The sequence below is a fragment of the Malania oleifera genome, chromosome 5, assembly GCF_029873635.1.
Source record: "Malania oleifera isolate guangnan ecotype guangnan chromosome 5, ASM2987363v1, whole genome shotgun sequence".
Taxonomy (NCBI): domain Eukaryota; kingdom Viridiplantae; phylum Streptophyta; class Magnoliopsida; order Santalales; family Ximeniaceae; genus Malania; species Malania oleifera.
In genome coordinates this window covers 8,232,783-8,366,924 of record NC_080421.1, presented here as the reverse complement: position 1 = coordinate 8,366,924, position 134,142 = coordinate 8,232,783, and the positions used below count along the sequence as shown (strand labels likewise).

The window sequence follows — 134,142 nt, the reverse complement described above, 5'->3', positions numbered from 1 at the left end:
AGAGAGAGAGAGAAAACCGAAGGGAGGAGAGAAGAGAGAGAGAGAGGAGAGTTATAAATGAGTAAAAATCGGATTTTTGGATATTTATAGAACAGGATTCGTCGACGAGTCACATCCTTCGTCGACGAATTCTCATTAATTTCGTCGACGAAATTTAGTCGGCTCAAACCCCCTCTTGGTATTTCTTCGTTGACGAGTCCCCTGTAATCATCGACGAATTCTCTTAACCCTTCGTCGACGAATCCCCTGTATTCGTCGACGAAGCCCTGCTGATCCCATTTCCTTAGTCCTTCCAAAGTTCAATGTCGTCGATGAACGCAAGTTGACTGCTTCCTTCTGTTTCCGGCTTCCATTTCCCTTTCTTTTATTATTTAAATACCATTTTTATTCGGGTCGTTACATCCTCCCCTCCTTATAAAATTTTGTTATCGAAATTTACTATTCACATAATTCATCATCCCTTATTAGGCAAAATAGTCTACTTATTTTATTACTTACCCTCACTTATGGCGGAGGAATACTGTGGTTACAACTCAAGTTCTAAGAGATTACACATACCAAAGTATTTCATACTACTAAACATTACATGTACCTGCAAAGGAAAACAACATATTCACTCACATTTTCTAATTACATCTAAACTTCCTGAAATAATTGTGGATATTTCTATCTGATCTGCTCCTCGAGCTCCCAAGAAGCCTCTTCTATCACATGATTCCTCCATAAAACTTTTATCAGAGGAATCTTTCTACTACGTAGTTCTTGTTCCTTTCTATCCAGAATCTGCACTAGTACCTTCTCATAAACTAGTGAGTCACTGAGCTTTAACTCACTATAACTGATAATATGAGAAGGGTCTGGGACGTATTTCCTCAACATAGAAACGTGGAATACGTCGTGCATTCTAGATAATGAAGGCGGTAAAGCTAGCCTGTAGGCCACCGGCCCCACTTTCTCTAAAATCTCAAATGGGCCGATAAACCTAGGGCTAAGTTTACTCTTCTTTTCGAACCCCATAACTCCTTTTAACGGAGCTATCTTCAAAAATACGTGACCCCCCACATCAAACTCCAAATTCCTGCGGTGATGGTCGGCATAACTCTTTTGTCGGCTCTAAGCTGCACTGATTCTTTCCCTGATAAGCCGAACTTTATCGTACGCCTACTGTACCAGCTCTGGCCCCACAACTCGCCGCTCACCTATCTCATCCCAATATAAAGGAGATTGACTTCTCCTACCATACAGTGCCTCAAATGGTGTCATGCCAATACTGGACTAGTAACTGTTATTATACGCGAACTCCACTAGTGGCATGAACTGAGTCCAACTACCCCCAAAGTCTAGTACACATGCACGGAGCATATCTTCTAGTATCTGTATCGTCCTCTCAGTCTGTCCGTTTGACTGAGGATGGAATGTCGTGCTGAACGATAATTGAGACCCCAGAGCCTCCTGCAAGCTCCTCCAAAATCGTGACGTGAATCGCGGGTCTCGGTCTGACACAATAGATACAGGCACCCCATAAGAACGAACTATCTCCTGAACGTAAATCTCTGCCAATCGGCTGAGGGAATAGTTGATTTTGATAGGGAGAAAATGGGCAGACTTAGTTAAACGATCAACTATCACCCAAATCGCATTCTGACTAGGCGATGACGACGGCAACCCTGAAACAAAGTCCATGGAAATATGGTCTCACTTCCACTCTAGGATAAATAACGGCTGCAACTGACCTGCTATCCTCTAGTGCTCAACTTTTACTTGCTAGCACATCAAACACTGGGCTACATACTCGGCAATCTCCCTCTTCATTCCTCTCCACCAGTAAAACTCTCACAGATCCCTGTACATTTTCGTACTGCCGAGATGAAATGTATACAAGGATCTGTGAGCCTCATCTAAAATGGTCCTCCTGATGTCAGTATCAGTAGGAACACACAGTTTGGAACAGAACCGCAAAGCTCCATCATCTGAAATGCAGAATTCATTTCCCTGACCACTCTACACTCTGTCCATTACCTCTACCGATTCTGGATCTTCTTTTTAGGTGATTTTAATTCTTTCCTACAAAGTAGGTTGTACCACTAGGCTGGTAATACATACTAGGGTATTACTCTCTATCAATTCAATGTCAAGTCTCTCTAGGTCCATCATGATCGGACGCTGGATCTCCATAGCTACCGACGCTGATACTCTAGTCTTCCTACTCAATGCATCAGCTACCACATTTGCTTTCCCTGGGTGGTAACTGATAGTGCAATCAAAATCTTTAATCAACTCTAACTACCTTCTCTGTCTCATATTCAATTCCTTCTGGGTGAAGAAATACTTCAAACTCTTATGGTCAGAGAAAATCTCACACTGCTCGCCGTACAGGTAATGCCTCAAAATTTTCAGTGCATGTACCACTGCAACCAACTCAAGATCGTGGGTAGGGTAGTTCTTTTCATATTCTTTCAATTGTCTAGACGCATACGCTACTACCCTGCCATGCTGCATCAACACACAACCAAGTCCCTTTAAGGACGCATCACTGTAAATAGTATACCCCTCACCCCCAGACGGGATGATCAATACTGGCGCTGTGACTAATCTCTGCTTCAACTCCTGAAAACTCTACTCATAACTGTCATTCCACTCAAATCTGGTATTTTTCTTCGTCAGTCGTGTCAAAGGCCCTGATAAAGCTGAGAACCCCTCGACAAAACAACGATAATAACCGGCTAAACCCAAGAAACTCCTAATCTTCTGGACGTTCCTCAGTCTAACCTAATTCACTACCGCCTCAATCTTACTGGGATCTACAAAAATTCTACCTCCTGAAATTACATGCCCCAAAACACAACTTTCTCGAGCCAAAAGTCACATTTGCCGAACTTGGCATACAACTTCTTCTCTCTAAGTATCTGCAAAACCTGCCTCAAGTGCGTCTCATGCTCCTCATAGCTCCTCGAATAGACCAGTACATCATCAATAAAAACAACAACAAACTGGTCTAGGTATTGGTGGAAGACTCTGTTCATCAAGTCCATAAATACCGCAGGAGCATTCGTCAGACCAAATGGCATAACAAGAAACTCGTAATGCCCATACCTGGTCCTGAAAGCTGTCTTCGATACATCCTTTGCTCTCACCTTTACCTGATGGTAACTTGATCTGAGATCGATCTTAGAATACACCCGTGTACCCTGGAGCTGGTCAAACAAATCATCGATACGGGGTAGAGGATACTTGTTCTTGATGGTCACTTTATTAATCTCTCTGTAATCTATGCACATCCTCATAGACCCGTCCTTCTTCTTTACAAACAGCACTGGAGCTCCCCACGGCGATACACTAGGTTGTATGAAGCCCTTATCAAGAAAATCATGTAACTGGTCTTTTAGTTCTTCCAACTCTGCCAGCGCCATTCTATACGGTACTTTAGAAATAGGCGCTATTCTTGGGAGTAGATCAATGGGAAAATCTACTTCACGATCAGGCGGTAAACCCGGTAATTCATCTGGAAGCACGTCTGTAAATTCTTTCACTACAGGCGTATTAATAAGGTTTAATTCATTTTTTGACATTTCCTTTACAAAAGCCACGAATTCTAGACAGCCATTCTGGAGCAATATCCTTGCCTGAATAGCTGAGACCATCTGAGGTAAAGATTGTACTCGTGACCCTATAAATCTGAATTCAGGTTTCCCTAGAGGTCTAAATATCACTTCCCTTGCACGGCAGTATATAATAGCAGAATTAGCTACTAGCCACTCCATGCCGAAAATGATATCAAACTCGTGCATATCTAGCACCACCAAATCAATAGAAAAAATCCTCCCCTGAACATCAACTAGACAACCATGGAGCATTACTACATCTCACTACTGACCCGGTCGGTGTAGCCTGTCACGACCTGCTCATTTTCCATATTTTTTTTAATAATAATATCATCATAAAATTAATACCAAACATCTCACATTTTAGCTCAGCAGGTCACAATCCACTTGGACCCGTGGGTACCAGGGATACATCAGAACATACAGCAGAAGCCCTAAACAGCAAGAAACATACAATCACATGCATCTCATCATTTCATATATCACAATATACCAGAGTTACTACAATCGCTATACTTACATACATACATCCCAAAAATGAAATCTAGGGACATTTCCCCAAAAATCTAACCGTCCCTACAAAACTTACCCTTCAAAAGGGCAGATACACAACACTAGTTCAGTGGGGCTTTTCCCGCTCTCCTATCAGGGGCTTCTGAAAAGTTTGTAAAATTTAGGGGTGAGACACCTCTCAGTAAGGGAAATAAACTAATACTAGTGTGTGGCAACATGAGTATTCTGTGTTCAACATATATCATATATAACATGTTCAGTACTGTTTATCAAATATAAGAAAACTTATATATAAATCAAGACATGGCAGATCGTATTGCATTTTCATAACATATCTCATCTCATAATAATAATAACATAAAAACAATCCTGGTAGGTTAGCTGGCTGTTGTCATGTATTAACCCCACATGACTGGGTTGTGTGGCCCGAAGGTGGGACCTGACAATGGTTGGTCGACCACAGTCAAGTCAAACAGTAGTCTGTAGGTCCAATGGGTCTGCCAGACCTGGTCAGTACACTAGTGGCGATAACAGCACACTTCTTGAAAATAACCACATCGACCATCCAATCTCACACCACTCCGTACAGCGACGTTAACACAGATATCATGATCACGAGGACCATGGACACATAGCAACGGTACCGTGCAAGTGTTAGCCTAGACCAAGCCAACCAGGTTCTGATATCATATACATATACTAAAAATCGTGATACATGGATATCTCATATCAATAATTATCAAATTAATCATATCATTTTTCACATATACATATTTCATGAAAATCATCGGCTCGTATGCCGGAATTACACATTTTATCATACTTCGGCTCGTACGCCGGCAAATCACATAGCACAACTCGTACGCTGGCAAATCATATAGTTCGGCCCGTACATCGGCAAATCACATAGCACAGCCTATACACTGGCAAATCTCATCCACATAGCACAGCCCATACGCCGGCAAACATATCCATAGAGCACGACCCGTACGTCGACAAATCACATATATATATATATATATATCTCAGCCTGTACGCCGGTTTTCCATCATAGAAATCCATATCATCCTTATTCCCAGAAAACAGTATTTCACAACATTTTTATACTCATGCCACACTGAACAAATTTTCCACGTATTCAACATATCATCATTTAAACAGTATTTTCCAAATATAAATCATATATATAAATATATTTATTTTTCCTGAAACCAGATGCTACATATATATATATATACATGCATTTTCTCAAAACAAAATTAGCTTAGTTTATCCCCTTACCTAATTCCTGAAAAGCCCTTAAGAAAATCTTCCCCGTACCCACAGGGTTCTCAACTCAACACCCTGAAAATGAAAACTCGTAAAATTAAAGTTCAGTATTTTCGTACATACAACATTTTCTATAACTACCAGTAAGTCAAATTTGGCTTAAAAAGCTCAACTTAAGGATGATTCCCAACGTTCCCAATCAACACCCCTGGAAACGAAAACTTCCAGTATTAAACTTTAATATTTCAACGCGTATATCACTTTTTTCAATTATCAAAAATCCAAATATTGAGTATAAAGCCTTACCCTTAATTTGAGATGTAATCCAACTTCGTTTCTCTGACGATCCGCTCCGACAGATTTGCAGAGAACTTCGTCAAGAGCGCCGTGGTGGCTTCGGTTTGTCGATCCTGCGTAAAACTGGTCCGGAATCGAAGAAAGAAAGAAAGAGAGAGAGAGAGAGAGAGAGAGAGAGAGAGAGAGAGAGAGAGAGTCATAGGAGAGAGAGAGAGAGAGAGAGCACTTTCAAAATTGAAGCAAGCTTCTTGGAGAAGCTTGCACTATTATGTATATATATATATATATATATATATATATATATATTAATATTATACTAACTATTAATTAAAGCAAGCTTCCTAATACAATTATATATATATATATATATATATATATATATATATATATTAATATCATGATAACTATTAATTAAACAAAACTTCTTAGAGAAGCTCACTTTAAGATAACTTACATATATTATATATATATATATCATTATTACTTTTAACTTATATGTATTACATATATATCCTAATAATTTATTTATATATATATATATATATATATATTTTCCTTATCATACTATTCATTTTACTTGTTAATTTAATTATTTTATTTTATTTTATTATTTTATTATTATTATTTATTTATTTTTAATTTTATTTTTCCTGGTTACTACATAGACACTAATAACTCGACATTTAATGATTGCGTTTTCTGCCCCACACAATTTAACACACTCCAAGGACACAAATGAGTGTGTGGCACCAGAATCAAAAAGTGCAATAATTTTGAATGAAAACACACTAACAGTACTTGTCACCACATCACCGGCCGCCTCAGCATCGCCCGGCGTCAAAGCGAAAACCCTAGCTGGGGCCGTATTCTTCTGCTGGCCTCCTCGTGGTGCTTGGTAACCTCCTCATGCAGGTCTAGGAGTAGTACCAGTCTGTGTCGGACACTCCCTTATTATATGCCCTGGCTCTCCGCACTTGTAGCAGGCATCTCGCCCGGCACGACACTCTCCCAGGTGCCTCTTCCCACAAGATGGGCAAGATGGAGATGGCCGTACCCCCTGGGAACCGCGATGCCCGGTCTCCTGTCTCCGGTCTCTATAATAGCCACCTCTCTTCCACGTAGCACGGCCAACTCCCTGCTGGGAACCAGAAGGTGTAGACCTCTTCTTCTGCCTCTGCTCCTCAGCCTCCAATCGCTCACCAATCTCTACTATAGTGGCTCTATCCACTAGCTCTGCAAAATCCTGCAACTTCTAAATCGATACCTGCTTGTATATTTCTCTCCTCGGGCCTCTTTCAAACTACCGTACCTTCTTCGCCTCTTCTGGAATGATGTACGGGGCGAAGTGAGATATCTCAATGAATCTCGCCGCGTACTACTGTATTGACAGCTGTCCCTACTTTAGATTCAGGAACTCCTCAATCTTAGCCTCCCTGGACGAGGCTGGAAAATACCTGTCGAAGAATATTTCTTTAAACCGCTCCCATGTCATCTCTATAGGTATAGTCCTTTGCTGCTCTAGTAATCTCACCGCCGACCACCATCTCTCGGCCTCTCCAGTTAGTTTATATGTGGCAAATAGTATCCTCTGTTTCCTCTAAACACTGCAATATTGCAAATATCTTCTCGATCTCCTGCATCCAGTTTTTTGCAACTGCAGGATTTGTTCCTCTTGAGAAAGCTGGATGATTCATCTTAATGAACTTCTTTATCGAATTACCATGGTCTTCCGATGGACCACCATGTTCCTTCGAACTCCTGGCAATTTCTGCCATAACCTGCTGTGCCACGCTGTGTAAGACGGCATTTGAATCACTACCCGCAGCACCTGAGGGTCCAGCACCCTCACTCCCACTGGCGTGGGCACTATTTCCACCGAGGTCCATCCTGAAAGAAGAAATAACTTAACTCAAAACCTCTTTTTCTATGTGTATCACCCAACTCACATAGTATATTCTCCTAATTAACTTGTCACTCCTGATCTTAATTCAAGGTTCAATCCTGCAACCTAGATACCCAACTCGACAATAGTATACAATGACTTTCCTGAACTCGTCACCCAGGAAAATCACACAAACCACCACGGAAGTCCTCCATCCAGACTACAAAATTAGACCTCAAATCCCCTTATCCTATACTATGGTATTATTACTACTGTACTCTAGAGTTTGCAGAACCTAGTATCCTAGGCTCTGATACCAAATGTAGCGACCCTCAATAAAATATAACATAAGAAATAAAGATGGTCAACCCGAACCCGTGGGTAACAGGGATACCTGTCAAACACAGCGGAATTCTACGCAGCAATAAACATAAAATCCAAACATCCATCCATAAAGCATAATACGAGAGCTTTCTATAATATTATAAAACTGTACTTCTATACATCCTCATATACATCAAAATATCTCTAGGGTCAAACACAAAATGACTCTAACCCTATTACCAAATCTTACCCTCCTCAAAAGGTAATCTCACTAGCTCAACGGCGGCCTTGACTCTCCGGTCTCTCAGGGACTCCTAAAAAATTAATTAAGTTGGGGGGTGAGACACTTCTCAGTAAGGGAAAATAAACTAAATACAGCTGTGTGGTAACATGAACATTTAAGGCATTTATACATATACAGTGCATTTCATATTTTCACAAAAAATCATCATATCATATTGAATAATCACATGCTTTCATATTTTCTAATAAGTCATATCATACATAAAACATCTGTTATAGGTAAATAGTACTGAAAACATACCCAAGATGAATAGCTAGCTAATGTCATGTATTACCCCCCATGACGGGTTGTGCAGCCCAAAGGCGGGACCCGACAATGGCTGGCCGACCACTGCCGAGTCAAATATATCTGTAAGTACGATGAGCCCGCCACACCCTGGTTCAGACTGCCAGGTGGACGTCCACACTCTATTGAAAGCCACATAGACTATCCATCTCCCATCCCCTCGTGGGATGGTTAGCACTAATCTGACGTAGATATCTGATCTACACATATAGCTACGGTACCGAGCTCCTGAACTGAACTAAACTAATATCCGGGTTCTGATAACATATAGTACATAATTTCATAAATATGGCCTCGTGTCGAACATTTTATAAATACGACCTCGCGCCGAAATTATACATACGGCCTCGTGCTGAAATCATAAATATGGCCTCATGCTGAAATCGTAAATACGGCCTCGCGCCGATAACATAAATATGGCCTCATGCCAGAATCGTTTCAGGTATTTACATTCTGAAAATAATTCATTTATCATATATTCGTTAAACTCAATATAGCATTACTCGTCTTTTCAAAATACCTGAAAATATGCTTTACTCGTAAAATCATTCATATCATGATTCACTTCACATAAAAATAATGTTCATGCCACACATGTGCCGTTTAAAGTCATACTTTATATTCTAAAATCATCATTTCTGGCATCTCATACATACATATACATTTTAATCATAATAGCAGTATTTTCTAGACATACATTTCATATGTGATATACAAATATAACATATGTTTTTCTGAAAATAAATTTACTCATAATTAATAATAATTTGCATGGAAAATAACTGCTTTAGTTTATTCCCTTACCTGGCTATTGAGAAAGCCCCTAAAATATCCTAGCCTGACCCCTGTAGGATTTCCTGATCAATTCCCTGAAACTTAAAACACCCAGTATTAAACTTCAATATTTTCATGCATACATCATTTCCTATAACTACCATAAGACCAAATTTGTCTTAAAAAATCTTACCTCAACTTAGGGATGATTTCCAACTTCGTTTCCCCAACGATCCGCTTCGGCAAACTCGTAGAGAACTTCGCCAAGAGCGTCGTGGTAGCCTTAAATCTTCGATCCGATGACTGGCAGGGCCAAAATCGAAGAGAGAGAGAGAGAGAGAGAGAGAGAAAATCGAAGGGAGGAGAGAGGAGAGTTATAAATGAGTAAAAATTGGATTTTTGGATATTTATATAACAGGATTCGTCGACGAGTCACGTCCTTCGTTGACGAATTCTCATTAATTTCGTCGACGAAATTCAATCCTTCGTTGACGAAATTTAGTCGGCTCAAACCCCCTCTCGGTATTTCTTCGTCGACGAGTCCCCTATATTCGTTAACGAATTCTCTTAAGCCTTCATCGACGAATCGCCTGTATTCATCGACAAAGCCCTGCTGATCCCCTTTCCTTAGTCCTTCCAAAGGTCAATGTCGTCGACGAACGCAAGTCGACTGCTTGCTTCTATTTCTGGCTTCCATTTCCCTTTCTTTTATTATTTAAATACCTTTTTTATTCGGGTCGTTACACAAATATTGTCACAGGTTCTTCAACTTCTTCTGAGATTGTTGTCTTTAGTCTCACCAGCGAATAATACCGTCAAATCTTGGATCTTTTATCGCCTTCGAACACCATGTGAAAGTTAAACCAGAGGTTGTTCTAAAGACAACATTCAGGACTCGGTATGACCATTATGAATTCTTGGTTATGCCGTTTGGACTAACAAATGCTCTTGCAGTGTTTATGAATCTGATGAACAGTGTCTTTCACCAGTATTTAGATCAGTTTGTGGTGGTATTTATCGACGACATACTGGTGTATTCAAAGAGCCCAGAGGAGCACAAGGAACATTTGAGGATAGTGCTTCAGATGCTGAGAGAAAGAAAACTGTATGCAAAACTCAATAAGTCCGAGTTTTGACTGAAGCAAGTTACCTTCCTTGGACACGTTGTATCCAATGGTGGTACTTTAGTAGATCCGAGCAAGATTGAGGCAGTAGTGGATTAGGCACAACTGAAAAATATGTAGGAGATCAGAAGTATCCTGGGTTTGGTAGGATACTACAGCAGATTTGTTGAAGGCTTCTCGAAATTGTTGGGTATTTTGACGAGATTGACCAGGAAATGTGTGAAATTTGAATGGATAAATGAGTGTGAACAGAGTTTTCAAGAGTTGAAGCAACAACTCATTATTGCACTGGTTCTGACAATCCCTTCGAGAGAAGGGGACTTTGTAATTTATAGTGATGCGTCACACAAAAGGCTTAGTTATGTGCTGATGCAACAGGGGAAGTGGTAACTTATGCTTCCCGACAACTTAAAAGTATGGGAATAATTACCTTACCCATGATTTAGAGTTTAAAGCAGTGATTTACGCATTGAAAATTTGGAGACATTATTTGTATGAGAGTAGGTGTGAGATCTTTACGATCATAAAAGCCTGAAGTACTTTTTCACACAGAATGAATTAAATATGAGTCAGAGGAGGTAGCTAGAGTTAATTAAAGATTACGACAACACCATCAGTTACCACCCAGGGAAGGCTAATATGGTAGCTGATGCTCTGAGTCGGAAATTAGGAAATGCCTTAGTATCAGCAATAGTGACTCAGCATCCAATCCAGATGGATTTAGAAAGGCTGGGTGTGGAGTTGGTAGAAGAGAATCACCAGATACTTATTGCCAATCTGGTGCTTCAGCCAATTCTATTGGATAGGATTAAGATTGCTCATATGTAAGATAAATAATTGGTACAGATTAGGAATTAAATGCAGAGTGGACAGGGAGGTGATTTTAATATCTCAGATGATGAAGTGTTGAGATTTTGTATCAGACTATGTATATTTGCTAATGCTGAGATAAAAAGAACCATCCTAGTGTGACTGGATTTGTTTCCTTGCAAAGAGATTGTTTAAGTCATTGAGTCTACACTATGATAATTCTCTATGAAATGAAGAACATATGGATTAGTTACCAGGAAGTTTACCCAAGCGTGCGTTGTAGATTATTTTTCGGCTTCCTCTCCTGTTGCTTAACTAAGTTCTATTAATTCATTCATGTTAATCTTATTGGCGATTAATTTCGATTGGGGTTTTCTAATGGAATTTTATGCTATGAGCTTTTAAAGGAATATCCAAAACATATAGTCTGCTGAGAGATAAAGGTTAAGTTCATGATAAATTTTGGGAAACTGAAAATAAGAATTGGAGTTGTTGGGTATTGATGTTGTAGCATAAGGTATTAGAGCAGGATGGCTAATCCATCGGATCATGTTAATTACTATTTTTAAAAAGGGTTGTTTGCGAGTTTAAACTTAAAAATGTTGGGTTAACAAAGGATTTTATTTGAAGTAATATTTAGCAAATTTCAAAGACGAAATTTCTATAAGGAGGGGACAATGTAACGCCCCAGAAAATGATATGCTTGGGAGTGTGAAATAAATAAATAAATAATTATTGAATTGAATTAATATATATATATATATATAATGTCATTATAATATATAATAATGGAAACTTAAATAAATAGGAAACTTAGAAGCTTCCTGTTGAAGAAATTGAAAGGATTTCAATTTGGGTCCCAGAGAGTCATCGTTGTCACTCTCTCTCCTCATGCTCTCCTTGTCTTCCCTCTCTCTCTCCTTGATTTTGTCAGCCAAACGGGTGTCAATCAAAAAATGAAAAATATCGTTGGGTTCCATTCTCCGCTATCGACATTCCTACCGGAGTGGATTTGTCGTAGAAGCGGTGTAGGTAGTAGTCCTGGGGTAAGGTAACCTCTCTCTCTTTCTCCTCGATTTCTCCTTAAATCTTTAACCAAACTGACGATCAGAAACCACCATGATGTTCTAGGAATGTTTCTCTATAAGTCTAGCGGAGTAAATTTTTGAACTAGACTTTTTAGACACCACTCCATGGCTAAGGTGAGGAATACAAATTATGTCAGTTATTTTAGAAATTCAACCGGTTAAATTATAATGTGTGATTATTAAATTGGAGTACTTAATTATATTATATTTTTGGAAATATTCCTGGAATTAAATTAAACTACAGGATTTGATTATATTAGATTTTTAGAAACATTCTTGGGATTAAGTTAAATTGCAGGAATTGATTAAATAGAATTTTTTAGAAGTATTTTGGAATTAAGTTAAATTCTAGAGATTTGATTAAATTTGAGTTTTGAGAATATTTTCGAATTAGATTAAACTGCGAGGATTTGATCATATTGATATTTTTTTAAGTATGTTAGAAATTAAATTTAAATATAGGAAATTGATCAAACCTACGTTTTTAGAATTTAATGGGTTAAGGGGAGCGTGTGAGCTTAGAAATATTAAAATTATTATTATTTTGAGAATTGAATTGATTGATTTAGGGAAAATGTGAATTTCAGGGTTTTGAGTTTCGAACGCCACGGGCGTGAGTTTCGGTATTTTAGCAGGCCTCTCAGTAAGTCAGATAAGGTGAATAAATTATAATAGTATTTTTAGAACTACTGTTTAAATTGATATGTGAAAATGAGCATATGGTATTTTGTCTGAAATTATTATGATACAAATATCAGATAAATTGTGTGGCATCTGAGTAATAATGAATTGTGATATTTTGGAATATGAAATATGATTATAGAAATGTTTTCTATAATAAATGAGGAAAATATGAGAATATGATTTGTATTATTGAGAAATACGGAAATTCACGAAATGGGATATATATATATATATATATATATGTGTGTGTGTGTGTGTGTGTGTGTGTGTGTGTGTGTGTGTGTGTGTGTGTGTGTGTGTGTGTGTGTGTATTGAAAAGATGGGAAAGAAACAAAAAATGATGAGAATTTTGAAAAGTGATATATACCATTATAAGATGTGAATATGAAATGTGAATATTGCAATGTTAATACTGTAATATAAATATGAAATGTGAAAATTGCAATGTGAATACTGCAATGTATATTTTGAAATAAGAATACTAGAAATGTGAAAATTGCAATGTAAATTTCGAACTGAGAATAATGGAAATGTGAAAGTGGCAATGTGAATGTTGAAATATGAGTATGAAAATGTGAATATTACAATGTGAATACTGCAATAAAAATTTTGAAATGTGAATATTGAAATGCGAATATGAGAATGTGAATATTGCAACGTGAATAATGCAATATGAATGTGAAATGTGAATACTAGAATTGTGAATATAGGGATGTGGAAAATTGTGATGTGAATACTACAATTGTGAATACTGGAATGTGAATGAGAAATGTGAAATGATGAAATGTGGAGAGAGATAACCTCGACCATGGGGTTAAGCATGGCGTAGTGAATATTTTCAAGGGGTGTAACCTCGACCATGGGGTGAAGCATGACATGGGAAAATAGTTCAATCGAAAAGACTAGTCAAAAAAGCTAGTTGATGCACTCTGAGCCTACCAAACTGCTTTCAAGACAAATTTAGGGATGTCTCCCTACAGGTTAGTTTACAGTAAGGCTGACGGTAATGGCATTGGCGTAGGGTTAGGACTTTGGATTTTCAACAGGAGTTGTTGTGGCGGAAGTAGTGGTGTAATGGCTGATTGGCATCACCAAAGCGATTCTACTGCTTATGTATGGAATGGTTCGAGTATATGCTGCTTTAGGTGGAGGTACATGTCTGAAAACTACAAGTGTAACGACCTATCTAATTTTCACATATATTTTTTCCCACATATTAGCCTGCCAATAATCATAACTACCACATACATAATCTACCTAGACCCGTGGGTGCTGGGAAATAAACCTGTCATATGAACCTGACACCCTAGTAGCGGAAGGCTACAACATGTACATATCAAATAGTCCAATAAACACAATACTAGAGTTATACAAAAATCTATCATATTCAAATACACACATCCCAACATGAACATAAAGTTTCCTAGGATCACTACCCCAAAATCCATCTAACCCTAGTGGAACGACTTACCTTTCTGGCAGGGTAGATCAGGTGACCGACCACTATCGCTGCAGAGCTCTATTCGCTCCCCTACCTGGATTCCTTGAAATATTTTAAAATTGGGGTGAGACACCTCTTAATAAGGAAAATAAATTAATATCAGTGTGCGGCAACATTGATATTTCACGTGTCATAAGCATTACTGTACATAAATCATATCTGATAAATCTGTCTGATAAATATTGAATAAACATATTTGAAAGTAACATACATGTCATGCTATATCTCTGTACGTGTAAATCATCTTATACAACTGTATAATAAGTGAAATAAATCTCAGGATGGATAGTTAGCTAATGTCATGTATTACCCCCACATGACTGGGTTGTGCGGCCCGAAGGCGGGACCTAGCACTGGCTGGCCGACCATGCTAGATCCATATAAGTCTATAAGTACGATGGGCCCGCCCCACCCTAGTTCAGACTGCCAGGGGGACGTCTACAACTCTACACTGAAGCCACATCGACTGCCAATCTCCCACAGCCCCTTGCGGCATATGGTAGCACTAACATAACCTGAATACATATATAGCTACGGTACCATGCTACTAAACTGAATTAAACTAAGCCATCTGAGTACTAATATCATATACTGTATTTTATATGCTGAATATAACTGTTTCACCATAATATCTAACATAATAATATTTTCATAAAAATAACATATCTTTCATTACGACCCTTATGTCGACATTTCGTATCATATCATATAAATTAATGGCCCTTATGCCAATTTATATAAACTGTGACAACCCGAATAATATTGAGATTTAAATAATAAAGAGGAAGGGAAATGGAAACAGTAACAGAAGGAGGAAGTCGACTTTGTTGACGACATTGCACTTTGGAAAGAATAACCGAGGGGAAACATCAGGGCTTCGTCGATGAATACTAGGGATTCATCAACGAGGGCTTAAGAGAATTCGTCGACGAAGATTGAATTACGTCGACGAAGAAATACCGAGAGAGGTTTTGAGCCGACTGAATTTCATCGACAAGGACTGAATTTTGTCGACGAAATTATTAAAGGATTCATCAACGAAATGACGTGGCTTATCAACGAATCCAGTTTTATAAATATAGAAAAATCTGGTTTTAACTTCACAATTAAGTTAACTCTCTCCTTTCTCTCTCTCCCCTTCGTTCACTCTCTCTCTTTCTTTCTCTCTCTCTCTCTTCATTTTTGGGCCAGATTTATGCCGAATCAACAATCCAATGTCACCATGATGCTCCTGGGGAAATTCTCTCCAAATCTGCCGGAGCGGATCGTTGGTGGAAGCAAGTTGGAAATCATCCCTAAGTTGAGGTAAGACTTTTTAAGTCGAATTTGACCTTATGGTAGTTATAGGAAATGATGTACACGTAGAAATACTAAAGTTTAGTACTGTGAGTTTTCAGTTTCCGAGTATTGATCAGGAAATCCTACGGGGATTAGACCATGATATTTTAGGGGGTTTTCTCAATAGCCAGAAAAAAGAATAAACTAAAGCAGTTACTTTCTTGCAAATTATTGTTATTTATGAGAAAAGTTATTTCACGAAAAACATACATTATATCTGTATAATGTGAAGGAAATTTACGTTTGAGAAAATACTATTACTATGTTGAAATGTATATATATGTATGAGATGCCAGAAACTATGATTTTAGAATACAATGTATGGTTTTATGCAGCAAATGTGTGGCATGAATATTATATTATATGGAAAAATATCATGATATGACAAATATACAAATGGAATACGTTTTGAGAAATTAGGAAAGAGTATAGTACATTACAATGTTGAAATACATGGTAAATGATTTATTTTTAGAATGATATGTATGATATGTTCGGTGCAAGACCGTAATTTATGAAATGTTCAGCGCGAGGCCGTAATTTAGGAAATATTCGGCGCAAGGCCGTGATATATGAAATGTACGGTGCAAGGCCGTGATATATGAAATGTTCGGCGCAAGGCCGTGATATATGAAAGGTTTGGCGCAAGGCCATATTTATGCAATTATGAAAGATGCTATATGATTATGTATTATACGTTATCAAAACCTGGATGTTAGTTTAATTCAGTTTAGGAGCTCGGTACCGTAGCTATATAGATCAGATATCTATGTTCAGACTTATGCTAACCACCCCACGAGGGGGTGGGAGATGGATAGTCGATGTGGCTTTCAGTGTAGAGTTGTAGACGTCCACCTGGCAATTCGGACCAGGGTGTGGCGGGCCCATCGTACTTACAGACACTTTTTGACTCAGCAGTGGTCGGCTAACCATTGTCGGGTTCCGCCTTCGAGCTGCACAACCCGTGATGGGGGGTAATACATGATATTAGCTAGCTATTCATCCTGAGTATGTTTTCAGTATTATCAGTTATAACAGATGTTTTACGTACATTATGATTTATTAATAATTATAAAAGTATATGAGAACTTAGTATGTTATGATGAATGTTTACCGATATATGAAATGTACTGTATATGTATAATTGCATTAAATGTTCATATTGTCACACAACTGTATTTAGTTTATTTTCCCTTACTGAGAAGTGTCTCACCCTCGAATATTAAATGATTTTCAGGAAACCCAGAAGGACCAGCGGGACAGGCCGCCGTTAAGTGGGTTTAGCTTCCCTACTAGATGGGTAAGCGTTGAACTAAGATCAGAAGATTTTTGTTGTATGATCCTAACGTTATTTTGACTTTTTAGAGATTGTAAGTATATACAGTATTTTGATGATGTAGTAAACTCTGGTATTATGTTTTATGATTGGATGATTGAGATTTTATGCTTACTGTTGTTTAGGTTTCCGCTGTGATTGACAGGTGTCCCCGTTACCCACGGGTTCGGATTGACCATCTTATTTATTATGTTACATTTTGTTTTAAGAAATTGAGGTCGTTACATAAACTATGGCCCTTGCGCCATTTCACATAAATTACGGCCCTTGCGCCGTTTCATAAATTAGAGCCTTTGCGTTGTTTTATAAATTACGGCCCTTGCGTCGTTTCACATAAATTACAAAAATATAATTCTTGTACTATTTTAACCATTTCTCGAAAAAAATAATAGCATGAAGGTTCTGAAAACATAACATTTTGCCATCACATAAATCATAAGATTTTATACCCATGCCACACAAATTAAACATTTTCTCTGATAATATATATATATATATAGCGTTCCCTATAAATAGTAGTAGTTTTTCCAAACATAATTTTATATCATAAATAATTTTTGAAATAAAATGCTGTATAATAATATGTATTTTCATGAAAATTCTAACTTAATTTATTCCCTTACCTGACTACTGAGAAGCCTAAAAAATATCGGGTCCTACACCCGCAACGTCCCCAGCACAACACCCTAAAACCAATATTTCACCTTAACAAAACTTCAGTATTTCTCCAAATATAACATATACGTAATCCCATAAATGCCAAATATTTAACATTTCTAAATTTATAATAATTAAATAATAATTAGCTTCTTAATAACCTCCTTAGCCTAATTTTGGGGTTATGCTTATGACGACCCCACGAGAAAACAGTACCACCAGACTTGTAAAGAATCATCTCTAGATTCTCGTGGTGGTGTCCAATCGTCAATTGGGTTTAAGATTTACGAGAAATTGAGGTAAAAGTGAGAATTGTGTTTACCCCAAGACATATGTCTACACCGCTCCTATGATAAATCTGCTCCAGCAGAAATGACGGTGGTGGAGAATGAAGTCCAGCGGTATTTTTTTATTTTCGATCGGGCGAAAATCAGTCGAGAAATTGAAGGAAGTGGAAGAGAGACAGAGGTGAGCCAGAGAGTGAGAGAAAGAAAGCAAGGACTGCGCAGCATCTCTCCGCATCTTCAATTGCCCAAATGCTTCCTGAAGGAAATTATTTAATATATATTATATTATACTTTTACTTATATATATATATTTATATATACATATATATAATGTATATTATATTATTAATAATTAATTAATATTTATTTATTTCTTTATTTATTTAATTAATTATTTAATTAAATTTAATTTCAATTCTAATTTTTTTATTTCTTTATTTTTTTTAAAGACCACTACACCAAGTGGGTGAATATTCACCAAGGTAGAGATTGTTGAGCTGTGGCTCATAATTAGAGGGTACAGTTTGAAAACTCTTAAGGGGCGAATATTCGCCAAGGTGGAAATTGTTGAGTTGTGGCTCATATTTAGAGGGTATACACTTGAAGGCTACTGTAAATTAAAGTCATGATACAATACAACTGTATATCATATGAGAGTATGACAAAGAATATTAAAGTCATAGTGCAATACAACTGTATATCACATAAGGGCACAATACAATATGTTAGAGTCATGGTGCAATACAATTATATATCATATGAAGGTATTTTGGGGTTTTATATGAGACTATATATACATATACCTAAGGGTTGAAACAGTCGGAAAGGTAGTTTTTCATTGATAGTGGAAGTTGCACAGGGACCCTATGGACGTATGCTTATTGTTGAACCATGTAAATTCATATTTTCCTTCTATCTTTGATTTGTTCTCTAATTTTCCTATTTGCCGTGTGTGTTGTCACGGTCCGACTATTTTCACACCGTTGTGAAGGGCCGTGTGGCGCTAGCTAAAGCACTCTTGCTTGACTAGCCAGCCTATCATTTACCAACATTCATCCACGAAGCACTTTGATTAACATTCATTCAGATAGCAGCGGAAACAATAATCAATTCATGAAAGCCGTGGTAAGCAAGCAGTAAACATTGAAACAAATGTAATTCATTAACAAATCCTCCATTGACATGTTGTACTTAGCGAGGGAGGCAAGTAGGCTAAGCACGTTAACAATTGCTAGTGAGTTTTACAATGACTAATGAACACTCACCCTCCCCTAAAGAGATTTTTATGTAATTATCATCCTGGCACTAGGAAACATCAAAGTGACCGAGGAGTCATACTGCCTTATTTAGCTTACAACGACTCTACTAGTAGAAAATAACCCTACACTAGTATTTACATGATGGAAATCCATCCCAAGCACATAAAATAAGTGGTCACAGGCAAGCATAATGCCCTGAACAAGCTTAGCTCGTGACATTCTCCCCCACTTATGCGGTCGATGTCCTCGTAGACTTTTGGCAATAGGTACACTTCAACTTTGTCCACGAATGACTTCAAATCTTCAGTAGAAATCCAGCTGATTTCTTTGTCATCAAGGCACTTCCACTCCACTAGGAACTTTTGCCGCTTCTTCCTTGAGGATATGAACTTTCTATCTGCAAGGATCTCTTCAACTTCATGTCTGTCAAGTTGCACTGTCTTCAACTCTGCACTATTTGATTGACTTCTACTTAGGTCGTTGGTGTTGGCGTTGAATGGCTTGAGGCAATCGACATGAAATTGCGGTCTTCTCTCCTGATCTGCCCACTTCTTCATCTGCTTTAAAGCTTTCTCCAGATAGCCTTGGGCAAACTCTACATTCTGTCTCCCTTCACTGGTGAAGATGTACACCCTGGGACTCTTTCGTCTGTACGACTCGCCCACTGTGTGAGGTAACAGCGGCAGTTGGCCTATAACAAGCTCAAAAGGGCTCTTGTTGGTTGTTGAGCACCTTTGGGCATTGCCACAAAATGGAGCCACATCAAGTAGTTGCATGCCATTCTTCTGGTTTTCATTGACAAAATGGCACATGTACTCATCTAGCAGCTCTCTGAATCTTTTCATCTGTCCGTCTGTATGTCGGTGAGAACTCGAAGAGATGTCAATGTGTGACCTAAATATCCTGAAAAATTCAGTCAAGAAGTTGTTAGTGAACATTAAATCTTGGTCACAAATAATAACTTGGGGAAAACCCCAATGTTTCACAACAGTCACAAGGAACAATTGTGTCGTCTCTTCTGCCGAACAATACTTTGGTGCGGCCATGAAAGTACCATACTTCTTCTGCTCCCCCTTGTCTTGTTGGCAAGTGAGACAAGTTTTGGTATAATCAACCACATCATCCCGCGTGTGCGGCAAATAATACCTCCCCAGTAGTCCTGTCATTGGAGTCATTCTCCGCGAATACCCCTCAACGAACTTCCTGCAGTATCTAGTAAGGCCAAGAAAGGAACGCAACTCCTTCACTGTCGTGGGGATCTTCCGTTCTTGAATCATCCTTACCTTCTCCATACCCCTCCGGATACGACCTTGTTTAACCACTTGACCAAGGAATTTGTTGCTCTGTTGAGTGAAAGAGATTTCTCCTTCTTCAAATCCAGATTGTTTCCCCTCAGCCTGTCGAACACCTTCCGTAGATGCTCTTCATGTTTCGTCTGAAACAACACCGATGCTCCCAATGGTGTTTTGGAAGGGCGAACACATCCCACTTCCAATTCATCAAGTTGCTTCCCCAACTCTACTATCTCTCGAGGTGCAATCCGACATGGCCCTTTAGTAGGTGGTTTCACTCATGATAACAACTCGATCTCATGTTCCACAGTTCGTCGTGAAGGCAAATTGTGAGGCAGCTTATCCGGCAACACCTCATTTTACTCATCCAACACCGCTTAGATGGTCGTAGGCTCCAGCTCTTGGCCTACTTCTTTGTTTACCACCACCGTGGCTAGACGTGTCTGCTCACCCTGACCCAATCCCTCATTGAGTTGTATAGCTGAAAGGGACTTCTCGTCGTCTCCTTTCGTTGCAACGACTTGCACCATGCACGAGTGATCTCCCATCAGACACAGGGAACCAGCCGAAGGCATTAGCACTGCCCTTGTCCCCCTTAGGAACTCCATTCCAAGAATGACTGGAAAGTCATCCAATGGCACCGCTGTGAAATTCGCATGACCTTCCCACTGTCCAAGCTTTATAGCTACTTGCTTGGCTACTCCCAAAGTAGGCTGGGCTACAGAGTTAACTGCTTTCATGCGCTCTATATCCTTCTCTAAGGATAAGTTGAGTCTCCATGCTTTCAATTGCGAAACAAAATTATGAGTAGCCCCCGTATCCACCATAGCGCGAGTATTCTTCCCATTTATCCTCAAGTCCACAAACATTAACCTTTTTGCTCATGTAACTTTCGGTATTTTTGTTTGCTTTTCCAATGCGTTCACCAACCGCACTGAACCCACCCTCGGGGCATCATCCTCATCCTCCTCGCTTTCCACCCCTTTTCCCGAAGTAGAAGCTTGTAAGGCATTGAGTAAACTTTTGTGTTGAGACTCACTCATTTTTTGAGATCCACCACACAAGTAGCATGAAATTTTACTCTTCCCCTTTTCCCTCTTCGCCAAACCGTTTGGACGAAGCGGTCTCATCACCAGCATAGTCTGTCAAGCGTTTTGCATCCGCTTGTGCAGTTGACAAGTCTTGAACCCTTTGCCTATGAAGTTTAGTTCTTGCCCACGGTTTCATCCCCTCTAGAAAATAGAACAACTTGTCCTTCTTCGACATATCCCGAATATCCAATATTAAAGCAGAAAATTGTTTCACATATTCGCTGATCGACCCCGTATGCTTGAGATCTCTCAGTTTTCTCCTTGCATTATACTCAACATTTTCTGGAAAGAATTGGGCCTTGAGCTCTCTCTTCAAGTCTGCCCAACTATCAATTACACAGCTTCCATTTTCAGTTTCTCTGTACTTGGTACGCCACCACAATTTGGCATCACCAATCAAGTATATGGTCGCAGTATCCACCTTTGCCTGTTTTGAGGCCATCCTCACAATGCAAACGTACTGCTCCACATCAAACAAGAAGTTCTCTAACTCCTTGGCATCTTGGGCACCCCCATACGTCCTGGGTTTTGGCACCTTGGTCTTGCTAACTCCCAGAGTGTTGGAGTTCCCCATAGCAAGAACCATCAGATTCACCTTTGCATCCAGATCAGCCATCCGCGCCTGCAAAGCTTCCACTGTGTGGCGAAAGTCCTCTGACAAGTCACCTAGCAAACCTATGTTGATGTTTTTATGATCCCATCACCTCATCAACAAGTTCCCTCATTTGGGTCACCTCCGCGGCCATAGTGTTCGTTATTGTCTCAACCTGTGCTTCCAGCATGCTGATCCTCTCAGCAGTGTTTGGTGCCATGGTCACTTACCAAAGCTTCCCAAATCCAACAACGAAGGCAATCGAATTCACGTAGCAACTCAACCTTGGGCTCTCACCAAGTGTCACCGACTTGGCTCTGATACCAAATGTCACGGTCCGACTATTTTCACACCGTTGTGAAGGGTCGTGCAACGCTAGCTAAAGCACTCTTGCTTAACTAACCAGCCTATCGTTTACCAACATTCATCCATGAAGCACTTTCATTAACATTCATTCAGATAGCAGCGGAAACAATAATCAATTCATGAAAGCCGTGATAAGCAAGCAGTAAACATTGAAGCAAACGTAATTCATTAACAAATCCTCCGTTGACATGTTGTACTTAGCGAGGGAGGCAAGTAGGCTAAGCACGTTGACAATTGCTAGTGAGTTTTACAATGACCGATGAACAATCACCCTCCCCTAAAGAGGTTTTTATGTAATCATCATCCTGGCACTAGGAAACATCAAAGTGACCGAGGAGTCATACTGCCTTATTTGGCTTACAATGACTCTACTAGTAAAAAATAACCCTACACTAGTATTTACATGATGGAAACCCATCCCAAGCACACGAGATAAGCGGTCACAGGCAAGCATAATGCCCTGAACAAGCTTAGCTCGTGACATGTGTGCATGCATAATTTAAATGCATAATTTCTCAACAAAAAATGTTGTTAATGATGAAATTTAGTAACCATGTGTTCGGGAGCGTGAAGTTCATATTTAATTTTGGATTTCTACAATTATGAATAAAATTGAGATCACATGTCAAAGTCTGAAATTTATGTAAGAAAAAGAGTGAGAGAGATGATTTCAACTTATAAGTCAAACATCGCATCATATCTAACTTGTGTAAGAGAAATATTATAGACCCACCATGAACACAAGATATATCAAGAGGAAGGGGTAAAGGGTATACTTCAAAATAAGGATTAAAGAAAAAAAAATTTGAAAATCATAAAACATGCACCAACAAAAGACCATAAAGAAGGCATGCAAAAAATGATATTTTAAAAAATATATTTTTTTTGAAAGATATTACTTAGTAATTTTTGGCATTTTGTTTTTCATTTATTGCAATGTCCAAAGATGCAAATATATAATATTATATAGTGTAGACACCCCGATTTTAACCAGACATTTCCAAGGAGACCTCGTGTCAAACCCTCTCTCACACGGCTTGTGAGCCCCATACATCTTAATGGGCCCCACGCTGCTTGTGGACCCCACACATCTTGTAGGTTCCACGTGACTTTTGGGAAGAAACTTAACTTCTAAGCAATCAAAATGGATATTTATGGGGCCTTTGACCAAGTCCAACTTGTCGACGAGGTGACGTTTTCGTCGACGAATCCGCCACACCAATCGTCGAAGAAGCCATCCCTTCGTCGCCGAGCCCAAGTTTCGGATATTTCTCTGACCCGCTCGGTATTTGCTCGTCGAAGAGGCTCTAAATTTCGTCAACGAGACTCTAGAGGACTTCGTCGACGAACGTGACTCCTTCGTCGACAAACCCAGCTTATTACGGGTTCGGGTCTTCACAAAATATATCTGTATATATATCAGTATCTCACAATGCCCCAAAAAGAAACCACCAAAAACAATCCCAACCTAGGCCTTCAAACTCGATCTCCAGAAGAACCTGAAAAGTTGTTAATCCACTAGGGTGAGACACTTCTCAGTAAGGGTGGAATAGATTATAACAATGTGTAACAAATGAGTTTTAATATTTATATATCAAAATAAACTGTTTCTCATATAATATCAATAACAACTGAGAAAATGTACCATTAATAACATCCCTAATATCTAATATCACACACACACCCAATATGCACAAGTACATAATTTTTATGCAGGCGAAAGTCCCAAGGATAAAGAAGATTACCTGCCTATACAAGTAGCTTCCCTCTACTTTGGTACTAAAAACTACTTACCAGAACACTCACCTTACTCAGTAAGCCCTCAGGTGAAGAATTACCTCGCCACCAGTATACACATATTTATTATTTTAAAGGTGAAGATTTCCGAGAATCGGGATGTCTACCCGCCCATACAAGTAGCATCCCTTTGCACACCAAGAAACTACCTAGTAGAGCACTTGCCTTTCTCAGCAAGCCCCCGACGGTATGTTTACCTCGCCGCATGCACACACATGCATTCACAATATGCTATATCATTATTATTATGCTATAATTAAATTCACATGTGCACAACACATCCACACAGAAATCATGCATCTCATATTTCGTCTTCCAATGTCTTCAGTACATGGCTCACACAGAGCAACTGCGTGCATATCAGTACGTGGCCCACACAGGCACCTACGTACTTCTTATCTACATGTGGCCCACACAGGCACCACTACCCACATAGGGTACATAAGATGGCCTACACAGGCGCCACCATCCACATAGGATACATAACATGGCCCACACATGCGCCATTATCCACATAGGATATAACGTGGCCCACACAGGCACCACTCCAACTTCCGCGACATGTGGCCCACACAGATACCACTATTCACCAGTATCCAATCCCCATAACCTACCCATTGTACATCAGTAGAACAAGCTCCCAACCTGCCAATGTCCTACCCCATATAAATGACAATATGACTAGCTCCTCAACCTACCAACGTCATATCATGATTTATATTTAGGCAATATAACAACCTCCTCATGCCAACGTTATATTGAGATGCACACAAATAACCACACTAGTTAGTTCACATAGATGCATCAATGCATTACCACATAGGTATCTAACAGATCAATACATTTACACACAGTAGTCCAACAGATCAATACATTTCCACATGCAAATCCAAACACTATAAAAATTCATATTCAATTTATTAGGAAAATTTGTTTCCATGTCACACGAATTTAATATCCTATACAATTATTCCAAATATAAATCTTAAACAAAATCATCATTTTCCAGTATTCACACTGTTCTAAAAAAAAATTCATATCGATAAATAATAAATTTCATATGCTCGTAAATAACCAGTTCACCTTAATAAAATACTGACATAATTTTATTCCTCCTTACCTGATTTCCTAAACTACGCTTGCAGAGCTCCCAAAATTATACTTGTGGCGCTCACCCAAACCCTGATTCAATCAAATAAACCCCAATAAAATATTATTTTAACATTTCCTAATTTACAATAATTAAATAACAATTAATTTATAAATAACTCATTTATCATAGTTTTGGGGCTATGCCTACAACGACCCCATGAGAAATCCGCTCCGCTAGGTTTGTAGAGAATCATCCCTAGATTCTCGTGGTGGTGTCCGATCATTAATTTGACTTAAAATTTTTAAAAAATTAAGGTAAGAATGAAAATTTACCTTATCCCAAGAGATATGCCTACGTTGCTCATATGACAAATCCACTTAGATAGAAATGTCAATGGCGGAGAATGAAGTCTAATGATATTTTCGGATTTTCAATTGGGCGAGAATCCGCCATGAAATCGTAGAGAGAGAAGAAGTAGAGAGCGTGAGCTGAGAGAGGTTTTTTTTTTTTCCTTTTCCTTCTTGTTCTGCGCTTGTGAAGGAGTTTTTTTTTTTTTTTTCTTTCCTCTTCCTGCTTGCTTTAGGAAACTTAAACACTAAGTTTTCTTTTTTTTTTTTCTTTCCTTTATCCTTACTTTATACTTTTTATATAATAACTTTATATATATATTTTTATATATACTTTTATATACATATATATATATATACCCACAATCCTCAAATTTCTTAATAAATAAATAATTAATAATTATTTATTTATTTATTTATTTATTTATTTATTCTTTTTTTTCTTTGTATTACAACAGTACTAATACCTTCCCCTCGCATAACCGTACTCCTGATCCCGACTTTGATAACGCAAACTAATTCTACCCTTAATTGTGTAGTAATTAAGTGTTTTAATCACATTCCAAAAGGTTAATGACGACTTTATTAAACTATTTTTCCTAAAAATTAAACCTTACATTTTTCATTCGCCTCATTTCGTTTCGGGACATCGCGACATATAAAAAATGTAAACAAACATATTTTGATTAAAACTACATTTTTTTTATTTGAGTTAGGTCTTGTATATTCTCACTAACACTTTTTTTTTTTTTTGTTCTTTTGAAAATCATGTATTCTCCCCAACTTTAATGGCATTTTTTTTTTGTCATTTGAAGCATAACTAGAAAAAAAATTTTACGGACTAAAATTTTTTATCATGTGCATGTCAATGTGTGTGTATGCATATTCTAAGAACAAAATATTAGTTAAATGATGATATAAAAATTTATCAGGGTTTTAATAAATTGATTAACATGCTGAATTCAGCCCAAATTATAAATATTTTGAAAATTTATTATAAACTTTTTTTTTTTCCAAAAAAGATGGGCGGAACTAGACCTGGTAAAGCGGATCGGGTTGGTTTATCCGTGGCGGATAAGGCGGATTATCGGGTGAAAAAATCATAATCCGTATTCGACTCGTTTAAGTGGCAGATTAGGCGGTTTCGGGTCGGATAATTCATGGCGGATGGACGGATAATCCGCCATTCTCAAATATAATTTTATTAATAATTTATTTTTTCAATAATTACTTGTAAATATTTCTAACCTAAGTAAGCCCTAAGTAAACCCATGCCCCACCATTTTGGGGCGTCCAATTGCCGTCTAAAACATCCACTACCAAATTTGTTTCTAGTCCAAATTTTAAGTTAATCCATTCACACTAATGCCCCAATGAATGTTAAACTTCTTCCTGCAGAAATTGTTCCTTCTGAAATATAATGGTTCGAGTGTTTTGGCCATTCTGGTTTATAAATATAAATTTCTCACCACCCAAATACCTCACAAATATCTTTCACTTACTGATATTGAATAGTTTGGCAACGCCACCACCGATCATTTGATTTTTTTTACTGACAAAACACGTAGTCAATCTAATTTGGTATTTTTCCTCCATGAGGGTTTTCCTGGAAGACTAATTATAGCAAAGGATTCCTATGCAAGCAAATATGATTTTCAGGTCAGTTAAACAACAATATTGCATCCTACGAAATCTATAACCAAAAGCCGAACCAAATTTTTTTGGTGGCAAGATTTTGAACTAAACTAAGCCAAACTAGTTTCAGAACCAAACTGATGGGAGGGACTGAACTGGTTTGTGGATTGGTTATATATATATATATCAGACTATCAGTGTTTTCGGCATGTGAAGACACAAACAAAATGGTTAAAGGCATAAAAAATGGAGCTCGGAGTCAAGACTACCTTCTGAGATTTGAAGCCCCCTCGAACAGAGGAGATGAAGAACACCCGTGACCCACCGGTTCTGAATAGAGGTCCTGCTGGTTTGAAGTGTTGAAGAAGAAGGGTCGGAGTCGTTGGACACTCGGAGGGCAGAGGGCTTCGAAGGGTCGAACTGTCGAAGAAGAAGGGTCTCTTACTCTGTTGTCTCTCGTGCGGCCGTCGACTGGTTCTCCACTTCTCCTTCTCTGAGTCTCTGTTGGCTCAGGCTGTGGCTCAAAATCTTTCTCAAATGAAGACGATGAGGGAGGGCTAGCCGGCTAGGGTTCTTTTTGAATGGGAATGGAAATGGTCGAAATCGAATGGGGCTGGCAATCTGGCATTAGGGTTGGCTTGGGCTGGGGGCTGGGAGTGGGACTCTGGGAGTGGGAGGTGCTCAGGGGCTGAGACTCGAGAGGGGCAGGGCGTGCCGCGTGCGGGCAGTGTGTGTGTGGGCACTTGGGCATTTGGGCTTTAGGGGCAGTAGGTTGTCTATACCGGGCTGGGCAGCAGGTTTTTATGGGTTTGGGTTTATATTTAATAAGCGGGTTGACGGATATCCGCCGGATAAACTCGACCCGACTCGCTAAGGAGGCGGATATGAAAATGAAAACTCATATTCGACTCATTTAGCAAATGGATGATTATGAGTCGGTTAAAACGGATCGGATACGATTCGGATTAACGGATTTTTATCCATTTTGCAAGGTCTAGGCGGAACCTCCATTTATTTATTGATAAATCTTCACTTTTGGCAGAGAAATACCGTGGTTATAAGATATTTAAAGGGAGGGGCAAAAGACAAAAAAACTTGTAATTTAACTTTTGCAATAACTAGTGACAATGGAATTAAAAATTTCTATAGTTGTTAGTCATAATTGAATTTTTTTTTTAATTCTAATATATATTGATCTATACCCTTCTTATAATTTTTTTTTATATATTTTATAATAGGGGATTCTATTTTGTTATTTAGAGACAAATTATTCACAATTATTTTTTTTATAAAAACTGTCCATAACTAAAATGAATGTAATTTTTTTTTTTGGCAAAACACGAGCTTGGGAGGCTAATTGCTTGCTTAGTCCATTATCTAGAAAACTAAATCAAAATGTGATTCAAAATTTTGAAATTATCCACTAAATTTGTAATTTAATAAGGTGACTAATATTTGACATCTGCTATCTTTAATAAATTTTTTTATTTTATTAATGGGTTCATAGCTTTATTTATAATTATAATTTTGAATCTATTTTACAAATGAAATGATTATTTTTTTGAAACCACCTCATTAATTTGTAGATTAATTTTTGTAAAGGCTAATGATAATTGAACTAAAAATTATGTAATCATAAACAATAATTTAATTAAAAATTTATATAACCACTGATATGTATTGATGTCTATCCTTATTGTTAGGTTTTTTATTTTATTAATGACAGAAACTTTAATCATAATTATTTATTAAATGTATAATACACTGTCTATTAACCACATTAATAAATTTAGAGTTTGAAATACAATTAGTCTTAATCATTCATAATTAAATTTAAAATGAATAAAATAAAGTGTTTGTATTGTCATACTAAATATAAAAATTTAATGTGTGGAAATAAATTAATAATTTACTTATTTGCTGCGCATTTGAGGGCGGACTTGCATAGTCTATCACCAAAAAAATTATTTAAAGTACGGTTTATTTTATGAAAAAATCAATGAATATTTAAGCTAGTAATTGCTTTAATTCTAGGTAAAATTCTGAATATTATGAGCTTGTAATTTTCATTATCTCACTCTAACCTCAGTACAGTTGAACACTTGAACCCGTGTAAATAAATATAATCGGATAAATATAGATTATTATTTTTTTGTAATAATTGAGCATAAAAATATTGTAATATTTATATTAAAGATTAAGCAAACATATAAAAAGAAATTATCACACTACAATATAATGGGAAAAAACTATTGTGCAATAGTGGAATTGTGGTGCCCTGAACTCCAAAGGGTCTAGGGTGTTAATTTTTATAATTATTATACAACGAAAGTAAATAAAACCTCAAATACAAATTATACCAGAGTACTAAATATTTTTATTATAACAATATTTTCAATATTAAAATTAACATCCTTAAAATTTTCAAAACATAAAAAAACATATCTAATTTAATATTTATCTTAAATAGTTCTTCTAATTCTACTCACGCTTCCGTTATGCCACTTTGATTTCTGATATGCTCCTAAAGATATTTGCAATATATGTTAATAATTTGGGTGAGACGATACTCAGTAAGTAAAAAATATTATAACAGTATGTGGTTAAAATGAGTTTTACGGTATCATAATAAATAATATTTAATACTATAGGTCATGTTTATTTATATAAAAATCTATCTTTCGGTGACAACATCTGATACCTATCAGAGCACTCATAAAATATCCTACTTCTTTCGTTAGACATACTTAGCAAGCGCTCGGGTTAAAATACCGAGGATTGGGGCGTTACATATCATCGTCTCCTTTGCCTTGATATCATCAAACATATCCCTTATGTATGCAATAAGAATAATATCATATAATTTTACCATATCTAACATATAATGTAATTAAATAAAAATAAGTTCATGTCACACAATTTTCGTGCTAAAAGTATTTAGCATAATATAATAATGCTATAAATTATCCTAAAATAAATAAACTTGAGAAAATTTCAATAAAAAACTGACATAATTAAGTTTACTTATAAATATACTTGAATATATACATTTTATAAAAATATGACGTAATCAAACTCACTTACCTTGATCTACTCCTCTAATACGGTTAAATATGAATTCCTAAAATGAGTTAGGAAAAAGTGAAAATTTTAAATATATAAAAGTTTTCCGTTCTACTATTTTTTTTTTTTTCATTTTTTCTTAAATTCCTTTTTTGAATTTTTTTAGAAAAAAATGAACTAACAACTTTTAAATAGAGAATTGAAAGAAAGATATTTTTATAATTTTAGAATTTTTTTAAGAATTAATAAATAAATAAAAGAAGAGAGAGAGAAACAGAGAGGGGGCTCAACCTTCCTTCTTATCTCAATTGACAAGATGATCTTATCATCAAACATATATATATATATATATATATATATATATATACATATATATATATATATACATATATATATTATATTATTTATTTAATAATTTAATTTTTGTTTATCATTATTTATTTAATTAATTAATACTTTAATTTAATAATAAATTTTTTAAAGGATTTTTACCCTTTATATATATATATTAGTCATTACAGAAATTGTATAATTAATTTAAAAATTAAAGACAAATAGTAAACAATGAGTATTTAAAATTAAATAAAACAAAAAGTATATGCATTAATGTTTGTTTCTCTTCTCTGCAAAAGCAAATTAAATTATAATAAAAATCTTGTTTGCCATTTTATTAAAATCAAAATTATGAGCAATAATGAATGACAATGGAATTCAATCATTAATTTCATCCTAAATCTTCTACATGTGTATGAATATAATCAAAATTAAATGAATGAACTGAAAAATTAAATTGTCAATCAAAAACACGAACAATGATAAATATTTAAAAAATAATATTATCATCTAGGCATTTCAACTAATACCTCAAACAATAAAAATTTTTGGAAACAATTTTATGATAAAATTAAAATATGGATCTTGATTGGTGGTGTCAAAGATAAGATCAATGTAAAATATTAAATAAGTTTGTAAAAAAAATAAAATAAAATAGGAAGTTTTATAAAGTCAAATCAATTATCTTTTGTAATAGTAATACTGCCGCTGCATTTGAGAGCATGAATTTTTGACCTTAGATTTAGATTTGGATGAATTTGAACAAATTTCGATACAACTTTATATTACATTTTATCTGAATCCAATACAAATTCAAATCTAAGTCTTCTCCACCATTTCACTTGATCGAAGAGCTCAAAATTGGAGATGTCCCCTCCAACATTAAATTAAATTAATTGGAGGACCTGGCTCACACCATTTTCATCTCTCTAAATTAATACAATCACTATATGAACACATCCTATTCCATAGTAATGCTTTATGATATTAATTGACATAAATATAAATCAGGTTCCAATTTTGGAGGACATGGTGTCTTAACAAGTTAAAATATTATTTTAAGATATTAATTAATATAGATGTAAAAGCAATAAATTATTGAATGAGTCAGGATTAAAAAAATTAGTCAATGAGAAATTAATGATAAATTAATTTTTTTTTTTAATATTTTGATTTGGGAAGCTCACAACCACTTGTAGGTACCAAGTTTCCTTTCCTTTCTTTTTCTTTTTCTTTTTCTTTTTCTTCCTCATTTACCGTTCAACACGTTGGTTTGGTTTCGGTAGGATCACAGGACAGTCCACGCCATTTGGCATTTTCTCGCGATCCGGCTCACACCATCGCCGGCAATGCGAGGCAGAGGAGATTCGCGGTATTCACTTCATTCGACAGTCGATAGGATTTAGGGATTCTTAGTCTTCGTTCAATCGGTAATTTTGCGCCCTTGAATCTCTTTGATACGATATGAAGCTTTAGGATTCGTTGAGGAATTAGCTAACGCCACAATTGTTATTTTCTTGTTATTTTTTGGTTTTCTTGCTTAGTCCGTTGATTTATGGAGCCAGCGACTATGGGTTGGCCAGCTTACTCCCATACTGGTATTCATCTTACCTTGTTTGGTCTTTCCCCTTTTCCGCTTGATACATTCTGTTCATGCACATTTTGTTTGTAGCGGTATTTTCATGTAGTACAACTAGTTGTTCTTTCCGTAATTGTGCGTTGATTCTATTAATTGCTAAAAGAGTTGTGATTGGCTTTTAATGGGGGATGGATTCAATTACCAGCCAGTTGATCCCATTTGCTTTAGCTAATGGGTATGCTGTCCGTGTTAAACCTTCCAGGAAGATGAGTAAACACTTTTGATTGGCTGCAAATGGAGGTTTGCGTTTGCGGCATATAGGGATGCATTTTCATGGTGGGTTGGAAATACTATTATGTAGTAGGAGGGTGGTGCTTGAAAGAGTTCAGATACTTGAGTGTTATGATTTTGAAAAGTTATTATGGATGAGCTTGGCCCTTTAAGGAAGATGATTAGATTCAAGGATGAGGTGGAGCAAAGGTGAGATTCAGGAATTATATTTGGTGTGATAAAATGTCTTTGATTTCTTAACAAAAAGAAAAAAAAATGATGAGAACTCCGCAACCTTTATGACGGTGGAGAACACATGGGTTGGTGACTGTATTTTGTTATCTTTACAAAACTTTTAGGCATTAAATGCAAATGTGCAACAAGAAGATGAGGAGGACCCCAAATTTGGAAATTTAATAAAAAAACACAATGTTCTTAATTAAAATTTGCTACTGATTTTTTTTGAAGGTTGGGGATGGGACTATTACCCTTATGAGAGAGGGGCACCACACACCACTTCCAAGACTTCATTTAAAAATACCATGCTTTTTTTTTTTGTTTGAGAAGTAGAGTTGCATTTTTGCTTGACAAAGGATCATCTCATTTGTTGGAAATGACATATTTCTTATGGATGCATAATGTGGAAATAGGTGGCAGAGATGCCCACCAAGCACCAAAAATATATTGAAAGAGGTGGTGGAGATGCAGAGTTATTTGAACATTTGTTGTTCAGGGTCAGGTTGCAACTGAGATGTGGATCATGGTCTTTTCTGTTGTTGGGGATTTGAGAATTTAGATGATTGTATTTTTTTTTTTTCTGTTATCTGTTATTGAGATTCTCCAAGGATGGTGATCTGGTGGAGGACAGCTGATGACTACAAGAGGAAGATCTAGAGAGTCATTTTTCCATCTTTTGGTATGTTTGCATGGAGAAGCTGGCATTTCTATTTTGATTGAATTGAGCCCTCAGACTTGTCTCTGATCTGCCAGTATAAGAGTGTATAAGATGGAAGAAGAAAGAAAAGGAGAAATAAATGAGAGGGGGATGTTCATATCAGTCAGATTTGTGGCACATTGTCGTCATTATTGTTGTTGTCATTGTTGTTACCCCAATTCATCTCATTTTGGGTTTCATTTTCTTTTCACCTCACATTTCTTGTTATTTCAACTGACACATTATCTCTTCACTGTTCTCTAGTACGTTGAGAAAATTAAACTAGCTTTTTGAGATATTTAAAGTTATAAATTTTTGGGCACAGAATTAAGTAAATTCAGTTCTGTTACTATTATATATCCAGTCCAGGTATCTGCTGTAACTCAAATTTCAGCCAAAATCTTGGAGTTCTAATTGATATTTTAGGCATATTCATTTTCTTGGACCTATCGTCTGCAAGTAGAGGATATCACACTTCTTTATATTTCTTTCATTCTTCAGTTAGATTCTTATTTTCACTTTGCATTATTTTTGATAAGCTTTTTTTAATTTTTAATTTTTAATTTTAAGAAAGAAGGAATAAAGAGTACAAATATTACATAGAGGACATGATATCCTTCTAAAACAGCCAATTAAAGAGAAAATGGAAGGAAACTCCTAATGAAGCTGTGCTTTCTGATCTCTAAGCATGTTGCCCTGGGGTACTCCTTTGAAAATGAAGCCAAAAAAGGTACCTACCCAAATCAAGGTCAGAGGAGTGTTTCACTCGCCCCTTAGAAGTTAGAGCTTTGTTTTCCAACCAAATACACTGAACAACTGTAAACATTGCACGCCCCCAAAGAAGAAGGCAAATCCATTTCTACCCTAAGATTTCAAACTGGTTGTTCCACATACACCAACTAAATACACTGCACAACTGCAAAGTAGTTGCTTCAAACTGCTTGTTCCATGTACACCAAGAGAAAAAACATCATGAAAACATTTGGGTATTTATTTTACCATTGCAGAAGCAGAAAGCGCAAACATATGGAGCTGAAGCTTTGTGCAAGCTTCTGGTTTGTACTAAATCATTGATATCAATTTGATTAAAGACCATAGGCCAAGTAAAAGTCTTGATTTTCGAAGGGGTCATAGCCTGTTTTGGGGAGCATGAAGTTTGAGCCTTGGGGGATTTCTTTTATGTGAAAGAAAAAATATTATTTAAATAAAAGATTTCACAAGAATTAGAGGGTAAGTTCTTGTACTAGAAAAATTGAAAGAAGAAAAACAACAAAGAATTAAAAAAACAAAAGCCTCCATCTGGACATCAACCAGCCACGACCTAGGAAACAAACCTATAGCTGAGGAACATAAAGAAGCTTGAAAATAACCTACTCCACACCAATTCAGGAGTCTACACTCTTTCTTGAAACATTATAGAATTACATTCCAACTAAATTCGCCACACAACAACAAAAGTCGCATACATCCAAGGAATTTCCCCTTTCCTTCAACTTCAAAAATGCTTATTCAAATACTTGACACAATTTTGTACTGTGTTTAATTCAAATCCACACTATTCCAAACCTTAGGCTTGAACTCCGTGCTTCTAGATATAGACAGAACTCTGTGTTATCTTTCCAAATAAGAGAATGCTATAAGAAAGGATCACTGTTTGAACTACATATTAAAAGATCAGAGAAAGACTTACAATTGTAAAAACACTTCAATGATGAATTATCACATTCCAGACCATCTTATCTTGTCATAAAGAAGAGCAGAAAGAATAAAGTTCTCTCTAAATAAAAATCCCAGGAAATAATACTCCCTTTGGAACCAAGAAGCTAGAAACAGGAGTGCCATGGCAATAGGAAAGCATAATGACGAGAATGAAAATTGAGAAATGGAGCATCCACTGTCCAGTTGTTCTCCTAAAAATGAAATTTCTCCCCATTGCCAATTCAAAGTTTGACACAAGGAAGAAAAAGAAAATGTGCTCCACTTTTGCATTTAAGGAAACATGGGAAAATTTTGATGGTGTCCTTCTGTCGTGTAGAAAGTCATTTGAAAGCTGAATCCATGCTGGTTACTGCTTGGTTACAGGGTCCTATAACAGGTGACACTCCCACTTTAAAACCTCCAATTCAGGGAGAATCTTGCTCCTATCTTGATGAAACCTCGCTATTGTCATTATAAACCTAAAGTATATCTTTTGTTTCTATATGTTTTAAGAGTTCATTATTTTAAACTAAATAGATAGGGATTTGCAATATAAGTTTTTGCAACCTATTATAAATTCTTACATAGAAATGCTATCGTTTATGTAACTGTGTTAGTTTATGTGGTCTAATTAGAGATACTTAGTAAAAAATACAATATCTTAGTTCATATTTTACATTATACTTGTAGTAGGGGCATGTGCAATATGTGCATTGCACATGCTCATCTTGATATTGATTGTACATGCCATAGTGGTATCTAGGTCACGGTCAAGCTAAATTAATTAATTATATTTCTATCAAAATTTGTAATTTAATTACTGAAAAAAATCTTGAAATGCTTCCAGAATAACATTCAAACTTCATACAAAAAAATTGTCCTAAATTCAAACTTCTTTACATATTTAGAAATTGAACACAGAAACTGTAGTTATCTGACTTAGGTGAACTCTCACTTGATCCATTATACCTGGCTCAAGACTTGAAGAAGCATCATTGTAGTAGGTATGCTCCTATTACACAAATGCCCATCAGATCAATGTCATATCTTATAGAAAAGAAACACATAAAAATCTCATAACCAACTGTAACTATATGCAGAGCAAAGCACTCAATTCATATATAATTGAAGTGCACTACTCAATTGGCTTAACATGTTAATGTGCAGCACCCGGTCCCAAAACTTGTAACAATTTTTATTTGTTTACTTTTTTGAAATGGAAAAGAAAAAAAAAATGCATAGTGGTAATACAACTAATTTTTTATTTCATGTTAGCCATATCCAAAATATAGTCTAGCAGACGTGACTTGGAATTACTCATTTAAAATATGGCAAAAATTAATATTTTGTCTATCATTGTTGTCACACAAGTTCAATTAAGTGGTAAATGGCTGCATACAAGAGGGATTAGGGCTATCACCAATTGAAGACAATATAGCGGAAAAATGCTTTAAATGGTTGAGGCATGTAAAAGGAAGATACAGAAGTGATTCAATTAGGGTGGAGGGCACTATTAGGATAAGAGGAGAGCAAATATGTTTCTGGTCTCTCCTCCTGTTGTTATAATATTTCATTTCTGCTGGACCTTAGGCCATCATAACATTTATGTTCAGTTCAGTGGCTAAAAGCATATGCCATAGGAGACATAATTCTATAGCTTGTTGCTAAAAGCAAGAATATTCAAGTACTATAAATCAATCATAAGATTCATAACCAACAAAATATAGGTAGAAATTGCTTAATTGGTTTTCCAAAAATTTGAGTTTAGTTGAGCAAAAAGCCATCTATCATGGCCCATGGCCATGACACACTAGAAAATTCACTATTTTCAGCCAAAAGAAATTTTAAAAGAATCTTCATGTTTTTTTTTTTTAATATTTAAAATGAACTTCATTAATGGGGCCATGAAGGGGATGCCAACCCTGAGTACAAACAGTCAACACTCTACAGGGGTGTCACAGAAATGAAAAATTACATTATGATCGTTCACAACGTGCCCACTGTGCCAGTGGGAAACAGTTGCAACCCACTACTCTTTACTCATCTGAAGCAGCGTAATTGAATCTTTAAAGGCTCTTCTGTTCCTTTCCTTCCAAGCACACCAAAAGATGGGAAGAGGGATGATAGTCGAGGCCTTTTTCTTCTCCTTGGCAGCTCGATTACCTTTCCATGCCCAAGACTCCCCTCCCACAGAGTTGGCAGTTGCCCACTGTTGTCTGTTCAAGGACTGTGCCATGCTCCAGAGGCTCCTGGCCCAGGGCAGTGAAGGAAGGATTTGATAACTGATTGTCCATCAGCCATGCAAAGAAAATGCCTGACTGTCTGCCTCCTTTTCTGCAAGTTGTCTGGGGTTAAAATTTTTCCATGTGTTACCTCCCAGGCAAAAGAGTGACCATTGTAGGGCAGCTGTCTTCTAGATGTGGATCCAAGGGAGGTTGCTGCAATTTGGCCATTGGAGAGAGCTTCCTGCAAAAAAAAAAAATCTGACAGTGATACCGTTCCTATCCAAAATTCATTTTGATTTATTGGGAGTGTTTTTATGCCAGAAATTGTAGAGATTGTTGTAGAAGTCGGTGAAAATATGGAGTTCCCCATCTGCCACATCTCTAATAAAGGGAATGTTCTAGTCCCCTGATTTGAGATTTAAAGGTGATGACTGATGAGGGCATTCTTCTCGTAGGCCAAGTTGTAGATGGAAGGAAATGTATCACTTAGAGCCCTTTGGTTGCACAAAACATTGTGCAAAAAGGAAACATTGTCCCCAGTCCTCACTTGAAATCTAATATATGGGAAAAAGAATCATCCCTGTCTTTCCTGATGAATTTCCAAACCTGCATGATCTAGTCACAGGTTTTCACGTCTCAGTGAGTGAAAAATTGCCCCCATATGTACGTTGAAAGCTTCTACAGTAGAACTCATTTGAGAGGGCTTGGTGGTCTTAAAAATGGTTTGGGTGGGAGGTTCTCTTAAGAATAAAGAAGACAAATAGAATCTAATTCATCTTAATGCGAACAGAAGAGCAGATCCAATACCAAGACGGCTTCTTTCTCAGGGCAAGTACTTCATTTTGCATATCAATTTTCTCAGATATGCGAAAATGAGCTCTGTGGGGAAGTGTTAGGTTGGGTTGGTGTGTAATGCTCTCAATGTTGTTGAAAGTGAAAGCATGAATTTTCTCCCCGTGCGATAGGGTCCTCTATCAGCATGAGTGATCCGTTCATTATGCTCAAGCCCATATTTAGTAGCAATGATTCCCTGCCAAAGGTGGTCTTTTTCCTTAATGAACCTCCACAACCATTTCCCAAAGAGCTTCAAAGGGCTCAATAGTACTAGACAATCAATGACAACAACAAGCCCTTAAGTACCACTAAGGGCTTTTCTGTCAATCCACAATAACCAGCATAAAAGAAAAACCATAAAATAACAATGTCCCAATTTTTAATTTTAATTCTAATTTTTTAAAACACAGATACACACAATACAAAACATACCATGCTATACAGCAAATCAGGGCTGGTGGAGACTCCTCAGCAACACAATTGGTTGCTTGGGCTTTTGAAACTGTTCCCATGTTCCTAAAATAATTGTTGTTACATTACTCTTCTCTCTCTCTCAAAAATAGGGGGAATTTTTTTCTGAGTGCTGTGGGGCATAATTTTCCATAAGCTTCAGCATCAAAAGCTCGCTCTAGTTCAAGCTCTTCCAAATGCCCCCCCTCGGTGCAACCTTCTTGTTTCAAGAATTTTATCAGTTTGTCCCACTGTCAGAAATTCTTCCGTCTCTTTGTCCCACAGCTGGATGAATTTTTGCAACTTCTTCTACTTACACCCAAAGCATAATAATAAAAGGGATGATAAATGGAAGACGTTTTTCCATCAAATTTTTTAGAAATTTAACTTGTGAGTTTATCACAAATTGGAAAATTGAGTGGAGAATGAGTAACTTATATACCAGGATGAGCCCAATATCTACTAGCTTAAGCATTTGGTCAAGTTGGTGCTTAAGCTTTTGGGTCCTGTTGGTGCTCACTCATGTATACCAAGTTTTTGCAACTCCCTTGGTGCTAATAAGTAGAACGAATGGTTTGAATTGGGCTCAAGCATTCATGCATGTGATCCTGTGAATGTAGACCTTGTGGAAGAGGGGTGGTGGAGGGGAGTGGTTGAAACTCACAAGTGAAGGGGAAATTGTTGAGAAATTCCACTTGGAAGTTTATCTCACATTGGAAAATTGAGTGGAGGACGATGGGCCCTATACTTAATGCCTTAAAATTTTGGGTCAACTTAGTGCTCACCCATGTATAATCACAGGCCTACAATTCCACAGTGCTAGTCCAAGTATTTGTAGAGGATTCTTCTCCCAATGAATCCTGAATCAGGCCCTATTTCTTGTAACTTAATGCAAATTAAGGTATATGCACATATAAACATATATTTGCAATCTTTTTAGAAGAAGAAGAAGGCGGCATGATTGAGAAGGGGAGTGTGCTGAAGAGAGGAACAGGCTTGGGCTTGCCTGTGAAGCTATCAGATCTGACAACCTCCCACCCTCAGTTTTACAAGAAAACCTCTAAAATCAATCTCTAGTTGCTACATTACAGAGGAAAAATGGACAGGTTGTGTTATAAGCCAGCAAACCTTACACCCTCTCCATCTTCTTATTTACCCGAAATGCCCATAAAAACATGCTCTGATAAACACAAAGGGGGTAAAATTGGCAACATACATACCTTTTTAAAAAAAAACTGGCAACATACATTAATTGATTGCATTGACTGTTTACTTCCTTTCTTCACTCTTTTAATACACACACACACACACACACACAATCTAGTAAATATTTCATGCGCTTTGCATGTGATTACATTAAAACAATATTATGTAAAATATTTGTACAATTTTTTATAAAGTTAAAAAAATGAAAAATATATCATTAAAAATTACATTTTGTTCAAAACTACAAAATACAAACGGAGACATTAGACACTGTTATGACATCATGTAGCTATAGAGACAAAATAAATATTAAAAATATAGGATATCATTTGATAAGAATGCTCAAATAGAAGCTATGAAAAATATTAAATTTTAGTATTTGCATATAGTTATAGGTAAATTTTTTTTAGAAATACCACATTTTTATTTTTAAAATTTTTTTAATATATTTTCATATATGACTTCTTCTAATAAAAATAGTAATAAATTTTTTACAATTAACTCGTGACTTAAAATTTTTATAATTATTATTATTTTTTTGTTTATTTAATGATCAATTAAAGAGTTTTTTTTTTTTTTTTTATAAATTTCAAATAAATTTAAAATATTTGGGATACTTCAAGGTCTATAATTTTGATTCTAAAATTTGTTTTTAAGAATTTATATTATTATTTGTCTAAATAACGTTAGACACTTCAAAATAATTTTAGAAGATCTTAGAGGAATTTACCTATTTTATTTTGGGATATACTTTTTATTTAGTAATTGTAATACCATTATATTTATATTATTTTTAATTAAATGTATTTTTTAGGTTCAAATCTTAATTTATTTAAAATAAAAATTTTAAATGTAAATTTATCTAATTTTATTGAATTTATTCTTTTAGAAATGCTTTGTGTTACTTTTAAAAGATAATATATTTTTTGTATACAAAATGATTTATACTTTTTTTAATTTTGTATATGATATTATATTTTTTTGATAACAAAAGAATCTCATTGATAGAATAGGAATGTACAAGAAGGAGTGAGTAGAGCATCTTCTTTCAAAAATCTGGGTAACCTCAGGAAAAAAGAAAGACAAAACAAAAGGAACATTAGAAACAACCCAAAAAAAATCATCAGGCCCTATCAATTCAGCAAGGAAAGCCAATTACACTGAAAAAATGCATCCCCCTGAAGTTCCCATTACCCACACACCAAAAAGAAGAGTAATGTTGAATCTTCTCCCAAACCAGTAAGCGACAACTTCTTCCCAGAAAAAATGAGCGTGCTTTGTTCCATCCACAAATCCTTAAGGACAGCAAATAAGGCACAATTCTATGACTCCTTATCCTCCCTTTTCCTGCCAAAACCAACAAACTGAATTGCCAAAAACTCCTCCACTGTCTTTGGGCAAACCCTGCATTCCCCAAAATAATTAAATAACTTCTTCCAAGTCTTCCAGGCAAAATCACGATGTAAAAAAAGATGTGAAGCACTTTCAGAGCAATTAAAACAAAGCACACATATGTCTGGAGATATTGTATATGATATGTTATACAATATTTTTATTTTATTTTTTAAATAAATAAAATTTATATTTTCAGGTTCAAACAGTTATTCTATCCAAAATATATTGTATAAATTTATGTTTATGTAATATTGATTGAACTTACTTTCTTTTTGAGATATTTTGTGTTACTTTTAAAATATAAGGATATTTTTTTAATTAAATGATTTATCCTATTTGTGCTTTTATTAAATAATAATATAGATATAGATTTCAATATGTATCTATGCAGTTAGTTTATTTTGTTTTTTAATCAAATGAAAGTTTTTTCTTTTATGTTCAAAACAATAACTTATAAACATTTTAAATAATCTTATCTAATTTTAGTTGATTTAAATATCTATTTCTTTAAGGAATATTTGATCTTACTTTCAAAAGATAAAGATATTTTTGTTCACGAAATAATTTACACAATTTATTTCTTCGGTAATGTTTGTGTACTTTTAAAAATCAGGATTCCTAGCTTTTGGCCACAAAATAATTAAACTATTCATACTTCAATACATACATAGTATTGAAATTAATTTTTATTAGGAAGTTTTGGTATTACTTTCAAAAGACAAGGATACTTTTTTCCACTAAATGATTTACATTATACGTGCGCACACACACACACACACACATATATTGTGTGTATGTGTCTGTTTATGTATTGATAAAAAAATATTATATTTGAAAAGAGGAGAGAATATACAAAAAAGGAAAAATAGAACGACGATAAAAATTTTTGGAATGCTGATAATTTTTCTTTGGTATTTTTTAGTTGTTTTTTTCTGGATTGTTCCAGGCCTATTTTGGGAGATGTCATTCTCCCTCTTATAAATTCTCTTCCTATTAATGAAATATTATTTTTCAGGCCTATTTTGGGAGATGTCTCATTCTCCCTCTTGCAAATTCTCTTCCGATTAATGAAATATTCTTTTTCTATTTTAAAAAAATAAAAAACAAATCCTCTGTTTACAGTGAAAAGACCAGCTACAAAATCACTGAAAGACAGAGAACAACTCAATAGAGCAGAACCAACCAATCCAACTGTAAGTCTTCCAAAGAAGCATGTCAAAAGAAACCACTTGTTACCACCTAGTGTGATGCAAGATAAACCACTTTACTCCAAAGCAAATTGTTAGTAGTAGCCACACCTTTGAAGGTTCTAGCACTCAAACCAAACACAACAAATAATAGCCATAATAGTGCACTGCCACACATGGTATTGAATCGAGGTTGCAGGTAACGTTGTCGCGGGATGCGTGAGATGCGGGTGTTACGTAACGGGAAGCGGGCGTAACAGTCATGAATTTGTTTCGCTCATGCACAAAACCATGCCAAAATTGAAGAATAAGCATGAAATCCATTAATGCATTATTTTTAATGAATTTTGACTGCTTTTATTCAACCTACAAATGCTTTTTAATAGGCATTATGATTTTTATTTTAATTTTAGTGCGCTTACAAAAAAAGTCATTTTTTAATTTTATTTTATAGTTTGCACTACTTTAAAGGGTAAAAAATGTAGAAACGTAAGTAAAATGAAGAATCAATTAATTAGAGACATAAAATTACTAAAAATGAGTCAATACTCAATATACACATATTTATTTATTTTAAAAAATAAATATGTAGATTTATAATTTGAAAATTTTTTAATATTAATTAATAATTTTTTACTTAATTAATAATTTTTTAATTAATTGTAAATCTATGCTCTATAGATTCTATACTTTATACTAATTTTTTATATTAAATAGTAAATTTTAATTATATAATTAATTTAACAATTTTGCATATAAAAAATAAAATAAAAGTAATTAAGTAATAGGTATAAACTTAAAAGTATAAAATAAACTAAATTAGTAATTTAGTAGGCAGTAGGCTACTAGCAGTGTAGCACTGTAGTAGTGCTGGAGTAGCCTCTGCTGCTTCATATTAAAAGAAATAATTTTTTTTTTTAAAAAAGCATACCCGACTCCCGACAGCAGCCAAACTTACCGATTGGAGTCTGTTTGGGCTGCAAGCCTCCAAATCCTCAAATTTCTTCTTGATTTCATGATTTCCTTGTAGAATCTTCCCTAAACTCTCCCAAATAACAGCAATTTTGCTGAGAAATTATGAAAATCTCCCCAGATTGAAGAGTCGACTCAGCCGACCTGCGGAGCATAGCTTCAAACAACAAATCGAAGCTGATTTTGGGGGTTTTGAAGCTTCAGATCAGTAGATCTAAGCTGGACGAAGGAAACAAGAGGGGAAGAAGCAGCAACACGCGAAGAGAACCACAAAATATGAAGCAGGTTCAAGGAGATAAGGATATGGCAGCCGTAATGTGGTGTAATGGCTGTTAAGGACTGTAATGTAAATGTAACGCCCGCTATGGCTGTGAATTTTTTGCTCACCGCATTAGCGGCTTGTAATGGTATCGGAGGCCTCATTTTCCGTTACTAATGGCCGTTACGCTATGTAATGGCCGTTATGCTACGTAATGGCCATTACGCTATGTAACGGCCTGCCACAAAGCTTTCCTCTCCTTAACCTTGCCAAATCCCCTAAATATAATAGTACAAAAAGCCTTCACTGTGGAGGGACAAACCAAATTTTCATGGTACATACCGAATAATTTATTCCAAGCAGAAAAAATGATAGGGCAATGAAGAAACAAATGTGAGCAAGTCTCTCCACTCCTAAAACAAAGGACACAAATATGTGGCAGCAGGGCCTTATGAGTTCTTCTCTTCTGTAGTGAGTCATATTTGTTTATTTTCTCAAGTATTTTAGTCCAAATAAAATTATTTTTTAGGGAACTTTAGCTTTCCAAATCTATGAATACAAGGCAAAAAGGGCTTCATTGGGGTCATGAGTCAGATAGGGAAAAATGGGCTCAGAATTCCCTAGAAGGATCTAAGCTCCATACCCTTTTATCGCTCCCCAAATGAACATGAAAGAGTCGAGCAAGTTGGTCTATAGAGCCAACTCACTAATCTCTCTCTCATTGCAAATTCTGCCAAAGTGAAAGCCCCAGGAATGGCCATAATATATATATATATATATATATATATATATATATTTGTCAAAATTACATAATTTCCCACTTTTGTGCATGTGCCACTGACAGTACACCTAGTCTTGTTCTCACCTTTTTTCATGTAACTAAGATTGTCTTTTAGTACAATTCCCATGCTAGCAAGCAGCAATTAGTGAAAAAATTGATGGAGAAGTTTAGACTGTGACATTCTCAAACTGTTGACCAGCAATGTCTTAGCAGCACTACTCCTCGCGACATCAAGATCAAATCTTCCATTTTAGAATGTAGTCACCATCTTAAATGAATATCCCAACTTTGGGGTCTGCATAGTTTTCTTCGTATTTGTTGCCTGCAAAGATGAAAATGACACTTTAAACTCTCATAGGCGAGGCTAGTCATATTAGTTTGTACAGTGGACAACCTTGGACTAAGATTCCTTCACAGATTGCAAAATATTATCCTTAGCACCTTCATACTTTTGACCAAAAACAGACATGTAAGTTTTTTTTAGAATTAATGAGAAAACAGGAAGAAAGTGGGACTGTGCCGTGCTGTTCTCTCTCTCTCTCTCTCTCTCTCTCTCTCTAACACATCTGCACTTCACATGTAGAAAACAAAAGATTTTAAGAATTTGATGATAACATTTTTGGTATCATCTTGCTAGCTTTAAATATCTGTATAAATAATTAACTTCCTGTTGGCATGAAAATCTGCTAATGCTATAAGTTTTATGAACCAATAATGTCAATACACATCCATGGATACTTTGAAGATGTCATAACTTGCAAATTACAACAGCGATGGATCTGAAATATCATTTCTCTAATTATATACTTTGATGTCGTGTTTGGGAGCATGGGTTTTGGGCATTGGATTTGGATTTGTGTGGTTTTGAATGAAACTCAATACATTTTTATATTATGTTTTGTCCAAATCCACACAAATTCAAATCCAAGGCTTGAAATCTGTGCTGAAGTGGAGCACGAAGGTTTATGAATCATGCTCAATAGCGAATGGATGCACTCCAATATAATGGATAATACAATACACAGGTTTTCAATGTTCATTAATGTTCTCTGTTTCGCTACTTTGATATGGCATTGCAATTATCTAACTACATAATTTATTTTATTTTCTCTTAGTAAAATACCTTTTTTCCCCTTGGGGAAAAGTGTGTTTTTGATGCTTCAAAATTTAAAAAATTTCTCATCTATTATAAGCATTTTGATATACTTGAAGCATGATATGGTTGTCTGATTATGTTGGATTGTTCAATTGTTTTCATTATGCTTATCAGTGTGTTTGCTGATCTTTTAATGCTTGTACATAACTTTCCATGTTTGCCACAGAATTATACTCCAAGGGGCATAAGAGGTTGAAAATGTTCAGTGATGGAAAAGTTCATAATAGCATGACCCTTTGTACGAGCTCGCCTGAACCTGAACAGAAAAAACAAAAAACTGCATCAAAAGTTATTGATTATTCTGACCCATTAGCGATCTCCAAAATGCTGGATGGACTAGATACTGGAAAGTATGGAAGTGTGACAAAAGAGGTAGAAGCCCTTTGTGCACGGAAGATGCAAATGCTGAGCCCTGTTTTTGCAATGGACCCTATGCTTCCGCATAGGCATTTGGATAAGGAAAAAAATCAGTATAAAGAGGCTCCAAATGTAGCAAATCATCAAAATGTCATTGATTTGGAGGATGGTCGTGTTGCAAATGATGCTAAAGCATTGGCATTGCCTGTTGTAATTATTGATTCTGATGATGACGATTGTGGAGATCAGAGACCATCTTCCCTGTATCAGGAGATTGTCTTGAAGACATCAGCCAGTGAGCTTCTATTGAAAGATCTAATGGTAATTCATTCTCATAAAGCCCAAATTATATAGTTTGTATAAACAAGAAATTGACTCCTAACATTATGGAGGAAATAATTTCCATTGGAATTTTTTCTTGCTGTTTATCATTTAAAAATTTTATTTGCTTCTTTATTTGTTTAATTGTGTTTCATTTGAGAGTTATCAATGTGGAGTTTTTAACCTACGAAAGAGTGAGGTATCATTAACAATATTTCTTCATAATAGCCTCAATCCTTGGTACTCTCTCTCTCTCTCTCTCTCTCTCTCTCTCTCGTTTGTTTTTCCTCTTCCTTTTGTAGGCATGCAGTCAAGGTAGGTATGGAGAATTTCCTCTAGTCCTTGCAGATCAACTCTGGAATGGTTGGGGAAAGAGGTTTATGCTTAATTGGAATAGACATCTTGACAAAGGAGTCAATGGATTAGGATCACTTTATTGGCTGCATGATGGGTGTGTGGTTTGTCCTTGGGTCTTCTCGAGATTGGAGTGGTTCACTTGATGCAAAAAGCTTGGCAGATTCCAATATTGGGTGGCCATTAAATTGAACTGCAAAGGTAAGTTCTTGTAGCTGGGAGTCTGCCCAACTGGCAATACGTATATCCTCATACAACGGTGTTGAAAAGGGTAGATTTGTGGAAGTCATGGAGTTGGTGGTAGACTGGTAGGTGCAAAGAATGATGGCAATTTCCAGAGTAAGGTTGGGAATAAATCTTTAGGATCTAATGATTGACGGAGTTGGAAGATGTGATGATGGGAGGTTTGCTGCCATATATTTTGCAGGTTGGGTAGTACTGTGGCGACTGTGGAGGCACGGTGTGATCTCCTGTATATGTGGCGGTGGCTGCTAGCCAGAGAACTTCAATGAAACTAGGGTTTGTGACATGAAGAGGGTTGGGGCTTGGAAGTCCTAGGTTAATGTCTTGGGCTCGGAGGTACTTTGCTCTTGGGTCAATTTTGGATAATGGAGAGTAGATTCAAATATTATTGATGGGCAGCCCATGATTTCAGTCAGATTAGTGACTCTGAAGCAGGCCTAATATCCATCTCAGATACCGCAGAATGTTTCTGTTAGCAACCCGGCCCGGAACCCACATAGAACTTTATTTCGAGGTCTACGGCCCTATATTAGCTTTTATAATTTAAAAGAGGTTACAGTACAGGCCCCAAAAGCCATAGAATGGAAGTGTGAAGTCATGGGAGCCTGCTCCAGTTACTGATTTGTTTTGTGGTTGGAGAAAGAGAAGCTGGCTACATCCTTATTGCAGGGACAGATATCGATCCTGTTGGTCTTGAAGGGCAGGATCCAGTAAAAACGAGACTCACGTTGGGCAACTCAGGGAGTTCGTTTGATGTTTCAGTCCCTTTAGTGGGAGAGGAATGTTGCAGTGATGAGAGAGCAGCCACTGATCTTTCATTGGTGGCTATTGATAGGGGCTTTTACTAAGGACCAGGTAGCTTGTGTGGAAGAGATTTAGGGTGAAATAGATGGTTTGTGGAGAAGTATACTGGTAAGGGAAACAACTTTGTTAAGGTTAGGGTTTGAAGGTTTATGGCTTTGTGCTTGTTGGAAGGCAGTACACTTGGATGTTGAAATGAGAAAATATTCTGAAAAGAAGTGAGATTATTCTGGTGGGATAATGAAAAGCAGAGGGCAGTTTGTGCATTGTGGAATCTCCAAATGTTCCGTAAGGTGTTTTAGTTGACACGGTTAGCAAGGCTAAGGAGTAGAAAGATGGGGTAATATCTTGGATAATGACAGTGAAGTCCTAGTGAGTTTGCTTGTCATGGGGTTTGCTTTTGGATGAGATTCAGGAACAATGTGGATACACTTCTGATTTATCTGATCTACATGGGGATATATTGTATGTGTCACCATCCCCAATTGGGGGGGGGGAGAGAGTTCCTATTTTTGAGAATGTTGAAATTGATAAAGAGCAAAGTAAGGATGGGATTCTGCCCACCCCTGTGGAGGAGGCTAATGGGAAGGGTTTAGAAGCTCAATAATGGATGGATAGAATGACCCTGTGACTGTTTTTGATCCCAGAGGAAATGAAGCTCAACTTGATGGTGGTAAAAGTAAGGTGAAGAAGGGCCAGCGGGAACTAGCAAATTTGCATTGATGGAAAGTGTTTAAATAGGGTTTTTTCTTGTTTAGTTTTTGTTAGCTTTTCTTTAGTATGAATTTATTTTTTGAGAATTTCTTGTTCTCCCTTAGGGTGTATTTTTTCTTTTCATTTTTGATACATTTTATTTTCTTATAAAATAAAATATGATGTGACGACCCTCTCCCTACCCGTACATAGCGGGGCACCTTGTGGCCTGGGATGCCCCCCCCCCCCTCCCCTTTTTTAATTTTCTTATAAAGAAATATATCTTCATAATAAGGTTAGGATAGGATATAGTAGCTGTGATTAAGGATAAGCTGAGATGAATATTATGTTTTTCTCCTATTCCTTTGTATTATTTGTTTTTCTGTTCAGGATCCTTTCATGAGTAGCTTGTAAGTTAGAGAAAATGGTGAGCAAATTTTTGTGGTCTGGAGTAGGCTATAGTTGGGGGATCAACTTGTTGGTCCAGAGATTCTCTGTAAGGCCTGAGAGTGAGGGTTTTCTTTTTTTTTTGGGGGGGGGGGGGGGGGGAGATGAGCCTGAGTAATTTGGTAAAACATCTCTTTATTGGGGAAGTGGTTGTTATGGTTCCTTTAGAACCTGATTCCCTTTGGCATAAGAAAATTCATAGGAAGTAGGAGCTTTATCAAAATGGCGTGGATGATAGAGCTACTGTTACTGTGCCAGACTGCCAGCCCTTGGAATATCTCATTCTTAAGTTTCTCAGCTTTCTTTCTCAACTGGGAATGTCTCCAATGTCTCATTTTTTCGCTTTGCACTTATTTTCCTTGTTTGTAGATATTATCCTCTTTGCACAATAAATCTGTTTCTTCATTTTTTTTTTTTTTAATCTAAGTTGGAGGAATTCTCTTGGGATTTCTATTTTCATAGGGCTCTTAATAAATAGGGAGGTCATGGAGCTACCCTTTATTATGTTTATTGGAGTTTAGTCTTTTTTTTTATAGGAGGGGCTATCATTCATAGACTCTTGGTTCATTGGGGAGTACTCTCGTAGGTCCTTTTTTTGAGTGTTTGACCCACGAAAAGCATGTGCTCCTACTCCCTGCTTCATCGTTCTATTTGGGGGCCAAAGTCCCCTCAAAGCAAGGCTTTTATTTGGTTAGTTGTTCTTAATGGAGTTAACACTGACAATCTGTGCGAGGCATTTTAAGGTTTTATCTCAGGACAAATGGTTTCTATGTTTTGATAGTTCAGAATCTGTTTCTCACCTGCTTCTTCATTGCTCCATTTCATGGAGGTGTTAAATAATCTCTTTGGACTATTTGGAGAGAGTTGGGTGTGTGTATAATATATATATATATATGTTTTAATATATGGGTGTGTCCAGAGTTAGTGGAGGATTTTTTGGCTCTTATTTTCAGATTTAAGGAGGCTTCAAAATGGATCTGCACCTGTAGACAGTTAACTTTTCTTTTTCCTTGTTAAGTGACCCAATAATGGTATGACTCGTCCAACACTTAGACTTGCTTGACAGCTCTTTAATGACATTTGCAATCAGACGATCTAGGCATAAAATGATTTACCAGGCCAATAATTGCTGATGGCTACGGTCCTAAGATGCCTTTTGATTTTCAATGTATGGAGATCTTGTCAATTTTCTTTTTCTTTTTCTTTTTCTTTTTTATTTTTGATGTGATAAAATGGGCAGCCCGTTGCACAAAGCTCCCATGTATGCGGGGTCTGGGGAAGGGGCAGACGACAATGGGTCTATAGTATGCAGCCTTACCTTGTATTTCTGATGTGATGCCAGCCTTAATTTGCCTCACTATATTTCATTTTTTATTAGCTGATATAATATGGTGGAATTATTAGGTAGCTTATTATTCTTTTTTTCTTTTCCCAATTTTCTTTTTGATTCGATGCATTTTGCTGTTCTGCTACTTATTTCCAAATTGATGGGTGTTATTGTTTCATGAAGATTGTGGAAAGGTGTTAGAAAGAGAGATATATATGTTTGGATGAAGCAACACAATATATTACTGCTTTTAGTTTCTTTAATTATTAATTCATGAAATAGGTGAGAATGAGACATAATATATGCTTGGAATTTGGATGAAGCAAAACGATATGTAACTGCTTTCAATTTTCTTTGGTTACTAATTGATTTTGTTAATTTCATTTATGACCTAATAGTACCATGTTTGGTGTGATTACCATATTCAGCTCAGGGATTGCATGGAGAGCAAACCAAAGATAAAAGAAGAGGAAAATCTGGATGCTGACATTGACATAAAAAAAGACAAGGGTGTATATGTTGGTGTGGATGATGATATGGAGGAGGAATACTATCCTCGGACCAATGCTGAAGATGATGGTTTGGGTGACATTTGGAAAGAAATGTCCTTTGCATTAGAATGTTCAAAGGTATTTTTTCTGAATTTATGATGGTTATTGAGGTTTTTTTATCATGTATTTTCCAAAATTCACTTCATCTTAAACGGAAGTAAACCATATATTAGCAATTCATCCTTGTGTGTAGCTTCTGTGAAGTTTTCTTTAATATCACTGTTTTTCTGTTTCTCTTTTGTTTGTTCTTATAGGAATTCATGAAGCACCATCCTTTAAAACAGCCTTAGAGTTGGGAATTAATGTTTTTATAGAAAGATGCATCAGTGTTGTTAGATTACCACTTTATCTAAAAGCTTAAGCTATTAGGTTGTGGGCCAACAATGTATATCAAGCTTTAACACTCCCCTGCATGTGCAGCTTGACAGTACATGGAAAGATAAACATATAACAAATGACACCCATTACAAGGAATACAATAATTTTTTGAACACTACACAATAAACGCGGGCGGTGAGACTAGAATCTAGGACCTCTTGGTAACCAACTATGATACCATGTTAGATTACCACTTCGCCTAAAGGTTTAAGCTATTAGGTTGTTGGCGAACAATGTATATCAAGCTTCAACAAGTTTTATTTTTTGTCGTGGATTCATCTGCTGAAATCAAAGGGAAATGTGATGGTTGAGGGACAGGATTGTTTTGAATATCTCTCTCTTTTTTTTTTTTATAAGGAAAAAGCTATCTTGCAAAAAGATTCCAGAGGGGGGAACTAGCTAAGTGCACTAGAAATATACTAGGTCAAAATTTGTCAAAGTAAATTCCATCAACTCATTTTATGATTCTCTCCAGATTACCAATAAGGGTAAAGTAACATTCCATTTCTCTTTGTGAAAATTTCATTTTGACGGTGATTAAAACCAGGGGAGAGTAATAATTTAATTCTTTTGTTGAATCAAGAATGTATAGGGTCCTTTTTGCTGTTGTTTTCTGGAGTAATGGAAGAGTTGGTTTGGATGGTTATGCGAACTCTTCTTGCAAATCATTCTTCAGTCATTGATTCATGATCATGCTAGGAACTTCCTATTGCTGTCCCCTTTCTCTTGTATTCCTTTTTCTTGAAACAAAGATTGGATCTAAAAGATCTATAAAACACAGGCTTTCATATGGATTGTAACTCTCAATAGAATGAACATTAATTATTTGCTTCAAGGAAGAAGCCAAATAATATATATTCTTTTACTTATACATGCTGTACTATTGGAGTGGGAGATTCTGTATAGTTCTTATTTTTAAGGTATTAAAAAAAAAATTATTTTGGCAAATTTTGGGGAGCATCGTGTCTTCCCTTTTTTGGAGAATTTTATATCCTTCAAGAGTTTGGGAGAAGGAGAGTAAGGCTCTATGGAAGTGGTTTTGTGGTAACTTGGTGGACTTGATAGAAGTTTAATGCTAGAATCTTCAAGGGAATTAATACTCTGTTACTTCAGTTTGGAATTGAGTAGCCTTTCTTGTGCTGTTTTGGTGTTCTACCAGCATTTTCTTTAGAGCATCTCTCTGAGTGGCATATGCTAGGATTGGAGAGGTTTGGTTCATTGATCTGGTAATGATGTTCTATTTTTGGTCCTTTTGTTCATTTTGTTATTTTGTTGGTTCAGTGAATGCCTTGTTCTGTTTGCATATTTTTTTTATTTTTATTTTCTCTAAAATAGATTTCTGTTTTTATGAAAAGAAACTGAAAAAAAGAGAGAATCTCTTTGGGAGGGCCTAGTGTCTACATGCACACAGATATGGGGACAATTGAAATAAAAAAAGGCTTGGGTTTTACTAAATGGTCTGGAAACATTCTTTTACTTTCTTATAATTTGAAGGCTTTAATAGGTGAAATCTAGCAAGGGGTGTTCAAAGAATATTTTGGCATTTAGAATGAAAACAAGTGATGGCACCACGACTGGCACACAGAAGTGGGAGGGAGATGTGTAATGCCTTAAACATTTATTTAGCTTACCTGCTGACTTGATATATACGTTGTAAGCTTTGGATGGGTCAAGTAGATGGATTTGGACACAGATGTGAACTATACCTGCCTCTCATATGTGAAGTATGCCTGATGCTCTCGAACATGTTGTAGCATTCTCATGTATTGAGAACTTTTAAGAGTAACAAAAGAAGAAATAAATTTGTAAAATTACAAAAATAGCTGTTCATTTTGTTGTATAAACCTTTTTTTGATAGAAAAAAATATCAGTAAAGAAAGTGTATGTTAAGAGGGCATCAAGGGGATGCCAATCTGAAAGTACAAGAAATCAACCACTCTAGAGGGTGTCACAAAAATAAGAAATTACATTAAACTCATTTGCTACAAGTCCACTATGCCAACTAGCATCCGCACTGCTCTTTGCTGAACTGAAGCATCAAGATTGAATTTTTGGAAACTCTTATGTTCCTCTCTTTCCAAACACACCAGAAAATCGTGGGAGGAATGAGAGCCAAAGCCTCCCTCTCTTCCTTTGTTGCTTGTGTCCCTCTCCAGGCCCAGAACTCCTCTCCAACAAATCTAGCGGTAACCCACCGTTGTCCAATAATAGTCAAAGCCACATTACAAAGATTTCTAGTCTAGGGGCAATGGAGTAGAATATGGTCTACTGATTCTGCCTCAGCTATGCAAAGGGCGCATCTGTTGGCAATGGAGAACCCCCATCTCTGCAAGTTGTCCAGGGTCAAGATTTTGCAATGAGCTGCTTCCCAGGTAAAGAAGGCAACCTTAATAGGCGCAACTGTCTTCCGTAATTGAGACCAAGGGAATGAATGTTGTTTGACTACAGGATGAAAAGTTTCCTGTGAAAAGAATCTGAAAGTGAAGACTCCCTTCTTGTCCAATGACCAAATAGGAAGGTCATGAGTGTTTTTGAGGCTGGATCTTGTAAAGATAACTGTAGAAGTTGGTGAGCTGGTGGAGCTCCCAATTTTCCACATTTCTATGAAGGGGGATATTCCCGAAACCCCTGAATTGAGGCTTGAAGGTGCTGACTTATGCAAGCATCTTTATCACAAGCTATGTGGTAAATGGCTGGAACGAGACATGAAGAGCCTTCAGATAACTCCACGCATCATGCCAAAAATAAATGTTGTCTCCGTTCCTCACCTGAAATCTAATTAAGGAGAAAAAATCATTCTAGGCTTTCCTAATGTATTTCCATACCCTTTCGCCGTGTGGTCCTCTACCAGCCAGCCTAGTAAATCCATTGTGCTGAAGCCCATATTTCATTACAATGGTTTTTGGCCAAATGTGATCTTTCTCAATCATGAATCTCGTTAACCATTTTCCAAGAACGGCTTTATTGAAGATGTGAAGAGATTTTAAACCCAAGCCTCCTGAGTTGATTGGCTGTTCCACCAAGCCCCATTTGACCAAGTGGAATTTGAATTCTGCTCCCAAGTTCCCCAAAGGAACCTCCTTTGAATCATTTCCAATTTTCTGGCAGCAGAAATCTGGAGTGGGAGGAGTGACATAAAGTAATTTGGAAGATTTGTCAAGGTGCTTTTAATAAGAGCGAGTCTCCTACCTTTTGACATAAAATTCCGTTTCTATCCTACTAGCCTTTTCTCGAATTTCTCAAGAATGGGGTCTTAAACTCTGTTATCTTTAAATCTGGCTCCAAGAGGTAACCCAAGGTATCTGATAGGGAAGGGTCCTAGTTTGGACCCCAATAGACCTGCAAGGAGAGGTCCTCTTGAACCGTCACTGATCTGAACAATTTCACTTTTTCCAAGATTAACTTCCAATCCTGAGACAGCCTCGAACGCTACTAGAATGCGTAATAGATTCAAAATGTGAAAAGTGTCAACCTCACAGAGATGATGGTGTCTTCCGCGAAAAAAGATGAGAGACTTCCAATGATCTTCCATTTCTGCCATCTCTGAGGCCTTTAAGGAGTCCTCTATCAGTGCCTTTTTCAAATATGAGGCTCAACGCTTCCATCACCATGATGAAAATAAGGGAGACAAAGAATCCCCTTGTCTTAGACCTCTGGAGGAGCCAAAGAAGTCAGAAGGGCATCCATTTATGAGCACTGAAAAGCTTGGAGTACTTGTGCAATGGGCGATCCAATTGCACCATCGCTCCTCAAAACCCATCTTTCTAACAAGATAAAGGAGAAAGTTCCAGTTGATGTGATCAAAAGCTTTTTCTCCATGTCTAGCTTATACACCACACGACTTCTTCTTTCTCTCTAATAGGTATCCGCCACCTTTTAGTGGTGAGGGCTGCTTCAGACTGGCTTTTTTTTATCCTCTTAGCAAGGACTTTAGCAATAATATGTACGCTCTCCCCACTAGGCTGATTGGACGAAAATCCTTGATATGAAAAGCCCGAGATTTTTTCAGAATCAGAGTAAGAAAAGTGGTGTTGATAAGTGAATCTACCTGATCTAAAGAAAGTCCTCAGGAGTGCTGATAGCGTCCTGTTTGAGATTGTCCCAATTAGACTGAAAAATGGATAAGGAGAAACCATCTAGGCTAGGTGCTTTATCTCCATTGCAATCATTGATAGCTTGGAGGATTTCAGCTTCTTCAAAGGGTCTCTCTAGCCACTCCATGGTAGAGGGACTGAACGATTTAGAATAAACTCCATCCACAACAAGTCTCCAGTTTTAGGTTTCAGAATAAAGGACTGTAAAACTCACAAAAGCCCCTTTTGATTTCCCTTTCCTCAACCAAGGTGTTCTCTCCGATTTCGATACTCGAGGAAAGAATGTACAAAAACTAGAAAAAGATCCTCCTATGAAAAGAGAAACCAAAATAGACTAGAAAATAATTAAAATAAAGCCGCCTTCCAATCTCTTCGAAGATCTGAGAAAGGCACTCCTTTTAAATCTCCAGATGCAAAATATCAGAGAGAAGCTGAGTACTGAATCCTATCCCAAAGCATTGTACCAAATTCCTCTTTCAGAAAAGGTGTAAGTATTTCTTTCTATACAAATTCCCATAAAACTGCAAAGATGCTTGCTACGAGTCCAAAAGGCTAAACCATCTCTGCTCTTCCCAAAACCAGCTAAGAGATATGTGATACTTTCTCCACAGAATCCAGCCAAACCTGATTCTCCCCGAAAGTTCTTGAACTATAGAAACCTGAGGAATCCAAACCCCAATTTTGATGATACCTCTCAGAGGAGAAATGACAGCCTTCCAACAGAACCAACAAAGATAATAGTTTATCCTTTTTTTTTATGCCTCATATGATAGCTCTTTACCTTCCATAATGCTTTAAAGGTGTTGTGTAACAAATAAAGTGTATGTTTAAGCAAACCTAAAAAGTAACTAAAATTCTTGTGATGTCTTTATGATAACGGCAATTTTTTTATTGTAGTAATGTACAAGCAAGGCCAGGGCTGCATTCACCAAATTGTTAGAAATTCAAAAATAACAACTTTGTATGTAACACTATGCAATATAAGGTAAATAAATTGGTCCCTCCGGAGATGAGGTTAGCTTCTGGCTCTGTTGCTTTATATGGGGAATAACTCTTTGGTATAAGGTCAGCTTAGGTGTGAGGTTTGTAGGGCAAAGATTTTAGTTTTATTTCAGCTCCACAACTTTACATTGCTGCAAATGCTGCACTTGAGTCTCAAACTGCTCAAAACATTAATATATTATGTAAGAATTCGAATTCTTAAAAATAATGTATGTCGATTAGTTCTCTAGCTCATGATTCCTCTGTAAAAGATCGTGTTATTTACTGATCACAACACCTCCATTTGATTTCGAAGTTACATCGAGTAGAAACAGATGCTTCTTTGATGTGCCTTTTAGCATTATCAAACAATCTAAAATAATTAAGGAAGAATAAAATTGCACTCAGTGATCAGGACATTTTAAAAAAAAAAAAATTGTAATAATCTTTTGGGTTGCATGATATCCAAAAAAAGCAATGGTATCTTTGTTTCTTTTTGAAAACTCCTGTGCATTCCTAATTGACTTTTATAATTTAAGTCTTTGCATGTCATGAAATTTAATGAACTCATACGAAGATTGAGTTTTCACCATCACCATAGACATTTCCATCACTACTATTGCTGCCATGAGTATCATCCTACAAATAGTGCCACATCATTTTCCTGCCAGCAATGATGGCATCATTTTTGTTGCCTCAGGCCCCATCAATGTGATGACTGTTTGCAACACATGGCAGCTGCCAGCTCCACCACCACCATTGCCACCCCCATCTCTTACAGACACCAGTTCTACGAGGACCACCAAAAGTGTTGTTTTAATGCTTTACTGCTCTCACTACCTTTTTTTTTTTGTTTGGTTTTTCCTCTAATGTTTCGGGAACATTTAGATCGTTTGTCACGATCAAAATATCACTTTGCATTTACCAAGTATCTTTTGATGACAAAGCACATTATTCAAAGAACTGAAATCTGCAGTAAACAAGTTTGGTTTCATGTTTTATTCTTTAACTTGAAGGTTCATTTTAATAGTTTGAGATGTCTATTATATTAACTGCATTCATTTTTCAAAATGTCCTAATGAATGATTTGTAATACTGTGGAAAAGTTTCTAACGTGATAATTCTATATATTGTATGCCTCATAATGCATTATTGCTGTTGCCCAACTGCGCCTTTAGGGGTTGGTGGTTTGTATCGTAGTTAAAATCTTACGATTCACAATTTGATTTATACGATTTGTATCAATTCCACACCAAATCGGTCTAAATCTTATAGTGAATATAAAAACAACTGAATTGTTGCTGAATCTATTGATTCACCTCATGAATCTAGCGAATGGATCTAATTCTGTCAATTCACACGATTCTCTACCTATCACGGATAGATCCAACTAGTTTAAAACCCTAAAAACAGCATTTATGTTGTTATTGCTTTTATTTTTACACGAAAAGTTCAAGTTCTTGTTATTTTTTCTTGATCAAAATTTAAATATATTTGCTTTTTTGCTTGTCATCTCTATATCAATATATGCACATAATTTGGAATTGATTTTGGATGTTTGCACCAAATCTTACAATTCAATTCGATTCTTGATTCCCAAAACTGAAGTTCAATTCAAGATTTGAATATCTATTGTTGGAAATGGTGTGATCCCGAGAGGGGGGGGGGGGGTTTGAAAAGGAAGGTGTATTCCCAAGAGGGGGGGGGGGGTGAATTGGGTTTTCAAAAGTTTCTTTTAAAACTTTTTACAAATTCCCAAACATTTTTAAACTTAGCAAACAAACAAGAATGATTTTGATTTATAATGCTTTAATTAAATCAACCACAATCCACACAAACCACATACTTTCAACAATGACAATCCAATCAACCAATCAATCAAAAACAAAATACTTAACCAACACAAAAGTTGCAGCAGCGCTTCCTTGAATCAGTGTTTGCAAAACTTTGTATAGAGGTTGATTATAGCCCTGTATTTATGTATCTTATACGCTTCCTTTTAACCAAGGTTTCCGCAAACGATTGATCAGCGTACTCCCTTTAAGGTTTCCACAAACGATCAATCAACGTATTTCCTTAAATTAAAAGTTTTTCTCAATCTCAATTGTCTCAGCTACCTGCATTTAGATACACAACCACACAATTTATATATGCTGAAAAATTAAAGAGTAAGGATAGAGAGTGAGACCGATTTTTTTATGAGATTCGACTTATACCCAGCCTATGTCCTCGCCTTAGGCAAACTCACCTAAGGACTAGAACGTTCCTTTGCGGGCAGAACAAACCGTTAGGGTGGAGCCCCCTCTCCAAGCGATGCCCCACGCTCGGTACAACGATCCAATAACCCTGAACCGTCAAAGAAAACAAGGAAACAAGAGAAGATTCTTGTGTACAAGAGATACTCTCAGATAGAGCTAGTTAGTACAAATATAGCTCAGCTAATACTTCAAATTAAATATCAAAGAGAAACTGAATTGAAGCTCAAAGAAGTATTTCACCGGGTTTCTTCTTTTGATTTGTATTAAACCTCAGAAGATTAGCTTTTAGATCAGTGATTGGAGACACAATTTATCTCAGGAAATTCTTAGCAAAAGTATGAGTGCAAGAGAGCTTTGAGAGAGAATGAGCAATGGAGCTTTGAAAACTGATTTTCAATTTCTTGGTACTGATTTGATTTGAGAAACCATGTATTTATAGGCTCAAAAAGTGTTTAATTCCTGTTGCCCAAGTTACTTGAAGCGTTTCCCAAGTTTATACGAAATTTGGGGCATAAGTAATTCAAATTTTTGATTTAAAAAACTGTTTTAAAAACTAGTCGTTCGAGGGTCAGTCGCCTGATCCTTTTAAACACAGTGTAATTTTTCAACTTGAAACAAGGTCAGGTGCCTGAAGATTTAGGGGTCAGTCGCCTAATCCTTCACTGCCTGTTCAAAAACAGTTCAAAAAAATCTTCAGTCGCCTAACCAATCACAGGTCAGTCGCCTGATCTTTTATAAAATTTATTTTTTTAGTTTAGTTTCAAAACTCTTAGCCATCTTGCTTTGTTACTTTTAAAAAACATTTTCCAGGGTTTTCAAAATAAGGTCTCTAAGTCCATATCAACCCCTAATGAGCTTCAAAGCATTTCAAAATGATATTTATAGTGAAGTACTTACATAAGACATCCTAAAGACATAGAAACTCTCTAAGCTTGAAGTCTTCATATAACTTTGCTTTGAATCCTCTTAGACTTGAGCTTCAATATTCTTTAAGCTTCCACATGTTTTGAACATCTTGGTCCTTTTGAGCTTTCTTTTGATCACTTTGTTGATGGAGTATGGCTTTATGGTAGTTGTGATCTTGAACTTTCATTTCCTTGGTTCTTTTGAACTTTGTCATACAAGGTTTCTTGAAATATCATCACTTCAACAACAACTTGTTAAATTAACCTTTATTTGTTATCATCAAAACAAGATTCGAAAGCCATGTTAGGCCAACGGGGGTGAATTGGGTATTAAAAAATTTCTCCTAGGTTGAACTCAATTCGCAGCTAGTATTTCACAACCTAGGGTCTGTCTAAGCATTCCCAATAAATCAAGTATGCTGATATTTAAGCCAAATAAGATATTCTTAGTAAATTAAATATTTGCATACAATCACCACATCATATCCCATTTAATCTTCAAAGCGTGTATGTGAAAATGATTAAGTCATGAAAGTAAACATACACGTAAGACGCATATCTCATTTAAATAAGGGGAATGCATGCAAAAGTAATGATAGCGATAAATGAACAAACATCCATGTGCGGAAATTAAAGTGCGCGAATTTAAACAAGATAGAGAGAAAGAAACACACGATATTTGTTATCGAGATTCGACCAAACCAGCTTACGTCTCCGCCTTGGGCATACCCCCCAAGGATTCTACTATCCCTGCTCACTTAAACGGACGGAATAGAAGCCGTTACAACCTCTCCTTACGGGGCGAGGTAAACTCCAGCTCAATTACAAGGCTGAGCCCAACTTATCTCCCTTACGGGGCGGAGACTCCCTAGTTCAATTTCCGAGCTGAACCGAACCGGTCTCACTTACGAGGCTGAGACTCTCCAGTTCAATTTCGGGCTGAACTCAACTGGTCTCACTTACGGGGCTGAGACTCTTTAGTTCAATTTACGGGCTGAACCCAATCGATACATTAAAAATATTTTTGAACAAGATAATGCTTCTGAAAATACAAGTAAAGATGTACACATTAAAGCTTTACAATGCACTCTCTAATATGATATGAAATATGCTCAATAAAGTAAGAGTGTTTTTCAAATTGTTAATGTATAAATAAAATATATGTGAATATTATAAATATGTTCTCCAACAAAGATTTTTGCAAATAAAGATATTTGGAGAAATTGAGATTTTAAGTTCAAGAAAATATTTGTGCTATAATAATTTTCTCCCAAAAATATTTATCAAAGAAATAATCGGGAGAAACCCAAGCAATACTCTCAAAAATGATTTTCAAAAGATAAATAACAAGTGAGAGTATATGCATGTGAATACAAATAAAATGTCCAAAATAAAATACTCTCTTCAAAAATGATTTTGAGATAAATAAGTGAAAGAGAGTTTGAGAGAGATTTGTTTAAAACACTTGCCCCAAAGAAGAAATTTTTGCAATAAAAATGATTTGGGGGAATTTTGATTAACAAAAGATTGGAGAGAAAACAATAGCTAATCAAAGTTGCTAATCTGAGGTTATGAGGGGGTATATATAGACTTTGTGAAAAATATGACCGTTGGGGACATGCTTGATATTTTTCAGATTTTTTAATGAAAAAATTAAGCTTAATTAGAGCTGGAAAATAACCCAACCCGAGAGGTTTGGTCGACCATAGAAAAGGTTTGGTCGACCATATTAATAAGTTCGGTCGACCATGGCCATTTTGAACTATGAATTTGGTCGACCGTTTCAGGGCGATTCCAAACCCTTCGTAGGTTCAGTCGACCATGGCTTAGGTTCGGTTGACCGCTCTTTGAATTTCGGTCAACCAAGCTCATTTTGAACTGCAGGTTCGGTCGGCTGGGGAAGGCAGAAAAAGGTACTTTTGAAATTTGGTCGACCAAGGAAGCTCAATTCAAAAATGGGTTGGTTGATCGAGCCAAGTCAAATATTTGACTATTATCTGTTTGGTCGACCGAAGCGGTTATAACGCAGATCGGTCGGTCAACCGAGACCTAGTCAAACGTTGACTTTCTGGCCTACGGTTTGTTTGGTCGACTGGATTTTTATATTAAGCCTAAAAATCTTGCGTCAGTCGACCAAAGATCGACCAAAGGCTTTGTTTTTGCCCCGATTTTGACCGTAACCAATTTAAACATTTTTGTATGATTTAGTTGTTAAGAAAAAGGTTTTCTATGAAGTGTGTTGATCCCTAGGGTCTATCTATAATCGTTCTGAGCATTCCATATCATGCAGATGCATGCATTATTATAGACAAAGTATAAAAAAAAAATTAAATGCATTTATAAATTAAAATTAAATGTCGTCTTCTTCTTCTTCTTTGCTCTTCTCTCCATGGAATGCGCCAGTTGAAGTAAGCTTTAAGTCTTCTGGCTTCCATTTCCTTTTTGCTTTATGTGTGTGTTGAATAGTAAACCTATTCAAGCACTTAAAAATACACATAAGAAACTAGTGCTTTGTCAGCATCAAAACAGGAATCGGACTTGAAAAGTCAACATCTATGGACTGCATCTAGGAGATCCCTTTTGTATGCTACTTCTTATTTTGGTGGTGGCTGTTTTAAGTAGAATGATTGATCAGGCTGTAGACAGGTTTAAAAAAGGGTCGTTTGAGTGAATAATGATCAGTTAAGAGTGTTTCAAGAAGAATTAATATGGGCAAGAGTGGTTTAGGCACCAATTTGAGTGCTTAAGCTTGGATGTTGCTCATGGTTTAACTTATCTAGCAGGTTTTGGGGTTTTGGAATAGCTTTAACTTATCAAGGTGTCCCATTGGGTGAAAATCCTCAGTTTGTAAGAGCATGGGCTCTCAGAGAAACCTTTTTGCTGTCAAAGTTGCTTTAGTGATTCTAATTCTCCTCTTCACCGTCAAAGTTGCTTTGCTATTCTGATTCTTAGGCAATAGAAAAGAAAAGATTATGACCAGCAAAATCTATTCGCAGTCGAAGCTGCGTTGCGATTCTGATTCTACTCTTCGCTGTTGAAGTTGCTTTTTCTATTTTGATTCTCTGGAGTTGCTCTGCGATTTTGATTCTCCGGCAAAAACCTTTCTTCTACAGTTGTATCGAATGAGTTATTGTCCATCTCGAAGAATGGGAGAGATCAATTGCTTGTTAGGTAAGAAGTTGTTCTCATTCTCGAATAATGTTGAGTTGCTCAAAATTTCAGAGAAAAATGGAAGCTGGAACTTTCATATCTTCTTAACAAGGGAGGAAAGGAGCTGGCTTTCTGAACTGTTGCATAACTTCTTATTTTGAAAAACAGAGGATCCTTGGGTCAAGACATTCAGAGCAAGTCATTTCATGTTTTGGTTGAGAGGTAACAGCTTCAGTTGGTTCTTATCCCTAGAAAGGATCTTTAACAAAGGTGTGATACAGATGGTTTGCATACCAGAAGGGAAGGGGGCAGGGGGGTGGGTAAAGTTTTTCAATATAATCAAACTTTTTAAGGGAAACAAACAAAATGTAAGCATGAACTTCAGTCCTGAGAGGGGGCGGGGGGGAGGGGGAGAAGGTGCTGTTTGGACTGAGAATCAACAAATGTATGAGCAAAGGTTGGGTATACTGATCGGTTTTTTGGTGGGAACAAGCAGTCCAATAAAGGTTTGGGGGTAGTCACAGACCAGAGGGGAGAGGGGATTTCCGACAGAGATCGGCACTCCGGTGAAGGCAATCAAGAAAGAAAAGAACGAAATGAATCTAGTCTCGGAAGGATTGACCATACGTTGGCTAGTGAGAGTGGTGAGAGATTTCAGCCCTGGTCATGGTATTAAATCACAGTTGCAGGTAATGTCGTGTAACGGTCGCGGGTGTTACGTAACGGGAAGCGGGCGTAACGGTCATGAATTTGTTTCACGCATGCACAACCATGCCAAAATTGAAGAATAAGTGTGAATCCATTAATACATTATTTTTAATGAATTTTGACTGCTTTTATTCAACCTACAAATGGTTTTTAATAGGCATTATGATTTTTGTGTTAATTTTAGTGCGCTGTTTACAAAAAGAAAAAAGTCATATTTTTTATAGTTTGCACTACTTTAATGGGTAAAAAAATGTAGAAATGTAATTAAAATGAAAAATTAATTAATTAGAGACATAAAGTTACTAAAAATGACTCAATACTCAATATGCACGTGTTTATTTATTTAAAAATAAATATGTAGATTTATAATTTGCAGAAATTTTTATTTTAATTAATTTTTTACTAATATATTAATTGTAAATATATACTCTATAGATTGTATACTTTATATTAATGCAAGTTATGACTGCATACTATAGACCCATTGTGGTCCGCCCCTTCTCTGGACCTTGCATATGCAGGAGCTTTGTGCATCAGGCTGCCCTTTTTTTGTTTTTTGCTTATATAATTAATTATTTACAATTTTACATACATAAAATAAAATAAAAGTAATTAAGTAATAAGTATAAACTTAAGAGTATAAAATAAACTAAATTAGTTATTTAGTATGCTGTAGGCTACTAGCAGTGTAGCACTGTAGTAGTGCTGGAGTAGCCTTTGCTGCATCAAATTAAAAGAAATAATTAAAAAAAAAAAGAAAAAAGAAGAAGGAAGACTAAAGTCTGGAAGAAGGCATACCCGACTCTCGACAGCGGCTGAACCTATTGAATGGAGCGAGTTTGAGCTGCTAGCCTCCAAATCATCAAATTTCTTCTTGATTTCACGACTTCCTTGTAGAATCTACCCTAACCTCTCCCAAACAACAGCGATTTTGCCATGAAATTGTGAAGATCTCCACAGATTGAAGAGCCGACTCAGCCGACCTGCAGAGCATAGCTTCAAACAAAAAATCAATGCTGATTTTGGGGGTTTTGAAGCTTCAGATCAGTAGATCTAAGCTGGACGAAGGAGACAAGAGGGGAAGAAGCAGCAACACTCAAAAGAGAACCACAAAAAATGAAGCAGATTCAAGGAGATAGGCAGCCGTAACGTGGTGTAACAGCCGTTACGGACCGTAATGTAAATGTAATGCTCATTACGGGCCGTTACAGTTCTGTAACGGCTGTTACGACTCTGAATTTTTTGCTCACCGCATTAGCGGCTTGTAACGGTATCGAAGGCCTCATTTTCTGTTACATACAGCTGTTATGCTACATAACGGCTGTTATTTAATACCATGGCCTTGATATTCTAGGATTCATCAACATAATGGGTGTCTTTACAGGAGAAAGTGCTGGGATTCTAGGATCATCATCATAATGGGCGTAATTACAGGGGAAGATTTTTTCAGTGCTGGAATTCTGGTATCATCAAAGTAAGGAGCATAATTACATGACAACAACAACAACAAGACCAAGTCCCACTAGGTGGGGTTGGGTATATGAATCATTTTCTACCAATTTATGCAATCATGGACCATTTCTTTTGACAAATTCAGGGCTATTAAATCCTTATTCACTATCTCATTCCAAGTTATTTTAGGTCTACCCCTATTCCTTCTACTGGCCCCCCTCCCACAGTAACTAACTCACTCTTCCTCACTGGCGCACTATGTGGCCTACGTTGCAAGTGTCCATACCATCTGAGTTGTCCCTCCCTTATCTTATCTTCTATAGGAGCTACACTTTATTTACCGCGAAGATGTTCATTCCTTAATTTATCTTTCAGTGTTATACCACTCATCCATCTAAGCATTCTCATCTCGGTAACTTTTACTTTTTGGATATTTTGTTTCTTCGTCGCCCAACATTCTGATCCATATAGCATAGCTGATCTTATAGCCGTCCTATAAAATTTCCCTTTTAATTTTAAGGGCATTCTACGATCATAGAGCACTTTTGAAGCATTTTTTCATTTTTCCCAGCTTGCTTTAACTTTATGCATTTCATCATTTTTCAATCTCTCCTTCAACTTGCATAATAGATCCAAGGTATCGAAATTTTTAAGTGCTATTTATTTCTTCATATCAAGTTTAGCTTTGTCTCCAATATTCCTCATATTATTACCGAAATTACATTTCATATATTCTGTCTTATTTCTACTTATCCTAAATCCTCTATATTATAAATCTTCTCTCCATGATTCTAACTCAGCCTCTACTCCGCCCCTAGTTTCATCAATCGATACAATATCATTAGTTTCATCAATCAATACAATATCATCTGCAAACAACATACACCATGGAATCTCATTTTGAATACTCATAGTCAGTTGGTCTATCACTAAAGCAAAAAGATAAGGGCTCGAAGCAGATCCTTGATGTACACCTATGGTGATTGGAAATTCTCTAGTTTTTCCATCTATAGTCCTTACACTAGTCATTACTCTATCATACATATCCTTAATGATATCAGTATACCTACTACATACACCCTTTTTTCTTGAAACCTACCATAGAACTTCCCTAGGTACCCTATCATATGCTTTCTCTAAGTCAATAAATACCATATGCAAATTCCTCGTCTTTTCCTTGAACTTTTTCATTAATCTTCTTAAAAGACATAATTTCTATGGTAGATTCCCCAGGAATAAAACCAAGTTGATTTTCTAAGACCTTCGCTTCTAGCCTTAATCTTTGTTCAACTACACTTTCCCATAGTTTCATCGTATGACTCATAAGTTTAATTCCACGATAGTTATTACAATTTTGAATATCTCCTTTATTTTTGTATATAGGTATTAAAGTGTCTTTCTTCCATTCATCTGGAATTTTCTTAGCTTTTATAGTTACATTAAATAAATTAGTTAATCATATAATTCCGTTATCACCTAAGCATTTCCAAACTTGAATTGGGAATTGGGATGTTATCTAGTCCTATAGTTTTCCCATTTTTCATCTTTTTTAGTGCAAACTTAACTTTGTTAACCCTAATTTTGCGAATAAATCTCATAATTTTAGTCTTTTCCTCATTTGTCAAATCTAAGTTTAAGCCATCTATTTGGTTTTCATTAAACAACTATTAAAGTAACTTTGCCATCTTTCTTTTATGTCTTCGTCCTTAACCAAGACAATATCATCCTAGCTTTTTATACATTTTACATTTCCTAAGTCCTTACTCTTTCTTTCTGTAGCTTTAGCAAGTTTAAATATATCTCTTTCCCCTTCTTTTGTATCTAATCTATCATACATACTATTAAATGATCCGTATTTAGCTTTACTAATGGCCTTTTTTGCATCTTTTCTCACCTCTTTATAATTTTGAAAGTTATCCATGTTTCTACATTTTTGCCATGTTTTATACCAAATTATTTTTGTCTTTACGGCTTTTTGGACATCTTTATCCCACCACCAACGTTCTTTGCTATTTGAGAATCTTCCCCTTGATTCACCTAAAATCTCTTTTGCTATCTTTTTAATAGAGCTAGCTAATCTACTTCAAAGAGTATTTGTATCTATCCCATCCTCTATAGTCCAATCTCCATCTTTGATCATTTTATCTTTAAATCTTATTATATTTTCTCCCTTTAGGTTCCACCACCTAGTTCTCTTACATTGATTTATTTTATCTTTTTTCTTTCATTTTGTAATACATATAATCTAACACTAAGACTCTATGTTGTGTGGTTAGGCTTTTACCTGGAATAACTTTGCAATCCTTGCATGATAAACTATCTACTCTCCTAGTTTAAAAAAAATGTATTTGACTTCTATTTTTGTCTACTTTTAAAGGTTATTAAGTGTTCTTCTCTCTTCTTAAAGCAAGTATTCATTATATTAAAATCATGACATAGCGAAGTCTAAGATCATCTCCCTAGACTCATTTTTGTGTCCATATCCATATCCTATCCTCTCATAACCTCTATTATCCCTTCCAACATGTCCATTCATATTTCTTCCCATAAATATTTTCTCAGTCTCTGGTATGCATTGTATAATACTATCCATATCTTCCCAAAATTATCTCGTAAGATTTTTCGCTAAACCTACTTGAAGAGCATAAGAACTAATGATATTTATTATCTCTTGGCCTAATACCATCTTGATTTTTATAGTTCTATTCCTTACTTTGTTTACATCAACAACACTATCTTTTAAGTTTTTGTCTACAATACTTCTTACTCCATTCTTATGTTTTTCTTTTCCAGTGTATCAAAGTTTAAATCTTGATTTATCAATTTCTCTAGCTTTCTCCTCCACCCATTTAGTTTCTTGTAGGCAAATTATATTAATTTTTCTTCTAATCACTGTGCCAGCAATTTCCATGCTTTTACTTGTAAGTGTCCCTATATTCCAAGTTGCTAATATAATCCTAGTTTCTTGAACTAACTTCTTTACCTGCCCACGTCCAGAATGATGTAGGAACCCTTGCATATTTGACACCATACTCAGGCACCGATACGGCCCGTCGCTTCAGGGCGACAACCTAGCCCACCCTCGCCCACTTTTCGCTACACCCGGGGGGTACAAGTGCAACGCGTCGCTCATAGGGGACGCCCCAGCAAAAATTCGGTAAGGATTCATATTATAGTGATTTGACAAATTTTGCTATAGCTGTCAGCTACCTAATGCAACCGTCCTTTACCCGGGCTTGGGACTTGTTGTATGTGAAAAAATTAGAACATTATGTGCATCACACGCGGAGTTAAGGAGCATAATTACATGAGAAGATTTTTTTGGAGGCAGGTCTAGTATGGTTGGAAGGGTCAAAGGCATTCAATGGACCAATAGGATAGAAATAATTATGGCGGGCCTAACTTTAACTGGCCCAACGTAAATAATTTCAGTGGGCCTAAACTTGAAAAATCTAGGCCCAATAATGGAGGAGCAACTTACTGCTAACTGCTGAAAACAGGGATAGAAGATATGAGCTCTTTTAAGGCCCAAACAGATATTAACACAGACAACAACTTTTTGTTGGGGTGGGAGGTATTCAAGCTTTGGTACGGTTAAGTGGATAGGAACCCTCTTCATGTGAATTTTTTTTTTGGGCCTGAAAAAATAATGAGGAAAGGAGATCAATGGTTTACTTGGAGGAATTGAAAAATGATGAAGAAGACAAAGGGGAACAAGAGGAAAGACAGGGAACTAGAGATGCGGCAAAAGAGGTTCTTGACAGCGAGATGGAAGAGGCTCCGACTGTGTTTGAGAGAATAGGTAAACAGTCAATAGTCTTGAAAAGACTACTGGAAGTATATGAATAGATGAAGACGAAGATGGGAGATGAAGGTTTTTGTGACAAGGAAAAAGGAAAAGGGGTTATGGACTCATGGAATTAGAAGGGCAAATTGTTTGATTTTACGGAAGATGGAGAGGAGTCAATATCCTTTTTGATCTTGAAGCCAATGAATTGTCAATTGATAAATTGAGGAGAGAAGATGAAGAAAGAGACAAGGCAAAAGGCAAGAATTTTTTGGATGATGGAGAAGTCAATACAGGCTTAAGTTCAAGGCCTCCTTCATTAGCAGATCTTTGCCTTTGTCTGGTTTCGAGAATTAAAGGTTCAGATGCTGCCAAGAATTCAGCAGCCTATCCACAGCTATTAAAGATTTTCATTCCCTCAAAATATCCGAACCTTCTACTCCCTTCTAAATGTCACTCCATTGAATAAGGATTTAGGCAGCAACGATCTAGGAGTGAGCATGGGGAACACCGCAGGTAATCATTCTAATTTTGTGCTTTCCCTCTCTTCCCAGGCTTCAAGGGGGCGGGGGGGGGGGGGGGGGGGGAGCAGATTTTGGCATGGGATACTAGAGTTATGTCTTGTAAGGATTGTGTTTTAGGTTCCTTCTCTTTGTTTGTACTACTTGAGATCAAGGGGGTTGGGGATTGGTGGTTTACTTCTGTTTATGGCCCTGCAATACACTCCCCGAGGAGTGTTTTTTTTTTGAAGAGATGGCTATTGTATGGGCTTTGCAGCCCTTGTTGGGTGGTAGGGGGGTTTCAATGTTATTAGAACTTCTAGGGAGAAGTTAGGGGGTTTGAGGGTTATGGTAGTATATGATCTTTTGACTCTTTCATTATGGATAGTGGGTTGAGAGATATCCCTTTGAATCATGGTAATTTCACCTAGATGATTGGTGGGGACTAACAAACATCTACTCGTATTGATAGATTTTTTTTTTGGTGATGCTTGGGAAGATTTATTTCTGAATATTGTGCAAGAGGTGTTAGTTAGACCTACCTCTGACCATTGCCCAATACTCTTGGATTCTAATCCTATTCAGCGGAGGTTGACACTTTTTGGGTTTGGGAATGTGTGGCTTTCTCACCCTTCTTTTTGCGATAATATTGAAACTTGATGGAAAGAGTTTTTTGTTCAGGGTGGGAGGGTTTTAAGATTATGAGGAAGCTGAATTTTGTCAAATGTAAGATTAAGAGATGGAATAAAAGTGTTTGGGGATATTAAGGAGAGAGAGAACAATATCTTGGAGGAGATAAATAATTTGGGTAGATTGGAGGAGAGTGGCCCTTTGTGGGAGGAAGATGGAATAAAACTGTTTTCCCTAATAATGATCTTGAAGTGCTTTTGTTGAGGGAAGAGAGAAGTTGAGGATAAAAGTCAAGGGTTAGTTAAGTCTAATTAAGGAGTTAAAGCTAAAGGCGGGGAGGGCGGTGAGAGATAATAAGTAAATTGGGGAGGGATCACTGATTTTTTTTAAAGGTTTGCATAGTGATGAGTGCAGGAATAGGTTAATGGAGGATGGGTTAAATTGGAGTCTAATTGGGGCTGAGGAAACTAGTTTATTCGAGAGACCTTTTGATTTGGAGGAAGTTAGAAGGGGCAGTGTTTGATATGGATAAAGATAAAGTACCAGGTTCTAATGGCTTTACAATGGCTTTCTTTTAGGATAGATGGGAGGTGGTGAATCAAGAAATTATGATGTTTCTCAGGGAGTGGTGTGTAAGAGCATCAACTCTTTTGTCATTACTCTCATCCCAAAAAAGGATAGGTCTAGGAGGGTGAAGGATTTTAGGCCTCTTAGTTTGGTTACTAGTGTTTATAAGGTGCTTTCTACGGTTCTTTCGAGGAGGTTGAGAGTGGTGTTGGGGGATCTAATGCTTTTTGTCAAAGTATTGTGTGAATGGCTGAATTCAGGCCTTGAGTTCTGTATATTATATATAAACTTTATAAGAATCCTATACATGGAAGCAAATAAGTTCCCCTGTGATTCTAGCCCTATACATGTAAACTATAATCTGTCAATGGAAAGCAAATAAGTTCCCACATGATTCTAGCCCTATACATGTACACTATAATCTATCAAATAATGTATGCTAATGGTACAAAATAATGAATGGAGAAATAAGGAAATAATTGTGGACTAAAATAAAGAAAGAAGTGACAATCGACTTCAATATGCTTCTTGCGCTCATGATAGACAGGATTGGCTGTGATTTGAATAGCACTCGTGTTATTGGCATGTAGAGGTGTAGGATTAGTCTAAAAAAAATCTAGCTCAGCAAGCAAACCTTGAAGCCAAATAATTTCATAACAAGAAAGAGACATCGCCCGATATTTAGATTCCATAGATGACTTAGAAACTCTGTCTTGCTTCTTACTCTTCCAAGAGATCAATGTATCACCTAAGAACACACACCAACCAGAGATGGAGTGATGCATATCCGCACAACCAGCCCAATCAGCATCGCTATAAGCAGCAAGGCGAGTAGAATTGCCTGCAGGGAAGAATAAACCATGGGCAGAAGTGCCCTGCACATAGCGTATGATCCTACGGACAACAGCCAAATGAAGATGATGAGGAGTCTGAAGAAACTGGCTGACTTGCTGTACAACAAAAAAATGTTTAGTCTAGTAATGATGAGATAAACAAGGCTACCCACCAAATTTCGGTATAAACTGGGATTAGCAAGCAAGTCACCTTCCTTTTTGCGAAGCTTGACAAGTAGCATTAGAAGTAGCCTCCTGAAGGTTAGCTGTAGCCACCAAGTCACTAGCATACTTATGTTGGTTAAGTGAAACAGCAGAGCGACTACGATGCACCTCAAGACCAAGAAAATATGTGAGAGACCCAAGATCTTTCATATGAAAAGACTCTGAGAGACGAGTCTTGAGCTGACCAAGTATAGCAAAATCGGAACCAGTGATCACAATATTATCAATATAAACCAAAAGAACAACAATACCCATGTTTGATTTTCGAAGAAACAATGAAGTGTCATACTTGCTCTACTTGGATGAAAATTGTAATAAAGTGGTGCGGAATTTGTCAAACTTGGCCCTCAATGCTTGTTTGAGACCATAAAGTGAGCGACGAAGCTTACACACATGTGAAGTCGGAGAGGGAAACAAACCCGGGGGTGGCCTCATATAAATACACTCTTTAAGATCCCTGTGAAGAAAAGCATTCTTGACATCCATCTGATGTAGTGGCCAATCACTAGAAGTAGCAAGAGCTATGATCGTATGAACAGTAGTCATCTTAGCCACAGGAGCATAGGTCTCTTCATAATTGACACCATATTCTTGATTATTCCCAAGTGCAACATGGCGAGCTTTGTAACGATCCAAATTTCCATAAGATTGGACCTTGATTGAGTAAACCCATTTGCAACCCAGAGGAACAATGGTGGGAAGACAAGGCTCAATGTCCTAGGTGTGATTGGCCTCTAGAGCGGTAATTTCTTCCTGCATAGCTTGTTGCCAACAATCATGCTTGGCAGCGTGTGAGTAGGATGTGGGAATATCAAAATTGGACAATGCAGCGGTTAGAGTTGAAATATAATTGCCAAAACTGGAAGAGGGAAACCCATACCTATTCGGGGGTACAGAAACTCGAGGAGAGCGACGAACCAAAGGCTCTGGAGCTATTGCAGCTGATTGAATTTAAAGCATGGTAGGATCAGATATTGGGTGAGCCACTTGAAGACTGTGGGCGAGAGCGTCTCGTATACACAATACCTGGTTTAACGCGAGAACTGATTTGATGAAGATCCGAGGGAGGGGAGAACCATAGTAGAAGAGGAGGGCACAGAGGACAGGAAAGAAGTGTTGATTTTCAAAGAAAATAACACTCCTAGAAATGCGTGTACGATGTAATTTAGGATCATAGCAAACAAATTTCTTTTGACACACATTATATCCCAAGAATGCACATTGAACAGCTTGAGTAGATAATTTATGTCGCTCATGTAAATGAACAAAACATACACAACCAAAGGTACGAAGGTTATCGTAACTAGGTTGCTTAGCAAATAAGTGGAAATAGAGAGACTCCATGAGTAGGACTTGAGAAGGTAAACGATTAATCAAGTAAGTAGCAGTTTTTACAGCCTCAACCCAGAACATGGATGCAATAGAGGATTTTAGCAAGAGATTACGTACCACATCTAGGAGATGACAATTTTTGCGTTTGGCTGCTCCATTTTGTTGGGGAGTAGCGAGACATGAACGTTGATGAATAATACCTTTAGAAGCCAAAAAGGCCTGAAACTCAGTAGACAAATATTCACCACCGAAATCTATGTGTAATGTCTTAACAAAAGCAGAAAATTGATTGTCAACATACGCTAAAAAATCAGTGAAAGTACGAAAAACCTCAGATTTAGAGCGAAGAAAGTAGACCCAAGTAAATCTATTATGATCATCAATGAAAGTCCCATAGTATTTAAATTTTTCATATGAACTAATCGGGGAAGGCCCCCAAACATCACTATGGATAAGATCAAAGCACTAAGAGGCTTTACTAGCATGCAAAGGGAAGGGAAGAGTTTTTCTTTTACCAAGTTTGCAAGAAGCACACTCAATAGATAAAGAAGAAGGTTCTTTATCACCAAGTAAACCAAAGTTCAATAAATGAGATAAGATCTGAGTATTGGGATGCCTAAACGACAGTGCCACACCATACTAAGATCTGAAACATTACTACAAGCAAAAGACTTAGTAGAAGAAACTGAAGAAAGTGCTGGAACAGGAAAAAGTAGTGGAAATAAGCGCGCCACTTTAGGTCCCTTCGCAATCGGCTCTCCTGTTACCTGGTCTTGCACAACACAACCATCACTAAAAAAATTAACTGCACAATTGTTATCAACTAATTGACCAACATAAATAAGATTCGTGGAAAGTTGAGGAGCAAGAAACACATCAGTGAACTTAGAAGAGGCATCTCTGACATTGGCAGCCTGAATAGCAGATTGACTAGCGTAGGGCCGAATATGACACAGAGCAGTGGGATTATTCGTCATGTGATTAGAGGCACCTGTTTCCACATACTAGAGTTTAGTAGAATTGTTACCTTGGAACCCCATTGCTGATAATGCCGAAATTAGTATCCGTTGCACCATTTCGGGTGTGCAGTAACTCGCTGCAGGAGGTGCAGGAACAGAGGAGTCACCTGAAGAAGAGTCAGGGGCCACAAAAGTCACTGTGGGGGGGTACAATAACAGAAGTCTGAAATGACCCTTCTTGCAATAATAGCAATATTTCTTGGAACAATTAGCAGCGGTATGCCCAAATTCCTTGCAGCAAAAACACTGCACGATGCTAGAATGCGCTGGCAGTCCTCGTCGTTAAGCAGCATAAGCCATAGGGATGGACCTTGAACTACCATGAGAATGCTCCCGAGTAACTTAGAGTACTAAGTCGTTCTTCTTCATGAAGTAACTCACCAAAACAAACATCAAGAGAAGGAACAGGAGAGCGATTCAGCAAAGAAGAGCGAACAGATTCATACTTAGGGCGGAGTTTCATAAGAAATTGATCACGACGACTAGTCTCGTGAAGACGTTGAATAATGGAAAGAGAGGCAACAGGAACATCTGTGGTAACCAGATCAGAATATTTGTTCCAAAGAGTTAGAAATGCTGAATAATAGTCTTGGATGGAATGATTGTCATGTTGAAATATGGCAATTGCATGCTCTAACTGAAAACGACGGGCACCGTTATCTTGATGATATACTTTCTTTAAGTAAGTCCACATGGATTGAGCAGTGCGATGAGGCCGCAAGTTGGAGACAATATGTGGCTCAACCGAACCAAGAAGCCAAGACATAATCGGAGCATCAAGCATAGCCCATGAAGGAGAAGACGCTGAATCCTTGGATTTATCAGGGTTGGGTGCACAATCCATGCCATAATATGACCCCAAAGATCTTTTCCCTTAAGGAAAAGTTCAAATTGAATAGCCCACGTAGAATAATTGTTGCCCGTAAACTTGGCGCACACAGGTGCGGAAAAAAAAGAAGAAGTTTGAGATAGAAACAAAATAACCAAAAAAAAAAAACTGTGCCGAAAGACAAACAGTACCAGAAAATCGAGAAGCCCAAAAAAAAATCAACACAGGTGCAAAGAAAACTGAGATCGACTTGCCTGCACTAAAAAAATAAATTGCGAACCAAGAAAACTGCAGAGGGACGTTGCACAACACCCCCAATATCCTCAGACTACTGTTCCGAGAATCACAAGGACAGAGAATCACCAGAAACAACAACAAAAGGCTGTTCCGACAGCCACTTAGTCACAGAGTTGTCAAGAAATCAAGATTAAGGATGCGCCGACAGCCACCAAGCCTTAGAAATCGAAAACTAGAGAACCAAAAGAAAAAAAAATCCTAGAAGAGAACAGACCCACGATAGCCACAGAAATATTGAAAAAAAAAAAATTGTTGGGTGCAGCATTGGTCAACACAGACCTGACCAAAAGGCACAAGAGACACCTTCGAAACCGAGAAGATAAAAAAAATTTGAGGGAAAAGAAAAAATTAGCACTCAGTTCTGATACCATGTCAAAGTATTGCGTGAATGGCCGAATTCTAGCCTTGAGTTCTGTATATTATATATATACTTTACAAGAATGCTATACATGGAAAGCAAATAAGTTCCCGCATGATTCTAGCCTTATACATGTAAACTATAATCTATCAATGGAAAGCAAATAGGTTCCTGCATGATTCTAGCCCTATATTTATAAACTATAATTTGTCAAGTAATGTATGCTTACTGTACAGAATAATGAATGGAGAAATGAGGAAATAATTGTGTGGGCTGAAATAAGGAAAGAAGTGTAGACAGCAAAGCTTTTGCTGTCCGTTGACACCTTTAGCTGAGTGGCTGATTATGGTTTGTGAAAAACAAATCTTAGATGCAATTCTGGTAGCAAATGAGGTGGTAGAGGATGTAATGAGGAGAGGCAAAAAGGGAGTGGTTTTTAAAAGTATGCTTTGAAAAAACATATAACATGGACAATTGGGGTTTTTCAGAGAAAGTAATGCAGAAAAAAATTTTGGGAATCTTTGGCACAACTGGATAAAAAGATGTCTTAGCTCTTTCAATATGTCGGTGATTGTTGCCGGGCAGCCCAGGGTTTGGTTTGGTGTTTCAAGAGGGTTAAGGCAAGGAGATCCTTTATCCCTTTGTTTACTCTGGTTGTAGATGTTCTTAGCAGGATGATTTCTCATGCCTAGGACTTGGGGGTTATTAGTAGTCTATCTATAGGAGGGGAGGGGTGGAGGTGTCTCATCTTCAGTTTGTTGATGATACTATCTTGTTCCTTGAGAATAATACTGTGAAATTTTAAAACATTCTTTCTTAGAATTTTTTTAGAAAATCTCGTGTCTGAAGATAAATTTGTCTAAGAGTGGAATAGCTAGTATTAATTTGAGTAGTAGAGAGCTTGAGATTTTTAGATCTTTAGCAGGTTGTGAGTCTTTGGTTTGACCTTTGTCTTATCTTGATCTTCCTTTAGGGGGTAACCCTTTATTGGATGTTTTTTGAGACCCTATGATAGAGAGAGTGGGGAAAAGATTAGAGGGGTGGAGGAGGGCTTGTCTTTCAGTAGGGGGTAAAATCACTCTTATTAGTTCATCTGTAGCTAATATTCCTATTTATTTTCTATCTTTTTCAAAATTCCTTCTAGGGTGGCTGGGAAGTTATAAGCCCAGCACATTAATTGGAATGCTGGCCTGGGAGGAAGAGTGTAGTTGGTCTTTTATAGGAAGGGAAAACTATTCCCAAACTATTCCCTTCCCAATTCCATCCGATGTGGGACTGGGAATATTGCGAAGGGAGGCTGAGAAGTCAGCGGCGAGCATGCGTGCCATCGAAGACAGTGGGGAACTGTGCGACAGCTAGTATGGTGATGGCAGGGGCAAAAGTGGGGAAGAACTCTGCCATGGCTCCATATGTGAGTTAGCAGTACCTGTACGAGTAGCTGCAGTGGCGCTACAAATGAAAAGATGCTAAGGGACCTCTCGCTGGAGATTTACCACAAGGAGGCAGTTAATGGGTCAACAAGCTCAATCTTCAAAGCCCTAAAAAGTAACAGCTAGTGAAAGAGGAAGAAGAGAATGAGGGGTTTAGAGCTTTTCTTGTTTGTAATTTTTTTTTTCTTTTGTCATTTAAGATTAGATATTTAAATTTTGTGATTAAATTGGGTTCTCTCCGCTGTGCAAATGTAAAAAAAGCAAAAGCTTTGAACTCATGCAGGTTGGATCACTATGAATGGAAGTTGTTCATACTTCGATTTTCCTTTTCTTAATATATTAAAAAAAGAAGAAGTAATCTTTAAGCATTTTTTGGTGGAAACTTATGAATTTAGCCTACAAGAAGCTTTTCTCAGCCATTAAAAAAACCTTGTGTGGCAGTTCCCTACTTGATACTTGTCCCACAAAAAAATATAAAAATGTGGTAGCCTCACCACCTGTATAAATTGTAATTTGCCAAATTAGTTTTTCTTATTGTTTTGAGTTTAAATTAATCTAAAATTGTAGAAGTAAATGAATTATTTTATTATTGATAAAGTGAAATGGAAATTATGATTTTAATCAAACATTTATGAAAGTATTTAATATTAAATTGTATTATATATTACATAAAATTATAACATAAATATTATTTAATTGGTTTTCAGTTTTTCGGTCCATTTTCAGCTGGGAACTGAAGCTGAAACTGAAATTTTTTATTTGAAAAACTGAAACCGAAAACTGAAAAACCAAACTGAAACATATTTCAGTCTGGTTTTCGGTTTTTCAGTAAAATTTTTATACCCCTAGTGAGAATAAGAGGGACCATTTAGTTAGTTGGGATGTTAAGAGGCCTAAGTCGGGGTTTTTGGGGCTTGGTAATGTGGTTTCTAAGAACATATCCTTGATAGGGAAATTGTCATGGAGGTTTCATTCCCTGTGGCACAAGGTAATTAAGAGTAAATACAGAATACATAAGAATAGATGGGATTCAAAGGGAGTGGTATTGTCATGCGAGTCCTTGGACGCTTAATTCTTAACAAGATCAACAAAAATGATATGCTACAAAGGAGGCCTTGTAAAGCCTGTATTCCAGATATTTGCATGCTGTGCAATGAGTCTAATGAAACTTTTAGTCATTTGTTCATTCATTGTAAGGTAGCAAGATGCATGTGGAACACTTTGTTTTCATACTGGTGAGTGTTGGCGGGTTCCAGCTACAATTCAGGATTTTTTCAAAGTGAAGGTTGGGGTTTTGGGAAGGAGAGAGGATATTTTGGGACTGCACTGTTTTTAAAATCTTGTGGACACTTTAGCTGGAAAGGAATGCTAGAGTTTTTAAAGATAAAAAAACTTCTCCAAGATTGCTCTAGGAGAAAGTTATTTTTCTTGCTTCTTTTTGGGCTCATTCTTTTGGGGTTTTTGGGGGTCTTTATCTGTCTGACATTCAAAGACTATGGAAAGCAGCTTTGGTGTAATCTTTTAGTTCCCCCCCCCCCCCCCCCCCCCCCCCCCCCCCCACACCCCCCTTTTTGCGCCTTTTATTGGGTGATTTCTTATCTTCATTTCATTGTCATATGCTTTATTTTGAATAGATTTGTTTTATTATTTAAAAACTATGGTTTGCATGAATATATAGATTAGTTCAATGTTTTCATTTTCTGCTATGAGTTATTTATGTATTTCCTAAACATATGGTTTATTTTATGTATCTATGTTCCCATTCCCAGAATAAATTTTGTTCATATTCCATGCAATGAAAAATGTATTGCCAGCTTGTGTTGTATTAATACATAATACTTGAACAGCGCCTACTAATATAGCTTTTGTTATATGAGTTGGCAGCTTTGGATTTGTTACTTGGTGGTTCAGTATTGCTGATCATTATGAAACTCATTTTTTGAATAGCAGAATCATTTATCATTCATTTTCATGATGTATTTGGCTATGCTCAATTCTTTCATCATTTTTTGAGTTAGCTGCATTATTCAATCCAAATAAATATGCTGCTGCTGCTTCCAGGATATTGCTCTAGATCCTTCATCTGATGAACACGCCAGAGAATCTGGAGAGGATTGTGAACATTCTTTTGTCCTAAAGGATGATCTTGGATATGTTTGTCGCATCTGTGGTGTTATAGAGAGAAGAATCGATACTATAATTGACTTCCAGTATGTAAAGGTATGGATTTTGTTTAAAGAAGCTAAAAAAGCACTCGCGGCCCATTATGATTTTTTTATGAGCACTAATCTAAGCACTTTAGCTGCCGGAAACTGGATAGTCCTGGGGCCTTGAGCTGAATACAGTGAGGCTAGCTTAAGCTGCCAGGATGCATTGTCCTTTTCTTTTGAGTTTTGACTGCTTTAATGTGACATGTTTTAACATTCATTGCTGAAATTTATGTGTGTTAGTTATCTAATTTGTTTTGTCTCATTAGGTAAGTAGCCTATGTCATGTGACATTTTTTTGTCAGAATTAAAGACAAAGCACCTACAAGTTTCTTCGTGCTCCAAAATTAGATACTAGATGTAACTGGATTCTCTTGTTATTGATGATAAATTAGTACAGATTGGTGGGCTTTGAGTAAAGTTGGTTTGGGTGGGTAAGCTATAGTTTTTTGGCCTGTGAGATTTGGTTTTTGGGCTGGGCATTTAACCTTGTTCTGCCCAAACTGAAACTAAACCTATATGGACAAGCCAGGTTAGGTTGACGTTCAAGTTCGAAACTTTCTTTGTTTGGTCGTATGGAAGACCTCTACTGAGGCATAATATTCTTTTTCGTGGAAGTAGGCAACTTCTGGAACTAGGCATAGTGACCATTTACTGTTCTGCAATGTTAATCACATAATCACTCGGCCAAAAAATCAATTGTTGAGAGTATTGATACAGGTAAGGATAGTAAGAGGTGGAGGGATGTTTTGAAGGATGATAGTGTAGGTAGCAGTGATTTTTGAATGTGACGAGGGTTTACTTTTGGATCAAATTCGGGAGCAGCAATAATTTTTTTTCCGACTCTTCTTCTGATTGTCTCATGTAGGGGTGTAATCGGTTCTTTTTGGTTTGGTTTTAGGCAAAATTGATAACCGAACCGAACCGAACCAATTGGTTTTTAAATTATGCAAAACTGAACCGCACACTGATGGTTTAAGCTAACCATAAACTGATTTTTTCTGATTCGGTTATGTTGTTCTCGGTTATTTGTGACAAAAGTTATAAACTTCAATTGACCAAACTAAACATGGGCCAAAAGATAACCAAAAATATGTTGTAAGCCCAAAAGAAATGGGCCTTTAACAGTTTTAGCCCAGTTATTTATTAAATAAATAAAGCCCAGCCTACAAAACCATTAAACACCCTGAACAATTGGGCTTTGGTAACCCAATCCAGCTCATCATTTAAAAGACAAGCTTGGCCCACCTCGTTTGACTGTAGGAAGAGCCTGCTGAAAGTTAAGGTGTAATTCCAAGAGGGGGGGTGAATTGGGTATTTTAAAATTTAATGCGGAAGTTTAATCTATTTATTTTTCACAAATGATCTAAATACTTTAATCACCACAAAACTATTTTCAGCAAACAACTATACCAATTTTGATATTCCTAAATATTAAACCAAATCACAAGATTTACAATATTTTCAGCAGATTAATATTGATAACAATATGTTCAATCACACAAAAAATTTATGCTAGTATTTGAATGATTAATGAACCAATACAGTGCAATTCCAGTAGATTAAATCAAGTTTAAATTCGTAGCTGCAGCAGAGTTTGATCAATATAGGTATTTAAATCATTCACGGCATCCACAACTCAAAGTAAATCATTCACAACATATAAATTTCAATATATATGTGCTTGAAAGTAAAAAGATAAGGGAAACAGTGACACTGATATTTTTACAAGGTTTAGCAACAGTGCCTACGTCCTTGCCTTAAGCAAACCGCTATGAGGATTTTACTAATCCCTCCTTTCAATAGGCGGAGACACCTCTCTCCTTCAGTAGGCGGAGACACCTCTCAAGCAAGAACACCCCTCTTACTTGTCAACGATTCACAACCAGAACCGTCAATTTACAAAATGAAAAAAACTCTCTCAAAGAGCAGATTTGTACACATAAAATCACTATGATACTCTCAAAATAATCTTTGCTAAGAAGTTCAAGAAATTTGTTGGGTTTTCTGGATTGAAAGCTTTGAACTTTGAAGTATAAAACCAAAAAATATTTTCAGAGAAAGGGAACGGTGCACAACAGTTTTTTTCAAATATGAAATCAATGTATTTGCTTGCTATGGGGTTTCTAACACGATTAGGGTTAGCCTTTTATAGTTAGGTTTGAATTCTGACCGTTTGTGCAAGTTTTGGTAACAATATATTTCAAAATTAGAAAAATATCGCACTGCTCGCAAAACGTACTGCGCGCTTCGGTTGACTGAATTGGGAGATCGGTCTCCGGAACCAATTAAAATTATGAATTTAGAAACAGGCAGTAGCCTTTCGGTCGACTAAACTCTAGGTTCGGTCGCCTGAACCCATTTGGTTGACTGAACTCTCAGTTCAGTCGCCCGAACCAACACTGTGTGGACTTTAACAATGGCAGTAGCCATTTGGTCGACTGAACCATAGGTTCGGTCGCTCGAACTCTTCGATGCCAAATCAGTTTGTTCAGATTCCTGCATTCGGTCGACTGAGCATAAGCCTTGGTTGCCCGAACACCCTAAAATTCAATGTTCTTTATCTTTTTGATTCCAAAACTTATTTGTATCCTTTTGAAATGATATTTGGACTTTGTAAAAATATTTTCCAAGTAATTTAAAAGGTCACTTGGTCCAATAATTAATCCTAAGAGCTTCATAAACAAATACTAATTTGAGAAGTACTTACATGAGACTTTGTTACAATAAACATGGAATACTATCTAAGTCTTCATGTCTTTAAGCTTGATCATCATCCAAGCTCTTTTTCAATAGTTATTCTTCATTTTACTTGCGTTATTCATGGCTTTACATCGCTCATTGTGCTTGTAAGCTATAATATCTGTAGGTACACTTGATAGCACAATTAGATTCCTTAGTTTGTCATTATCAAAACGAGATTAAGCCTTGTTAGGCCAATACCTGCAACCCAGCTCATGTGAAAGCGGTTATATAGGAGGGGGAGGGTATTCACTTCTTCCTCCCAGGTAATGCAGGACAAGGATTCCCAACACCCAGCGCCCATGATGCGTTGAACTCTTCACCCTCTCTCAATGCTCTCACTATTAACTCCATTCACTTGTATTTGAAAAAATTGAATTTGGAGGGTGTTTCTGCTTCTCTATTAAGTACCAAGTACAACAGCAGATTTGTTATATTTTTATATAATAAAATTATTAAACTATTATGGTATATTTATATTTTTGTATATATATAATATTAAAATTATTATTGTATTGATCGGTTTTCTGGTTTTTTCAATTCGGTTTTTTTATAAAACTGAAACCAAACTGAATATCGATTTTTATAAAAGTCGAAACCGAGACTGATACACCAAACCGAATTGTCAAACGGTTCGGTTTCGGTCCGGTTTTCAGTTTTTCGGTAAATTTTGTACACCCCTAGTCTCGTGTATTTATCTTATTTGCCGCTGCCTCTAGAACATTTTGGTGGAATTAATATTTTTGAGGACACTGTTTCTAAAGAAGAATTGATGGTAAAAGATGGAATTCTGCCCAATCCAGTTCAAGAATCTGCTGACAAAGACATTCAGACTCAGAATTTGTTGGACAGCTTAGGCTGCATGTTGTCTGATAATGGAGGAAATGAGTTAGGCTTGATGGTGGTAAATCTAAGGCAAAGAAGGGCCAAAAGGAGTTAGCGAATTCGAACTGTTCAGTGAACTATGATGGGAAGTGATTATAGTTATTTTTATTTTTAATTTTTTTTCTTTGCTTTTGTTTTTCCTTTTCTTTTTAAGGATTTAGTATCCTCACTCAGATTATACATTCTATTTCTCAATATATTTCTTTTATTATCAAAAAGAAGAAGGAAAAATCACACAATCTTGGTTGCAGAACTTTCCAATCAATAGTGATGATTTATTGATGTGGAAATTTGCTACTCTTTTCTTTTTGATCAGTTGATAGGCACACAATCTTTTTACTTAGACCTAATAGAAATACTTGAGAATGACATAGGTCCCCTGCTGCTCTGGAAGCCATATTATTGTCTTAATATTTGTTCATGGTATTTTTTTCCATGCATTGATTTTCCTTTCAGCAACCATAATGGGATCGTACCCTTCCTTTCTTAGTCATCCTTAATGATGGATTTTGCGGATCTTCATTCCTTTTGTTTTAGCCCGTGGTTTAAATCCAGTTCTTTGTTTACACTTCATTTACAATTTAATATGCTCAACTGGTGTGTATGTTCAATGGCAGTTTTCCTGCTACTTGTGCTCTTGTTGCTATGAATGCTTTTGTGTGTAATGTTATGCATAACGTTCTACTATTTAAATTGTATTATTTAAGCTGCTAAACCAAGATATCATTCTCTGGTTATTCTCCTCTCCTGTTTTGGGATTTCTAGTCTCTTTGAGCTTATTTTTACTTATTTATGTGTTTAATCATGTTTATCAGAGCACAAGGACTTCAAGAACTTATAAATATGAATCTCGGTCTGCCAAAGACAACCCAAATGTTCCTAGTGGAGTTAAATTGACTGAACATGATTTGACAGTGACTGAAATTTCTGCACATCCAAGACATACAAAAGAAATGAGGCCACATCAAGTAGAGGGCTTCAATTTTCTAATTAGTAACTTAGTTACTGAAAACCCTGGCGGGTGCATCTTGGCCCATGCTCCTGGGTCTGGAAAAACTTTCATGATTATTTGCTTCATGCAAAGCTTTTTGGCAAAGTATCCTTTTGCTAGACCCCTAGTTGTACTACCCAAAGGCATCCTTGCTACATGGAAAAAGGAATTTCAGAAATGGCAAATTGAGGACATTCCATTATATGATTTCTACTCAATGAAAGCGGATAATCGGCCACAGCAATTAGAAGTGTTGCAAAAATGGGTAGAAAAGAAGAGTATTCTGTTTTTGGGGTATAAGCAGTTTTCAACTATTATTTCTCGCAATGAAACTTGTCAAGCGGCTGCTGCTTGTGAAGAAATATTGTTAAAGGCCCCCAGTATACTTATTCTGGATGAAGGTCACACTCCGAGGAACAAGAGTACTGATGTATTTGCATCCCTTGCCAAAGTTCAAACCCCTCGGAAAGTGGTACTTTCTGGAACTCTCTATCAAAATCATGTTAAAGAGGTGTTTAATATATTGAATCTTGTACGCCCAAGGTTTCTCAAATCAGATACTTCTCGAGCTGTTGTCAAGCGTATCATGAGTAGGGTTCAAATATCAGGTGTGAGAAAACAGTTAAAATCTGCTGCAGATCTGGCTTTCTATGACGTGGTGGAGGACACACTACAGAAGGACGAAGACTTCAAAAGGAAAGTAACAGTCATACAAGATCTGCGGGAGATGACCAGCAAGGTGCTTCATTATTATAAAGGAGATTTCCTGGATGAGCTACCTGGACTTGTTGAATTTACTGTGCTTCTCAATCTCACTGCTATACAAAAACGGGAAGTAGGAAAGCTGAAGAAATATGGAAGGAAGTTTAAGGTAAGTTCTGTCGGAAGTGCTGTTTATTTACACCCACAACTGAACCTTTTCTCAGAAAATTGTTCTGCAACTGATGCTATGATGGATGAGATGTTGGAGAAAATTGATGTGAAGGATGGAGTCAAAGCAAAGTTCTTCCTTAATATTCTGGCGTTATGTGAATCATCGAATGAGAAGCTGCTAGTTTTCAGTCAGTATCTCCTACCTCTAAAATTTTTGGAGAGACTGGCAGCAAAAACGAAGGGTTGGAGTCTACGGAAGGAAATTTTTGTGATCTCAGGCGAGTCAAGTTCAGAGGATCGTGAGTGGTCTATGGAATGCTTCAACACTTCTCCTGATGCTAAAGTTTTCTTTGGCTCCATAAAAGCATGTGGGGAAGGAATATCATTGGTGGGGGCATCTCGAATCCTTATTTTGGACGTTCATCTGAACCCATCTGTAACCCGCCAGGCAATTGGCCGTGCATTTCGCCCAGGTCAAATGAACAAGGTGTACGCATATAGATTGGTCGCTGCTGAGTCACCTGAGGAGGAAGACCACAATACTTGTTTTAAGAAGGATTTGATTTCAAAAATGTGGTTCGAGTGGAATGAGTATTGTGGACACCGGCAGTTTGATATGGAGACTGTTGATGTCAGTGATTGTGGTGATATCTTCTTGGAGACTCCATTGCTGAGGGAAGATGTAAAGATGCTGTACAGAAGGTTAGTGCTTTCCCCCTTTCCCTAAGTGAGTTCCCAAATGCAAAATATTCAGGTTTGTCCGCTCTAAATTTTCTGTTTATCTTTTTGTTCAGGTAAGTTGTAGCTTCACACTCCTGATGCACCGTAGTGAGCTGCCTTGAAGTCCCGTTGTCTTAATAGCTCATCCATCTTTCTTCCTGGGGTATTTACATGGGCTGCTTAAGCGGATCGATTTAGAAAAACAACTGTTTCTTTCAGATGTTTTTGGAATGGCATATGCATTGCTATTCCGTTTTTGTTTTGCTTATTTTTTGGGTTGAAGAAACTGTATAGGACTAGAACTAGTAAATCATAAGCCAGTTTGGATGCTTTTTGTAAATATGACAGGGAATCACCATCAGGTCCATTATCTGTTGCTTTTTTATCTCAAATGGCGATTTAACTTCATATGATATTTCTCAGATGTAGGCACTTCTCTTGCTAGGTTTATACCAGTATCTGTATCTGTACTGCATATAGAAGCACCAATATAGTCGGTAATGTCTTATTTTTTTTTAATAGGACTAACACTTCTCTTTATTTACTAAAATTTCAACACACCCTCTCTCTCTCTCTCACACCCCTTAGTTGGGATTTGAGCTCGACTATAACCCTTTCTTTAAGTAGAGTCCTAAATTGGAGATCGAAAAATTCCATGTCTAGCTTCTTTTTTTTGTGTCCCTTTGAAGGTATGCTGCTCTCCCAATGATCATCAAACCAAATAAAATCCAACCCTGCGTTTTGGTTCCATGTCAAATCACATTCTAATCAAATCCAAGGTGTTAAGTTTCCCCATCACACTACTGGTACATCGCTAGAACAAAGTGTAGAATGCAAGTCTTGTAGAAACAATAACAATAGTATTCGAGTAATCTTATCCTCGTTACAAATTTATATGTATTTTATTGTTTGTATTTATATGCAACTCGACATACAATGCAGGTGTATATATATGATAAGAATTTGATATTTGTTGAAAAGTAATTATAAAATACTAAAAAGTTAGCTGTAAAATTATTTAATATTCTTCAAATTAAACAAAATTATTCTTAATTGGTATATGAAGCAAATGAAACACAGATTTTTTCATGCTCAAGTATTTAGCTACCTGAAAATAAACCAGAAAATGTAGTTTCATATAATTTTAGCTAAACCAAATTTTGTTTCTTTTTTTGAAGTATGGGAATATTTTTATACATAAAATTATTCACATTTTTTTTTTTTCAGTTTATTTATAGATGAGTTTTGTTTTCAATTTAAATAACCCTTCTGCAGAAATCAAATTCAGAAGGAGCCATCTGGCTATCCGCAATTTCCTCAAAAAAGAATCTGAGCTGTACGATGCTCTACACTCGTAGCCCAAAAAGAAATAATAAGACAACGTGACGAGTCATTGGCGACACTTGGACTAAGACCACACTTAATAAACCCTAAGCCGAGCCTACCATATCAAATCTCTCCAAAACATTCTAGGAAAACCCATCATATATGTATCTCGGGATCAATTCTGGGTACGCACGCTATGAAAGTAAAAATTAGTAAAACAAACAATTAATGTCAAATAGCAAAACACAATTAATATTTTATTTTAAGCTTGCAGATGAAGGTTGTCATGAATAAGGTCGGAGATACCGACCATAAGGGAATTAAATTCAGTTCATTTCTGTAATTTCGTTTTCTTGCGAGTAATTCATTCAATCAAGGAATTATCACTCACTTGAGTTCATTACAAATTGTGTTGAGCTCATTCCATTTCAAGGGGTTCATTACAAAGGTATTTCCATTTTCCACTGCCTTATTTTTCCAGCCAACACTAGTCCCTCTCTCAGATGCCTTTGTTTGCCGCTGGATGTTTATGGTAAGCAAAATTTGAATTTAGAGACCATCATGGGACGAGTAGAGTCGGGCAAGTCTCTCTTCCTCGTTGTTGTCATTGTCTTCTTATTCTTCTTTCAAAAACTGAAGTTCAGAGATTTTACAATTTCCCTTCCAACATATCAAACAAAAAATATGTATCTTAAATCTTTACAAATATGCTAATCATCCACTCTCATTCTATATTACAACTGTGTTTAATAAATTTCCATATTTAGAGGGGGCAAAAGCCCATAGATTTGCAAGTAAGATGAGCTCTCTCTTCCTACTGACTTATTCCTATCCCTTTCGCCCATCGAGCAACACTCAAAATCAACCCATATGGTGCTGTGATCTGGGATCAAGCTTTTCTCATGCCACAAAATCATGCAGTAGATGGGAAGAGCTAAATCTGTGTTGCCGACTCCCGGGATCCATGCAGTCAAAATCTGCAGCCTCAGGTCCAAAGGGCGAAGCCGATGCATTGTAGATATCATCCTCCCTCATGGAGACAAGGCCATGATGAGTCCCGGCAGGCACAGGTAGTCCAGCTCCCTCGAAATGTGGCAGCCCCAATGTAAGAGCCACCCCACTCCCGCTCCCGAACCTTCCCAATTCTGACATATGGTATGCAGTGGCAGCTGCCATTAGCCTCTCCCCGCCGCCACCTGGCTGAACTATTGCATCCGGGTAAAGGCTACAATCGTCCATGCTTGGCCTTTGATCGCCCCTTAGCTTGACCACACTGTATTCAGTTTCAGTTTCTCCTTGTGTTCTGCTCTGGAAGCTGGCTCCAGTTATTGATCCCATCATTCCTGCATCACGAAAGTGGTCAGATTTGGACCCGAGGAATTGTCCAGGACGACATCTCTCACTGGCTGTGGAAGTCGCACTTTGTTGTGCATCTTGCCTCATGTCCTCAAGGCCCTTGCTATCACCTTGTGTTGCTTTTGATGCATGTTCAGATGAAGAATTCGAGTCCATCTCAGCATCCCCAATCTCCTCTTTGTACATTTCTTCAACCATGGGCTTCCAGAGACGCACACGTGCATTTATAAACCAATTTGAAACCTGAGCCACACAGTTATTTTATTTCATTAAAATAAATGGAACGAGTAATAAAAGATGCAAATAAATTATGGCATCATCCTCGAATAAAATAAAGCGCACTGACTAATGGCAAGAACATTCAATAAAAATCAAGCAAAAGGTAAACAAGAACAAATGAAGTTCTCAATTCTTACAATTCTCATGAGCAGTCCAAAAACATTCTAAGCTTTTTCTTGAAGAAATTGAACTAATAAAGAAGCATGTTTAAATTCTCAAAACAATGGAACACATGATTTGATATTAGTGAGTTATTAGCAAACATCCCAACAATGAGAAGAACTACTAATTCTTTGAATGACATTGTTCGAACTTTGTCCATTGTCTTCTTTAGGTATATGTTGAAAAAACATCTTAATTCTTAAATGTTCAACAAAAAATTATCCCCATTATTTGCAGCCACAGGGATTCATTTATGAACTGATGATCTACAAAAACAGTCTCTTCTGCTAATAGTGTAGTCACAATCTCTCTCTCCCTATCCCGTATAAGTATCTCCCTTCCCCAAATAAAACTCACTATTGAACTTCTTCATTTTTTTTTTTTTAAGCTTTGCTGAATTAAAATGCAGGAATTTGTCACAGTGCTTCATTAGTAGAAGAGAGGTGAAAGCCATACATGTAACTACACTATCTAATCAAGGAATAAAACCTGTACAAGGTCGGATCTTCACCCACTGATGGAAGGGACCTTATTCTAACTCTACAACACACAGAACTTAGCTTGCAAATAGATTAAGCTTCTTCCCTCATTACCTGACTTCTGGTCAAGCCTGTTTGTCTTGCCAGCATGATCTTGTCAGAATCCTTTGGGTAACTGACAAACAGTAATGTTAGAAATTAGAAGAGTTAAAATAGTCACAATGTCAAGTATCTCACAGAAACAAGCTACATGTATAAAGGAACTTACGGATGAAGGAAATGCTCAAATAGCCAAGCACGAAGAATTGAAACAGAGCTTTCAGGCAGCCCTCTCTGTGGCCTCCATGTGTGTTGCTGCATCATACCTAACTGCTGAAGAGCTCTCTGTTGCCTCAGCTGTTGGTCTACATAGCGGAGGCGAGATATTCCAATCCCTTTGCTGTTTGCTGAAGTATCTTGCTCCCCAAGACTTTTACGGGTAGCGCGAATCTGGCCAGTGATTGCATCACGCAAGCAACGAAAGTGGCGAGAAATTGTCTGAAGAGCAAGTGCTGTGTATGGTTTAGCTGCCCCACATCCGGCTATCACATCAAAAGATGAGACCACGATCTGCATCTGATGATAATACTGCCTGTACCTTCTATCGACCTGTGACAAAAGAACAAGCATCATTGTACATTTTTATTTCAGCTGGAGATAGGAGAACGTTCACGCTCAAAAAGAAAAGTGAAAAAAGAAGAGAGAGATGCGTTCTTTATTTAACCACTGCATTGATTTGGAGAGCTCCAGGAACTCAACAAACCATAAAAAATTAATTACATCTAACTTATAATCGCGTACAGAAATCAATCATTTGCAAATGAAGTTAAACACAGTTCACAGAATTGTGTGTATCTGATTGTCTATGAGTTATCACCCATCAAAATAAGATAAAAATGATTAGTTTAACCCAACATAAAGTAGGTCTCACAATTCTAGAATGAATAGTTCTGAAAATTATAGACACCAGCGAAGTCAAAAAATTGGAAAACACTAAGCTATCTTACTTTCAAGAAAAAGATTATGAGTTTAAAAAAAATCTCAAGAAAACTTGGTTTCAAAAAACGAGATGACCATCCTGCAGTTTGAGGATGAATTTTCAAATTCAAATGAAAAAGAGTGATAGGAAGATGACTAATCTTTTGGAGGCCTCACATGCTGTGCGTCTCCTTTTATATTATGTATATAGCAACCTTCCAGCATAATACAGATGGTAGAATATGTTACTGCAAAGCATCAATACAATACATCACGGTAGTTTATGCAAGACCATTTCCCAGGTTTAGCTTACTTAAAATTCAAATAAAAGTGAGCTCTGTTTGATACAATACATCCACATATATGAGAAAATGCTGGGACAGTCGCATAAAGGATGCGGAAATTCATGTCCCATTAAGAAAAAAGTTAATGCAGCAACCTGACAACCTGGGAAAAGCTCTTGGCAGAAGGTGGAAACAAATCTCCAGTGCAAATGCAGTGTATTCATAGTATTCCTACAAGAATTCTGCTAAAGATGAAGATTGGTGCCTCCACATCAAACCTAAGTTCATGAAATACAGTTATCATCTGCCTCATATCCCTTCTCCAGCCCCCACCGCCCAAAAAAAGCGACAAACTTAAGATAAAAAAATTAAAACTCATAGACATTCCAATTGGTCTTTTTGCTTTTTAATAGTCAAAAAATTTTCTCATGCCATCCAGAATAGGAAGAAATGACATTGATTAACAATTTTTTGCATTTCCTATAAACCAAAATGAATTTATGAACTTTATACACCATTCTTGTTCAACCATGCAGAACTTGAATAACATTCATTTCAGATTGCAAAGTAACATTCTTTTCCTTACAGATACCAATCAGAAGGGCACCATCCATTGGATATGCAACACAATAATATCTCCTCCAGTTCAATAAACACAATATCTTCTCAGCAGCAAAGGACTTCAAAGGATTAACAGTTCCAATTACTTTTGGAAAATACAACCACTATTAATGAACTTGAGTTAAAGGAAACAGTGATCCCTTCCTGGTAGTATGCCAGAAGAACTCAGAAAAACCATCACACTATGAACCTGGGAGGCGCTACTGGATCCATGCCTTGTGCCACTTTGTCTGCCTCTCTCAACCATATAACCAACTAAATGTTTTAAACACAATTATGAGCCAGTCAATTATTGCTCATCCAAAAGACATTGACAGAGGACAGGGCATCCAATAAATAGTGGAATTCCTCTAGAGCAATACGGGGCATTGTTTTTGCTAATGTTTCACTTCATTAAAAACTACACAATGATATTTGGAAAAGATAAAGTAAGAAGGCCTATAATGGGACTACTTGCATTTTAAGTTACCAGGGAAGCCCAAATTGATGTTATGCTGTCCATTTTCTTTCCAAGAGCAACTGCAAAAAAATATTTACTAATAAACAGATTAATAAAATTGTATTCTTAGTTAATAAAAAAATACTAAGAATCAATAAACAATTGTTTCAGTTATCATATCCTTTATACTTCTCTGGATTACAAAACAAGAATGAAATATGCACACGTCTTCAACTAATTTTGCAAGTTCCATAGATGGGTGTAATCCTCCACTATATTAGGCTTTTAGCAACCACCTAACTTCAAATGAAACAATTTGGGAAATGCTCAAAGGCTAACAGTTGGGGGGTAGTTGCCTTGGATGTTGATTTGAAAGGCTCTGTGCGTGTGTATATGACTATATTTGTGAAGGTAAAAAGGATTTGAACTTAGGATTTTTGTCTTATTTTTTAAGGAAAAATTCTGAAAATTCCAGGAAAAGTTAAGGCAGGAGAATTCTTTCAGAGAATTTCTTTCATCATTCAGTAATGAGATGTCCGAATATGAAAGATAACTTCTCTTTCAAAGGTTTCTTTAATCAAAATGCAAACTAGAGTCTTTTTCATTCTCTTCTGTGTTCCATGCATTGCCACACAATTGAGATGTCCCCAAATTGTCACAGAAAGTACATTGGAATCTCAGTTTACCAAATAAATAAATAAATATATGGTGAGTGCTCTAAACAAGCTGCGCCTAATGTTTTATATGGATATATTATCATGCTAAATCCACTTAAGGTAACCCTTGGTAGCAACAACTGTTGTGTCAATGCACTTTGAGAAACAGGAAATCAAATAGTTGACAACCAATGTGAACCAATTTTTGGCATAGGCTTTGTCAATTTTCTAGCAGTGGTGCAATGCATGCACGGATCAATAATAAGTTGGATTTGAACTCTACACAAGTAAAAGCCAAATGAGCATGCAACACTTGCTAAGCATTCCTCTGGGCATGAAAGTTAACCTTTTGCACTACATCCTTCACTAGACTTGTTCTGTATATACTTTTAAGTTCTGACATACATTCATTACTTAAAGCACTTTAATTTTGATCAGTGACACGGAGAGCACTCTGTTTCTATAATGGAGCAAGCTTCACTTGGCATCACAACCTGCCTTCCACTTCTAAGGAATGTACACTCAGATCCTAGCTCCTTTAACATGAGCAAAAAAATAGCAAACCAATTTATTTTCACACAATTTTTCTTCCGAATTCTTCAATTTCAAGAATTCAACCTATCAAAAGTTCACAAAATAAATCCAATTTTATAAGGTATCAGAAGAAAGCTATGTTATCATATCTTCAACAATTAAATCTTTTGATTTAATTGTTGAAGAGCCTCCAAAAATAGTTAGGAAATTATGGAATCAGCACAAGTAAAATTGAAGTATTGGACATACCTCGTCCAACATGGACAATAGCTTTGTCAACTTATTTTGCAAATCCTGTCTCTCAGCAGAAGAAAGCTCACTGGAGGAGTTGCCAGAGAACTCTCGAGGGTTTGATGGCATTCCACTTGCAGAAGGTGATGCAGTCCCATTCTTAAGCCCCCCATCGGCCTCTTTGGAAGTCTTCATCTGAATCTCGTCAAACTTCTGGTTTTTTTGAGAACCGGGCTGCTTTAGAGCTTTCCGCACATTTACAACTTCATCAAGCAATTGCTGTGCAGCCTTAAGGTACTTGGAATTGGGAATGGTTCTTGCAATACTTGACATTCCATAGGGAGACGGATCCGCTTTCATCGAATCTTGATTTCCTCCGGGTAAACCAGGTGGAAAATATTCAGCATTCGCAGACTGTTTACTTAGAGAATTCTCATCATCTCTAAAAGATTTACTCCTGCTGCCTCCCTCAGTTGGTACCGACATATGAGGACTCAAAAATGAAGAGAAATCTGAATTTGGATTTCGATATTGGACAGAAGGCATTTGGATTCCCGACGGGATTTGTGTGCCAAGACTGAGGGATAATCCCTGACCCTGCAGGTTCTGGCTGCCATGAGGAATGCCAGAAGAGCCACCCATTGGCTGCATAAATAGCATCTCATTTCTCCCATCCCTCCAAGCATTATAATCCTGCTCCACTCCGCGTGACCCGTCAAGGTTTGAGAGAATTTCTGACTGCGGCTGTGTGGAATCTGAAGCCCCCATGGATGGGATTTCAATGCAGTTTTGCTGATGCTCAGAATTTCCAGCCAATGTATTCGAGTACGGACCAGAAGATGAGTAGTTTGCATACATCATTATATTATTGGGAAGAACAGGTGCTTCCGGGTATGAGCCAGAAAAAGGTTCCCTTAGATAGAGCATTGGTGTAGCATCTCTTTGATTATTTGAGCTTGAGTAATAAGTAGCCATTCTTTCTCCTATATCCAAAAACCCTCCAGGCCCTAAATACTGAGCCAAATACTCAAATTACCTAGTCACTCTATGAACTGAAAATTGCCAAGAAAATTAACTAATGATTAAAAACAAATATAAGGCAAAAATAAAAGAAAGCCATTTAGACATTGAAGTGCAAAAATACTTGAAATTGGTTCCTATACTCACCATTGGAGCTTAAGAGAATTATTACATGAATAAGAAATTAGTATGAACATTTATGCCCCACGCAAAATGTGGACAAAGAACAATGCATCATCAAAACAAAATTATAGGAACACATACTACAGAATTATTATTATTTTTTTATCAAGAATGGAGAAGCTATAATTGATGGGTTAATTATTATTATTATGAAATTACAATATTCAACAGTGGACAAAGCACATACGGACATCGCATGCATACAAGTTTCTTCTTGGGTTCTGTGAGAGAAGCTCTAACACAGTAACACATAAACGTCAACAGTGAAACATTCCCATTTATTATAATTTATTTACAGTAACAAAGAAATCAACTTGTGTAGAAATAGAATGAAATGAACTACTCCAATAATCCCATTTGTTCCACCAACTGAGAAAAAAAAAAACATATAAAATAAGAAAAACAGAAAACAGAAATGGATGAGCAGTGAAGAGTAACCCACAAAAGAGAACCCAAAAAATAACCCACTAAAAGATAAAATTAAAGAAAACTGTTTTTTTTTTTCTTTTCCCTCCTAGATGCTCAGTTCTAAGATGACCCAGAAGAGAATTTCAATAAAAAAGAAAGGTTTAAATTTAAAACAAGATACCCATCAAGCATCCCATAAAAAAAACATAAAATTTACTTTCATAGTATCAGTTCATCATCATCTACACACGCGCACGCACACATACAGAGAGAGAGAGAGAGAGAGAGAGAGAGAGAGAGTGTGAAAGGAACAAAATTTGAAGCTAATGAAAGTATATAATATAATTAATAATATGATCATGGTTTAACAATAATACCTGAAGACCCGTAACAGTTGTGTGTCTTGTAGGGAACAGGGAAGCTCGAAGATTACAACTCGATCTCCTGAAATAAAACTCCCCAGACCGCAGACAAACTGATCCCGAGATCAATTAACAACACCTCATATCGATATCCTCCCCCTTTCATTTCATTGGGCTCACAAGAAAACAACCCCACCACCAAAAATAAAGCCAATCCTTTTTACTTATTTTATATATTTTTTCAAAAGAAGAGAAGGGATCCGCGATAATTCAAAGAACTTAAATCATCAAAGTGCAAATCATCGCACCCCCCCTTTTCCTCTTTTCCTTTTCTAATCATATATTCTCCATCCATCATTCCATCTCTCCTCACGTGTGAGATTCACACACACACACACACCCAACTCTCTCTTTCCCTCTCTCTCTGCTTTCTCTTTCTATATATCTCTATCTCTGCTTTCAATTAAAATGAGTTTTCCTTTTTCATAGGGATTGCTTGCTTTCTTCCCATCTTCCTCAATTCCCTGTTGTGGAAGCAGCAACTGTTGTTTGTTCCACATGATTGCTTCTTCTTCCTCTGCTTCCTCTGCTTCTGCTTCTTCTTCTTCTTCTTCTTCTTCTTCTTCTACCTGTGATGTTTGGTTAAGGAGCTCAATCTCTAACTACCAGTTGGTAGACCTAAACCCTCTCTTAAACCTCCACCCTTTCTCTCTCTCTCATCCTCAGGCATGGAAGGTCTGGCTTGCAGCCTGCAATATCCACCATATAACCATTCTTCTTTTATTATTAATTTTTGTTTCTCTCTCTTCTATTTACTCATTTTCTATTTATTTTTTTATTATTTAATTTCTTTCCACCCCGCACCACTTGGGTGCCCAAATCACTACACTCGTCCTTTTATTCTAACTAATAACTAATTTTGTGTTTTTTCACCCAAACTCCTGTACTCCTCCATATTTATATCTTTCCCCTTACTTTTCCTTAATTCTATACCCACCCCACTTCACCATTCAACAACACATATTATAGACAATTTTGCAAGAAAAAAATTCATTTTATTTTATTTTATTTATTTATTTATTTATTTTAGATGCATAATATTTGACTTTGAAGCTAGCTAGCTATACGCATAACCACCATTCTTCCCCAACTTATTGCATGGTTAGGTGTTGAAAGCAAGCGATTAAATATGGTGAGAATGGAGAATTATAAAGATAAGGGAGTTGTTGAAGAAGAAAAATTAAATAGGTGTAAATTAAGAAGGGAAATCTTGCTCTTGCATTTCTTAAAGTACAACCATAAATTGACTTGCAAGTTAAACATGCACCTTAATTTCAAAGAGCCCAATTAATAGTAGAGGGTGAAGCATGTGAATCAAGGGATCAATGATTATTTAGAACTCATAAACTCTGTTTAATTAGCGAATATATAATTACAAACTTTAAAATTCAAAACATACATCCTCAATCATTATGAAAAATTTTAATGATGTTCATGCAATATTTAGGGTTAGCACCCACATAAAGTTTTACATTAATAGAGTATTTGGCTCCCATGATTTTGAATGTTCTCGAACTAAATTGTATTTTTAAGAATCTTATTTTGCAAATAGAATTTTGGGTCATTGAAATATTCTATTTGGTTTTGCTATATAATTGATAAAAAATATTTCATTATATTATAGTTTATTATTATAAATATCATAACTATATATGTGCAATAACGTTATTTTCTAGGGGAATTATTATCCCACCAAACTAAACATTGGAGACATTTTAGTCCCACAAATTTAATTCAAATAAAATATTCCCAAGGTTGAGTAGGAAATGAGTTCTGAGTTTAACTATTATGTGGAAATCTTTTAGCTTTAGGGAATGTAAATCATCATATTACTTTTTGAGTTCTTGATATCCCATTTTTGAAAATTTCAAAAGATATCGAAAATCAAATAGTCATTACGAGTGTATAAAGAAACATTAAATTCTTCACCAACAAAGAACATGTGAAGAAACATGGGAGGGAGGGAGAGCCATTAGGAGCTGAGGATATTTAGGGTTAAAAAAATTCAAGTTTAAATATTTTAGGTTGAAAATTTCACTCTTACATTGCTTTTTATAAGTCGTAAAGGGTTTTTGTAAATGGTGATTACGAAGAAATTTTATGATATTTCTAGATCTAACGTAAGTCATGGTAGAAGAAAATAGGGTGCAAGTTTTTTTATGCATTGCATTTTCAGTCCCATCTTATTAATCATGTCTCATATGGAGTAAATCAACATGAAGTCATATATATGTAAAGAGATAATTTATTTTCATCAGCAAGAAATATTTTAGAAAAATAAATTTTATTTTAAAATTAATTTTGACTAACTTTTAAAATTACATTTTTAATTATGTATCGATTATAGTGTGATAAATTTTAATAAAAAGTATTTATAAGAATCTAATTTTACATTTTCACTTTAAACCCCATTTCAAACTTAGAAAATATTAAATTAAAGAAAATAAAATTTTGAAAAAATTTATTTTTCATATTTAGTTATCAAACAAAGTAAAAAAGAAAATAAATATATAACTAATCGATAAACAAGATTTTGATTTATGCATCAATATTATTTTATTAAAATTTTGATTATATTAATTAGAAAAAATTCTAGTGAATTCACTTTTTTATATTTAATCATCAAATAAAGTAAGAAAATAAAAAGAAAATAAATATATAGTTGATCAATGAACAAAATTTTGATCTACACATCACTAACATTTGATTTCTAAATTTTTAATTACATTAATTAGAACAAAAATTTATTTTTGATAACATTTTATATTGGAAAAAATAGAATAAGACAAATTTCCTTCTTATGCTTGTTTTTTTTCCTTTATCAAACAAAATCTTTAATTTAAGAATAGCATAAACATTAAAACAAAATAAACTATAAACAAATAAGTGAATAAATAATATAACAAATAGCCTTTTGCAACTTACACCATAATATTGTTGCAATGTCCTGGAGAAGGGTCCCAGGATAGCGAGGTAATAATCGTATTGAAAATTTGATGGAGTTGTCACTAACTGATTATTTACTTAGATGCGATTAGAACACTTGATTACTACTTATTTGATTGGTTATTAAACTAAACCTAGGCCAAGGAACTAGTAGTGTCGATCTGCTTTTACCGAAATCATGATCGGGAGTTCAATTATGCGAGGAGAAGGTATTAGCACCCCCTACACACCCGTTTGACGAATGGTACCTAATTAATTATGAATTATCTCTAAATTAAATTTAATAACCTTTAATTAACTCCTTTTAAAATCAACAAATAAACAAACAAACAAATAAATAAACAAAATTAACAGGAGGTAAAAACCTCAGTGTGATTTAGGAATGTCTAATAAGACCTTCAAATAAGAGGATCTTGTTAGATAAACCCTCCTTAGAGTTAATACAAGTGAGATCTAAAATATCTCATTACTTTTTTTCAAGTCACAAGGACAAACACAGGCAAAAATTGGGGAAAACTGTCAAATAATAAGCAAAAAAATCTTTAAAAACATCCTCAAATTTTTCAAAATGATTGTAGAAATTTTATAAATTTTTTCAACATTTTTATAAAATTTTCTGGGATTTTTAAAGACTTTTTCTCATTTTTTTTTGGCTTGAAACAACCAAAAAGTATTTTTTTTCCTATTTTTCTGACTTTAAAAATATTTTTACTAATTTTTCCCAATTTTCATGATTTTTTTTTAACTTTTTTCCTATTTTTTAGAATTTTTTATATTTTTTCAATTAGAAAACTAATTAAAATTAAATTAACAAAATAAATAAATAAAATGATTCAAGAAACAGACCGATTCGGCCAATTTGGGCCAAGTCAACCAATTCAAGAAATAGGGCCCACGTGTCAACATAGAGTGGTGGCACGTGGCAATTTTATTTTTTCCAATTTATTATAGTAAGATGCCGTTAGCATGATGTCACTTTGCCACATGGCATCACCCAGTTCCTTTCCTCTTTTTTTTCTTTTTTTTTTTTACCATAGCAGGATGACATCAGCATAACATCATGTCACCCTACCACGTGGCAGCTTCTAAATGGCCATTGGTAGGCTCGCCAAGGCTTGGATCTTTAACTACCAAAGATAATACTTATAAACTTAATTATCCCAAGTTCAGTAAAATAATGAGTAAGTTAGGTGTCGATCCTCAGGGACTCAACTGCAATTGTTTACCACTTCTAGCTTAATTTACTACAACTTTGTGTAAAAAGGGAAAAAAATGAGAGATTTTAAAAGTGTTTTTATAATAACTACGAAAGCATGTAAATCTATAGCAACACTACTCCTAGAAAGTAGGTCTCAGATTATAAATCAAGCCTAAACTATCATGCGCGCTAGTTATATCCGGTTAGCTATCTGCACTAGGCTAACGGTTAAGTGAACCATTCGATGGCATAGTGTAACGCCCTGAACTCGAGAGTGGGCCTGGGGTGTTATTTGTGAATAAAATAAACTCTAATACCATAATACCTCCACCCGCCCTAATAAGGAAAAATCGGGTGGTCCTGTCATAACTGAAAGTAAAACTATACAGCGGAAGAAAACACCTCAATTATATTACTAGAATTCTAACAGTCCCCAAATATACATATAAACTTCTTGTTAATATATTGCAACTCCAAAATATCAAAACATAATGGCTGGTGTCTCACCAGCTCTAACTACTATTATCAACCGTCTAGTCCCAGCCCTGAGGAAGCTAGGCACGGTTCCCTGTAGGACTTGAAAAATGAGATGGATAATGGGGTGAGACACTTCTCAGTAAGGCAGATTAGACTATCATTAGTGTGTGGCTAACATGAGTTTTCCTGTGAATATAAAACTTCCATTATTTAATTGTATTTGAAATGACATTTTAAAACTGTACTGATCTATAATATTGAAAATACATATTTTCTAAATATTGTACTATCGGCTTAGTATCGTCAATTAATAGTAAATTTGCCTATATATGCATAAAAGAAATCACCATGTACTGTTGAAGTAGCATCGTCATGCTTTCCCATCGACATGCTTCCCCCCATGACGGGTTGTACGACCCTAAGGCTGGACTTAGCATATGGTCGGCCGACCATAGCTAAGTCAGAAAAAGGTAGTAAGTACGATTGTGTCTACCCTATACCTGAAACTGCATCAGGAGGGTCACCCGAAACTACATCGGGAGGGGTCCCTCGAAACTACATCAGGGAGTAGTAGTACTGTACCTAGGCCACAAATTGACTATCCCGCATCATACTTCCATCCCTATGTGATTGCACTCACTGCCAACACATAGCTACGATACTGTGCTTATAACATAACATCTTATATCCTCAGGGTTCTTAAATCATATATGACAATTTACGCAATAAAATTGTAGTCATGAATTCATTTTCATAAAACTGTATAAAACATAAGTTGTCTATAATTCTGTAAAATATTTGTCATATACTTTCTCGGTATAAAATCGGCATATCAAAACTCGACATCTAGTCGTCATATCAAAATTTCAGCTTATAGCTGTCATATCACATCTCGTCTTATAGCCGTCATATCACATCTTGGCATATAGTCGTTATATCAAACCTCGGCATATAGTCGTCATATCATACAATATCATAATTGTATAAACATTCTGTTCATTTATGCCATTTTAAACCATTCTCATGCCACACAATTTTCATCTGATAACTCATAAATATACATAACTGTCTAGGAAACATATAAGTTACTAAAAATAGATGTATGAGCATCTCTAGGGTTTAATTTAATTCAAACTATACATTTTACTGAAAATAGGAGATGGTCAACCCATTCACGCTAGTTTTTCCCAAAAAAGTATAAAAGTCAAAACAACCACTTTCATATACCCGATTTGTTCAGAAAATCATATATATCGTTTTTGTAAACATATTTTGCAATCTAATCGGTTTATATTTCAAAAATAACTGACATAATCTAATACCCTTACCTATTCTTGAAAAAACTACCTAAAGCCTTCAAAACCACGAAACCTAGCCGCTCAAATTTGCCGAAGATCGACCGCCTGTGTGTCGGGAAGAGGGAGAGAGGATCAAGGAGTACCTAAAAGTGATCCGAGAGGCTTAGGAGAGAGAGAGAGAGAGAGAGAGAGAGAGAGAGAGAGAGAGAGAGAGAGAGAAAATTAGAGTTATAAAAAAAAAACTATGTTACTTAGCCCTTAAGTAACTTAGCTCGTAGGACAACCATTGACAGTTTTTCTAGACTTTACAAAACCGTCGATGGTTTGACACTTAAACTACTCTCTATAGTTGTAACCGTCGATGGTTTTTCTTAGACTCCCTGAAACCGTTAACGTTTTCGTCCTATGCCAAACCAATTTTCCTATTTTCTTCACCTTTCTATTTTCTTTTATTTTCTTGGTTCAGGTTACTACATTCTCCCCTCACTTAAAATTTCATCCTCAAAATTTGCTAACTGACTTTTATCTCATCCACTGGATTATCACTGATTTGCTGATCCGACTCTAAGAAGAGCCTGTAGCCACCCTCATAGCAGCCCCATCCCAAGTTTATTAATTACCCTCGCTTATGGCGGAAGAATACCGTGGTCACACACAATGTAACGACCTGCTTAATTAACTGATGTGTGTTTTATATACATATATATATATATATATATATATATATATATATATATACTGTAACAATTAACATACTCTGATACCACATCATTAACCTAAGCAGCGAGAAGCAGAAACTGAATAAACATAACCATAAACCATTATATACAATACAAAACCAATACCAGAGTACTACCGTGTTCCCCAAAATATACACATATATCTGAATTCCCTAAAATACCCTCAACTAGCTTGGGTAGTACAAAAATCCTCCCAAAACATACTCACTTTGCTGACAGGGCACTAAAGACGCCCCTCTATTTGCGAGCCTAATCTGCTCGCCTACCTGGATCACCTGAAAAATGTTTCAACACTGGGATGAGCTATTACTAGTGTGTGGCAAATGAGCTATTATATATCATGAAATCTGTTTTCATATATACATGAATAACCGAATGCAAAAGTACAGTGCAAATAATAAAATACACCACCGAGGAATAAATCACTGAACTCCGTTAGTCGGCCTACCCACTTCAACCCATATCTGGATGGGGAGTCTAATCTCTTCAAGGGCCTAGGTGGTCGACTTTACCACGTATTATCTAAATAGGTGGTTACACTCATAAAGTAACATAGTATCTGTAGCAACGGTACCGTGCTCTGTAGCTGCAAGTCCAACAGGGTCTGATATCATATAATACTTTTCTATACATATCTATCTGATTTACCATGATTATGAAGTATTCATAATAACCATGATGCTGCATAACTGTACTGTAATCCATATGTCGTAATACTGAAAGCTGAATAATCATAACACTGAAACTGCATAATTATAATACTGATATTCGTGTAATCATGGTACTGAGATCCGTATAATCATGCTACTAAAATCCATAAAATCATGGTACTGAAATTCGAACAATCATAATACTGAAATTCGTAAAATCATGAAATTGGCATTCGTAAAACATATACCTGTACCATATTCATATTCACAAGCCACACCATACATAAATACATAATTTTCATAATTAAATAAATTGTATAGTATTTTAAGAAATACCCAGCATAGCATATGTCCCTTACCTGACTACTGGAAAGCCCCTATGGAATACTAGCCTAACTCCCGCAGGGCTTCCTACAAAACACCCTCAAAACAATATATGAAAGAATATAATATCAGTATTTCTCCGCCTACATTATTTTCTATAACTACCATAAGGCCAAAAGGGGACTAAGAGGCCTTACCCTGAATTTGGAATGAATTTCAACTCTATTTTCCCGATGATCCGCTCCGACAGATTTGCAAAGAACTCCGCCAGGAACGTCGTGGTACCTTCGGATCGTCAATCCGGCGACTGGTGGGGCCGAAATCGAAGCGAGAAGGGAGAGGGAGACGTAGAGAGAGAGAGAGAGAGAGAGAGGAGAGAGAGAGCGGCGCGAGAAATGACAAAATATCCCGGTTTCCCTCTTCAAACTCTAAGCATCACAGTTTTCTACCATCTTGAATAACCACATTTCGGTTTGAAGAGATTAGTTCTTCCCAACTTTTCTATTGATTGTCTCATTACTCAAAAATGTTGCCAAATCACCCAACTCCTCAAGCTGCTGAGAGCAGCACTAGATTGCCAATCCAAAGAAGGAAACCTAGCAAGGCACAGTTGGAGATTTTAGAGAAGGCCTTCCGCAGTAATCAAGGGGAACTCCCTTCTGTGGAGCGAACTATCTTACTTGCAGCATAACTTCGAAGGTATGGTCCAATCGAGCCGAGGAATGTGCGCTTTTGGTTTGAGAACCGTAGGCATAGGCGGGAATCAGTTGGAGAAGCCACTATCTCAACTACTGCCCCATTAATTCTCCATATTACCTCCTCCGCCACTACTGACCCGAGCAATGCCCCTGCCATTTTTCCAACCCTCTTCCCTATCGAGAATATTCTGACTATGAAACTTACAACTAATATCACACCAACGAGCCATATCCCTTACAATGGCAATATCGCAGTCACCACACTAAGGGTTTCGGATAATGCTGGCCTACTCCACCATTGCAAGGAAATCCGATGCGCATTGAGACTCATATACGGGCCACCAATAACTTGGGAAGAGGGCAGCTCTTCCTCCCTCACCGAACAAACGGGCGTTCTCTCCCTTTTTCCGACCCAAGCCGGCGACATTACAAGAGGTCAACTCTACCAAGAAAAAACCTCGACGGTTAGCAGTGACACCGCTAGTACTTCAATAGATGTTGACATTGATCTAAGGCTCTAAAGGCTAGATTTCGTTTCATTTTTATACATATATTTTTAATTTATTGGACATGTATAATATATACATAGATATAATTATCCTTTTCCACATCTTCTGAATTTCTTTTCCATTTCAACCTCTATTAGACCGACAATTCACACTTCAATTCCCAAAATAAAATACTTCGCCAAATTGACCCTCAATCTATTCTAAGACTTAGTCAAATCGTTAATCAATGTACTCTTTTAAATAGCGCAACCAAGTATACAGTACTCATTTTAAATTAGCAAATTTCGAGGACGAAATTTTTATAAGGAGGGGAGATTGTGATGACCCAAAAATATATACATGATTAAAGTACAATAATAATAAAATAATAAAAATGGTCATTAAGTTAATATCAATACAGAAGTGTTTTTCTGTAGGATCCTTGATTCCATGTTTGATGCCTAAGAAAGACCTTGTCTTGGTGAGTGCTCAGAGACCATTGCGGCTCAGTCGCTCCCTGGAGGTCGGCCTGATCAAAATGGAATTTCATAAGATAAAACAGAATAGACACTCTTTATATATGTAAATAAATATATAAAATAATGTTTTGACTGACATAATTTGTAGAAATATATGATAAAATAATAATAATATAAGTATCCTATGCGGGGCCCACAAGACTGTGTGGGGCCCACATGAGTCCCGAAGCCGTTTGGAGGTTTACACGAGTCTTGAAGTTATGTAGGGCTCATAAAATCGTATGAGGATTATTGGAGTTACGTAGGATCCATTCGGGTCTCGAAGTTGTGTGGGGCCTACAAGATCATGTGGGGCCCACATGAGTTTTCAAAATTCAAATTTAATTCTTGTTCAAAAATAAATAATAAAATAAATAAATACTAAAAATAGTTTAAAAGTAATAACAATGATAATAATAATGATAATAATGATTAAGAAAAATAATAAAATAATTAATTAACTAATTGATTAATTAATTAGGTAAGTGATTAATTAAAAATTTATTTAATGGGAATGGTGGCAAGCACTCCCACATGGCCTCCATCCCTATCCCATACTCAACCCACACCTTGCCCATCCCTTGCCCATTCTTTAATTTTTAAAAATTATAATTTCACCCATCTCCCCACACTTTTATAATTTTCATTTCTTTTCCAAAATTTTCCTATAAATAGGGAGCTCTCAACCTTCATTTTTCACAACAATTTTTCAAGAAAGAGAAGGATTAGTGAGTGAAAGAATTTGTGGTGGAGAGAGAATTTTTGAATAAGTTCTCAATCACCCACTCTTTTCGATCTCATTTCTTAGAGATAGTTACAGTGTTTGTAAGAAAGAAGGTAAGTAAATTTTGATTATGTTAGTTTTTTTTTATTTAAAATTTATACTCGAGTTTATTTTATACGTAAATTTCAATTATGTTAATTAGTTTCACAAAATTTTCATGAGTTTATTTTTACGCATATTTAATTATACCAGTTCTATCTTTAATATACTTGCATCTATTTTTGGGTTAAGAAATGTTCTAATCCCCTCGGATAAATTTTCAGCATTTCTTTCTATTCAAAAATAAAATTATATATATTTTTAACACAAAAATTGTGTGGCATGAGTTTATTTCTACGTTACATTTTTTAAAAAATATGAGTAAAGATGAGATTTTCACGATATTATTTTAAATTACCTAAATTATAATAAGATGATTTTAAAACCCATTATGGTAACGAAAGTTCAAAGTTACAGATGTTTGGTACCGCAGCTTAAAGTTTAAACGGATCAGAGTGCACCCACACTGTTTACAAAGTGGTTATTTATGTTAGTGGATTTCTCTTTAGTGCACACCTGGTTCCGGATCAGGACTTAATAAGGAAAATCTCACCTAAAGTTTACGTACGTTGATTTAGTTTGGTCGGCCAACCAGCTAAGTCCAGTCTTCGGACCGCACAATCCGGTCATGGAGGTAAATATGACTTACGGCAAATAGGCCTAAGGGTGGTTTTTATAGTATATGTTTATACATATTTAATTACGTGTACAAAGTTACTGATGATTTGAAAGAAAAGTGTAAGTTTACATGAAAATGATCATTCTGGTACTTAAATGACGATCTAAGGAAAACGTATAAGGAAAAATATATGTATGTTTATCATTAAATATTTTTACAGTTTTAAAGTTAAAAGTTTAATTTAACAGTAATAGTATATGATTATAAAATTTTACTGTTGTAATTGATGGTAAAAGTTTTATGTAGTAAATTTTAAATTTATATTTATTCTAAAAGCAATTTTGAAGTTATAGTATTAAATATTGTTTTACGGATTTTTTTAAAAGCTCAAATTGGCCACACACTAATAATAATCTTATTTACTTATTGAGCATCGTCTCACTCCAATCATATTTTTATTTTAGATGACTCTGAAGAGCATGTCGGAAATCAGGCTTAGCAAGCACGCGGGTGGGGATAGAAAAATAAAGATTGATTAGAAATATTAGTATGATGCCAGATATTTATGTTGTGAAATTTTTCTTTTTTTGAAATAAATGATTGTAATATGGATAATTAGCGCTCTGATTTAATAAAATTGAGTTTATTTGCTTCCGCTGTAAATCAATAGTAAAAAGTTAATATCCCAGGCCCCTCGGGGTTGGGGTGTTACACGGAAACCTCTCTTGGTATTTTCTCGTCGACGAAGCTAGGCAATTTCTTGAAATTTCTGTTATCCCCCAAAATGCAATGTCGTCGACGAACGAAGTCTACGGCCTCCTTCTGTTTCTGTTTCTATTTCTCTCCCTCTTATTATTTAAAATGATATTATTCTTCAGGTCATTACATTCTCCCCTCCTTATAAAATTTCATTCTCAAAATTTACTATCTGAATCTCTATCTATACTTCTATCTTTCTGTAAAGAAAAGGGTCTACTTATTTTATTACCTGCCCTCACTTATGGCGGAGGAATACCGTGGTTACATAAGTAGTTCTGGGAGATTACAACCATTAAAGAAAATTTCTCTCAAAACAAAATATTACCTACCCTGTACTCTACATTACAATTACACTGGACTTAACAAAATAAAATTTACCATCTAAGCATATACATCATTGCTATGATCCACTAAACAAGTGGGGATATTTCTGTCTAATCTCGCTTTCAAGTTCCCATGAGGCCTCTTCAATCGCGTGGTTTCTCCATAGAACTTTTACTAGTGGTATCTTTTTGTTGCGCAATTCTTGTCCTTTCCTATCTAGGATCTGGACTGCAACTTCTTCATATGCTAAAGCCTCACTGACTTCTAATTCTGCGTGACTGATGATATGGGAAGGATCTGGGACGTATTTCCTCAACATAGAAACATGAAATACGTCATGAACTCGAAATAAAGATGGCTGTTAATCTAGCCGATAAGCCACTGACTCATTCTTCTCAAGTATCTCAAAAGGGCCAATAAACCTAGGGCTCAACTTACCCTTCTTCCCAAATCTCAAAATCCCCTTCAGTGGAGTTATCCTCAGAAAAACATGATCACCTACCCTAAATTCCAGTTCCTGTCGGCGAGTATCTGCATAACTTTTCTGCTGACTCTGTGCTGCACTGATCCTATCACGAATAAGTCAAACTTTATCACATGCTTGCTAAATTATCTCTGGACCCAAAACTCGTCTCTCGCCTACTTCATCCCAGAAAAGAGGAGATCTACATCTCCTACCATATAATGCCTCGTAGGATGTCATGCCAATGCTAGCCTGATAATTGTTATTATAAGCAAATTTAACTAGTGGTAAAAACTGAATCCAGCTACCTCCAAAGTCTAGCACATAAGCACAAAGCATATCTTCCAATACCTGGATGGTTCTCTCAGTCTGACCATTGGTCTGAGGGTGAAAAGCTGTGCTGAATGCTAGCTGAGTCCCTAGTGCCTCCTGCAAACTCCTCTAGAATCGTGATGTAAAACGTGGATCACGGTCCGAGACTATGGATACTGGCACTCCATGGGATCGAATAATCTCCTGTATGTAAATCTCTGCTAACCTGTTCATAGGGTAGCTGATCTTAATAGGTATAAAATGTGTTGTCTTCGTTAATCTATCAACTATCACCCATATGGCATTCTAACCATGCAACGCTGGCAGCAGCCCAGTAACAAAGTCCATGGATATGTGGTCCCACATCCACTCGGGAATGAAAAGTGGCTGCAACTGACCAGCCGACCTCTGGTGCTCAGCCTTAACCTACTGGCACATCGAACACTGCTGCACAAACTCTGCCATCTCTCTCTTCATACCACTCCACCAGAATGAATCCCGCAAATCCCTATACATTTTCGTACTACCAGTATGAATAGTGTATAGAGACTTGTGTGCCTCCTCTAGAATCGTCCTCTTGATGCTATCATCTGCAAGCACACACAATCTAGTGCGAAATCTCAGAGCCCCATCATCAGAAATACTGAACTCCTCCCCCTGACCATCCTAAACTCTGGCTATCACCTCCACTAACTCTGGATCATCTCTCTAAGCAACTTTAATCTTCTCATATAACATGGGTTGTACAACCAAACTGGCTATAAATGCTTGAGGATCATCCTCCACTAACTCTACACCAAGTCTCTCTAAGTCTATCTAAATCGGATGCTGAACTATCACTGCTAACTATGTCGTGTCTCTTGATTTACGGCTCAAAGCATCAGCCACCACATTTGCTTTACCTGGGTGGTAACTGATGGTACAGTCGTAATCCTTGATAAGTTCCAACCACCTCCTATGCCGCATATTCAACTCTTTCTGTGTGAAAATGTATTTCAGGATTTTATGATTAGAGAATATCTCACACCTCTCACCGTAAAGATAATGCCTCCAGATCTTCAGTGCATGTACAACCGCAGCCAACTCCAGATCGTGAGTAGGGTAGTTCTTCTCATATTCTTTCAACTGCCTGGATGCATATGCCACCACCCTACCATGCTGCATCAGCACACAACCGAGCCCTTTCAAGGACGCGTCACTGTAGATAACATAGCCATCGCCTCCCGATGGAATCATAAGAACTGGTGCAGTAACGAGCAGCTGCTTTAATTCCTGGAAGCTCTGCTCACACTCTTCATCCCACAAAAATCTGGAATTTTTCCTAGTCAACCGTGTGAGAGGACCTGACAAGACTGAAAACCCCTCAATAAAACGACGGTAATAACCTGCCAGTCCTAAGAACCTCCTAACTTCCTGCACATTTCTCAGCCTAGCCCAATCTACCACTGCATCAATCTTGTTGGGATCCACTAAAATACCATCCCCTGAGATCACATGGCCTAAAAATGCCACCCTCTTTAGCCAGAACTCACACTTGCTAAACTTAGCATAAAGCTTCTCCTCCCTGAGAGTCTGCAATACCTGCCTCAAATGTACCTCGTGCTCCTCGAAACTCCTCGAGTACACCAGTATATCATCAATGAAAACTATTACAAACTGATCTAGATACTGGTGAAAAACTCTGTTCATCAAGTCCATGAACATGGCCGGGGCATTCGTCAGACCAAAAGGCATAACGATAAATTTATAGTGCCCGTACCTGGTCCTGAAGGCTATCTTCGTGACTTCCTCCGCTTTTACTCTCACCTGATGAAACCCAGATCTGAGGTCGATTTTGGAATATACACGTGTACCTTAGAGCTGATCAAATAAATCGTCTATACGGGGTAGAGGATATTTATTCTTGATAGTAACTTTTTTTATCTCCTTGTAATCAATGCACATCCTCAGGGACCCGTATTTCTTCTTTACGAACAACACTAGAGCTCCCCATGGCGATACACTGGGTCGTATGAATCTCTTGTTCAATAAATCCTGCAACTGCTCCTTTAATTCTCTCAATTCTGCTGGAGCCATACAATACGAGACCTTAGAGATCGGCGCAGTCCCTAGAGGTAAATCTATAGGAAAATCTACCTCGCGCACAGGAGGCAACCCTGATAGCTCCTTTAGAAAAACATCTAGGAATTCTCGTACCACTAGGGTGCTGTCAATCTTTGATTCATTGTCAGATGCTTCTTTCACAAATGCTATAAACCCCTGACCTTCGCTCAAAAGTAATCTTCCTACCTGCACGACGGATACTAGCTGTGTTGGAGCACTTACCCGTGAACCAACGAATCTAAATTCCTGCTCTCTAGGAGGTCTAAAAATTACTTCTTTCTGAAAACAATCAATGTTGGCATGATTCGCAGCAAACCAATCCATACCAAGTATTATATCGAACCTGCACATATCAAACACAACAAGATTTGCTGGTAATACTTTTCCCATAATTTCTATCGAATAACCTTTAAGTACCCTCTGACATCTGATCACTGACCCTGATGGTGTAGCTACCGACAGTGCTATATCTAATGATTGGGTCTCACTCTCAGATAATTTAACATAAGATGCAGAAATAAAAGAATGAGTAGCACTCGAGTCAAAAAGAACAATAACTGGGTATGATAGAACAGTAAATGTACCTGTCACCACATCAGTAGCAACCTCTGCATCTCCCGGCGTCAGAGCATATACCCGCGCTGGGGCCACATTCCTCTGCTGGCCACCCCAAGGCGCTTGATATCCTCCTCTAGCTGCCTAATGTCCTCCCTGATAAGGCCTGGGAGCTGAGACCTAGTCCTGCTGACCTGGGCACTCACGCATCATGTGACCGGGTCTCCCGCAACGATAACACACTCCCTTGCCTACCCGACACTCTCCTAAATGATGTCTCCAGCATGTCTGACACACCGGATAAGTCTGTGCACCCTAGTTCCCACGAGGTCTTGCCATCTGCCTCTGGTCACCCCTATCGCGACCACCTATCCATGAACCCCTACTGGAGCTAGCCTGAAAACCCTGAGGCGCAGGCCTCTTCCTCTGACTCTGAGCTACTACACCCCTCTGAATGCCACTCTCAATAATTCCAGCTCTGTCTACAACTTCTTTAAATGTCTGAGCCCTGAAACCAATCACCTGCTCAAATAGATTCTGCCTCAACCCTTCTTCAAACTTCCTCGCCTTCTTCTCTTCATCAGGTGCTAGATGTGGAGCAAAACATGACAACTCGACAAACCAAGCCGTGTACTGGGATACAATCATCTACCCATGTACCAAATGCAGGAACTCTGCTGCCTTCGCATTCCGAATGATAGTAGGGAAATACCGCTTGAAGAACATATCCTTAAATCGATCCCACGTCACTGGAACTGGAACCGGACTCTGCTTCTCTATTAGACGCGCTACTCTCCACCAGCACTTAGCCTCCCCTATCAGTTTAAAAGTAGCAAATGCTACCTTTTGCTCATCCGTACATGGAAGCACTGCCAACATCTCCTCGATATCCTGGACCCAATTCTCAGCTACAGTCGAATCATCTCCTCCAACAAAGGATGGGGGCTTCATGCGTGTAAACTGCTCAATCGAACAGCCACACTCTCTAGAACTCCTGGCCATCTCAGCCATCACCTGCTGAGTCACACTGCGCAGCACAGCATCAGTATCTCCTCCACCTATGTTGGAAGGTCCTAGCCTGTCTTCCCCAGCATTCGTGCTACTGCTTCCTGGGTCCATCCTGAAAATAAGAAACACACTTAAACACTTTATCTCCTATACGAACCTATCCTGTACCAACACACAATTAATTACCTTCCCTAACTTTAACTAATATCCAGTTCTGTCACCTAGACACACGACTCGACAATAGTTTACTATGGTTTTCCTGAAATCGTCACCCCAGGAAAAACACAGAAACCAATAAGGAAATCCTGTACCCAGACACAGAACAAACCTCGAATCTTTTTCCTATACTCTGGTATTGCTTCTGCCGTACTCTAAAGTCTACAGAACCTAGAAAACCTAGGCTCAGATACCAAACTGTAATGACCTGCTTAATTAACTGATGTGTGTGTTTTTTTTTTTTATATATATATACTGTAACAATTAACATACTCTGATACCACATCATTAACCTAAGCAGCGAGAAGCAAAAACTGAATAAGCATAACCATAAACCATTATATACAATACAAAACCAATACCAGAGTACTACCGTGTTCCCCAAAATATACACATATATCTGAATTCCCCAAAATACCCTCAACTAGCTAGGGTAATACAAAAATCCTACCAAAACATACTCACTTTGCTGACAGGGCACTATATATGCCCCTCTATTTGTGAGCCTAATCTGCTCGCCTATCTGGATCACCTGAAAAATGTTTCAACACTGGGATGAGCCAACGCTCAGTAAGAAGAAATATGCTATTACTAGTGTGTGGCAAATGAGCTACTATATATCATGAAATCTGTTTTCATATAAACATGAATAACTGAATGCAAAAGTACAGTGTAAATAATAAAATACACCACCCCTTTCCATGTTGCTTAACATAGCAGTATTATATGTTATAATTCAAAATACTTCTAGTGTACATAAGTAGAGTCCCTGTTTCTGCAAATCCGTACGTATGTAATAGTAACTGAAAATGTTCCCTGTGGCTATCTATGTCATGACATGCCCCCTTATGATAAGGTTGTGTGGCTCGTAGGCTGGATTTACCCTAGCTGGACAACCAGGAATAAATCACTGAACTCCGTCAGTCGACCTGCCCACCTCAACCCATATCTGGATAAGGAGTCTAATCTCTTCAAGGGCCTAGGTGGTCGACTTTACCACGTATTATCTAAATAGGTGGTTACACTCATAAAGTAACATAGTATCTGTAGCAACGGTACCGTGCTCTGTAGCTGCAAGTCCAACAGGGTCTGATATCATATAATACTTTTCTATACATATCTATCTGATTTACCATGATTATGAAGTATTCGTAATATCCATGATGCTGCATAACTGTACTGTAATTCATATGTCGTAATACTGAAAGCTGAATAATCATAACATTGAAACTGCATAATTATAATACTGATATTCGTGTAATCATGGTATTGAGATCCGTATAATCATGCTACTAAAATCCATAAAATCATGGTATTGAAATTCGCATAATCATAATACTGAAATTCGTAAAATCATGAAACTAGCATTCGTAAAACATATACCTGTACCATATTCATATCACAAGCCACACCATACATAAATACATAATTTTCATAATTAAATAAGTTGTATAGTATTTTAAGAAATACCCAGCATAGCATATGTCCCTTAACTGACTACTAGAAAGCCCTTATGGAATACTAGCCTAACTCCCACAGGGCTTCCTACAAAATACCCTGAAAACAATATATGCCAGAATATAATATCAGTATTTCTCCACCTATATTATTTTCTATAACTACCATGAGGCCAAAAGGGGACTAAAAGGCCTTACCCTGAATTTGGGATGAATTTCAACTCTATTTTCCCGACGATCCACTCCGACAGATTTGCAGAGAACTCCGCCAAGATCATCGTGGTACCTTCGGATAGTCGATCCGGCGACTGGTGGGGCCGGAATCGAAGAGAGAAGGGAGAGGGAGACGTAGAGAGAGAGAGAGAGAGAGAGAGAGAGGAGAGAGAGAGTGGCGCGAGAAATGACAAAATATCCCAGTTTCCCTCCTTTTATACTGCCAAATTCGTCGATGAGACACATCACCTCGTTGACGAGTCTTTCATAAAATTCATCGACGAGGCCCTGTGTTCATCGACGAAATTCAAAGCAGTCAGAAACCTCTCTCGGTATTTTCTCGTCGACGAAGCCATATATTCATTGACGAAATTCTTTATAACTTCATCGATGAAACCCTATGTTCGTCGATGAAGCTAGGCAATTTGTTGAAATTTCTGTTATCCCCCAAAATGCAATGTCGTCGACGAAGTCTATGGCCTCCTTCTGTTTCTGTTTCTATTTCTCTCCCTCTTATTATTTAAAATGATATTATTCTTCGAGTTATTACACATAATGTCTCGGGAGATCACAATATCCATACAAAACTCTCCCATAGACCATCCATATACAAAAACTGTAAACAACCTAATAAAACTAAACAAACCTATTCTAAACAACTTATCTACAAAACTAAACACTTACCTGTGATGTCATATTGACCTATCTAGCGCTAAGCCTCTTTGAAAAGTTGTGGGTACTTACGACGTATTTCTCTCTCCAGTTCTCATGAAACTTCCTTGACTGCATGATTACGCCAAAGTACCTTCGCAAGCGGAATTCTCTTAGTACATAACTTCTGTTCCTTATGGTCTAAAATCTGAACCGGTATTTCATAATATGCTAAAGTGTCCCCGAGCTTCAAAGACTCATAACTGATCACGTGCAAAGAATCTAGGACGTACTTTGTCAGCATGGACATGTGGAACACATCGTGGATCCAAGATGATGCTGGGGGTAATGCTATCTTGTATGGCACTGGACTAACCCTCTCTAGAATCTTGAATAGTCTGTTGTATCTAGGGCTTAGCTTACCCCTCTTTCTGAATCTCATCACTCCTTTCATCTGAGAAATCCTAAAAAATATCACATCTCCTATCTCGAACTCCAGCTCTAGCCGATGTGTATCCGCATAGCTCTTCTGCCGACTCTATGTTGCTTTAATCCTTTCCTTGATGAGTTTGATCTTCTCAGAGGTCTGCTAAACAAGTTTAGTCCCAAAATCTGCCACTCACCAACCTCATCCCAATACAATGAAGATCAGCACCTTCGACCATACAATGCCTCATACCACGTGTTGATTAAGGTGTAGTCCCAAGAGGGGGGGTGAATTGGATATTAAAAAAAATTAAACCACTTAATATTTTTTCACACACTTCTTTTAAGTTCACTAAATGTTTCTAGTTGCTCAATTTTGTGTGAGTGTGGCAATCCTATCTATGCATGCAATATCCTCAATTTAAATACAATGCGGATAATAAAGAGTAAAAGGGAGAGAGATGACAAACGCGATTTTACGAGGTTCAGCTGACTTGGCCTACGTCCTCGCCTTGAGCAACCACTCAAGGATTCACTAATAACCCTACTCCTTAAAGTGGGACGAAGCTTCCCTTACAAACTGCTACTTATAAGAGGTACAACTCCCTCCTTATCCACTGCTCACAAGAGGTATAACTTCCTCCTCACACCCGGTTCACAACCCGAACCGTGTTTACAATGAAATCTGAAAATAACACTCAAAACAATGCTTGTAAACAAAATCTTGTGAGTACAATTCAATTTCCTAGTACATTAACATATGATATAACTTGAAGCTCAAGAATATATGAAAAACGATACAATCGTTTGATGTATGCTATGTGTCAACACACAAATTCGTATTTAATCAAAATAGGTTTTTCAATAAGAAGCCCAATGAACAATATATATATGAATATGTGTTTATCTACTTCTTGAAGTTCAAATCAATCAACCAAGCTAACAAGATTTTCTAAAAACATGATCTTCCCAAAATTCAGTTTTTATATGTGAATACACACTCAAGATCAAAACTTCTTTCAAATGATGAACAAGTAAAGAGATGAGAGGTCCTTGAAAAAATGATAACTTGACAAATCAAACCTTAATACTGGATCAAAGTTTAGTTAGATGAATGAATGCTCTTTTGATTTCAGTAGAGATTTTCCCAAACAAATATGGAAGAAGATTGAAGTGCAGAAAACCGGCTCTAGGGTTCAAATCTTGCAATGAGAAGTATGTATTTCTTCTTGTGTCCATTTGCTTATGTTCTAGGGTTTAGATATTTATAATATATATTATATTACCCTTAGAATTAATCTCAGTCATTGGATCAATAATATACTTCGCATGTCTTTTTAATAAAAAGCTGATTTTTAGGCTTTCCCGCGAGTTCAGGCAACCGAACTCGACTTCAGGCTCCTAAAGTGTCAACTTCAGGCGCCTGAGGTTCCAAGGTCAGGCGACCGAAGAGCCTCGGCCAGGTTCTGTCTTCTTTATTTAATTCTTCAGGCGACTGAACTTAATCTTCAGGCAACCAAAGAAATTCTTCAGGCTACTGATGGTTTGAGTTCAGGCTACCGAACTCACCATTTTCTCAAATTTTCATTTCTAACTAAAAAATCTGCTTGGTTTCTTTTCTTGGGTCTTTCATAAAATATATTTTTCATGATTTTGAAAGCATTTCAAGGTCCATGAGAGTTTCCTAATAATGTGCATGAAATGCATGAGTCTTAAACTATTCTAAGTTATAATGAGCTTCAAAACAAATCATATGCCAATGTAAATACATAAACTCTAAATACCCATTCCCAAGAGTTTCTTGAACTTTGCCGCTTGCATCTTGATTCTCATACTCTTTCTCATACTCTTTAAGTTCCAAGATGCTTTCCATGATTTGTAGGCTTGGCTTGAATGCATCCATAACTTGTGATCTTTCCGTGCATGGTTAATATAGGTCATGTACACAAACTCAATGCACAAATCAAATACCAAGTGATTTGTCATTATCAAAATAAGATTGGACTCGTAGAGTCAACAATCTCTCCCTTTTTGATGATGACAAATGCACGAGCAAAAATATATAATGGGTTACGCCCGACTAAAGACTCCCCCTCAATTAATGCATCAAATATTCAACGAATAACAATATGCTCATGTTCATAATCCAAATAAAATATTAAATATGCTTCCATGTTATTATTTTTGCCTTTCTCCAGATTTTCTCCCCCTTTTGACATCAACAAAAAGGTGTAAACAAATAAAGCATAAGTAGACGCAACCTTATGTTCTTCTGCCCTTAGAGATCTTAAGGTTTTGAATGTGTCAAAATGTTGATACCAAATATTAATAATATGCACTTCCAATTGATTTAGTTGTAAGAAATGTTGCTCCCCCTGAATTATATCATCTAACACGATTCTAAGCAACCTCTCGACTATGCATGAGACCTAATTCACGCCTAATTTGCATAAATTTATCCTCTGAAAGTGGTTTTGTGAATATATCGGCCCATTGTTCATCCGTGCATACAAATTCAAGTCTTACATCCCCTTTTTGTACATGGTCATGAAGAAAGTGATGTCGTATTTCTATGTGCTTAGTTCGTGAATGTAATATGGGATTCTTTGAGATATTTATTGCACTCGTATTATCGCATCTTATGGGAATTGTTTCATAGATTAATCCAAAATCCGTCAGTTGTTGCTTCATATAAAGCGTTTAAGCACAACAACTACCTGTCGTTATGTATTCAACTTCATCTGTGGAAAGAGTGACTGCATTTTGTTTCTTGGAAAACCAAGAGACCAAGGAGTGTCCTAAGAAGTGACAAGTACCACTAGTGCTCTTCCTATCGACTTTACTACCTGCATAATCAGCATCTGAATAACTAAGAATCTCAAATGATGTGTGTTTAGGATACCATAACCCAATGTCCACAGTTCCTATCAAATATCTAAGTATACGTTTAACAGCTAGCAAGTGAGACTCTTTTGGAGCAGACTAAAATCTTGCACACAAACATACGCTAAACATTATATCTAGTCTACTGGCAGTCAGGTATAACAAGCTACCTATCATTCCACGATATAGTTTGACATCTACTAGTATACCTTGTTCATCTTTATCTAATTTCAATGAAGTGCTCATAGGTGTACCTAGTATTTTTCCGTCTTCCATGTTAAACTTTTTGAGTAGGTCTCTAATATACTTTGATTGATTTATGAATATTCCATGATTTTCTTGTTTAATCTAAAGTCCTAGGAAGAAATTTAGTTCACCCATCATGCTCATCTCAAATTCATTTTGCATTGTATGGGCAAATTCATTACACAATTCTTTATCGGTAGCGCCAAAAATGATGTCATCTACATATACTTGCATTAGGAGAATATCATCTTTCTTAGCCTTTATGAATAGGGTTGTATCTATCTTTCCTCTTATAAATCCATTTTCTAATAGAAAACCGCTTAGCCTTTCATACCAAGCTCTAGAAGCTTGCTTTAAACCGTACAAGGCCTTTGTTAGTTTATAAACATGATCTGAATTCTTATGGTTTTCAAATCCAGGGGGGTTGTTCTACATACACTTCCTCATTTATGTAGACATTTAAAAATGTGCTTTTCACGTCCATTTGATATAGCTTGAAATCCTTAAAAGCTGCATATGCTAATAACATTCGTATGGCTTCCATCCTAGCTACAGGGGCAAATGTTTCTTCAAAATCTATACCTTCTTCTTGGTTATATCCCTGAGCTACTAATCTAGCCTTATTTCTCACAACTATTCCATTTTCATCTTTCTTATTCTTATATATCCATTTGGTCCCTATGATTGACTTATCCTCTAGTCTGGGAACTAACGTCTATACTCTATTTCTTTCAAATTGATTTAATTCCTCTTGCATGGATAGCACCCAAGATTCATCCTCTATAGCTTCACTCACATTTTTAAGTTCTTCTTGTGATAAAAATGCACAATGACTCATCATGTTCCTAAGAGAGGAGCGAGTGGATACTCTACGTAATGGGTCACCTATTATTTGATATATGGGATGATTCTTTATGTATTTCCATTCTCTAGGTGGTGCATTTACCTCAGCTGTAGTTTCTTCAATTTCAATGGATGGTTCTCTAAGTTCAATTTTCTTTTCTGAATCATTCTCAATTGATAGTTCTTTTAGTTCCTTGTTTAATTCAGGTTCATCTTCATCAATTCTTTTGGAGAAGGGATGTGTCTCATCGAACACTACATGAATAGATTCTATGACCGTTAATGTTCGTTTATTATATACTCTATAGGCTTTACTATCTAAGGCATACCCTAAGAAGATACCTTCATCAGATTTTACATCGAATTTTCCTAAATGTTCATTGTCTCTAAGCACAAAACACTTACAGCCAAAAACATGAAAATATGATATGTTTGGTCTATGGCCATTCCATAACTCGTAAGGAGTCTTATTAAGTGATGGTCTAATTAGAACTATATTTAGTACATAGCAGGCTGTATTCACAACCTCGGCCTAGAAGTATTTGGGTAATCTATGTTCGTTAAGCATAGTTCTAGCCATTTCTTGTATAGATCTATTCTTTCTTTCAACTACGCCATTTTGTTGTGGTGTTCTAGGAGCTGAAAAGTTATGGCCAATTCCTAATGAGTTGCAATAGTCTTCCATGCCTTGACTTTTAAACTCTCTACCCCTATCACTTCGAATTTTGGTAATTGTGTATCCCTTTTCATTTTGTACTCTCTTGCACAGATTAATAAAATTTTCACATGCTTCATCTTTATAACCTAAAAATCGTACCCATGTGTATCTTGAGAAGTCATCAACTATGACAAAAGCGTATGATTTTCCTCCTAAACTCTGAATTTGGTTTGGTCCAAAATAAGTCTAAGTGCAGCATTTGAAGTGGCCCAGTAGTAGAGATCTCTTTCTTCTTCTTAAAGCTTGTTCTTGCTTGTTTTCCTAGTTGGCCTGGTGATTATTGTTATAAGCAAACTCAACTAACGGTAGATATTGAATCCAACCACCCCCAAAATCCAGTACACATGCCCGTAGCATATCCTTTAGAATCTAAATGGTCCTCTTGGACTATCCACCGGTCTTTGGGTGAAATGCAGTACTGAAGGTGAGTTGAGTCCCCAATGCTTCCTATAAACTCATCCAAAACTTGGAAGTGAAACACGGGTCCCGATCTGAAATGATGGACACTGGCACCCTATGCAACCTGACTATTTCTTGAACATAGAGGTCTACAAGCCTATTCATAGAATAATTGGCTTTAATCGAAACAAAATGGGTAGTCTTCGTCATTCGTTCAACAACTACTCAGATCGTATTTTATCCACAAAGTGCCGATGGTAAACTCATGACAAAGTTTATGGAAATGTGCTCTCACTTCCACTCAGGAACAAGAAGTGGTTGTAATGGTCCTGCTGGCCTCTGGTGCTCAGCCTTCACTTGTTAACATATCAGACAATGTTCTACAAATATGGAAATGTCCCTCTTCATGTTATTCCACCAAAAAGATCCCCGTAGATCCGTATATATTTTTGTGCTCCATGGATGCACTGTAAGGAGAGAGCGCTGCATCTCATCTAGAATGACTTATTTTATCTTGGCATCATTCGGTACACATATCCTAGTGAAGAACCTCAACACCCCTTCGTATGAGACATTGAAATTAGTCCTCAAACCACTCTATACACCATTTACAATCTCTACCAGCTCTGCATCTTTCGTTTAAGCTTCCCCGATCCTTTCTCATAAGGCTGGTTGAACTACTAGGCTAGAAATGAACACCTGGTGATTTCCTTCCACTAACCCCATACCATGCCTTTCCAGGTCCATCCTGATCTGATGCTGAACTACCATTGCTGAGACTAACGCACCCATTGATTTCTGACTCAACACATCAGCTACCATATTAACTTTTCCTAGGTGGTAACTAATGATACAGTCGTAATCCTTTATCAACTCAATCCATCTCCGCTGCATTATGTTCAATTCCTTCTGAGTGAAAAAGTACTTAAGACTCTTATGATCAGTTAAGATCTTGCATCTTTCACCGTATAGGTAGTGCCTCCATATCTTTAACGCATAAACTATCGCTACCAATTTCATGTCATGCGTGGGATAGTTCTTATCATACTCCTTTAGTTGGCAAGAAGCATACGCGATAACCTTCCCTTGCTGCATAAAGACACACCCGAGTCCTTTCTGAGATGTGTTACCGTAGATCACGAATCCACCCTATCTTGAGGGAATGGTCAAAACTAGGGCAGTGACTAGTCGCTGCTTCAGCTCTTGGAAACTCTACTCGCACTCACCAGTCCACTCGAACTTCATGTTCTTCCTCGTAAGCTGTGTCAGAGTACCTGATAGTCTAGAAAATCCCTTTATGAACCGGCGATAGTATCCTGCTAAACCCAAGAAACTTCTGACCTCATGCACATTCTTTGGTCTCACACAATCAACTACCACCTCTATTTTGCTCGGGCCTACTAAAACACTTTCCCTGGACACTACATGTCCTAGAAATGCAACTTGTTCCAACCAGAATTCGCATTTCTTGAATTTAGCAAGCAACTTCTTTTCTCTAAGTACCCAAAGTACCAACCTCTAATGAGCTGCATGCTCCTCAGGGCTCCTTGAATAAATCAGGATGTCATCAATGAACACAACCACGAACCGATCTAAGTACTTATGGAACACCCTATTCATCAGGTCCATAAATGCCACCGGAGCATTAGTTAATTCAAAAGGCATAACCAGAAATTTGTAATGGCCATACCTAGTGCAGAAAGCTGTCTTTGGTACAATATCTGTTTTAACCCTCACCTGATAATAACTGAATCGCAGATCGATCTTGGAGAAGACCTGTGTGCTCTATAGCTAGTTGAACAGATAGCCAATACGGGGTAATGGATACTTATTCTTCACTGTCACTTTGTTGATCTTTCTGTAGTCGATGCACATCCTCATCGACCCATCTTTTTTCTTTACAAACAACACTGGGGCTCCCTAGGGTGATACGCTCTGTCTGATAAACCCCTTGTCAAGTAGTTCCTATAGCTGCTCCTTCAATTCCTCTAGTTCCTCTAGAGCCATTCTATATGGAGCTTTAGAAATGGGTGTCATCCTTGGAATCAAATCAATGGCAACTCCACCTCGTGATCAAGAGGCAATCCTACTAACTCCTTCGGAAAAACATTCAAAAACTCTTTTACCACAAGGATATCCTCTAGTTTAAGTTCCTCCCTCGATGCTTCTTTCACAAACTCTAGGTAGCCCTAGCATCCTTCCAGAAGTAGCCTACTTGCTTGAATGGCTGAAAGAATTCATGGTGCAGAGCGCACACACGACCTGAAAAATTTAAACTTCTACTTCCCAAGAGGTCAGAACACTACCTCCTTCTTGTGATAATCAATACTCACGTAACTGGATGCTAACTAGTCCATCCCTAAAATGACATCAAAACCATGCATGTAAAAAACAATCAAACTAGCATGAAACATTCTCCCCTAAATATCCATTGGGTAGTCTCTAATCACTTTTCTACACACTGGCACTAACTCTGTCGGTGTGACCACATCTAACTCGACATCTAACAACTGTGTCTCTACCCCGCATAACTTGATGAACCCCTGAGATACGAAAGAGTGCGTCGCTCCTGAGTCAAACAATACAATAGCTCTATTTGAAAGCACATAAATGTTACATGTTACCACATCTCCTGCATTCTCGGCGTCACTAGGAGTCACGGAATACACCCGCGCCTGGGCCTTGCCCCTCCCTCTGGAAGTTCTCACGCAGTGCTTGGTTACCTCCCCGATACTGATGTTGTGAGGGTGCATTGTTCAACGTCGCATGGCAATCTCATGCCTTATGTCTGACCTTATCATACCGGAAGTAGCCATCTAATCCTCCCCTGCACTCCCCCAGATGCTTCTTGCCACATGTAGGGCAAGCAGGGTATGATGAGGTACTCTGAAATGTTCCACCACCCATCTCCCATCGCTGGCCTTTGCCATTACCATACCTCCTCCAAGGACCCTGCCTCTCATCCGTATAAGAACTAGAAGGCATAAACCTCTTCTTCGGGTTCTAAACCCCCATATCTCTCTATAGACTCGTCTCTGCCATGGTGGCCTTATCCACTGGTGTAGAGAAATCTTGCACCTACAACACAACCACCTGCTTTAAGATCTCGTGCCTTAGACCCCTCTCGAACCTCCAAAACTTCCTGGACTCGTCTAGTACCATATAGGGAGCAAAACAAGACAGCTCCATAAACCTAGTACCATACTATTGAATAGTCAGGTGTCCCTGAGTCTGGTTCAGGAAATCTTCCACCTTAGCATTCCTAATGGAGGTTGGAAAATACCGATCAAATCAAATCTCTCTGAAGCGATTCCAAGTCATCACTACCAGTACCACTCTCTGCTCTTCTAGTAGCTTTACCACTTGCCACCATCTCTTGGCCTCTCCAATCAACTTGAACGTAGTGTAGAGCACCTTCTGCTTATCCGTGCATCACAGTACGACCAAGATATTTTCAATTTCTCACACCCAATTCTCCACAATGATCGGGTCAACGCTTCCTGCAAATGTGGGAGGATTCATGTGGGTGAACTGATCGATGGCACACCCCAGCTCAGTGGTGGAACGGTCTTGCCCCCTAGAACTCCGCATTCCTGCAAATGTGGGAGGATTCATGCGGGTGACCTGATTGATGGCACACCCTAGCTCAGTGGTGGAACGGTCCTGCCCCCTAGAACTCTGCATGACCTTGGTCATCAACTGTTGGGCGAAGTCCCAAATTGCCAATGTAGAGTTATTGCCATCCTCATTTGACATCCCTTCGTTACTACTTCCTCCGACGTTCATATTATTATCCTTAGGATCCATCCTAAAGAGATAATCGAGAATATTTTAGAATTTTAATATCCTAACATGTCTGGTGCAATTATATTACTAAAAGACTCACTTTAATAAATTTCAAGTACTGGCCTAAATCATCTCCCCTAAATTATGACATACTCTGCCAATTTCATATTCTCGTTCTAGTTTTCAAGTTCCTGTCCCTCCACTCGGAAACAAAATCGTCGATGGATTGTCATGGTTTTTTGAACCCGTCGACTAATTCAAAAAATCACAAAAGTCCGTCAAGGGATTTCTGCCTTCAGACTTATAAATAAAAACTCAAAATTCATATTTTACCCATTCCTATCCTCATCCTAATTTGAACCTATACTCTGGTAAGATCATCTGACATAAACTGTAGAACCTAGAAACCTAAGCTCTAATACCACTTGTAATGCCCCAAACCCGAGAGTGGGTTCGGGGTGCTATTTGTGAATAAAATAAACTCTTATACCATAATACCTCCACCCACCCTAACAAGGGAAAACCGAGTGGTCCTGTCATAACTGAAAGTAAAACTATACAGTGGAAGAAAACACCTCAATCATATTACTAGAATTCTAACGGTCCCTAAATATACATATAAACTTCCTGTCAATATATTACAACCCCAAAATATCAAAACATAATGGTTGTTGTCTCACCAGCTCTAACTACTATTATCAACCGTCTAGTCCCAACCCCGAGGAAGCTAGGCACGGTTCCCTGTAGGACTTGAAAAATGAGATGGATAATGGGGTGAGACACTTCTCAATAAGTCAGATTAGACTATCATCAGCGCATGGCTAACATGAGTTTTCCTATGAATATAAAACTTCTATTATTTAACTGTATTTGAAATGACATTTTAAAACTGTACTGATCTGTAATATTGAAAATACATAATTTTTGAATAATGTACTGTCGACTTAGTATAGTCGATTAATAGTAAATTTTCACATATATGCATAAAAGAAATCACCCTGTATTGCTGAAGTAGCATCGTCATGCTTTCCCATCGAAATGCTTCCCCCCATGACGGGTTGTGCGGTTCGAAGGCTGGACTTAGCATATGGCCAACCGACCATAGCTAAGTTAGAAAAAGGTAGTAAGTACGATTGTGCCTACACTAAACCCAGAACTACATCTGGAGGGTCACCCAGAACTACATCGGGAGGGGTCCTAGGGAACTACATCGGGAGTAGTACTATACCCAGGCCACAAATCGACTATCCCGCATCACACTTCCATCCCCTTGTGATTGTACTCATTGCCAACACATAGCTATGGTAGCATGCTATATAGCTGTCATATCACATCTCGGCATATAGTCATCATATCGTACTGTATCATAACTGTATAAACATTCTTTTCATTTATGTTATTTTAAACCATTCTCATGTCACACAATTTTCATCTAATAATTCATAAATATACATAACTGTCTAGGAAACGTATAAGTTACTAAAAATCGAGGTATGAGCATCTTTAGGGTTTAATTTAACTCAAACTATACATTTTACTGAAAATAGAAGATGTTTAACCCATTCACGTTAGTTTTTTCCAAAAATGTATAAAAGTAAAAACAACCATTTTCATATACACGATTCGTTCAAAAAATCATATATATTGTTTCTGTAAACATATATTGCAATTTAATCGGTTCATATTTCAAAAATAACTGACATAATCTAATCTCCTTACCTGTTCTTGAAGAAACTGCCTAAAACCTTCAAAACCATAAAACCTAGCCGCTCGAATCTGCCAAAGATCGATGGCCTACGTGCTAGGAGGAGGGAGAGAGGATCGAGGAGTACCCGAAGGTGATTGGGGAGGCTTAAGAAAGAGAGAGATGAAAAGAGAGAGAGAGAGAGAGAGAGAGAGAGAGAGAGAGAGAGAGAGAGAGAGAGAGAGAGTCTTCCAAAACCCTAATTAGAGAGAGAGAGAGAGCAAATGAGAATTATGAAGAAAAATTATGTTACTTAGCCCTTAAGTAACTTAGCCCGCAGGAAAACCGTCGATGGTTTTACTAGGCTTTACAAAACCGTCGACAATTTTTTTGAGACTCCCTGAAACTGTCAAAGGTTTAGTCCTATGCCAAACCAATATCCCTATTTTATTTCCCTTCCCCTTTCTCTTTTCTTTTATTTATTTTTTTATTTTCTTGGATCGGGTTACTACACATAGGGTAGCGAAGGTGCACCAATCGTTCATAACACAATCGAGAACCAGGGTATACCCTATCCAACGATCGCGAGAACACCCCGTATATGAACCATAGCCTATTACGTATAGGTGACTGAATATCTAGTTAGGCTATCCTTTACCTTAGGGTCTCATCACAATCAAAATGTAAGCTTGCATGTTAAGTAAAGACATGGAATTCAAAGTGCACGTATTTAAATGAAAGCAGAGTAAAGAAAGCATGTAAAAATGGATTAAATTACAAATCAATAGCATATCACTAGCAATCAGGATTACAACCAAAATACCAACTATCTACGTGGTAGCACTAGGAACTCAAAGGTTGTCACAGGCCTTCAAAAAATCCAAGCACAAAACCAGTATAGGAATTGAAATCAAAGTAGTAAATCCTACTCTAAGTAGCACCCAAAGACTCTCTAGATCTGTCCCTAACCAAAAAGTGACCAAAGGGGAACCCTTGACACATAGATGAAACTAGATTTTATACCCAAAAGGGTTTACAAAGGTTTAAATTCAAAACAGGAAAGTTTTGCAAAAAAAAATTGTCACGTATCGAACCTGCGAATGGGTCCCAGGTGTGAATATAGTAACCTAACATGTCTCTGTATCATTTGAAGCATACATGATACTATACTAAATGAGGGCCCGACCCCGTGGGGTACACATACACCTTATACACAATTACATACATGTCCATACACCTTAAATACGCGGCGGAAATGTTCTTTCTATACATACATCATACCATACCAGAGTCTATAAATAACTGGAAATATACATCCCAAAATACAATACATACTCCGGGTACCTACAAAACCCAACACTAACAACCCGGTTAGCAAAACTCGTATCTACACAGGCGCTAAACATAGCTAACCAACACCCACACTTCCGGATACTAAGATGCTAGTTTCGGCTACTCGAAGGACCTGAAAAACATTTGCATATTTTTTTGGTGAGACACCTCTTAGTAAGGAAGAAAGCAGGTTCTATCCGTGTGTGGCATACAAGTGTTATTTCAACATAAAACATAACACGATACAGTTCCAGTATTTTCACAATTCAATTCCAGTACATACAATACCAAATATACGGTCAGTGTCGTCACACTCAAGCACACGATACCCTACGATAACTAAAGCCTCACAGCGATATCGTTGCTAGTACGATGTCCACTCACACCCATTGGTGACCAGCCAGAACAAACTAGTGATATTTCATACCCATCGAATATAGAGTTGGACACTCTCACCTATGGTAATTAGTCAAGACATGGCATCAGCATATGGTAATTAGTCACCCCTAGCTAATTTACAAAACCTAGAACAATTTTGAAACTTATATCCCTATACTCATCAGCGTATGGTAATTAGTCGCCCCTAACTGTTTTACAAAACCCTGAAACATTTTACATACAACATTTCATTCCATACTTATTTGAGTATACAACAAATCATATTGTTTTCAATTCGAGAAATACAATTTAATACAAATACATGTACGGTCATCTCAATACTACAGTTTTATACAATATACAGTTTTTCCAACAGAAATAGAGATGATACTCGAAAGCCCAAATTTTCCTAAAAACTGTAACCCAAAAATCTCGCATTTTCACCCGATAGATTTTTTCAAATAAGTAACCAAAACATACATACAATTGTAAATTACAGGTTTACTGATCCCGATTTCAAAAATAATTGATATAAACAGAATCCCCTTGCCTTTTTCCGAATATCAAAATACGAACTCTACGGCTCCAAAACTACGAACCGAGTCCCAAAAACCTAAACATCTAAGAACTATACTTCACTATAATTCTTACTACTACATATATACCAAAACGAAACTGAAATCGGACTCTTACCTCGTTTTCGGTCAAAACCTAAAAATCCTTGAAATGAAATTCTGATCCACTATTCTTAAAGAGATTCCTCCCCTAATCCACGCAGTAACGTTGGATCGTTGAATGAGGAAACGAAGAATCGAAGAGAGAGAGAGAGAGAGAGAGAGAGAGAGAGAGAGAGAGAGAGAATTTGAGATTTCTTAGCACCTAAGCAATGAAATAGGATATTTATAGCCCCTTTGACCCGGCCAACCTCGTCGACGAGACGGCGCCTTCTTCGACGAATCATCCATACATTTCATCGATGAATCGACTCCTTTGACGATGAACCCTATTCCAATATTTTACAACACGTTCGGTATCTCTTCATCGACGAGGCTTTAAATTTCGGCGACGAAAAGTATGAGGGCCTTCGTCGACGAGAACAATGGCTTCATCGACGAAGCCTCCAAAATTGACCTTTTTAGCTTTTAAACTTCCCTTCTCTTTTCCTCATTTATTTAATACACTTATCTCGAGTCGGGCTCTTACAAAATCTTGCAAAGCAGTTTGCATCTGGCAACTAGGTCACACCCATATCTTCCCTTGGTGGTGCCCTAGTCGAGGTTCATGAGAATTCAGGGATTCAAACTTCAGGAATTCTTGACCTAGTCACTGCTGTAGATCTTCCTAGTCGCGCCGATGGTCGAGACTTGCTGGATCTCAGCTTCAGTTTTCTTTAGGATCTCGACGTGGTCACCCCTCAAGGTCTTCTGGTCGAGTTGTTGGTCAAGACTCTCTGTATTTTTGGCTTATTTAGTATCAGGTTCTCGATCTAGTCACCCCTCAGGGTCACTTGGTTGAGCACTTGGTCGAACCTTGCACATTTCTTTTTTAGTCTAAACCTTGGAGTCTTCTTCTGTGACCTGGTCGCACCCTATGTTGGCTAATCACACCACATGGTCAAACCATGTCTTGTTTCCTTTGATTACTTGAGGATTTAGGGGCTTGACTGATCATTTGATTTAAGTTTTGTGCTTCCGAATTACTCTCGTATTGCTTAACTCCTCGGTTTTACCCTGTTTTTCTTGAAACATAAACAGACCTTGCATAACTCTGAACTATGATAAGAATGGGTATTTACAAGATAAATGAGAACAAAATAAAGGTAAATGAGGGCCTAAAATAACATAGTTTAGGAAAACATAAGCTATGGACGTATGACAAGGATTGCTGACGTGGCAGCAGTCCAATCGTCCAAAGAAAACACAAATCTGATGGTTGATATTATGACATGTGTCACCGTACGAGTGGTGACCCGTGTTCCACTTATTTCATATTATTATTATTATTATTATTATTATTATTATTATTATTATTATTATTATTATTATTATTATTACTATTTTATTTTATACCAGAAGGTGACGTCAGCATAACGTCACGCTGGTACGTGGCAGCTTCTGAGTGGCCCAGAGGAAGTGACAGGGAATGCTGACGTGGCTGCAATCCAACCATCCAAAGAAATACATATTAGATGGTCTAGATGAAGCCATGTCACCCATAAAAAACTTAGACCATGAAACGCCATGTGTCACCCTGCGGTGGTGACACACATCCTACTAACACCCCATATAAAAAGGATTTTTCTGGGGTGAGTCTACTCACCGAGATGGGTTAACCCAATGAGTTGGGGTTGTGATTGACTTAGGGTGAGTCAACCAGCTGGGTTGATCTTTGGTTGACTCGATGATTGAGTCAACCCATTGGTTTGGTTTAGGGGTTGGGCTCTGTAGTTGGGGTTCTATTTGGACATGTGGGCCTCAACCCATTGTAGGGCTTGATTTAAAAATAAACTGGGATTTGTTTTCAAAAATTGGCTTAGGCTTTAGGTTAAAAAAAAGGGGGTCTAGGCCCTTTTATTTTGAAAATGAGCAATGAGCTTCTGGGTTTAAAAATTGGGTCTAGACTATTTTATTTTGAAAATGAGCAGTGGGATGGGTTTAAAAAATTGGGCTTGGGCCCTTTTTATTTTAAAAATGGGGCCTAGGTTATTTTAAAAATGAGCTTGAGGCCCATCATTTAAAAAAAATATGGGTTTGAAAAATTGGGGCTAGGCCTATTTGAAAATGAACAGTGGGCTAGGGGACCAGGTCAACAGATCAATGGGTCAATGGACCCACGTCCAAGTGGACCTTGGTCCTAGGGAGCTTGGGTCAATGAGTCAAGTCAACCCACGGGACAGGTCAACGGGTAGAGTTAATGGGTAGGATTTGATTGATTTCAAAGTGTTTTTGTTATTATTTTTGAATGAATATTGATGAAACAACAAAGAGTATAAGAATAACTCAAAAGGAAACCTACCTGCTATCTTCCACTCCTTCGGTCTTCAAACAGAGTGTTGATTGCTCTTTCGATTGTATGATGCTCTTGTGGTTCCCTTTTAATATAGGCTTTTGAATATCAAAATGTAAAGACCCGCAAAATAAAAGGAAAATTAAAAAGGAATAAAAGCAGGGCTCATCGACGAACCCCCTGGTTTTGTCAATGAATGTCCATATATGATTTGTGGACGAGCTTCAGTGCCTCGTCGATGAAGAGATATCGAGAGGGGAACATGCAGACCCTTTGGCTCGTCGATGAACTCATTATCCTCATCGACAAACTTCCTTCTTCGGTTCTTCAACGAGTCCACATGTATCGTTGACGAAGCCACGTGGTAGCAGTCTATATATATATACGCAAAATTGGATTTTTGGGGAAAAAATTCATCTAATTCTCTCTCTCTCTCTCTCTCTCTCTCTCTCTCTCTCTCTCTCTCTCTCTCTCTCTCACTCTCTCTATCTATCTATCTCTCTCACACACACACACACACACTAGATTTTCAGTTTCTCCCACTTCTCTCTAAGATTTCGACCCCATTTCTCTCTGGTTCGACGATCACAAGCTACCATGATGATCCTAAGGAGATTCTCTACAACTTAACCGAAGCAAAATTTTGGTTTGAGAAGTTTGGGCATCATCCCAAAATCAGGATAAGTAAATTATTTTAGGGTTTTCATAGTTATCAGGATTTTCTAAACCCAGATTTAGTATTAGATGTCAATATACTAATGTTTGGGTTGATTAAATTATGATGTTGTGATTGTAGGGTTTGGGTTTCTAAACACCTCAAGCATGGGTTGAGGATCCCAGTAGGTGTTTTCCCAGGAACTCCGGTAATATTGATAAATAATTAATAGTTTAGAAATTTTATGAATAAACGATAAATGTGAGCTTGGGGAAAAGGCGGATATGGTTATTATTCTAAGATGGGTTAATTGAATTGGGAAATGTATATTATTACAGATTCTGTGTTTGGCGTGCAGGGTGTAGGAATATAATTGGAGTTAGATCTCCTAGCTAGTTAGGTAAGGGAAATATGTTATGTTAGTAAATTCAGAGATTTTATCAGTAAATTATAGTATTTGATTATGAGATATAGAGTATAAATTATACAGTTATACAAATTTCAGTATATGAGTTCTATTCATTAATTGTGTGGCTTGAGTCAATATTTGTTTAGTATAGTATTTATACAGTTTTCAAACTAACATGATCTACAGTATTCATGCACAGAAATATGATTTACTAGATTTATAGAACTATGATTTGCAGTATATACACAGACAGATATTTTACAATATTCACATAATACTATGATTACAAAACCATAACATTCAGATATTACAGTTTATTCAGTTCACATATTACAGATTATATAGATCAGATATTACAGATATTTTAGCTTAGATAACGCAGTTTATTCAGATCAGTTTTACAGTGTTATGGTTATATAGAATCATGATGAAACAGTAACACACACACACACACACACACACACACACACACACATACATATATATATATAGAATAGTATTATACAGTATCAGACCCTGATGAATTAGATCAGTTATCAAAGCACGGTACCGTAGTTATTTTAGTTCAAAGTGCAACCATATGTCTCAGATAAAGTATGGAACAACCGATTGTACCACAGGTAGTGTAGTGTGCTCCCTGGCATCCGAACCAGGTGGAGCGGGCCTTTCGTGTTACATACATGTTTACGCATATAGTTAGACTAGTACTGGTGGGCCAATCAGTGTATAGTCCCGCCTACGGGCCACACAACCAGTAATGTGGGATAAATCATGACATACAGTTTTCTAGGGAAGTTTTCACAGTTATTTATATGTATATAGATTTACGAAATAACATTAGATATACTATTATACTAGAAGTATGAATAATAGAAAGGTCAAATATTATAGTTGTATTATAAGCCACATAGGTGTGAGTTATACTATATATTATTTTACATGCTATCTCGGTTTCAGTTATTTAACAGTATAATATTCATGTAAACTCAGTTGCTACACGCTGGTAATAGTATATTTCGTCTTATTGAACTTTGTCTCATCCCAGTAATTTAACATATTTCAAGCGATCCAACGAGACGAGTAGATCAGGCTCGGAGGTAGAGGGGATAGTTATACTACCCTGTCAAAAGGGTAAGTGGTTTTGGGGAGATATATTTATCAGCAGTTTATAGGAGATCTGGTGGAGGATTTTTGGGTAGATATGTATGTATTAACGTTTGAGATATTACTAAATTTTTGTATTGTAAATATGAGTGTATAACTTTATGTTTTCCACTGCATAGGAATGCTATCTTGTGAACAAAAATTTTCTCAATGCTCACCTGGTGCCTGAGATGTTATAATAGATATTACAGGGGTATCAGAGTAATTTTAATTAAAAAAATGGTATGAATTTTTAGGTCTTTACATTTTGGTATCAGAGCATAGGTTTCTAAGTTCTGTAGACTTTAGTGTACAACGAGAAACAATACCAAAATATAGGAATGAAATTTTGAGGAGAATAGAAATTGGGATAGAATAGAATTTTTGTAATGACCTCAATTTCTTAATATGAAATGTAACGTAATAAATGGAAAAGTCAACCCAAACCTGTGGGTAATGGGGACACCTGTCAATTACAGTGGAAACCTAAGCAACAACAAGCATAAAATCTAAATCATCCATCCATAAGCATAATACCAGAGTTTACTACATTATCAAAATACTGTATTTTACATACATCCTCATAAACATCAAAATAACTCTAGGATCAAACACAAAATAATTCTAACCCTAGTACAAAATCTCACCCTCCTAGCAGGGTAATACCACAGACTCTACGGCAGCTACGACCCGCCGGTCACTCAGGGTCTCCTGAAAAATATATTTAGTTTGGGGGTGAGACACTTCTCAGTAAAGGAAAATAAACTAAATACAGCTGTGTGGCAATATGAACATTTAATGCAATTATACATATACAGTACATTTCATATATCCGTAAACATTCATCATATCGTACTAAAAAATCGTATACTTTCATATTTGCTAATAAATCATATCGTACATGAAACATCTGTTATAACTGATAGTACTAAAAATATATCCAGGATGAATAGCTAGCTAATGTCATGTATTACCCCCCATGACGGGTTGTGCAGCCCGAAGGCAGGACCCGACAATGGCTGGCCGACCACTGCCGAGTCAAATATGTTTGTAAGTACGATGGGCCTGCCATACCCTGGTCCGGACTGCCATGTGGACGTCTACAACTCTACACTGAAAGTCACACCGACTATCCATCTCCTAGCCCCTCGTGGGGTGGTTAGCACTAATCTGAACATAGATATCTGATCCATATAGCTACGGTACCGAGCTCTTGACCTGAACTAAACTAACATCCGGGTTTTGATAACGTATAATACATAATCATATAGCATCTTTCATAATTGCATAAATATGGCCTTGCGCCAAATCTTTCATATATCATGGCCTTGCGCCGACCATTTCATATATCACAGCCTTGCGCCGAACATTTCATAAATCACGGCCTTGCGCCAAACATTTCATATATCATTCTGAAAATAATCATTTTATCATGCATTTATCAGAATCATACTGTACTGTATACTTTCATAACTTCTCAAATCATACTGCATTTATATCATTAACATATCATAATATTTCTCCACGTAAAATAATATTCATGCCACACATTTACTGTATAAAACTATACATTGTATTCTAAAAATCATGGTTTCTGACATCTCATACATATATACACATTTTAACACAATAACAGTATTTTTCCCAAACGTGCATTTATTCCATAATATTCAATTATCGTAAATATTTTCAGGAAATCAATTTGCTCATAAATAATATTAATTTTCGTGAAAAGTAACTGCTTTAGTTTATTCCTTTACCTAGCTACTGAGAAAGCCCCCTAAAATATCCTGGTTTAACCCCCGTAGGATTTCCTGATCAATACCCTGAAACTGAAAACTCTCAGTATTAAACTTCAGTATTTTTACATGTACATCATTTCTTATAACTATCATAAGACCAAATTTGACTTAAAAAGTCTTACCTCAACTTAGGGATGATTTCCAACTTGCTTTCACCAACGATTTGCTCCGGCAGATTTGGAGAAAACTTCCCTAGGAGTGTCGTGGTGACTTCAGATTGTCGATCTGACGTAAATCTGGCCCAAAATAGATGAGAGAGAGAGAGAGAGAGAGAGAGAGAGAGAGAGAGAGAGAGAGAGAGAGAGAGAGAGAGAGAGAGAGAGAGGGCCTAAGGGGAGAGAGAGAGAGGAGAGAGTTAGCTTAAGGGTGAAGTTAAAAATTTGAATTTTTGATATATATAGAACTGGATTCATCGATGAGCCACATCATTCGTCGACGAATCCTTCAATAATTTTGTCAACAAAATTTAGTCCTCGTCGATGAAATTCAGTCGGCTCAAAACTCTCTCGGTGTTTCTTCGTCAACGAATTTTCTTAAACCCTCATCGACAAATCCCCTGTGTTCGTCAACGAGTCCTCTAGAAATTTCTCTTCCTCTTTATTATTTTAAATTTCATTTTTATTCGGGTTGTCACAATTTTAGTGAGGTAATATTGGGAAATTAAGATGAGAATTTAGGATTTTGTTCTGCAATCTGGAAGTAAAAACTTCGGGGTGGTTTCTGTGTTTTTCCTAAGGTGATGATTTCAGGAAAACCATAGTAAACTATCGTCGGTTTCTATTTATATATGGTAGGACTAGACCTTAAATTTGTAATAGGAGGTATGAGGGTATCTTAGTTAGATTAATGTAAGAATAACATTGTGGGGTTCGGATTCTCAAAATAATTTGGTGTTATTGCAGGATGGATCTTGGAGGTAGTAGTGCTTATGCTAGCGGCGAAGATGGTGCAGGGCCTTCTAGTATGGGCAGCGGGGATTCAGATGTTGTTTTGCACAGCATGGCTCAGCAGGTTATGTCTAAGATTGTGCGAAGCTCTAGA

At 37.0% G+C, this 134,142-nt stretch overlaps 2 protein-coding genes across 4 annotated transcripts; one reads left to right on the top strand and one right to left on the bottom strand.

Moving 5' to 3' along the window:
- The first annotated feature begins 32,119 nt into the window (after positions 1 to 32,119).
- On the top strand, positions 32,120 to 85,553 carry LOC131156473 (protein CHROMATIN REMODELING 35-like). Of its 2 annotated transcripts, XM_058110182.1 has the most exons (7): positions 32,120 to 32,373; positions 32,488 to 32,541; positions 46,056 to 46,567; positions 50,861 to 51,061; positions 78,778 to 78,936; positions 83,366 to 85,116; positions 85,209 to 85,553. In XM_058110182.1, exons 2-7 carry the CDS (start codon positions 32,499 to 32,501, stop codon positions 85,210 to 85,212), a joined length of 2,670 nt encoding a protein of 889 aa, XP_057966165.1. In that variant the 5' UTR covers positions 32,120 to 32,373; positions 32,488 to 32,498; the 3' UTR covers positions 85,213 to 85,553. The 2 variants fall into 2 exon arrangements, with proteins under 2 accessions (XP_057966165.1, XP_057966164.1); XM_058110181.1 differs by having other exon boundaries at positions 83,366 to 85,553.
- Positions 85,554 to 87,058: 1,505 nt separating this feature from the next.
- LOC131156472 (BEL1-like homeodomain protein 6) lies at positions 87,059 to 95,290 on the bottom strand. Of its 2 annotated transcripts, none has more exons than XM_058110179.1 (5): positions 94,507 to 95,290; positions 92,537 to 93,532; positions 89,005 to 89,384; positions 88,851 to 88,911; positions 87,059 to 88,059 (listed from the first exon to the last, which is right to left on the bottom strand). In XM_058110179.1, exons 2-5 carry the CDS (start codon positions 93,491 to 93,493, stop codon positions 87,361 to 87,363), a joined length of 2,097 nt encoding a protein of 698 aa, XP_057966162.1. In that variant the 5' UTR covers positions 93,494 to 93,532; positions 94,507 to 95,290; the 3' UTR covers positions 87,059 to 87,360. The 2 variants fall into 2 exon arrangements, with proteins under 2 accessions (XP_057966162.1, XP_057966161.1); XM_058110178.1 differs by having other exon boundaries at positions 92,537 to 93,570; positions 94,507 to 95,284.
- Between the last annotated feature and the right edge of the window lie 38,852 nt (positions 95,291 to 134,142).

Bases quoted from the DNA above. Each gene is read 5' to 3' on its own strand.
- LOC131156473 (XM_058110181.1), top strand. From the start codon at position 32,499: ATGGAGCCAGCGACTATGGGTTGGCCAGCTTACTCCCATACTG. The intron at 32,542-46,055 runs GTATTCATCTTA...TGTTTGCCACAG, and splicing joins GCCAGCTTACTCCCATACTG to AATTATACTCCAAGGGGCAT. The intron at 78,937-83,365 runs GTATGGATTTTG...CATGTTTATCAG, and splicing joins TTGACTTCCAGTATGTAAAG to AGCACAAGGACTTCAAGAAC.
- LOC131156472 (XM_058110179.1), bottom strand. From the start codon at position 93,493: ATGGCTACTTATTACTCAAGCTCAAATAATCAAAGAGATGCTACACCA. The intron at 89,385-92,536 runs GTATGTCCAATA...CTTTTGTCACAG, and splicing joins TATTGTCCATGTTGGACGAG to GTCGATAGAAGGTACAGGCA. The intron at 88,060-88,850 runs GTAATGAGGGAA...TGTGTGGCTCAG, and splicing joins CAGGCTTGACCAGAAGTCAG to GTTTCAAATTGGTTTATAAA.